Source organism: Pinus tabuliformis, chromosome 3_2, assembly GCF_031772625.1.
Source record: "Pinus tabuliformis cultivar Carrire ecotype Pingquan chromosome 3_2, CPIR1, whole genome shotgun sequence".
Taxonomy (NCBI): domain Eukaryota; kingdom Viridiplantae; phylum Streptophyta; class Pinopsida; order Pinales; family Pinaceae; genus Pinus; species Pinus tabuliformis.
Window position 1 is genome coordinate 1,061,857,490 of NC_142302.1, and position 144,179 is coordinate 1,062,001,668.

At 39.8% G+C, this 144,179-nt stretch overlaps 1 pseudogene; it reads left to right on the top strand.

The window, feature by feature from the left end:
- Window positions 1-15,708: 15,708 nt before the first annotated feature.
- Window positions 15,709-72,463, top strand: LOC149184277 (glucan endo-1,3-beta-glucosidase-like; annotated as a pseudogene).
- Window positions 72,464-144,179: the final 71,716 nt, after the last annotated feature.

The window sequence follows — 144,179 nt, forward strand, 5'->3', positions numbered from 1 at the left end:
ACTTGAGATGTTCTCTACGCGGTTTCAGTGTCTTATCCTCCCTCTCGATCACCTAGACCAAAACATGGAAAACAATGCATCATGCTAGACTAGGATATTTTTTGATTTGATGTCATCCCATCATGAGTGAATTACAGGAATGTGTACATTGATGGAACATGGAAAGATGACGAATGGGATGAAAAAGGATCACATGTTAGAAGACTTTCTTACAGCTAGATGGACACACAAAACAGATCGAGCAACACGTGAAATCAGTACTTGGATGGAACCATATTGCAAATTCAAATACCATTGGAGACCCCCTAACACCAAGCTATGTGGAGGTGAATACAAAGCACATCCAAGAACATATCTATTACTCAGCAGTGCAACAGCTTGACATGGACACCACAGTCATCCAATACATGTCAGCAGTTTCATGTCGAGTTGTGTCATGAGTTGTCTCGACCACCTCACTACTATGAGCCTTATCTACTATAATCAAATGTAATGTAAAGTGAAATTCCAAGTGTCATTAATGGAATACAAACATTCATATGTAATGTAAAGAGTTATATGTAATGAGTTTGAAGATTCATGAGGGTAGTCTAAGAGTCAAAGGGGAATGTCAAGGGTCACCCCACCCTTTTCTATATATAGAACCTCATAACTCATATAACATGCTTTTAGGAGCGAAGCTTTTGCTAGGCATTACTTAGAAATGGCTTGGAGAGTATTGTGACGAGTCTTTGGTTCTCCATAGTGTAGAGCAAGTACATCTCTTTGGAGGAGCAGGCAATGTTGACTGTAATTTTCCACTATTGGGGGTAGTGGCTATCAATGGTGTATGTATGGATGGAACTTTCACTTTATATAATATAACAGAGCCATCACATTTTCGTGCATATGTTGTTATTGTAGTTCAACTATTCTGGTTACTCTAGTAGTGCATGTTGTTTAACTTATGCATTTATGTATGCACTATTTTGTATATGATTGTATGAATCTTGTTGCAGTCATGTTGTTGGTTTAACCCATCACTTTGGATAGTGGACTATTTGGATTTCTAGCTTCTGATGTCATTCATCTCTTGTGTTCCGTTCAGGATGCGTACTCTTACACGCTTCTAGGGGACACACTTCCTTTTCCCCTCTATGTGTTATAACCCCCATGCATCTCACTTGACTCGTTGCAAGGTCACACACTTTCTTTCGACAAAGATATCACACTTACCTTTGCGCGCTATTGCAATCAAGGAATTGCTTTACTACCTGGGACTCCTACTCCAAACGATCTGAGGTCTAGCTGGGACTTCATACTGGGGAGATCCCCTAACATGTTGGCAGGTCCAGCACCATCAAAAATATTTTAATCAGGTCTATGCATCCAACGAGCCATTTATTTGATAGTCTAGGGATGTTGTGAGCCCTCACTCATAGTGGTTGTGTATATTTGTGCTACTAGTGGGAGTTACTTTTGATTGTTATGGGATGGGAGAGGGCACAAATTTGTTTTTTTTGGCTTGAAAGGAAGGTGGTGGTCTTTATATTGTTCGCAAACATGCCCTCCAAGAGAGAATCAAATGCATAGTGTGGGATGGTGGCAGAGTTACACTACTAGACCTAACTTTTCTCAACCGACACCTTGATATTTTTGGGCCTAGATGATTAAGGTCCAAATCAATTGGTGGACGTCATTTGATTGTGTTCCAAACCGATAAGATTTAGGTTTATTCTCCTACATTTGAGACTCTCTCATTTGTGTTGAGGTATTACATTGTGCTGATATTGTTTGTTTCTTTCTTATTGTACTTTTTTCTGTGCGGGAGGTTTTTCAAAACTGTGTCTCTTGTGGAAGGTAATGAGTCTGGATGGTAGTACTTACGTTTTTTGGGTTTTTGGGGGGGTGGGTGTGTTCTAGCTGGGAGTTTAGTGGGGACTAAGAGGTGTGCTTCATCTCTGCTTCACTCTTGGGTTAGGTTGTTCCCTCCTCTTGAGGTGAGTCTCCCAAGAAATATTTGTGTGAGGAGAGACTCCTTCTGGGGTGATCCTGGTCTAGCATTGTGAGTGGTGGGAATTAGAAGGTATCTCTTCTCTTTGCCTAAGTTTAGATCTAGTTGGTTTTTCCCTCCAATGGGTGTATGCATTTTTCGTTGGTTTTATAAGGAGTCAGAGTCAAAGGTTTTGGTGCTAGGCATTTTGACGTAGGGATTAGTGGATCCTATATTGCATGGGGGTCCTATGTTGATTTTTCTCTCTCTAATGAAGGATACAAAGCTTTGGTTTTATAATTTTATAAGAATTGGAGGGATGCCTTGTGAAACAGGTCAAGTGTGATAAGGTGTTGGCCAGAGGGGCCAACCTGACGGACATGTGGAGGGGAGGGGGGGGTTCAAGTCATGGATGAAGCTAATTATCCTCACTCAGTTTCATATCTTGGTTCCATGGAGTTGTGTCCTCCCCGGGATGAGTTCAAAAACCATCTTCAACATATTACCACTTGGGTAGAACATCATAGCTTTGACAAACATGAAGACACAAATGCAGTGATTAATTTTATGAACATGTTGCAAACTCATGAAATGATAATGCTTAATAGTTTGGACACACTTATGTGGAGACATAGAATAATGATAAACAAATTGGAAATGATCGAAACCCACCTTGCTCATATGGAGTCACACGTCGACTACTCATTCAATCTGCTTCTTCAACTACCATTAGTCCTCACAACCCAACTCTAGTTCACTCCTTAGATCCTTAATGGTAATTGGAAACTTCTTGGTTTTATAAGACTTTTGGTCTTTCTAGCCTGTTGTTTTTTAGGTGATTTCATTGTATTAATTTTGTGTACTATTTTTTGGTAACATTCTCTTCACCAATGAATCCGATAGGAATGAGGGAGGTAGAGTTTTTCATAAATATAATAAACAATATAATATTCTTTTGATTAATAGAAATGCCTATATTCATTCCCAAAAAAAAGACAACTTTATTATATAGTTATTTATCACAAAGACATGTCAATATTTCCTTTGTCGGACTTTGTTTTTCATATATGATATCAAAATCTTTAATCCAAGTAATTTACATGCATGTGTTTTACGATGTAAATATCCCTCATAAAAAATCAATTTTACTGGACATGTATGGTTATGTTGTCGTAACTGGATTCTTTAAGTATCTAAAAATACTTCAATTTTGAGTTATTTATCACAACTTTGTCATCAACTATCGTGCTAAATGCATACTTCCAATGTCTCAGCTAAAGTTGTTGTTTATTGAGCCATTTTTTTCTCATGAGATAATGGAAATTCCAGCAAGATTTATATAAAATCTGGAGATTTTTTTTGAAATCCAGGTTATGACTGTCAATTTTCAAGAGTATGGGTGCCCAAAAGGGTTTTGATGGTGCTAAACGCATTTCCCGTATCAAAAACATGGTTCAAGGACTTCCACTATCATATTTATTTAAACAAATAAATAGATTTTTGTGACTTTTTTCCATCAAGGTGAAATCAACAATTCAGTAGACATTATCACTTCAATGCAAAACTTTGTAAATTCAAACAAATTGTAAACATGTAAGGGTTGTACAAATATAAAGCATTGTATGGATACTGATAAATTCCCTTAGTCTAAATTCTTGTGGAATATGCATATGTATTGAAAAAGTAAGAAATTTTTAGGGAAAACTACAATATTTTTACAAGGATGCATATATTTCCTTTGAAATATGCATCCCTTCAATCTTGAGAAGGGATCTTAATTTTTAAGTGGATGTTCATATGTGATTACTTTGGAATTTGATGAATTTTGGTTGTAAGTTAACGTTTATTGGGTTTCAAATGTTTTGTTTACTAGTAATTTTTAACTATATTTTAATCTTTTGTTATATAGATAATTGGTTGGGAGTTTCTTTTGTTTGGTTCATATATATTGCGACATCTCTTTTATAACTGGATTTTTTTTGTATGTCATTTTATTATTTTTTGGTGTGATAATTAGTGTCATGCACATTTCTTGTAATTTATTGGAGCATTAAAGGACAAAATACATCCATTCGATTACAAATTTCCAATGTCACATTAGCTTATTTTTTAAGTTATAGTTGATAATTGTGGTCAAAGAAGGTGTCCTTGGGATTAATCTAAAGGAGTCCTTCCACCTTTTGTTATTTTCTCTCTTTGCTAGAGGATTTATTTGTTAAAATGTTTTTTTCCCTTTCTTAGTTCATTAGAATCCGTAAGTGTGTCCCTCCATTCTTTTCTTTATTTACAAATTATATGGGTCATAAATAAAATAAATATGTTCAAATCTAATAGATTAATGCCATTCTTCCTTGTGCAAAGGTTTTTGGTTTTATAGTTGCTCCTCTTCACATGATATGCTTTCACATGTTCAAGTGGTGTGTGGTAGTTAGAGTGCCAGGTACCATTTCTTAACTTGAGCTGGACCATTGTAACCTAAGCTACTAAATGTAGTCTCAATGGATGGCTCTCATATCCAAAGGAGCCAAAGGTGTCACATAGTCGAAATTGGACTAGATGGATGCCCTATAATACGATGTGAAGTTGGAGATCATCGGTTCCTTAAAATGAGTGATGCTTTTATCAGTTGAAGAAGTGTAGGGTCAATCATGTGTTATAGGATGCATGTAGTCGGTATATAATAAAACACACACAACTACTTGAAGCTAAGAGTGATGAGAAATTGAGAGAAAATTTGCACAAACTTACATGGTGCGAAGGGTCATTAGAAGATAAAATATGGAGAATGGGTCTACATTGCAAGAGTCTGGACATAGATGTTGTGGAACCTTAGAGAACATAGCAATGGCGTGTGACTGAACTTTGCTGCAAAATTAACTGTCAGTTGAGGATTAGAAAATCACTACCTTCATAAGGAAAGATGTTGAGTGGATCTTCTCGAGTGCTCAGAGACAAACATGCTAAGTTGCTAGTGTTAGTTTCGAGAGGTTAAGTGGAATAATTGAAAATACCAAATCTGATAGTAAACCTAGATAGATATTATGTTATTTTTAAAAATATAATTTAACTACTACTACTAATAATAATAATAATAATAATAATAATAATAATAATAATAATAATAATAATAATAATAATAATAATAATAATAATCTATTGTTAAAGTAACAATTTAATTAAATAACAAATTAGTGTATGAGAATCTTTTGTTTTTAAAAAGGAACAAAAATATTTTATTACTTATTTATAAAAATATACATATTATACCTTCAAAATATGAATTTATAACTTTTTATAAAACAAAATATATATTAAATTGTACACTAAATCCATGTTTAAATAAAAATAACACCAAAAATTTAAAATATTAATAACAACCAAAAAAAATTATAATAATAAGTTACACATCGATCACTACTAGTAAAGAAAGTATCTTTGACCCAGAGTATCCGTAAACCATTAGCTATGTTTGAATGTGTTCTCGTGGGGGATAACAACCAATCTATTACCTATATTTTGACCATAATTTCTTTGAAAAAAGGTTAATTTTATCATAAGTATGCCTTATTCAACTTCAATTTCCATTGGAAGACTAAGTTCATTCTAAAATATCTGGGATTTTTGAATTCAAGGGGTTCATGGCATCTTCGAATTTCAAGCTATTCATCACACATGTTCCATTAGTGACTTGAATGTTATGTTTTAAGAAATTTCTTCCTTAATTACCTTGAATGTGTTTGCGTTAATATATACACTAACTATATATATTGCATTTCAAGGTGTTCATGGCATCTTTGAATTTCAAGCTATTCCATTAGTGGCTTCAATCTTCAGTTCTAGGAAAATGTTTCCGGTATTACTTTGAATGTGATTGCATTGATATATACACTTTAATTATATGTTGCATTTATATATGTGTGTATTTTCAATGTGTCATTTTTTTATATTATTTAATAATATATAATTTAGAATTTTTATTAAAATTGAAACTATTTTTATATTAAATTATGGAATTTTATTATTTCAAATAATTTTTTGATTATATATATACAACTTTTTCAATTTCTTCTTTCGAGACTCTCCGGTAAATAATTCACAAAACTTACCCTCGAAAAAACAATGTACTATATTTGAACCAAATTAATACACCTAATTTTAAACATTTATTAAAATACTTAAGAATGTGTATTCAAAGTTTTTAAATTGCTGCACAAGCAAAGGTTTGACAGCCATGAAATGATGACAAGCTAATGCAATTAGGATAACAACATGTCCTCGACATTCAATGTGCATTTAAAACCAGAGTTTTTTTTTCAGTTAATTGTCGGTGGCAGTGTTGTTTTGTTTTGATCATTTACCCAAATGTTATGCTAAATCTTTAGCTTTCCATGTGAAATTTCCACTTAAAAAACGAAACCATTAATGTTTACTTAATTGGTAAACCAAGTCTTTAATTTATTCATAAACAATTTACAGAAAAATGGTTGGTATTTTTTTTATTAATAAAGAAAATGAGCGGTATCATTTTATTTTAAAAATATATTATATGAAAATCTTTACCTTTCCATGTGAAATTTCTACTTTAAAAACGCAACCACTAATGTTTACTTAATTGTTAAACCAAGTCTCAAATTTATTATTAATAAACAAAAATAATAAACAAAAAGAGCAGTATCACGTTACTTTAAAAATATATTTTTCTTCAAAAATAAATATAACAAATAGGTTAACCGTCAAAGACTTAAAATATATCAAAAGTAAAAGCTCCTCTCTTATAAATTACTAATAATTTTAAATAACATGATCTTTCTTAAATAATGACAATGAGTCAAATAACAAATAATAACCATCATCAATATTAATTTGATAACTTGAATTATGATAATAATTATCATCACTACTAATTTGATAACTTAAATTATAATATATTTTCCATCCAAATAAATTTTTAGAAATCTTAATTCTTTATTAAAACAAAATTATTTTATTTTAAATAAAATAGTTTAAAAAAAATAAAAGTTTAGAATTCCTTTCTCAATTTATAATATTATGTAAGAGACAATTTAATTGAAATAATTATAAATATATCTATTCCAAGCCATGATGATTTAAATAATGAATAAAAAAATCATTTTGTCTTATCAAAAAGCTATTTTTATTTAATGTTTAACATTTCTTTTTTCATTTCTTTATAGTTTTTAAAATACAAACCTATAAAAAAAATTCATTTTGTCTCATCGAAAAGCTATTTTTATTAAATGTTTAACATTTCTTTTTTCATTTCTTTTATAGTTTTTAAAATAAAAGCATATAAAAATTTTATAGAGTTGAAATGGTATTCACACATAATAATAACGATTGAAAACGAGATAGTTACCATTAAGACGAAAGATATGAAAAGGATGAAGAAATCTGTATAATTTTCAGCAATAATTTTTTAATGCAAGCTTTTAAGTATTTTTTTAATTTTCCTTTATCTATATGTAAACTTTAGTTTTTCGAAGATTGTTTTATCTATAATGATTAGATTTAAGAGAAATTGAGGTGCTGAAAGAATTTGGAATTTTTTATTGGGCATTATTGATATTTTAATCTATTTGTAGATTGTTATATTACAATATTTTGTTAAGCTTGATCAGAGCTTAGTTATACTTATGGTTATGTGTAAATATATTATGAATTTATTTCTTTTGTGAAAATAAATATCAAACCTCATGTATGGATAATTTTGAAACAAATCATTCTTAAAAAAATTCCATGGGAATGCTACTAAATTAATAGAGAGATTAATAGTATTAGTTCATTCCAAGTATATAATTTACTTATGTTGAAGCACGAGCCTACTAGCTCCAAAAGAAACACAACAACCACCTCTTTAGTCATGTTAATAGTGTTAGGATATTCCGACACATAGGATATAGTTAAGTTCAACTTGGTCTAGTATAGAGTTAGGTTAGAGTTAGGTAAAGTGTGTTTCTTTACCGTTGTACAATTTGTAACTTACAATCCGATGGTCACGATATGTAGTGATCCGACGGTTCACTCTCACCTCGGTATTACCAACACTTGATCCGTGGCTTGACACCCGATTGGTCCATGAGTTCTATTTAAAGCGCATGGAGGGTCATTGTTCGGGTAATCCGTGCATGAGAGAAGTTTATGTAAATTTTCATTCTTTGATTAATAAATTGCCTGTAGTACCCACGTTGGGACAGGCCGTGGACTGTTTCCCTCCTTGCACTTTGAGGGTTTTAACCACGTCAAAAATACTGGTGTATTGATTTGAGATCTGGTTGTGAGCGGTGTCCTTTTGGTATTTTTTCTGAGGAACTTACCCTGTAAATTCCTACATGGTATCGGAGCTATTTGAGGGCCGCATCCGTTGGTGATCCAAATCTGAAGCCGGTAGAACTGCATGCGGCTGTCGTTTCGTAGATCTGTTTTTTCTGCTGCTTTCGGGCCGAGAGGACTGCTCTGTTGCGTTCGGAGCATCTGTTCCAGTGAGGAACCCCTTTCGTTTCACGCGAAAAGGTTTCCGGTAGCCCTAGCTGAGTCATTTTTCAGATCGGGAGGTATACAGTGTTTTTTTTGCAGTTTACTGTTATTTTCTCTCTGCTTATTTTGGTTTCGGTTTATTTAGCCTTTTTTTTTAACCGGATCTATACCTTTCATTTCTGCGTATGCTCTTTGCCCTACGACTCTGTGCGATCTGGGCAAATCAGAAACAGAAAGGAAGGATTTTTCTCATGCGTATGCTCTTTTCCCTGCACCTTAGTGTGATCTCGGAAAATCAGAAACATTGAGAAAAATATTTAGTTTTTCCGCTAAAGCTAACTTTGAGATTTTTTTTAAAATTTCTAGTTTTTTGGCTAAAGCTAACTTCGAGCCGCAAGGTTCGTTTTTCTTTGCATATTCGTGTTTGGTTTTGTGTTTTGTGTTTTGTAGGGAAAAAGAGGTTTGCCCCCCCCCTCTCTCTCTCTCTCTCTCTCTCTCAAATTTTTTGTATAGATCAATTGGTTCAAAGCTATTTTAAGAGAGTAGAGGTCTTGGGTTCAAGTCTCCATTTTGTGGGGGCGGATTTTTTTCATTCGCGCACATTCGCGCACTTTGCCGGCAACTTCAACAATTATTTTTCAAAAAGCCATAACTTCTTCATCCAGAAGCCTTTTTCAGAGCCGTTTTTTTTAAAACCGCCTTTTTTTTAAGATCTATCCATTGGAACACCTACTTTCAGCATCTTCAGCTTCAGTTTTTTTAAAAATGGAAAGCCCATGCCAAGTCATTCTTGACAGCACTAACTACTTCCAATGGGTAGCCTACATCGAAGATTTACTTAGAAGTAAAGGTCTCTTCAGAATAGCCACAGACAAAGAGAAGAAACCAAAAGATGAAGACAAGGCGGAAAAATGGGAAAATAGACAAGATCAAGCACGTGGTTTGATAGGGATGTCTATTTCTCCTGATCTTAGATTCCACATTGCAGAACTTGAGACTCCTCATGAAGCATTAGAAAAACTTGCTAAAGTTTTTGGGATTAAAAATGAAATTAGAGCCCATCAACTTGAAAATGAGCTACTTACTTTGGATCCTAATAATTTTTCTTGCATTGAAGATTTCTTGTCCAAATTCAAGAACCTTAGATATCTCCTGGAAGGTGTTAAAGTTAAGAAAGACGATGGTAACCTTATTTATTCCATCCTTACTAAGTTGGGACCAGCCTACTCTGTATTTGTTTCCACTTTCCATTCTACAAGAGAATCTTTCATTTGTCAAGGACAAGACTACAAGGCCCCTTCCTTTGACTCCTTTTGTGATTCCTTAATAAGAGAACAAGAAAAACTCTTACACCTTGGTCTTCTTAATCTTGGAAACTCTTCCACGAAAGTGTTAGCCGCCCAGCAGCAACCAAATTCAAAGAATCCTAAGAAGTCATATCCTCAAAAGAATGGTCCTAAACCATCTCAGCCTCAAAATGAAAGATCATTTCAGCAAAATGATAAGACCAATAGAAACAAATGGAAGAAGACTGATAGACATTGTAACTTTTGTAATCAAGATGGCCACTTAGAATCTAAATGCTTTAAGAAGATGGAAGCCTTGGAAGCCGCAATGAAGAAACATAACATCCATGTGGAGCCTACTTCAACTTCAACTTCCGGAATGGCACTTTCTGCATGTCATTATCAATCATCTCAGTCTGGTTATGCATTAAATGTATCTTATTCTTCTTCTCATTCTCATGAGTGGCTCATTGATTCTGGAGCCTCTTGTCACATGGCCAAAAACCAAGCCATGTTTTCTTCTTTAAATGATTGTAACACCAAAAATATATATATTGGTGATGATAGATCTCTTAATGTTGTAGGGACTGGAACTGTTCATCTAGACAATGGTCAGTTTAATGATGTATTATGTGTTCCAACCTTATCCTGCAACCTTCTATCTATCTATCAGATAACTCATTCAGGTGAAGGTAAAATTGTTGAATTTTCACCTCATGATGTTGTAATCAAGGATCTAAAAGATCCTAAACAGATTCTAGCTACTGGTCTTGCTGATGATTCCAAAAGGTTGTATAAGTTTCACAACTTTGGGTCATCAAATCTTCCCTCAGTATTTGTTGCTCATAATGATGAAGTGAGCAAACTTTGGCATGAGCGATTTGGTCACTTAAACTATCGCTCCCTTCAGCATCTATGTAAAGAAAATATGGTGACAGGTCTTCCTATGGTATCTTGCAGAGATGGTGTTTGTTCCGGATGTGTACTCGGAAAACATCATCGGGACAGTTTTGACAAACGTGCCTCTTGGCACGCCTCAGCCCCTTTACAGCTTGTGCACAGTGATTTATGTGGTCCTCTTCCTGTTGCTTCATTCTCTGGCTGCAAGTACTTCTTAACTTTCATTGATGATTTCTCCAGACGCACTTGGGTATACTTCTTAAAACTCAAGAGCGAAGTATTTAACACTTTTTTGGCCTTCAAAGCCTTTGTTGAAAAACAATCTGGACATCAAATTCTTAAGCTAAGAACTGATAATGGTGGAGAATATTTTAAAAACACATTCATCAAATTTTGCACCGAAAATGGAATTCAAATGCAACATACTGTTCCATACACTCCACAACAAAATGGTGTAGCTGAAAGGAAAAATCGCACCTTAAAGGAAATGGCTAATTGTATGCTGCAATCTAAAGGACTCAGTCTTAGTTTTTGGGCCGAAGCAATTAATTGTGAAAATTATATAATCAATCGCACTCCTACTAAGGTTCTAGAGAATATCACTCCAGAAGAAGCTTGGAGTTCCATTAAACTAGATGTAAGTCACTTTCGTGTGTTTGGAAGTGAAGCATGGGCCCATATTCCAGATGAAAAGCATAAAGCTTTAGAACCTAAGAGTGAGAAATGTACTTTTGTTGGATATTCTGAAGATGTAAAAGGTTATAGACTTATTCCATTTAAGTCCAAAAATGTTATCATTAGAAGAGATGTAAAATTTGATGAAAATAAATCGGCCTGCGAGCCTAGTCTGGCGGATGTGCCACCTCTTCCTATCTCTTCTACTTTTGAAAACATTTCTTCTTCAGATGATGAAAGCGAGGATGATAATCCTCCCCCACCTTCTCAGGATCCTCAACTTCCACGATGGGTCCATGCTACTCGGGATGCAGCAGGTGATCTTGCCGGTGATCCTATAGATCAGCGACGTACACGTTCTCAGTTTGAAAGAGCCTCTTCTTTACTGGCTCAAGCTCCAGTAAATCATGATCCTGACACTTTTGCAGAAGCTTCAGGCCATCCACATTGGGAAGCAGCTATGAATGAAGAATATCATTCATTGATGACAAATGATACATGGGATCTTGTTCCTCTACCAAAGGGACGCAAACTTGTTAGATGTAAATGGGTTTACAGAACCAAGTATGGACCAGATGGGAAAGTTGATAAACATAAAGCTCGTCTCGTTGCTAAGGGCTTTTCACAGGTTGAAGGCATTGACTACACTGAAACCTTCTCCCCTGTTGCCAAAATGAACTCTATCTGCCTTGTTCTTTCCCTTGCTGCCTCTTTAAAATGGGAAGTCCATCAGATGGATGTTAAATCTGCCTTCTTGCATGGGGACTTGCAGGAAGAAATCTATATGGAACAACCCATTGGCTTCATACAAACAGACTCCAGCCTTGTTTGTCGACTTAAGAAATCCCTTTATGGCCTCAAGCAAGCTCCTCGGGCTTGGTATGCCAAAATGGATAGCTTTCTTTTAGAATCTGGCTTTTCTAGGTGTCATTATGACAATACTGTCTACACGAAGAAAGTGGGCAACTCTCATATCATCCTTGTTCTTTATGTTGATGATCTTATTCTTACTGGTAGTGATCCCAACCTTATAAACCATGTGAAGACCAGCCTTAAAAAGAAATTTGAAATGACAGACTTAGGACACTTACACTATTTTCTCGGTCTTCAAGTCTTGCAATCCCAGGAGGGTATTTTCCTTTCCCAGTCCAAGTATGCTTGTGATATTCTTCGCCATTTTCACATGCAAGACTGTAAGCCAGCCCCTTCTCCCTTTCAGTCTAGAGTCAAACTTTCAATCTCTTGTACTTCTCCTGAAGTTGATGCTACCTTATACCGTCAACTTGTCGGAAAACTCTTGTATTTAACCCATACTCGTCCTGATCTTTCCTTTGCTGTTGGCCTTGTTGCTCGTTTTATGAAAAACCCCCGTGAAAGTCATTGGAAAGCAGCTAAAAGAATACTTCGTTATGTTCGAGGTACAATACAGTTTGGGATTCATTACAGTGCCAAAGCAGCTCCTCTGTTAGTTGGTTTCACTGATTCTGATTGGGCTGGTGACCCTGATGATCGGAAGTCTACTGCCGGTTATGTCTTCACTCTTGGTTCAGGACCTATTACATGGGCTTGTAAGAAACAGGCTGCCATTTCTCTTTCATCAGCAGAAGCAGAGTATCGTGGTGCCGTGGAAGCTAGTAAGGAAGCCTTGTGGCTTCGTCAGATCCTATCAGAGTTTGGCTTTGAGCAGCAGCATCCAACCACACTTTGGTGTGATAATCAAAGTGCCATTCAGCTATGCAAAGATCCAGTTCAGCATCAGCGCAGTAAACACATTGAACTACACATGCACTTCATCAGAAAGCTCATTCATGACCATGTTCTTGAAGTGCAATATTGTCCAACAGATGATCAGGTTGCAGACATCTTCACAAAGGCTCTCACAGAGGCGAAGTTCACTAAACTTTGATATATGCTTGGAGTTCAGGAAGTTGTCACTAAGGGGGGATAGGCTCTAGTGCCTCCTTCCTTCTCCTATTGTGTCATATTTGTAAATCCTTCAATCCCATCCCAAGTTGTTCTTAAGGGGGGATGTTAGGATATTCTGACACATAGGATATAGTTAAGTTCAACTTGGTCTAGTATAGAGTTAGGTTAGAGTTAGGTAAAGTGTGTTTCTTTACCGTTGTACAATTTGTAACTTACAATCCGACGGTCACGATATGTAGTGATCCGACAGTTCACTCTCACCTCGGTATTACCGACACTTGATCCGTGGCTTGACACCCGATTGGTCCATGAGTTCTATTTAAAGCGCATGGAGGGTCATTGTTCGGGTAATCCATGCATGAGAGAAGCTTATGTAAATTTTCATTCTTTGATTAATAAATTGCCTGTAGTACCCACGTTGGGACAGGCCGTGGACTGTTTCCCTCCTTGCACTTTGAGGGTTTTAACCACGTCAAAAATACTGGTGTATTGATTTGAGATCTGGTTGTGAGCGGTGTCCTTTTGGTATTTTTTCTGAGGAACTTAACCTGTAAATTCCTACAAATAGTCTAGTTGGTAGGTAACACACCAAAAGACTCAATGTTGGATGAGGTGACAAGTTGTCTAACTTGACAAAATCCTTAGACTTCGACCCTTGATAACCACTCAATAGGTATCTTTCACTAGATGAAACAACCTACATAAATTAGTAAATAGAGATTAATCCAATTAACTCCACAAACATTCTTACCCAAACAAACACAGCGATATGATTATGAAAAAATAAGTTGACACAATTTATCCTTACAAAAATCCTTTTCGAGACCTAGCTACGATAGCACTTAAACTCCCTTTGCAAACCTTTAACCCCTAACTAAAACTGGATAGCTCCAGTTGTGTTGATCTCCTTCAGATGAATACCTATTCTCCCCACTTACCTCTAAGTGAGACATAATTTCATGTTCCTCAAGGGCATTAACAAACAAGAAAAATTGATAAAGGGAGTGCTTAACAAAAAGGAAAGGTAGAGAGAACTAATAAGAAATGAAATCGAAGAGAATGACTGTGAAATAGGAGTCCTTGGTCCCTAGTGTGCTGCGATTATTTTCCGTCAACCACCTTTTCTTCTTCCAACACATAATTTGAGTTTTCACGTGGAGGGACGTGGGGGTGGTTATTATGTGATGGGACTTGGGTTGTTCATCCATTATTTCCAAGTCGTATATTTTATTCTTTTCTAGGCATGGGACGACGTGTTTGATATGTCTGTTTCTGGATTAATATTTTTCAAATATATGCGGATGCCAAATTCCTCTTCCAGGTTGATAATCGGCAGTGAATTTCTTGTTTGTCGATATGCGGGTGGCATGTGGCTTGTCCTGAACATTGGTATTTTATGCGATTGTGGATCTTGATGCCATGGTGGTATGATTTCTGATAGATTTACTAGCGTTTTGGAGCTACCATATTTGGATCAATTAAGACGGGGTCATTTCATCCATTATATCTCTGCTTTCCCATGATGGATCACATGGACCCCTTTTATTCATATACATCAGTAGATGAGGAATTTATTCATGCCACGTTGGAGGCAGAGACAAATCATAAAAATCCTTATGGGTCGGTGCTCGGGGATGTTCCAAATGGCACAGTTTCAGGTTGCGAGGTAGATGTCTCTGGCGGTGTGCCAGGTGGTGCGCATGGACAATATCATTCACAGCATGGACTGCATGTTTATCAGAATCAACAATCACGAAATAGGCATACTATCAATATTACATCTCCTGCGCCAATTCTTAGTTTTAGCCACAACATACTGATTGATCGGGTATGTAGTTTATAGAAACATATATTAGTTGGTAGATGGCACTTTGCTATGATGGGGGAAGATGAGATGAGGAAATGGGTGGAAACTAAATGGAAGTCTCTGTTGGGATATATGCCATCGGTGGTGAGGCTCATGAACGATTGGTACAATTTCCATTTTCTGTGTCAGGAGGATTTACAAAAGATTAAGGGGTTGCCATGGATTCGAGGGCAGGGGTTCTTGGCCCTCCATGCATGGTACATTGGCTTCAATCCATTGAAGGAGATGCCCAAAAATACTTTGATTTGGGTCAAATTACCTAGTTTGCCTATTGAATTTTGGACTTGGCAGGTTTTAATGGACACTGGGAATGCAATTGGAAAGTTTATTTATGTTGATCTCGAGTGCCTGGGTGCCCAGGACAAGCATATTGCTTGGGTTTTGATTGAGAAAGAATAAAGATGGGGCTTCCCAGATCATATAGAAATTTTTTGGGAGGACACGCATCTGATTCAAATATTATATTTCTGGGGTATACCGTTCAGATGTCTCATTTGTGATCATACAGGACATTTGATGGCTTAGTGTCGCGTCATTTTGGTGGTAGGCGCTCGACGTATTGACATAATTATCATGGGTTTCCGGATATGAAGGGTGGCGGGATTGTTGAGTCTATTGCTGGCCTGGCGCTTGGTGATATATTGAGTGATAGGAATGATACATCAGGTACACCACCTTTCTCACTCCCTTTCACCAATTCTAGCATTATATCACAAAAATGTGTTATCCCGCTACTATTCAGGTTCCCTCATCTCCTATTACCTCTAAAGTTACCGAAACTCCACTGTCTAATGACTCTCTGCCCATTTCGGACAAGAATATACCTTTTCCTAGTATGGACTCATCATCATCGGGGATGATGCCTCCCCTCCTGATGTCACATGGTGATATCTCCCCATCACATATTATGTATTTACCTGAATCCAACTCTCAACCTGTATAAAATATTTCATCGATGACCAGGACCTATCCTAATATGCCGCGTTCACCTATATCTTCCCCTAACAACTCGGTGGGTAGTGACCTTGAATGTCTACTACAACGTAAGACTTTGGACCTCCGCTCTCTTACCATTCATAAACCCTATGGAGCCACATCTCCACTTATCAGCCCCACTTTCGTGGGTAACATCACTGTTCGGCACAAAAAAGGTTGCGATAACTGTCATTTTAGGGGTCGTGCTAAGGCTATCCCTTTTAGTTCTTCCGATTCTAATGTTCAAGTAGATGTTCCCATTGCTTCATTCATCCCGACATGGGCCCTTCGAGCAAATTCGCCCTCCTCTGGGCTCTTATAAACTTTATTTTATCTATGAACATTTAGGGACTAGGGGCCACTCTGAAATTTTTGGCTCTCAAAGAACTATTCCTTTCTTCCCACCCCTATATTATTCTTATTCAAGAGACTATGCAATCGGCACAATAGGTAATTGTTTACTTCATAAAAATGCTCCTGGATTGGCACATGGTTGCAATTGATGCCGCGGGTCAGTCAGGTGGACTGGTTGCCTTATGGGACCCCATATGGGTTCATATGAAAGCTTTCTCTTGTTTTGCAGGTATATTGCTTGTTGGTAGTATTAGAGGTTTCCTGGGACACATACATATTCTTAACATATATGCCCCGTACAAAGACCGTCTCATATTCTGGGAAGGATTAGTTGCATATGAGATCTTAGTTCTTGGGTCCCTTATTATGGTTGGAGATATGAATTTCACTATTGGACTGCACGAGATATGGGGAGATATCAGAAAAGATGATACTATGGCTGATATGTTAAAATATATTATCATTTATCACAACTTTGTTGATATTTTTCCACCCAAGATTGGTCCTACTTGGGATAATGGGAGGGCGGGTAATGGTTATGTGGCAAAACGACTAGATAGGTTCCTTCTGCATGAAAATATGGTGAATAGACTTGGGTCTATATAGTGGGCATCATAAGTAATTTTATATTGGATCATAGACTTTCTTATATGATGTAAATGGGATCTTAGATATGGAGTTCCTTTTAAATTCAATCGAATTTGGCTAACATACACTGATTTCGATGCTCTTGTGTGGGAGTTTTGGCAAAAGGATCAGGCTCGGGATTCTTCCCCTATGACAAATATTATAAACAAACTCAAGGATTTAAAGGTGGTGGTTAAGAAATGGGATAGGTGGAAGAAGGCCCAAATGAAGAAGGAATTAAACGATATTATGGTGGCTCTGGATAAGCTGCGCCAACTACTCATTCTCCAAACCCCCCCTGACGTCAATAAAGATGGGCATACACTCATTAGAAATGAAAAGAAATCAAATTTTGAAGCTTCAGGAGGCTTCATGGAGGCTTAAAATCAGGGCTATCTGGATCCAAGAAGGTGATTGAAGCACTAAATTCTTTCATAGATATGCCAACCATAGAAGGATCATAAAATCCATTTGGAAAGTTAAGGATTTAGATGGAAACTGATGTCACACACAAGAAGAGATTTTTAGAGAGGTTGTACAACATTTTGATACGACATATGGGAAAAGGGTGGCGGACTGTGAAGAAGACCAGATTTGGGGGGTGGATGTTTATCCATATATGTTTGATGATGCTGCAAATGAGGCGATTTACAAGGAAGTCTGATCCGGAATTAAACAGGAATGCAACAAAATACAGAGATAACCATATACACAAAGATGCAACAGAAATAATACTTCATTTCATTAATGGAAAATAATGAAATATGCTTACAACCGGAAATAGAAATAAACCAGCTAGGGCGATGGTAGCTTATCTCTGAGAAGAGATGTGGCGGCTACATGCCTCTGAACTGTTCTACAATGAGGCTCGAAGGCCTATTTATTGTTGAGAAATGATGGAAAACCCTTCACATCCCAAAACCTAACCCTAGAAGATGAAACGCCAAATTGTGGGCCCCATTTTGGGGTGAGTTGGGCAGCCAACTTCCCGGGGTCGCGAATTGGTCGTATTATCTCCGTTTGATGCGCATGATAGCCCGTTGGAAAGATCTCTCCAAGGACTACGACAAAAAAGATGATTTTTTGACAGATAAATCACTGGCAGTAGATTTCCCAAAAAACGTTATTTAGGGCCTCAAAACAGCTCTGGAAGTTTAGGACCTGAAAAAGTGCTAAAAATAGTAAACTGTGCTATAATTAAGGAAACTGAAAAACTGAAAGAGACAGTTCTGGGGGGTCCAAATGGGATAGGTGGGTGGCCACCAACATCCACCTGGATCAAAGTCATTAAGGAGGAACTCATGGAGATCCTTAAATAATTTAAGAAAGACAAATGTCTGGGTCCTGATGGATGGATTGTTGAGTTATTTACACATTTATATGACATATTCCAGGGGGACATATTGGTCATGGTTGAAGAAACAAGAGTCTGAGGGTATATACATTCACATATAAATTTGACTTATATTGCCCTCATCCCAAAGGAGACATCCACTGTAACCTTCTCGGATTATAGATAGATCTCACTATGGAATCTTATATATAAGATTATATCAAAGACTATTGCTTGCAGGATGAAGCACACTCTATCTCAACACATATTGCTTGGGCAATTTGGTTTTTTACAGAATAGACAAATCCAAGAGGTTGTCGCCATTACGCAGGAATGCTTGCACACCATACATATAAGAAAATAAATGTTGTTGTCATGAAGGTTGATCTACAAAAGGCGTACGATTGTCTTGAATGGGGATACTTGAGAATGGTTTTAAACAAAATTGGTTTACAGGCCAGAAATGCAGAATGGATTATGGCTTGTATTACTAATGTGAGATATGTTGTTATAATCAATGGATATCCCATTGAATACTTCGCAGTGGGTCGTGGGCTCAGACAGGGCTGCTCCCTATCTTCGTTATTTTTCATATTGGCTATGGCTAGTCTCAGTGTGCATATTAAGAATGTTGTGGTGATAGGTATTTTGTCTCCTTTGGTTATGGGTTGCAACATCAAGATTTCCTACAGTTTTTTCATGGATGATGTTTTTGATAATGGGCATGATTAATAGCATCATGTGGATGGCTTTATCTAATATATTTGTTAGATTCGGGAATGCTTCGAGGCTCTATATGAATTTACAGAAATCTATCATTCTATATGGTAGCTGCGTACAAGAGGATATTGAGTTCATAAAGGACATTTTTGGTATTGGTGTTGATAATATGGAGGGAGGCTTAAAATACTTGGGATATCATATAAAACCCAAAAAATATAGAATTAATGATTGGATGTGGCTAGTGTATCGGTATTATAAAAGGATTTCGGGGTCGGAGAACATATAACTTTCACTGGGGGGATGCATTACTCTCTCTCAATCTGTGATTACACAGTTGAGTGTGTAGTGGGCACATTTATATTGTATACCAATCACTATCATCAAGAAATTAAACAGAATCATGGCACACTATATCTGGATGAGTGGTATATTGAAGAAAAAATATCACTTGACAAAACTTGCCACTATCACTACTCCAAAAAGAATGGGAGAGTGGGGTATTTTGGATTTGAGACTATTTGGATGGGCGTTGTTACAGAAAGCACCGTGGAGGGGTATCATTGGTAGTAGCATATGGAGCAATATTATAAAAAAAAAAATTATCTAAAAGAAAAAGATTTCATTGTTTGGATGCATTGGGACCTCATAGGGACTCCTTTGGGGTTTGCCATTTGGCACAACTTTAATAAAATTAGACACCGCTTCCTACAAAACTTATGCTGGGATTTTGGTTCGGGGCACCAGATTATGATTGGATAGGAAAAAATTCTGGGGTTTAGTAGTGATATCCCAATCAGAGAGGAGCTCATACAGTGCATACACAATATGGGTATATTCTATTGGAACCAGGCCATCTCTACATGGAATGGTCACTATCCTATCTAGAAAAAGTCGAATGAGATGGGTTGGAAAATCCTGTTGGCTGGAGAATGGCATCGGATCAGATCTGAGTTGCAATAGGCAGGTGTCAGATGGGAGGTTGATGGATACAGGATCAAGTAGCAGGGCAAGATGAGGGCTCACTGCATAGTTGTGGCGGATATATACAATTCCTTGTGTCTACAAGGGTCACACAGAAATGAGGTATGTGAATTTTATAAATTCTGGAAAACAAAAATCCCCATTAAAATCATTGTATTTGTATGGCTTGTATGGAAAAACAAGAACTTAACTTGGGAAAATCTACAGAAGAGAAATTGGCAAGGGCTAGGAGTATGTGTCTTGTGCAGGGAAGTGGTGGAAAATAATGTACATTTATTCCTCACTTGTTTGATATCTATGAAGATTTGGTGCTATATTGTGCAGTATATTGATTTCCCACTTAAAAATTTCTCAGACATCCCAGAATGCTTAAGCTAGTGGAGCAAACAAAATACAATATGCGAGACCATTCCTTTAACTATTTTATAGGAAATATGGCAATGGTGCAACAATATTTTATTTGAAAATTTCAAGAAACATACAACACAGGTCATGGATCACATCAATGAGTGGTATAATTTTTCTATGGATAACAAAAAGGAGACTACGAGCACTATTTATAAGAAGCCTAGTCCTAGGGATATATATCCAGCAGTTTTTTTTTTATGGGACAATGCATAGGGCTGTTTGTGGATGTGGTTTTTGGCTCAGAATATCAGAGGAACAAGAATAATAGGTACACTAGGGTGCTAGCCGAGGTACAAATATGAAGGCTGGAATTATTGCATTATGGGGACTTCTCTTTTTAACCACATATTTGCACATCCCAAATATCCATATATTTGGGGACTCAATGGCTATCATTGAACACATTCTGGGAAAAAAATATCACACAACTCCACCTACAGGGATGGCTCAAACGTATTGGGATTTTATGGGGCTCCCATAGTGGCTACTCGATTCAGCACATTGGGAGGGAATACAACCAAAATGCTGATAAGCTGTCAAAGATGGGATTAATGGATACATTGGACGGGATGCATATAGAGATAAGACTGGGCAACAATATTTTGGATGTGGGGAATTTACCCCTCCCTGGATAGGATAATTATGTTATGTCTCATCTTATGTAGATTGATGGTTTTTTTTGGCTTGGTTTTATATTTTTGTTCTTTTTGTCTGTTTGGGACAACCCTATTATATGGGATCACTGAATGAATAGCTGATGAAATATATGTTTGTCTAATATATAGGATAGTTGACAATTTTTCTTTACTTTAACTTGTTTGATGCTGATGAGATAGAATATAATCTCACAAAAGCAAGAGGAAAGATCTATAAGGATGATATGCACAGATGTAATATGTTTCTGGACCGATGTACTAGTTTATACTTATTTATATAAATGCCGTGTTTTTTTCTTGCTGAAACAAAAAAGACTTGTCCACATCGACTGGGATAACATGTGATGCAGATTCCAACACAACTCATGGTGAGAAGTTGATAGTGTATACATGTTGTTTATTAGGGTAGAACAGTCCAAAGTGTCACTCTTTCTCATCGCCTTGTTTCAAATCCTCATTGAAAAGTGTGAAATCATGTGTCTATACTCATTTTGACCTCTTTGGTGTTCCTGAATTCGTAATACATGTTTAATGAGATTATTGTTATAAGTCTCAATGGTGGCCACATCCATGCCAGTAGAAGGCCATCCACTTTCACTATTGATGATAAGGACATTGGAAAATTCCAAGGCTTCCATAGTCGAGAAAAGAGCATCAACGATGGCATCGAACAAGTTGGTGTAGTTGTGATCTTTGTCTTGGACCACAATAGGCGTAGACTTAAACATAACTTAATCCAAAGATATGTTGTTTCTTTGGCCGATGTAGCTAAAGTATGGATAGATGTTAGCTATGAAGGGACAAGATTTTGTGACAAAATGATGCAGGAATATCCAACTTCCAAGTTAAATATTTTTTACTAAGACATAGAGGCCTTTCCTTTACTAAGAGAGTTGGGTTCTTAATTGTTAATTATTTGTAAGTTTTTATATTTTTGAGGAATTCTATAAAACTTGTAATATTAATGTAAAAGGCTTCAAGACATTGAGTGAGTTAGAAATATTTTTGGATATGATAGATTTCTTGAAAAAAAATTGCGGATCTAAAAGATTTCTAGGAGCTTATTAGTTGAGTAAATTATGATTTGAACTAATTTTAGTTCACTATCCTTTTGTATATATTTTTAGTTCACGATCCTTTTGTATATTTTTTTAGTTCTAAGTCCCAAAGGAATTCAAGGGAGTGAACAGACGGAGGAGAGGAGAATAGAAAGGATTTGGAGGTCGAATATGGCCACGAGGCCGAGAAGGGTCAAATCATTGTAAATCGGGTTCATAGGCCTATATGTAATTATTGTATAGTCAGAGATCAATGAGAGGAAATCTTTAGTTCTACACACAAGTTGAGCCTCTCTTCAAACTTAATTATCTTATTATCTTTATGAAAATAGTCCTGGTGTTTGTAACAGACGAATTTAAGCTCGGGAGGGAGAGTGCGTTTAAGAAAGACAATGCAACAAAAGTAGAGGAATTCAATTATTGTGAAGAATTAGAGTTTTGTAGAGGAAAGATGCAACAGAAGGATGGAGGCATGAGACCAGTTGTGTGATAAAGGAGCTACGTGATGGAAGGTTGGTGTTCTAGTGGGTTTTGTGACTGGTTGTGGAAGAGTGCTATTGTGCTAGAATCATGCAATGGAAGTCAAGAACATAATGAAGGAGGAGCAGAACACTTAGTTTCTTTAAAGGTCGATAGCACTTAGTTTCTTTAAAGGTCGATAGGAGTACATCAATTGACATTAAATGTCGATCGGAGTACATCAATTAACAACATCGGGGAAACAAAAAATCAAGGTTATGTCTTAAAAATCCTATCAAGAGCCGGTGTTGGGGTGATGTGTCCCCATATGTCTTTGCTGGAATATCGAAGAGGGAGCATATAAGGGAATGTCAGGATGAGGAGGCACCGAACGGATGTGGAAGCGAGCTAACGTTCAAAGCTTCTAGACGTTGTAGAGCCAATATATTGGATGCGCAACTGAAAAAGAGTCGACAAAGGAGTGTGGACTCCTCCAGGAAGCCCAAGCCTTTGTGCGTCATTGGAAAGAGTCGGGCTTAAGTGGAAGAGTAGCCAACGTGTCAAATGCTAAGATGATGTGGGGTTTCTTTATCAAAGGAAAAGACTGAAAAGTGGGCCAAGAAGACGCTGACTTCTCCGAGAGGTTTGTTATTTGCACGCTTTTATAAAGAGCTGAACACGAAAATTGATGGAGGCTGGGAATGACAATTGATGAGAATAATTCTCATTCCCCGTAGTCTCTCTAAGAGGTAGTCCATTGCGTGAAATATTAGATGGGTTGGGATGACGTGTGAGGGAAATGACGTGGAGCCATTTCATTAATTGACGAGAATAATAGAGCAAGCTTCGCTGTCTCGAAAGATTTTTCTGGGGTGCATAAAGGAGTGGTGCATAATAGAAAAGGCCAGAGATCAAGGTCATAACCTTTGGTCACTTGCAGATTGGCAAGAGCTTTAAGAATAAATCAAATATTACGAGCTAGGACTATTGAAACTCACCCAGGAGAGCTTGAAGACTCTCTACGAGAGCTTGAAGATTACATTCAACATTGGTTTATGTATACATAATTTGAGTCCGAGATTCAATAGTGAATCTCTCGACTAACATGAATTCATCTTTACATGAATAGGCATAGATGTCACATGAATATGCATAGACGGCATCGGGATTGATATTATAAGTAGGACAAAAAAATTAGACTAGCAATAATTTGCAGAAATTACTCACAAATCAATTCGTATATTACCCCAAAAGCCAAATTATAAACCATATAGATAGTGCTCATGAGATCCAATAGATTCCAATCAAGGAGAATATTGTTGAGAAAATATATCACCAAATTCCAACAATGAACCAACCTAATCTATCAATTTACTAATGTAAACATTATTTTCAAGTCCTCTCTTTAATGCTTTCATTACATCATTACAAAGATTAATACAAAAATTAGAAATTACAATTCACATGTAACATTTGTCTCACTAGTCTTTCTAGGCACTTGTCCTACCTCTAAAGTCTCCTGGACAATGCTCTTTTCACCACCAAAATTTTTGAGCTTCCCATTCAACTCATTTAAGACATAATCAACTCTAACCATATTTGATAAACTTTGTATAATTGATGTTTCTCAATATCCCGAAGGATAATCTCAATATTGGACTCTATCAAGTAGTAAATTATGCCATTGGCCTTTCTACACACATGGATCTCATAACATAACCTATAATCGAAGCTCTTGAAGCCCAAACTACAACAATACCCATGATCATATAAAAGACTCACACAATCAAACTAGTAATACGTTCTCTCAGCACCGAATAACATTGAGAACCTACTAGTGATACTTTCTCTCACCATCGAAGAACAGTGAGAAGCTACTATTTTAAATTATGATCACTTTATTCAATAATTGGCGTTTATATACTATAATTTTTGCACATGAAAAAAATATGAAATATAAATTGATTAAAACAAGCTAAATGCAAAAAACCACCCAATCTTGTAGCAAACAACTATTCTAGAAATTGTCAATGCTGAAACATATTTCCTCCCAAACGTTTAGATCTCCCAATCACCATTGCAGATGGGCATATAGCCCATAAAACAATGAATAGATGAAGTTATGCTTTTCCCTTACTATATGCAACCTTGGCTTTGTATTTCTCATTATTGAAAAGACAGTGCTTTGCAAATCCCCTGTGCATAAATTTCTCATTGTGATCTATGTCTCATAGACTTTCTAGTCCGGAAAAGATTTTATTATTGAAATTCCTCCTTGAAGGATTTGAGAGATAGACTCTTCTAGCACTCTCCATCTCAACACGTGTCTTGAAAGCATTTGTGAATATGCCATCTTGTCCACAAAATCCCTGCCATTCATGGTTTGGAGAATTCCTTTTTCTCAATATGAATATCTCACAAAGAGATTCCATAACCACTCGTGATGCCCCTAATAGTAACTTATCAAGTGATACAGATGTCTTGCGACACTATTCTCAATAAATCTCTACAACACTCTGCCCATGTGGTAACTAGTCAATTGGTGCCACATTTACAGCTTTGACACAATTGAAACCACAATTAAAGCCAACATGGTATGCTCGGAGGAAGGTAAGTAAAAATTATCCAACATTTTGTACACACCTGTAAACTAGTACACTCTCTAAAGTTAAAACTGAGGTAGATAACTTAGTGGCCCACTTATGTAACAAGTATGGTTGTTCTCCAAACAAATGTGGCAAATTGTTTCTCATTTCTTGCTCGAACTGCACATATACACTACTTGGAACCCCATACCACACCTTGGGAGCACCCCAATGCTATAATTCAATTAATAGAACTGATGATCCTCCATGTGCCAACCGCTTGCATTGAGGGTTCTCAAACACTTGGAGGATTCGACAACTCTCTGATCATCCATCCAGCATAGCGACAATGAAATCGAATGCTGCAATGATCTGTTGCTGCACAAGAATAAGCCAATATGGATCTTGATAATTGATAAATGCCCGTTGTTGCTAGGATTATCAGATAAACACAGACGAGGGCAGCCCCATGGCCCTAAACACCTTCAACAATACCTAGCATGATATCTATCTGTTGATGGTCCTAGACCCATCAACATTAAGGGGATCACCGAGGTATGAAGTCCCAACTAGACCTCACACCATTTGGTGTGGGAGTCCCATCCGGTATGATGTCCCGGTTTCCATTGTCTTAATGATTTGCCTCAACTCTTGCTTGTTAGCATGGGAGATTGGTTTGCTTTGTCTTTGAGAAGTGAGGTTTGCGTGCCTGGTTTGTGTAAGTGTCACTTATGTCAATGGTTCTTTCACTGTGGAGGGAGAGGGTGAGAGTGAGTTTTAGGTAAATTGGGAGAAGCCCCAACACTGGTAAGAACACACAACACAACATGACATGCACAACTTCCGGAGGAGCTGTCCACACCGATCGGGAAAATCACAACATACAAGGTAAGATAACACGTACAACACTCAACGAATCAGTCCGAATGAACACAACGGTCATTAAAGCAAGCTTCATGTAAAAGGTATGTGTTGTGTCCGGGAGAGTAGTCTACATGGGCGAGACAGCGTTAACATAATATACAACACATTTCCATTAATAGATTATGCATTACAACAAATGAAGTAGTTCAAATGTAGAACACAGGTTAAAGAAACATGCATTACAAGTGTTAAAGATCAATCTTACAACAGATATAATACATGTGTAATAATGTGTTGGCTTGTTAGGAGGCTTTTGAATTAAGCGAAAGTTCCAAGACACATTGTTACACCATACATAACTAACCTCGAGTGTGGGGCGTTGGAGCCACTACTTACTGCTCAAAGAAAATATTACTCTTTTGGCTATGTGGGAGGAGATGAGGTGAAAGTCCTTTGCATGTACAAATGAGGGGGTATTTATAGCCAAGGGTGAAATTGACCCTTATGGCTGCTTGACTACCCTCATGACCGTTTGACTTCCATGAATTTTCGACTTACATGACTTTTTGTTCAACAAGTGGGTATTTTTCCACATTACATCACATTGATTGACAACATAGCCCATAGTGGAGATGTGGGCGACATGACTCGACATGACCTGACATGACAGTGCTGGTACATTCGTGCTGTTGCCGGAGTGCATGTCGAGCTACAGTGCTGCTGGGTGATGGATGTCTTCATGGTGTATCATAGCTTCATCTCCGCATGGCGAAGTGTGCGGAGTCTTCGATGGTCCTTGGATCACTTGATGAAGCTTTAGCATGTTGTTCCTTGCTTGCATACTTGAAGGTTTGACATGCTCATCTGTTTGCAAATGTGCATGTTCGTCACGTTCGTCCGCTTCACATGCTTCGTTCGTTCATCCATTGGTAAACCTATCCTTCTGCATGTGCTCCCTTCGTTCATCTCATTCGTTGTCTTTCCATGTTTTTTGGTGTACCTATACCTATAGTCACTCATGATGAGATTGCATCAAATCCAAATCCTCCTAGTCTACCACGACACATGATCACTTCGGATGCAGGAAACTGGGGGAGGCAGCAAGGGTGTGAAGCGAGATGATGGCTCCCAACACTGCTGATGAAAACTGCGCAAAAGTCATTGAGTGATGGAAATGAGCAATCTGAGTCGACAGTGACTGTCTGCGAGGTATGGCTCGGTTGGGAGGCAAAATTGCACAAATTTTGGGAGGGACAATTCGGGTTCTACGAAGGTAAGGCAGGCATGCTCTACACTTTTTTTAGAACAAACATTGAGCGGGGGTTGGACAACCATATTTGCGCAATTTTCCAGTGGAATGGGTCGGGCTGCATGAAGGGTCAACACACAGGGATTACATAGTTTCTTGGGGGAATTTTCTGAGAGACTGGAAGCCAAAACTATGCAATTCTAGGACGGAACTTCCAGTTAGTTGCTGGGGTCATTGCCAGCCAGAACTATGCAATTCCCAGAGGGAACTTCCAGTTGGCTGTTGCTGTCACTGGAAACAAAAAATACACAATCCCTGGAGGTAATTGGTAGTCTGCTGCTAGGGGCTGCTGGCAACAGAAAATGCACCAAGGTAGAGAGGTCGGCCTGCTGATCATCTCTGCGAAATTTCTGAGCTGAGTTCACTGATGGGCGGTGGAAGGCCTGCTCATGAACACTGCTCAATTTCCGATATGAATAACCAGTCGGCTATCTGGGTGACTGATTGAGAAAACTGCACAATTTTCTGAAGGACACAGGGACAAACAATTGGTGTCTATCCAACTTGTTTGCGCAATTTCCTTAGTCAATTAAGCAGGTGAGGTAAGTGGCCTCTGAGAAATTTTTGAGGGGAGTCAGTCCTCGGGTGACTGCCGGGTCTGCCTATCCGAGTGGCCAGCATGAGAGTTGATTGAATTGCTTGCTGGTAGCGCAGCTTAAAAAGACTAACTTGGTGCTTCTGCGCTATTCTAGTTGATAGTCGATCGAGTCAATGGTAGGATGATGGTCCGGCTGTCAGAGGGGAGTTTGGTTGTCAGAACTTCAACAAAAATGGCTAAGTGTGTGAACAATTGAAAGATGCATGGGTGATCATACAAACACACACTCGCATGACTCGACGACGAAACGATCAAACCATCCAGACACACATGTTCAACATGACTGACCGGCGGTGCTAGTGACAAGCGCAACACTTGTGATTGATCGTTCATTGATCAAGACGACACTTGCGCAAGAGTGAATGTGACTCCGTGTGTGAGTGCGACAGATGCTTTCATAGTAAACACAACAAGCACATATGAAGTGAAGACTTTAAGCATAACCAGAACATGGTCGCAAGCATGACTTAGACTTCAGCATGCAGAGACTTGAATGTAGTGAAAAAGCAAGCCGGATGTAAAGACTCACACGAGCTCATGGAGTGAACCCGAGTTTGTGTAGTCATCATGTGAAACTCTTCAAGGGAGGCTCCGAAATCGATGCAGGCCAAAATTTTGGAGCATGGTTGTAGTCGTTACAACACTATCCTACAAAATCTCTTTCATGGTGGTGGCTCACAAATGAATAATTTACGTTGCCTTGAACATAGCGAGTGTTATCAGTTCCAGCCAGATTCGAACATTTGATTCAATAATTGACTCCTCTCTGGTGCAAGGGAAGAGTGACATTGTTGATGGTTCCACAAGCAAATGTCTTTGTATTACACGCTTGCTCTTCCTAAGATCAATTTCTCCAAACACAATGGTCAACGACTTTGATATGTGAAATTCTTAATTCATTGTTGTTTGCAAGTCGATCTAGGAGTCAAACCAAACATAGGGAAATCATATTCATAAACACTCCAACTTCACACAGAGAGAATCTAAGCACTCTCACGCACTATCTTAATCTTTGTACAGACAAAATCTAAACACTCTCAGACACTATCTTAATCTTTGTACAGAGAATCAATAACACTTGACGCTTCCTCATCTTCCTCGCCATTCCCTAACGGAATCAAGCAAGAACATGCTCTAATACCAACAAGAAATTGGAGGAGCAATCATGTGCAAAAATTAGTCAAAAATCAATTCATATATTACTCGAAACCCAAATTACAAGACACATAAATAATGCCCATGATATTCAACAAAATTTAATAAAAAAGAATATTGTTGAAAAAATCTCAAAACAAATTCCAACAACTAACCAACCTAATCTATCAATTTACTAATGTAAGCATTATTTCCTAGTATAAAGACTCATGCTAATGTTATAGAAAGATAAGTAACTCTATTTGATCCATAGTCATGATTACAGAACTATATTAATAGTCTTGGACGAGAGTGGTTCTTCCCTAGGTTTTGGGTTTACATATATTAAAAGGAAGAGTATTAAAGGGACGAGTATTGAGCTCAGTGGTTTTGTATTACCCTGATGGCTCCTCCCACTCGATTTTTAATGAGCATTAAGAAGGGATTAATTTCCCTTAATTGGAATTGGATTATATGAAGCAAATTTTTGCTAACTTTGGAAATGTGGGTTTCTAAGCTGACTTTTTGGCACAACAAGTATTGTTGAAAATACCAACAAGAAATGCTAAATACAGAAGTGCTAAATTTAGCACTTCTATAAATAGCATTTCGAGATACCTTCCTATTTTAGTTAGTCCCTGAACTAAAATAGAGAAGTAAAAAATAAAATTTGATCTTAGCAATTATTTGTTAAATAATTAATTAATTCATATTGAGTTAATTAGTTGTAGAAAATCAAACATGAAGTTTATGTGAAGACATGCAACAGTTTCTCCATTGATTGAGGAATTTATCCATCAGTTAAAGAGATAAAGATGAGTTGTAATATTGAGTTGTAATTAGTTGGCTTAGTTAACTGAGCCAAGTCTAGTTAGATTAGTTCAAATAGTTTGTTGAACTAATTGTGAGTTCAGTTAGTTAATGCATGTATGCATGTAACTGCTACACTTCAGATAACTGAATATTCTCTCATAAATAACTCATGCATGTCAGTTCAGACAGAGACACAGTTGAGATCAGATGATGGGACAATGTAATATGAGTTGCAGGAATATTCCATTGTGAATATCTCTTGCATGCAGAAGGAATTCATTCCTTACAGATTGTGCAGTTACTTCTTCAATTTAGTGAGTGTGTGATGAGGCCAATCACATAAGTGGCATCATTGGACCCCAAGAAAAACTGTGCAAGGAAATAGGAGGCTTGGAGGGCTGAGGGAAGGCATATCTAGTGTCTATTCAGTCTGTGAGTTGTATTGTTTTGATTGCAGAGAGAGCAGGATAGCTTGTGGGTTAATTATTTTTGTAATATTGAACATATTTCCACTTGTATGATAATATAGAGATTGGGGTTTTAGGCTGAGGCTTTCCCTGTGTTATTATTCTGTGTTCATGTGTCATTGAATTCTCATTCTCAGTTATATGTGTTCTATTTGATCTTGCTCATATTCGATTAAGCTTCCACAAGTTTGTTGTAGAAGTAGATCTTGTATTTTGCTTTAGTATATTGCATAATCTGTTGATCTACAGTGGGAAATTCTACATGGTATAAGAGCAAAGGTGATCAAAGGCGAAGAACAGTATACAAGAAGGGAGAAGTTCGAAGTTTGAGGTTCCTGAATATAGAATCGATTTCTTATCACATCTCAATTTCACCAATGGTGTTCAACAGTTTGAGACTCGAGTATGCCCTTGATGGTAGCTCAAGTTATATAGCCTGGAAGGATCGCATGGAAGCTATATTAGAGGATAATGGTCTGAAGGACTTCATTGATCAAGAAGTCCCCAAGCCCACAACATCTGATGCTATAGAATTGGCGGAATGGAAGAAATGTGTGGCTAGAGCAAGGCGAATCCTCCTGGAGGGAGTTTGAAATCACATAGTCTCGAGCCTCCATGGGAAGGAGACACAATTTTTGATGTGGAAAACATTGAAAGATCTATATCAGAACAACAACGATGAGAGGAAGCTGGCACTGAAAGACAAGCTTTGTAAAATCAAGTGTAAAAACGGCGACAAGATCTCTACATATCTGAACAAGCTCACCACCTACACAAATGAGCTTGGAAGTGTAGGGATCATGACAGCCAATGATGACATGGTGAGTCTTGCACTCCTCGGTCTTCCTAAGAGCTAGCATAGCTACCAAGAATCGGTTAATGGAAGAAAAAAACTGCCATACTAGGAATGACTTTGGTCGGATCTGATGCAGGAGGAGATAAGAAGAAGCACCAGAGATGGATCCTCATCGAAGCAAGAGGATGAGGAAAATCTAGCCTTAGCGAGTAAGGCAAGAAAAGGGAAACGAAAGGCATCCCATTCCAAATACAGTTCTTCCCATGGTGGGAAGAAGTTTGACAAATCAAAAGTACGATGCTTTCATTGTCATGTGGGCCATTATGCTACAAATTGTCCACAAAAGAAATCCAAGAAGGGATCATCGAAGGGATCTGATGGTGAGACACTAGCCTCATAGTTTGAGTTGGATTTCTCTCTTATCGCATGCATGGTTTCATCCATGGTGGGATGCGTGTGGTACCTAGACAATGGAGCTTCATTCCACATGTCAGGTGACAAGAATCTTTTTAGTACTTTGGAGGAAAAGGATCTCTAGATGCAGATCGATATGGGCGATGATGGAAAGTACCATGTTTTAGGTGAACGTACGGTTGTGTTTCAGAAGGAGCATGGAGCTGCCTTCACCTTGGATAATGTAAAATATGTACTAGGTCTGAAGAAGAATCTTGTGTCTATCACTATGCTAGAAGATAAAGGTTATGATGTAGTCTTTAGTAAGGAAAGGTATTCCTGAGGCATATCGGTACTGGACAGACCAAGTGAATTGGGATTCGAGTAAAGAATCTCTACAAGTTGGAGGTAGATGACTGTGCTGCATTGAGTTCCAAAGTAGGGATGGTGCAGAGCCAAGATGTTGGCGAGCTATGGCATAGAAGATTGGGCCATTTGTAGCATGGAGCCTTGATAATCGTGCAACAGATTTTTACCAGACTTCCCAAGGGAGAACTGGAGCAGAAAAATACATGAAAAGGTTGTACCTTGGGTAAGTATGTGAAATATTCCTTTTCGGATCGAGAGAGTAGAGCTGGAGCAATCCTGGAGCGAGTTCACTAAGATGTTTGTGGATAATTCTCTATAGCCTCCACTGCTAAACAAAGGTACTATGTTACTTTTATTGATGATTTTTCTCGTAGATGCTGGATCTACTTTATGCAGAAGAAGGATCAAACCTTCCTAGGATTTTGTGAGTTTAAAGCCTTGGAAGAGAAAGAATCTGGAAAGAAAATAAAAGCATTGCGTAGTGACAATGGTGGAGAATATGTCTCCCAAAAGCTTAAGGACTTCTATGCTGCAGAAGGAATTAAACGGGAGTTGACGGCACCCCATAACCCACAGTAGAATGGGGTGGCCGAAAGGAAGAACAGAACGATTGTGGGAGTAGCTCGAGCATACCACTGCATTTGTGGGCCGAGGCATGCAATACAACAATATACTTGCAGAATATAAGCCCGCACCGTATACTAGGAATGAAGACACCTATGGAGACCTTTTCCGGGAAGTGACCAGATGTGAGTCACTTCTAAATCTTTGGATCATTAGTTTATTATCATGTCACCAAATATTCTCAGAAGAAGCTAGATCCAACAGGTGAGTTGGGAATACTTGTGGGGTACACTGATACACCCCACAACTATTGGATGTACCTGCCTACTAATCAGAGGAAAGTGTTATGCAGGGATCTGAAGTTTGACGAGAAGAAATCCATGCGAGTATCACTTGAGAGGGAGCTCAAGTTTCATGCAGAGGAGGAACTTTCAGTTCCTAAGGAGGAGGAGCATCAGATTGATGCGAAGCAACCACATGCAGAGGATCCAGGAATGGATACATTCACTCATGTTGAGACTTCTAGAGATGGGTGAAAATACTCAAGGGAAGCTGACAGGTTGATGTTGGATGCACGAGAGAATGTGGGACAACCATCTTCTTAGCACAGATAGAGGAGGTTTCCCGAGCGGTGCACTGCATACATGGCCCTGGTTGGGGAGTGTGTACAGTCTGAACCTTATTCATTCAAGGAGGCAGTGTAACATCTAGTCTGGGTTGATGCAATGGTAGAGGATTACAACTGTATCATTTGGAACAGTGTGTGGGATGTTGTCCCAAGACCTCAGGGCAAGTCAGTGGTGAGTTCTAGATGGCTTTACAAGGTAAAGCAGGCAACTGATGGCAGCGTTGAGAAACATAAGGCAAGGTTTGTTGCCCGAGATTTCTCACAGGTCGAGGGCATTGACTACGATGAGACTTTTTCTCCTGTAGTAAGGTACTCATCTAATAGATTGATGTTGTCACTATCAGCTCAAATGGGTTGGAAGATCAATCATATGGACATGAAGACAACATTCCTCAGTGGGAAGATTGAGGAGGAGGTGTACATTGAGCAGCCAGAGGGTTTCGAGACCTTCGATCGTGAGTCACATGTGTGTTGACTCAAGAGGGCTTTGTATGGGCTAAAGCAAGCACACTGTGCTTGGTAAACCAGGATCGACAGTTATTTCACTGGGTTGGGTTTCACCAAGAGTGAAGCAGATGCAAACCTTTACCACAACATGGTAGAAGGTAAGTCATTGATCATTGTTCTTTTTGTTGATGATCTGATTTTGACAGGTGATGATCAGTTGATCCAGTCTTGCAAGGAGGACCTTGCAAGAGAGTTAGAAATGAAAGACATGGGTCTTATGCACTACTTTGTAGGCATGGAGGTGTGGCAGAAAAATGGTGAAGTATTTGTCTCTCAAGGCAAGTATGCCAATGAGAGACTCAGGCACTTTCACATGGAGAAGTGCAAGCCCATGCAGACTCCTCTAGCAGGGAACTGGAGGAAGGAGGACGCTACTTCAAATGAGGTAGTAGTGGCTACTGTTTATCGACAGCTAGTGGGTTCACTTATGTATCTCATGAACACTGGACCTAACTTATGCTTTGTAGTGAACCAGTTGAGTCAAGCTATGGTTCAACCTACCAAGTTGTTTTGGAAGGTAGTGAAGCATGTGCTCAGATAACTCAGAGGCACATCTTAGTTCAGATTGTGGTACAGACAGATAGAGGGAGTGAAGCTTCAGGGCTTCACAAATGCGGATTGGGCAGGGAGTCCATCAGACCAGAGGAGCACTTCTGGAGGAATCTTCAACCTTGGTTCAGTTGCAGTTTCCTGGTACAACGGGAAATAGAGGTCAGTTGCACTTAGCTCAGCAGAGGCTGAATACATGGCTGCTAGTCAGGCTGCATGTGAGGCCATTTGGATGTGGAAGATTCTAGTGGGATTGTTTGGTCAGAGGATGGATCCAACCGTGATTTATTGTGATAATCAGAGTTGTATCAAACTCTCTAAGAATCAAGTTTTTCATGAAACGTCCAAGCACATTGATATCCAGTATCACCATCTTCGAGATTGTGTGGTCAAGAGGATCATGTTGTTGTTGTATGTTTCGACTGAGGAATAGGATGTATATATTTTGGCGAAGGCATTGTCAAAATGCAAGTTGGAGTTCCACAGAGATAGTATTGGTGTTACTGATAATCCCTTTCTTGTTGAGAGGGAGTGTTGAAAATAACAACAAGAAATGCTAAATATAGAAGTGCTAAATTTAGCACTGTTAAATAGCATTTCGGGATACCTTCCTATTTTAGTTAGTCCCTGAACTAAAATAGAGAAGTAAAAATTCTTATTTGATCTTAGAAGTTGTTTGTAAAATAATTAATTAATTCATCTTGAGTTAATTAGTTGTAGAAAATCAAACATGAAGTCTATGTGAAGACATGCAACAGTTTCTCCATTGATTGAGGAATTTATCCATCAGTTAAAGATATAAGGATGAGTTGTAATTAGTTGGATCAATTAACTGAGTTAAGTCCAGTTAGATTAGTTCAAATAGTTTTTTGAATTAATTGTGAGTTCAATTAGTTAGTGCATGCATGCATGTAACTGTTGCACTTCAGATAATTGAATATTCTCTCATAAATAACTCATGCATGTCAATTCAGACAGAGACCCAGTTGAGATTAGATGATGGGACAATGTACTATCAGTTGCAGGAATATTCCATTGTGAATATCTCTTGCATGGAGAAGGAATTCATTCCTTATAGATTGCGCAGTTACTTCTTCAGTTTAGTGAGTGTGTGATGAGGCCAATCACAGAGGTGGCATCATTGGACCCCAAGAAAAAATGCGTAAAGAAATAGGAGGCTTGGAGGGCTGAGGGGAGGCATATCTAGTGTCTATTCAGTCTGTGAGTTGTATTGTTTTGATTGCAGAGAGAGAGCAGGATAGCTTGTGAGATGATTCTTTTTGTAATATTGAACATCTTTCCACTTGTATGATAATACAGAAATTGGGGTTTTAGGCTGATGCTTTCCCCAGGTTATTCTTTAGAGTTCATGTGTGATTGAATTTTCATTCTCAGTTATATGTGTTCTATTTGATCTTGGTCATATTCGATTAAGCTTTCGCAAGTTTTTTGTAGAAGTAGATCTTGTATTTTGCTTTTGTATATTGTATAATCTGTTGATCTATAGTAGGAAATTCTATATGGTATTAGAGCAAAGGTGATCAAAGGTGAAGTACAATATACAAGAAGGAAGAAGTTCGAAGTTTGAGGTTCCTGAATATAGAAATCGAGTTCTTATCGCATCTCAATTTCACCAATGGCGTTCAATAGTTTAAGGCTCGAGTATGCCCTTGATGGTAGCTTGAATTATATAGCTTGGAAGGATCGCATGGAAACAGTTTTAGAGGATAGCGTTCTAAAGGACTTCATTGATCAAGAAGTCCCCAAGCCCGCAGCATCTGATGCTACAAAAGTGGTGGAAGGTAAGAGATGTGTGGCTAGAGCAAGGAGAATCCTCCTGGAGAGAGTTCTAGATCACATAGTCTCAAGCCTCCATGGGAAGGAGACACCATTTTTGATGTGGAAAACATTAAAAGATCTATATCAAAACAACAGTGATCAGAGGAAGCTGGCGCTGAAAGACAATCTTCGGAAAATCAAGTGTGAAAAGGGCGACTAGATCTCTACATATCTGAACAAGCTCACCACCTGCAGGGATGAACTTGGAAGTGTAGGGATCATGACAACCGATGATGACATTGTGAGTCTTGCACTCCTTGGTCTTCCAAAAAGCTGGCATAGCTTCCAAGACTCAGTTAATGGAAAAGAAAAACTGTCAGATTGGGAATGACTTTGGTTGGATCTAATGCAGGAGGAGATAAGAAGGAGATGGATCCTCATCGAAGCAAGATGATGAGGAAAATCTAGCCTTAGCGAGTAAGGCAAGGAAAAGGAAAGGGAAGGCATCCCATTCCAAATCTAGTTCTTCCCATGGCAGGAAGAAGTTTGACAAATCAAAAGTACGATGCTTTCATTGTCATGAAGTGGGCCATTATGCTATGAATTGTCCACAAAAGAAATCCAAGAAGGGATCCTCGAAGGGATCTGATGGTGAGGCAGTGGCCTCACAGTTTGAGTTTGATTTCTCTCTTATTGCATGCATGGTTTCATCCATGGTGGGATGTGTGTAGTACTTGGACAGTGGAGCTTCATTTCACATGTTAGGTGACAAGAATCTTTTCAGTATCTTGGAGGAGAAGGATCTCCAGATGTGGATTGAGATGGGTGATGATGGAAAGTACCGTGTTTCAGGTGAAGGTACGATTGTATTTTAGAGGGAGCATGGAGCTCCCCTCACTTTGACTAATGTAAAGTATGGACCAGGTCTGAAGAAGAATATTATGTCTATCGCTATGCTAGAAGATAAAGGCTATGATGTAGTCTTTAGTAAAGGAAAGGTATTCCTGAGGCATATCGGTATTGGACAGACCAAGCGAATCTGGATTAGAGTAAAGAATCTCTACAAATTGGAGAAAGAGGACTATGCTACATTGAGTTCCAAAGCAGAGATGGTGTAGAGCCAAGATGTTGGCGAGCTATGGCATAGAAGATTGGGCCACTTGCACCATGGAGACCTGAAGATCATGCAACAAATTTCTACTGGAGTTCCTAAGGGAAAACTGGAGCAGACGAATACATGCAAAGGTTGTACCTTGGGTAAGTATGCGGAATCTTCCGTTCTGTATCGAGACAGTAGAGCTGGAGCAATCCTGGAGCGAGTTCACTTAGATGTTTATGGACCATTCTCTACAGCCTCCACCGCTAAACAAAGGTACTATGTTATTTTTATTTATGATTTTTCTTGTAGATGTTGGATCTACTTTATCCAAAAGAAGGATCAGACTTTCTTGAGGTTTTGTGAGTTTAAAGCCTTGGTAGAGAAAGAATCTGAAAAGAAAATAAAAGCCTTGTGTAGCGACAATGGTGGATAGTACGTCTCCCAATAGTTTAAGGACTTCTGTGCTGTAGAAGGAATTAAACGGGAGTTGACAGCACCCCAGAACCCACAACAGAATGGGGTGGCCAAAAGGAAGAACAAATCGATTGTGGGAGCAGCTCGAGCGATGTTGCATGACCAAAGCCTACCATTGCATTTGTGGGCGAGGCATGCAATACAACAGTATACTTGTAGAACAGAAGCCCGCCCCGTATACTGGGAATGAAGACACCTATGGAGGCCTTTTCTAGGAAGCAACCAGATGTGAGTCACTTTCGAATCTTTAGATCATTAGTTTACTATCATGTGACCAAAGATGCCCGGAAGAAGTTAGATCCAACAACTGCTTTGGGAATACTTGTGGGGTACACTGATACACCCCACAACTATCGGGTGTACCTGCCTACCAATCAGAGGACAGTGGTACCCAGGGATCTAACGTTTGATGAGTAGAAAGCCATGCGAGTATCACTTGAGAGGGAGCTCAAGTTGCATGCAAAGGAGGAAGTTTCAGTTCCTAAGGAGGAGGAGCCTTAGATTGATGCGGAGCATCTGCATGCAGAGGATCTGGGAGTGGAGACATCCACTCATACTGAGACTTCCAGAGATGGGTGGAAATGCTCAAGGGAAGCTGACAGGTTGATGATGGATGCATAAGAGAATGTGGGACAACCATCTTCTCAGTGCAGATAGAGGAGTTTTCCCGAGCGGTACACTGGGTACATGGCCATGGTTGGGGAGTGTGTAGAGTCCGAACCTTCTTCATTCGAGGAGGCAGTGCATCAACAAATCTGGGTTGATGCAATGGTAGAGGAGTAGGACTCTATCACTGGGAATAGTGTGTGAGATGTTGTCCCAAGACCTGAGGGAAAGTCAGTTGTGAGTTTCAGATGGCTTTATAAGGTAAAGTAGGCAGCTAATGATAGTATTGAGAAACATAAGGCAAGGTTTGTTGCCCGAGGTTTCTCACAGGTCGAGGGGATCAACTACGATGAGACCTTTGCTCCTGTAGCAAGGTACTCATCTATCATATCGATGTTGGCACTATCAGCGTAGATGGGTTGGAATATCCATCAGATGGATGTGAAGACAACATTCCTCAATGGGAAGATTGAGGAGGAGGTGTACATTGAGCAGCCAAAGGGTTTCCAGGCCTTCGATCATGAGTCGCATGTGTGCCGACTCAAGAGGGATTTGTATGGGCTGACGCAAGCACCCCATGCTTGCTACACTAGGATTGACAGCTATATCACTCGGTTGGGCTTCACCAAGAGTGAAGTAGATGCAAACCTTTACCACAACATGGTAGAAGGTAATCCATTGATCATTGTTCTTTATGTCGATGATCTGATTTTCACAGGTGATGATCAGCTAATCCAGTCTTGCAAGAAGGACCTTGCAAGAGAGTTCAAAATGAAAGACATGGGTCTTATGCACTACTTTCTAGGCATGGAGGTGTGGCAGAAAGATGGTGAAGTATTTGTGTCTTAAGGAAAGTATGCCAATGAGATACTCAGGCGCTTTCACATGGAGAAGTGCAAGCCCATGCAGACTCCTCTAGCTGGGAACTGGAGCAAGGAGGATGCTACTTCAGGTGAGGTAGTAGTGGCTACTCTTTATCGGCAGCTAGTGGGTTCACTTATATATCTGGTGAACACACGACCCGACTTATGATTTGCAGTGAACCAGCTGAGTCAAGCTATGGTTCAGCCTACCAAGCTATTTTGGAAGGCAACGAAGCATGTGCTGAGATACCTCAAAGGCACATCTCAGATCAGATTATGGTACAAACAGACAAAGGGAGTGAAAATTTAGGTCTTCACAGATGCAGATTGGGCAAGGAGTCCATTAGACCAGAGGATCACTTCTGGAGGAATCTTCAACCTTGGTTCAGCTGCAGTTTCCTGGTACAGCAGGAAATAGAGTTTAGTTGCACTTAGCTCAGCAGAAGTTGAATACATGGTTGTTAGTCATGCTGCACGTGAGACCATTTGGATGTAGAAGGTTCTAGTGGGATTGTTTGGTCAGAGGATGGATCCAACCGTGATCTACTGCGATAATCAGAGTTGTATCAAATTCTCTAAGAATGTTGTTTTTCATGACAGGTCCAAGCACATTGATATCCGGTATCACCATCTTCGAGATAATGTGGCCAAGAGGATCATGTTGTTGTTGTATGTTTCGACCGAGTAACATGATGCAGATATTTTGACAAAGGCATTGTCAAAATGCAAGTTCAAGTTCCACAGAGACAATATTGGGGTTATTGACAATCCCTTTCTTGTTGAGAGGGAGTGTTGAAAATAGCAACAAGAAATTCTAAATATAGAAGTGTTAAATTTAGCACTGCTATAAATAGCATTTCGGGATACCTTCCTATTTTAGTTAGTCCCTAAACTAAAATAGAAAAGTAAAAATTCAAATTTGATCTTAGGAGATGTTTGTAAAATAATTAATTAATTCATCTTGAGTTAATTAGTTGTATAAAATCAAACATGAAGTCTATGTGAAGACATGCAACAATTTCTCCATTGATTGAGGAATTTATCCATCAATTAAAGAAATAAGGATGAGTTGTAATTAGTTGGCTCAGTTAACTGAGTCAAGTCCAGTTATAATAGTTCAAATAGTTTGTTAAACTAATTGTGAGTTCAATTAGTTAATGCATGCATGCATGTAACTGTTGCACTTCAGATAACTGAATATTCTCTCATAAATAACTCATGCATGTCAGTTCAGACAGAGACCTAGTTGAGATCAGATGATGGGACAGTGCACTATCGGTTGCAGGAATATTCCATTGTGAATATCTCTTGCATGCAGAAGGAATTCATTCCTTAGAGATTGCGCAGTTACTTCTTTAGTTTAGTGAGTGTGTGACGAGGCCAATCACATAGGTGGCATCATTGGACCCCAAGAAAAACTGCACAAGGAAATAGGAGGTTTGGAGGGCTGAGGAAAGGCATATCTAGTGGCTATTCAATCTGTGAGTTGTATTGTTTTGATTTGAGAGAGAGCAGGATAGCTTGTGAGCTGATTCTTTTTGTAATACTGAACATATTTCCACTTGTGTGATAATACAGAGATTGTGGTTTTAGGTTGAGGTTTTCCCTGGGTTATTTTTCTTTGTTCATGTGTGATTGAATTTTCATTCTCAGTTATATGTGTTCTATTTGATCTTGGTCATATTCGATTAAGCTTCCGCAAGTTTGTTGTAGAAGTAGATCTTGTATTTTGCTTTAGTATTTTTCATAATCTGTTGATCTACAGTGGGAAATTCTACAAGTATTAGCCCGACATCAAAAAAATTTGAGTATTTGGCTCATCGCGTCCTTCACATCATCTGCACAGACTCCCTTAGACGTTGGAAATGTGGGTTTCTAAGCTGAGATTTTGGCGCAACAAGTATTAGCCTGACATCACAAAAATTTGCGTATTTGGGTCATCGCGTACTTCACATCATCTACGAAGACTCCCTTAGATGGCAGGTAGCTGCTGCTCACATCCGTCCCATGGGTGGTAGAGACTTGATGATATTCTGCATGTTAGCATTCTGGATCACGGTTTAAATGCTGTTCATGGCAGGAACATGATACGATACATACTTAGAGCTAGTAAAAAATTCGTTGCCCACATCAATGTATTTGATATTGGTGGCAGGATAGAAGGTCACAATGTGTTCGTTAATCCAACCATTTTCTGAGTCTTGGCTAGAAGATATGGCCTCCAATTCGTCGTTACGAACTCCCACTGTTACATCGATACCAAAATTCGCAGAAGATTTCATTACATCTTTGTTTGCTTGGAAAATCCTAATTTTCCAATGTTGTTGTCTTCATTAGAGTTACCACAAGATGGAAGATTGTCTACATCCATGCCTTAATTCACTCCTATTTTATCACCATCTGCACAATGAACAGAAGGATAATCAGCTTAATGAGGATAATCTAAATCTTTAAATAGCAATTCTATTGTATGAAGCATGTATCAACGTAGGGAGGAAAATAATGCAAAGTAATGCTAATTTACCTGCGAGAATTGAACAACAAAATATGGCCACAAATCTAATTAGGATGACCTTGGATTGGTGTTTAAATGCTGACGTTTTTCTCACAGGAAATGAGAGAATGGAGTAATGTATTCGAGGGCGTTCGACTTATAAGGAGCTCGATTAGTATGTGCGTTGATTGAAAATTTAGAATTGATAGGCCAGTGATGATGCCATTCCATACGGCAGTTGTTGTGTTTTGCTGGCATTGATAATTTTATTTAGGCACGTAACCTTATATCCACAATAAGGAGAGTTGGGGGCACATTTATCCATCGATAAATGAAATATCTTCAATCATTTATGCCCAATTCATTGATTCGTCGTGACTGAAAGTTGAATAGGAAAATAAAAATATATATATTATGAGTAGACATTAACAATAATCAAAACTTTTGTGCATAGTCAAATTCAAAAAAAAAAGAAAATTATTTAACATTAATGGTTCAAAATATTGGGGAAAAAATTCCAGACGGGTTGACTAGGAGGGGATTCCATGTGTTGGTGGTCGTGGTCACGTTAAGCACTCACCAAGAGGGATGCACCCACCACCCCATCTTATCAACGCTTTGTGTAAGAATAGGGGTTATATTTATTAAGTTAGTTCATGATTATTAAATTCCAGCAAGCTCTTTGTATGTGTGTCATTTGTCAGAGGTAACATTTGGGAAGCTTTGCTACGGAAAATTATATTGTTTCATCATGTTCTCAGCCCTCCATAATGGTATTTTCCATTCAATTATGTTGTGGATAATACATTTATGATCTTGATACTTGGTTATGGGTTTTACTTTGTGGACATTGTTGAATGAACGGAATTTCAGAATTTTTGAAGGGAAAAATAGGTCTATGTCACTTTTGCAAGAAGTTATTCTAAAAAAATATCAGTGTTGGTTTCCCCTCATGCTTTGGAGGATTAACAAGTCGACGAGTATGAGGATCTCATCTTAAAAGGCCTTGATTTCCATCCCAATATGTTTCACTCTTTCCTACGTACTTCATGGATGAAAGTACCCCAACCAGAATTCATTTTTGCCACCTATAAGAGCTTTCATCCAATTGAGCTTTAATGGAGCTTCTAAGGGAAATTTGGGAATGACAAGTTATGGAGGGATTTTTAGGGTAGACAATTCTAATCCCTTACATGTTTTCTCCTTTTCCTTGAGGATGACAACAAATAAAATTGCAGGATTTTTGACTCTTGAGAAAGGTTGGCAAATAGCCATGAGAGAAGGGTATCATTTGATATAGGTTCATGGTGACTCTTAGATAGTCATCCATTGTGTACGGAAATTGTTACTCATTCACCTAACAGATCAATTGATCCATTGTTGGCACCTCCACGATGTGGTCAACAATATTAAATATTTGTTGTCCAAATTCGACTATGTTATTCCTATTCACACGCGGCGGGAAGGTAATAAGGTGGCAGACACATTGGTGAACTGTGGTAGTTCAGAGAGACACATAGCATTTGATGAGCCTTAGGTAGTGAAGACATATAGAGAGGACCTTCAAGAACTCATGCATTGGGTGGAATAGGATAAATTCTTAGTGGAAGTAAACGTCCCTAATGAGGGTGGTCTCATCATTGTCAGTTCCCAACATGAGGCATAACCGAAATGAGGATTTTTCCCAGCTTAAATTTACTGGAAAAAGTTATAATTGGCATGCGTGTATTATATATGATTTATAGGGTGGCAACCCTCGATCTTAGAGCCTTTCTCTAGAAATAGCTCCACATGCCCCTCATGTTGCAATCTCACAGTTCCCAAACCTTGCTACACCTACCCCAGTCTGATTAACTTTAATGCGAGCAAGTGATAGGATGTGGTTATGTATAAGACAATGTTTTTGGAAATGAAATTCATCATGTCTTTTCTGAGATGGATCATCCCTCTCATGGTGGATTGGTCAGAGATGGATAATTCCCTCACAAATGGGGAAAGTCCATTTATGAGCTTATCATGCTGAAGTGTTTCAGAATGGTAGAGTGCTGGTTTGGATTATAAACTTGGATTTCCATGTTGAGCACTCCTACTTCTCACCTCACTCAACAAACCTGGCTTTTCATGTCTATGCCATGTTATATATTCATGGTCCTCGACCCAAGGTGGCGAAAAAAAAATGTTTTAGTTGCTGCTAGTATAAATCCACAATCATTAATTTGTTTATAGTGGACAAGAGAGGTTTATGTAGCACTATACAAAGGTTTGTTTTCATTTTACTCTCCTCAAATGGTCATTCTATGGTTGTGTTTTATAAAAAGTCTAGTTATTATTTGGTTGTATTATCATTAATTGTAAGGTAGTCACCTCTCCTCCAGGTTGTTTTTTTTCCTCCATAGGTGTGAGTGTTCTTTCTGCTCTTTTTACACAACTTGAGGTCTAGTTTGCCTTTCAAATTGGTGGCAGTATTACCCTTTGTGGTACCTTAGGACTCAGACTTGGCCAGGATTTCATTTTGTTTCCAAATGTTGGTCTATGGAGTGTGGTACCTTGGTACCTTCTCCATTTTGTTTTGACAATGGATATGCCATCACTAGAACTTTAATATTTCAAACGTTTTTCATTTATCCGGCTCTTGGTTCACACAAAGTTTGGGGTTTTGGGAAGTTTGGGCAGGTTTGAATTTGGAAGTTTCATGGGCTCCAAATTGTCTTCTCCCACCCACATAAATTTCTCCCTTTTTCTATTAAATGGTTTGTGGTTCATATTGTTTTGGGTTCGCACCCTCTCTTTTCTCTGTCCATATTAGTTGTTAAGTTTTCTGGAGTCATCCCTTCTTATTTTGTTTGCAGGTCTTATGCCTATATGGCTCCTTGACAAAGAATTCCTAGTTGCACGGGTGGTCCACCTGGGTGATACTCTTCACGACAACGATATTTGTTCGGATGGGAATATGTGGAAATTTTTTTCAAGCCTGCTCATTTAGAGGTCAGAAAAAAATTCTCCACTTCGAGGCCAAGGAGTTCGGTGATTGTAAATATTTCTTTGATTCAAGGATTGGAGGTAGTAGCCTCAAGTGAGTTCCTAATCTAGGGAAGTCTCGAAAGATAAGGCTTCACTTCCTCCATTCTATTAGTTTGCATCATCAATTGGAAACTCTACTAAGCATGGTAATTCAGGATAAGTAGGTAGATAACTACAAGTTCTTTGAAGGTGAGGAGGAGATCAAGAGAATCTTTAGGGACATCAGGTATAATTTGGATGATATTATGGTTGCATTGACTCGGGTAGAGCGTTTTGTGGTCTCTAATTCAGAGACTAACTCCATTGAGCATCAGGAGGTGCATGAAGTCATCAATTCTCCGACTCATACCACTTCTCACACAAACGCTTGTCCTCTTTCGCCAGTTATCGTTTTAGACTAATGAGTCCACCATGTAGAGCATATTGGTGTTTACTATGGGTTATAACTTGTTTTTTGTAAGAAATGTTATGATGTTTTGTCAGTATTGTCATTTTGTTGTTAATATGTATTACTGCAGTTGGATTTTGGAATTTTGCATGGCTCAGTCAGAGCCTTAGGGGAACTCGAGGATTGCAGTTATCTCTGTTGTAGTTTCCAGTTCTCCTGTATTTGAGCAAGGTGGTCCCATATTTCTAATTTTTGTCTATTGTTAGTTTTTTTGTGTCTTTGGTTATCCCTGGTGGTAGTGATGATCTCCCAACTCACTCTTTTGGATGTATGAAAGGCTATCACTATAACATATTTTGATATTAAAAGAAATCTATCGAAGGAATTTACAAAAAAATTATTGTGGACAATACATTCTTTGCCATTCCTTTCCATTTACTATTTCCATTTTTCTGGTTTTGTATTTGATCGAGTTAGATTTTATGAGAGATCAAGGAATTTGGTTCACTTCCATCCTCTTTGGGTTGGGTTTTTCTTGTTCTCTTTATATTTTCCTTTTCATTAAGTATTGTCTTTATGATTTTTTGTAGTGCCTTCGAAAAACACTCAATTATGTTCTATTTAGAGGTTCGTGGGGAGAAGAAGTGGCCTAGTTGGTCTAGCCACTCATTTTTAAAGATGTAAGTTTGTATGAGAGGGGATTTGAGTGGTATTCTTAAGGCATAGGTGCTACATAGTCACAACTTGATTGGAATCGTCCATATTCTCCATGGGGTTAGAGGTTTCCAAATATAGTTTTGGTGGTATCAAAACCTAGTCATAAAAAATCCTTCTGTGAAGAGAAATTGTTTCTTATTTCTTACTCTCAAAATAAAAATGATTGATTTCTTTTTAAAACCATCTTTCACATGTATTTTTATATTTATTTTTAACCAGCATTTTAAAGCCAATGAGTTCATCATATATTCACACATAAATATAAATATAACTAGATGTTTGTGGGTTGTGTCTTTATGTTGGGGGTCTTTTCGACATATTGGTCTTTCCGGTTCTTGGTTCTAGATAACACCTCGTATTTTGTAGTCAGATTTTGTGTTGTTCTTCTGGCCAATAACTCTGATAGAAGTGAGGTCGGAAAAACACTGAATTTTGATCATGCATACCATAATATTTTGACGAATTAATAGAAGCCTTTGATAAAACAAATGAAGTATAGATATAATTGAACATTGATAACGCTTAACATATTATCTTGATCTAGCAACCTATAAATAGATTCAAGTGTGAATAGCACCAAATAAAAGGTTCAAGTTCTTTCTACACCTGGGTTCTTAAATCTAATTATTTTGCATAAACGATCTTCCAAACACCAAGAGTACACATGTAAGGATGTTAAAACAGGAACATGGAAAGTAAAAATGCTTAAATATGTGCATTAAAGAATGACTCTTCAATCTTAGATAAAATTCATTATCCTTTTTGTTTTTTCTCTTTTAGTTATAGCTATCCCAAGTTTCAATCATTATTATTATGCCTGTCGTTGGCAAGATGTAACGTGTTCATTTTTTCATTGACTTGCTATTAGTTTTGCTTTGACTAAAAAAATTTAAAATTTATCCAAAGTTTAGCATTATGAAATTAAATTTATTATTTTTAAATAAAATTTATTTCTATTTATCTCAAATATGATTAGTTGAAATGTCTCCCCTCTTATTGTGTAATTATGGCAAGAATTGATCCGAATTTAAATAGGAACGCAACAAATTACAGAGATAACCATATACACAAAGATGCAGCGGAAATAACACTTCATTTCATTAATAGGAAATACTGAAATATGCTTACAATCAGAAATGGAAATAAACTAGCTAGGGCGATGGTAGCTTATCTCTGAGAAGAGATGTGATGGCTACATGCCTCTGAACTGTCTTACAATGAGGCTCGAAGGCCTATTTATTGTTGAGAAACAATGGAAAACCCTTAACATTCCAAAACCTAACCCTAGGAGATGAAACGCCAAACTGTGGGCCCCGTTTGGGGGTAAGTTGGTACATCAACTTCCCGGGGTCGTAACTTTGGCATATGATCTCCGTTTGACGCGTACAATAGCTCATTAGAAAGATCTATCCGAGCACTACCATTGTTGGAACGAGCAACACCAATCCATTCCATGGACTCGTGTTGCCCCTGGATTTCCCAAAAAACGTCGTTTAGGGCCTCAAAACGGCTCCGGAAGTTCAGGACCCGAAAAACTGCTAAAAATAGTAAGTTGTGCTACAATTAAGGAAACTGAAAATGCTAAGAAAAACAATGGTGGGGGTCCAGGTGGACTTGGCAGGTGGCCACCAATATCCACCTGGATCATTCCTCCCCCCTTAGGAAGCAATGGTCCCCATTGCGTTGAGCTCCTCCATGAGATGAGGAAACTTCTGCTGAACTTGTTCCCTGGTGAGCCACTTGCCCTGCTGAAGGAGTTGGCCTGCTTTGACAACTCGGTACAGTTGGATATTCTGTTGGCGAGTGTTCTTGATCTGTGTGTCCATGATCCGATCAGTTGCAGCTTGTTCCATGCAATCTGGATTTAATTCTGTGGTTGTGAGCTGCTCTGCAATGTCGGATGTGTCTAGCAATGGTGGAAAGTATGGCCGAAGGCGGTCCACATTGAACACTGGGTGCAGGCCAAGGAATGGGGGAATGCTGAGCTCAAATGCATTGTCTCCCATAGCCTTAGTAATGGTGTAAGGACCATATCGGAGTGGTCTCAATTTCCGATAGGCTCTAGTAAGGCGTTCCTTTTGCAAATGCAACCAGACTTTGTCGCCCACCTGAAACTTGTGTGGCACCCGATGTTGATCATGTCGCTGCTTGTACTTGGCATTTGATTTCTCAAGAATGTCATGGACCTGCTGGCAAATATGTTGGATGCGCTCAATGAAGCTGGTGGCCTTATCTGTTTCGGACTGGACATGAGCTGAATTCATGTGAGTGGCTGCAAGTGGCATGGCCACATCAATGGGACATAGTGGCTGGAATCCCAAACCCACCTGAAAAGGGCTATGGCCAGTGGAGCTGTGAAGAGCTCGATTGTAGCTGTGCTGAACATAGGGGAGGCTCTCGTCCCATGTGCGTGGATGCTTTGAATTATACATGCGCAGAATGTGCACAATCATCCTATTGACAACCTCTGTCTGGCCATCAGTTTGAGGATGGAAGGTTGTGGACTTCATGAGTTTGGTGTCCAGCATTGACCAGAGACTAGACCAAAATGTGCTGAGAAACCGACTTTCCCGATCTGAGATGATAGACTGTGGGATCCCAAAGTGCACCCACACTCGTTCGAAGAAGAGTTTAGCAGTGGCTTCTGCTATGATATTCTTCTTGCGGGCCATCATAATGGCCATCTTTGAGAACCTGTCGATGACCACAAAAACACAGTCATTTCCATGCTTAGTGGAAGGAAGGCCTGACATGTAATCCATGGAGATGGATTCCCAAGGTCGACTAGGGGTGGGCAACGGGGTATAGAGGCCTTGCTTCTTAATGGTCGGTTTGGCAATGGCATAGGCAGTACATGATCGGATGTACTTCCCAACATCCTGTCGAAGATTCGGCCAATAGAAATAATTTTGCAGTACTGCCACTGTTTTCTCAACCCCGAAATGCCCAGCAGCTCGACTATAGTGTGCTTCCCAAATCATCTTGGCACGCTCGCTTGAAGGAACACAAAGGTGACCGAGGTGGCATAATAGGGCATCCTGGAGGTGAAAATCTGCAACCTGCCGACCCTCCAAGAGTGTCTGGTATGTGTGGCCGAATTCCGGGTCGCTTTTGTAGAGAAGTGGCCAATCAGAAGTCTCGTGCCCGCAAGAGTTGAGCACGGTGGTTAGCGCCATGATCGGTGGTCGACTGAGGCAATCTGCAATATTATTCGTGCTGCCCTTTTTATACTTGATATTCAAGTGAAACTGTTGCAGGTATGTAGACCACTTCTGATGGCGATCATTCTGCAATTTCCCTTGGGTCTGTATGAACTGCAGAGGTCGGTGGTCTGTGTGGATGACCGTTTCCTTCCCCAAAATGTAATGCTTCCATTGTCGGCAGGCCTGTACAATGGAATACATCTCTTTATCATAAGTGGGGTACTTCCGGACTGTGTCTGAAAGTGTTTCACTGTGATATGCCACTGGATGTCCATGTTGAGTAAGGACTGCCCCAATAGCATAGTCAGAGGCATCTGTCTCGACCGCAAATGGTTGTTGTAAATCTGGTAACGTGAGCACTGGTGCCGTGCAAAGGCGATCCTTCAACTCCCTGAATGCCTTCTGTTGAGATTCAGACCAAAAGAATTTTGCTTTCGCCCCGCCCTTGGTGACTTGACTCAATGGCCAAAAAATATGAGAAAACCCCAACACATACCTGCGGTAGAAGTTGGCAAGACCTAGAAAGCTGCGGAGCTCTGTTAGAGTGGTTGGAGAGGGCCAATCCCGAATGACTTGGACCTTGGCGGGATCGAGATGCACCCCCTGTTCATCAATGATGTATCCCAGATACTGAACCTCGGTCATGCCAAAAGTGCATTTCTCCAAATTGGCACATAGCTTGTGTTGCCGCAGTGTTTGGAGAACTTGTCGGATGTGGTGGAGGTGCTCTTCCCAACTCTGGCTGAAGATCAGAATGTCATCAAAGTATACTACTACAAAGGAGTTGGTGAATGGCCGCAAGATGTCATCCATTAGCCTCATAAAGGTTGCAGGAGCATTCGTCAATCCGAAAGGCATGACCAACCATTCGAAGAGGCCCTCCTTGGATTTGAAGGCAGTCTTCCACACATCTGAGGGTTCGATTGGTACCTGGTGATATCCTGACTTCAGATCGATCTTGTTGAAATATTTCGCCCCCTTTAGTTGTTCTAGGAGGTCATCAATCCGCGGGATCGGGTACCTATTACGGACAGTGATCTTGTTCAGCGCCCGATAGTCAATACAGAGTCTCCACGTCCCATCCTTCTTCTGTACCAACACTATCGGGCTCCCACAGGGTGAAGAACTCGGACGGATGTGACCTTTCTGCAGGAGCTCCTGAATCTGCCTCTTGATTTCATTGTTCTCCAGAACGGAGCGCCGATAAATTGGTCCATTGGGTAGCGGCGCACCTGGGGTCAGATCGATGGAGTGCTTGACCTGACAGTGCAGAGGAACCCCTGCCGGGGAGGTGAAGATGTCTTCGTACTCCTCCACAATCTTGTCCATCTGCAGCTGCCGTGCAGAGGGACCCCGTTTGGAGGCCGCGGCCACTGTCTTCTTCTTCCCTTGAGGGCGTATCATCAGGAAAACAAATTTCCTGGTTTTGGAAATGATCTTACTGCATTGTTTTGCAGTAATCAAAGAGATGGCGGCAGGTGGTGCTACCTCTGGTATCCTGAACAACTTATTTCCCAATGTGATAATAACGGCACGGGGCCTTGATTCATACACAGCATGTCACTTCCACAAGTATGGTTGTCCTAGTAATACATCACAAACTTCAAGGGGAGCAATGTCACACAATACCTCATCCGTGAAGGGCTTGATGTTGTACGGAAGGCGACACTGCTGGCTCACGCGAAGATCTTGTCCTTGGTGAAGCCACCCAATGGTGTATGGCTGTGGATGTGCTGTGGTCGGTAAGCCCAACCGCTTCACGACCTCTGCCGAAATGAGGTTCTTTTGACTCCCGATATCAACAATGAACTGTATCGGGGAGCCCTTTACCCACATCTGGGAGTGAAAGAGACGCTCCTCCTCCTCTGGATCTTCGGGTTCATTTTTCTGGATCTTTGCGGTAGCAACAGTGGCGCTGGGGTCCGCATCAATGATCTGCTTCCCTTTTTCATACCCCTTATCGGGTTCTGACTCAGAGTCGGAACATGCATCTGATTCTGAAACCTTTAGCTCAGCCACCAGTGACTGCTTGGCCCGACACTCACTTGTGTTGTGAGTGGAGCTCTTATGGAACTCACACCATTTTCCAGTGTCCTTTCTCGGCTTCGCGGCGCTGTTCTTTGTTTGTAGCTTCGGCTGGTTGTCTTGGGCTGTCCCGCCTTGGCTTTGTCCTTTGTTCTGTGGTTTAGGGGCACCTTTCCCCTGCTTTGGATTCGCAGATCCAAAGTCTCGCTTCTTTTGTTTAAACTTCTGCTCGACCTTGACGGCATACCGGTATGCTGCGCCGAGCGAGGGGATGTGTAGGAACTGTATTTCTTCCTGAATGTACTTGTGCAGGCAGCCACGGTATTTGAGTATCAAATGTTGCTCCGAATCCTTGATACCCAACTTTGTGTGAAGGGTATGGAAAAGATTGGTGAACTCCGGCACGTCTTGGTCCCTTCCCTGCCGCAGCGTGGTCCACTTTATGTATTCATCCTCATAGCTCCCGACAGGGTAGTACTGCTCCTTGATGGCATCCCGGAACGAATCCCAGGTGGGCGCGGCTGAAAATAGGGAGCCAGTACTTTCATCCTTCTGCTCGCAGTAGGTTTCCCACCAGTCCTTGACGTGGGGGGCTGCTTTGAGAAGAGCAAAGACAATCTTTTCCCGACTCGAAAATTCATGAACAGAAAAATAACTCTCTAGCAGATTTAACCATTTATCTACGGCATCGGCGTCTATCTGACCCTCGAATATGGGGATTTCAAAATTAACTTGTACCTTAAAGGGTGTGGCGTTTCCAGAGGAGCTACTGGAAGCCGATGCGCCGCTTCTGGGTAGCCGCTGAAGGATCTGCGCAAAGCTTTCCATCATCGCGTTCCGTTGTCGCTCGAGCGCTTCTTCGAGCAAGATTTTGATGGGATCTCCTGCCCCCTCGTCTTTCTTCTCGTCCGCCATGGGAGGCCATCGGGATTTGCGAGGCTAGTCTTGCAAAGGTTCAACCAGTTCGAGCCCTAACTCCTTATATCCCGACCTTGTTGGGGACATGCAAAGAAAAACAGAGAAAAAGCAGACCGCTCTGATACCACTGATCCGGATTTAAATAGGAACGCAACAAATTACAGAGATAACCATATACACAAAGATGCAGCGGAAATAACACTTCATTTCATTAATAGGAAATACTGAAATATGCTTACAATCAGAAATGGAAATAAACTAGCTAGGGCGATGGTAGCTTATCTCTGAGAAGAGATGTGATGGCTACATGCCTCTGAACTGTCTTACAATGAGGCTCGAAGGCCTATTTATTGTTGAGAAACAATGGAAAACCCTTAACATTCCAAAACCTAACCCTAGGAGATGAAACGCCAAACTGTGGGCCCAGTTTGGGGGTAAGTTGGTACATCAACTTCCCGGGGTCGTAACTTTGGCATATGATCTCCGTTTGACGCGTACAATAGCTCATTAGAAAGATCTATCCGAGCACTATCATTGTTGGAACGGGCAACACTAATCCATCCCATGGACTCGTGTTGCCCCTGGATTTCCCAAAAAACGTTGTTTAGGGCCTCAAAACGGCTCCGGAAGTTTAGGACCCGAAAAACTGCTAAAAATAGTAAGTTGTGCTACAATTAAGGAAACTGAAAATGCTGAGAAAAACAATGGTGGGGGTCCAGGTGGACTTGGCAGGTGGCCACCAATATCCACCTGGATCAAGAATTGACTTTTCTGTACATTATTATTAATTATTATGTACTATATCACTAATCACTGTGTACAATAAATATAAATAATTTGAAAAATAACATTATATATTAATTACTATGTACCATAAACACAAATAGTTTGTTATTAAACTCAAAAAATTTCATTTTCTCATGGGTAGAAAGTATTGAATAGACCATTTCTATGGATTTTATTATTTAATTTACAAAAAAATAATTTAAAAATATATAAATTTGAAAAATTATGTAAAAATAACATGTGTACAATTTGTACAACTCTCATTATATCAATCTATACTTTAATAACATGACATGTGTACTATAATATGAGCATTATATAAAAAATTTCCATCATTCAATATTAAATAAATAATTATTAACTTGTTATCATTCTTTTCAATGTCATATATATATATATATATAACCTTTATCTATCAAAAAAATGTTTAATTATATTAAAAAATAATTGAAAAACATTTAACAAATATTTATATAAGCCATTTTACAATTTTATTATTGTTTGGAGTATATATAACACATCATACATCAAAATTATTTATTAAACTAGGTGACCTTGTTATTTTTCAATACTATTTAATTGTTATAATCTTTTTAGATATAAAACCATAAATCCATCTATAAATTAAATAAATAAAAAATTGTTAAACTTTCATCGGACTAAAATTGTATTTCATAAAAATAATTAAATTTTTAATTATATGAAGCTTCTAGGTCATTACACAAATTAGTATCGCATGGAATACGATATATTTATATTATTTTTCTTAATTTATTTGTTAAATTATCGTGTTTTTATTATTGGTAAAAAATCATATTTGAAAATACTATTTTTATTTAAAATAAAACAATTCGATTGTAACGAGAACTAATTTTTTTGAATATTTCTTTAGAGATATATGTACACATCATTCGGCATATTTATTTTGATTTAATACACCTAAAATAAAACATCTTCGTGCCATATATGTACATCCTCTCACATGTTCTCTCTAAATCGTGATACATATGGAAGGTTATGGGTAAATATTTTAGGTAGGAGTTAATCAATTTGTCATAGGGTATTAAATGCTTGGTTATATGCATGTTGGATAACCCGATAACACGTACATGCGGAGCTGGATAACCCAATAACACGTACATGCGGAGATTAAATAAATAAAAATAAGCGAGCGTGTTATCGGGTTATCCAGCCTGTATATAACCAAACATTTAATATCCTATGACAAGCTGGTTAACCGCTACCAATATTTTATATATACACACGGGTGCAGCATCCCCTCTTTTTTAACTAAAGGAAGAAAAGAATCTGAGTAAAGTTTTCAAAGTAGCGGATAGATTTCATGGGTTCAAGAATTAAATGGACATTAATGGTGACGCTTATCTTTTTTTGTGGACATTTGGCTGGGCAAACAACGTTAACAAAACAGCTCTGCCATTGAAAAAACTCTGGCTATAAATGCACCTTTAAAGCCGAGTATGCCTTTTTAGACTAATTGCATTACCTTGTCATCGTTCAACGGCTGTCCAACCTTTGCCCGTCGAGATTCCTGAATCTAAAAACTCTGGGATGTGAAATAAATTGACATTAGAAATATAAGTTTTGTTTATTAATACCTACTTGGAACATTGAGGGCACGTATAGGAACAAGTGTGATGATTACCTTGAAATTCAAAGAGTTTACATAAGAGGAAAGGTCTACGGGAGGAGAAGGTTTTATAAAGCGAGTTGTTTTTAGTGTGATTTTTTGGAAGTTTTTGTGGTGGGATTTTTTGGTTGAATTTTTCTAAAATCGTGTAACAATTTATTGAAATCACAAGCTTGATAGTAATCCTCACATAATCAAAGTGCCTTTGGGGTTTCTCGTGGTGCTGAATCCATATATACAGTAAAAAAAACTAGTGTAAGTAACAAAAACGAAGATTTTGCCTCAAATTTTTTTGTCGGATTCTGGCACTGGAAAGTCCAAAAAGTCGCACTAAACAACTACTTTATAAACAGAAACTTGGGATAAAAATGGTTTTTCTAAGACAAATCAAGGTCATAGAACAACCATTATGAAGATAACTTGGATGCTCTCCCGAGTAAGAACACATTCCATTACCGCTCAAGATTTAGGGATATTCTTTGTCAAAGATTTTGTTTTTTAATAACAGAGACAAACTTGTAGGTATTGCTATAATATTTAATCTTCATTATTTATTATTATTTTTTTCCAATTTTGGTTTTCCTACTTGAAAGTAGATATAGCTTAATTTGAGTGGACATAATGGTTAACAATATTGTTTCTTTATAAAGAGTTACAAAATGGTATAAATTAGTAGTTATATTGTTGTACGGAGGTGAGTCCTTTATCCCACGAACAATGAGGCTCTTATACACCAATTTGGCGTCTAACTTGACCATGATTTTAAAATTAACTTATTATTATTATAATGAATTTAAGCTCTTTTTTCTTAGTGTTTTTATCCTATTTTATTTAGTCCATTGTTTTAGGTGTTCACATTTTAGACAAGTGCACTTCACTGTCAGCTTCATCTTTGAAGGTAACATAAAATCCATCTTGGGATATTCTCAGATCTGATTGTTTCAACCCTCCCACTGACATAACATCCATCTTGGAATATTCTTGGATCTGATTGTTTCAACCCTCCCACTGAACACTAAGATTCACTTATATATCTCTGAGTATTCTAATAGATTTGTGTTGTGCCATTCCTCATGAAGGTAGTGGATCTTTAATCCTCGATGGATAGTTCATTCCACAACAAAGTTTAGTCATGCGTTGTTGGCATATTCTCTAATATTCTATAGAAACTACACCATGACTCTTAGAATGCAGACATATTCTCCATAATTTTGTCTTTCATGTGCCATTTGGTATTGTAAAACCCCATGCACTTGTCTTGTAACTTCTCATCATTTTCATCTTCAAATAGTTGTGTGAATTTTTTTATATGTCAAACATCATCCATCAACACATGATTGACCCCACATGATTGACCCTACACTTCTTCAAATAATAACATCACCATTCATTTGATGTGATCAATGATCTTAAGCCTCGCATAGTACTTTAGGGCATCCACCTAGTGTTTTCTCCCAATACTTGACACTTTCTCATGTTTGGCACACAATATGAAATATTCTAACCACTACACACCACTTCAATATGTGAAATAATATCGTATGAAGAGGATTGACTGCACTGCCAAAGAAACCTTCTATAGGGAAAAATGTATTTAAATTTGCAGTGTATTACACAAGACAATATCCATTTGTTGGGTGGTTACGGATGACCATGTAATATTAATTAACATTAATTAAAGTATGTTGATAAAACATTAATATCTTCTTTTAAACAAGATTTAAGTACTAAATAAAGAAGATTAAAATGGAGGTATCCAATTACAAATTCTAATAAATGAAGAAAAAAAAATTGTAGGAAAAAGAATGCTCACTAGAAAAGAGAAGACGAGAAAAAGTGAAAGAAGCCCTCTAGATTTACCCCCAGAAAAATCCATTAACAACCATAACTTAAGAAAATAGGTGATGCCTGTGCTTGAGTGAAGGCATTGGCAACTTGCTTCTCAACATGACTTATACAATCAAGTGGACGTGTATCTCAATATGTTTATTCAAATTAGTTCCATATAATATTTAAATAGAAATTTATTTAAACAAGGATTTAGTCATTTCTTTCAAACTCGGTCCATTCATACCATCTACCATCCCACATCAACTCAAAAATTCATATGCCATTATGGACTGAAGATTAGCTTAAACAAGCTCAATATCATATACAAGAATCCATCCATTCACCCATGATAAAACAACAAGAAGACAACATTCCTTCATGTTGAGATAAATTTCTTATCGTTACTATGACCAATTCACAATATTTAATTAAAAGGAGCAGAGTCACACATCAGCATTTCCACCATTTAGGAGTTGAACTTTACTTAACAATTGCATAGGATTTAACATTATCCATTCACATAAGAATTAGCATTAACAAAGAATTGAATCAACACCTTAAACAAATGCATAATATTCAGATGTGCAAGCACTTAAGGAAACACTTATCCTATAAAACAATTCTGGCAACTGAGATTGGGGCTATGACTCTCCACCCAACCTTAGATTAGACTACATTGTGGCCTTTCTTGTAGCCAATCACACCAGAGCTAGATTCTAGATCTTGACGAGGATTGATCAAAACCAAATTTGGTAGCTAAAATTAGGACTCCAAAGACCTAAACACCTCCGCCCACTAGCTAATCCATGTAATCATCTGAAACAAGGAATCCAAAGGTGAACCACCTCCACCCACCAACTATTCTTTACACGGGTTGAAACAATGAATCCAATGACCTCTTAATCCCCACCTACTAGCCAAATAATGGAATCCATGGGTAACCCACCTCCACAATCAACAACACAAGGGAATACATCGATTAAAGCCTCCACCCTCAATTAAAGAAGGGAATATAGTGGCTCATCACCTCCAACCTCAATTAAAGAAGGGAATATAGTGGCTCATCACCTCCACCCTCATGAGTATATAAAATGGATTCACCCATGCCTGGGAATTTAGAATAGATTCTAAGAAACCATGAAACAATCAAGGAAGCTTCAAAACTCTCCTTGCTAAGAATCTAAGAGACATACCTCCACCTTAGTTGTCAAGGGAATCCAGATATTAAACCATCTCCACCCTTCATTCAATAAGCGAATCCAAAGATTACTACCCTCACCTGAGATATGTTCTTCAAATATTCCAATGCTCAACCGAATAACTTCTTTTCTCTTCATTTCCTATAGCAACGCCTAATAACTTCTTTTCTCTTCATTTCCTGTAGCAACGCCTAAATTTTTAGTAATCCTTCTTTGTTGCACTCAAATTTTCCCTTCATTTTCTCTCGTTATGTATATTCTCCCCTTTATAGAGTGCTTACTTTCAACCCCTGCCATTTTCTTGCATCCCTCTGAGTGTCTCTCAAACTCTAGAATATTCTCGTGGTTCTACTGCACTATTTAGGTATGACTCCATGTATGTTACCCCTCCTCCTACTCTCGGCTATGATGGTTCTCCCTTGTTTTGGTCATGGTAATGCTATTATGTTAGCCTCCTCTTCCCCTTCCTATTGGTTGACTTGGCCTATCATTCCCGCCAACGCGCTCCATCCTCTTTCTTTTAATTTTTTTTACCTCTTTTACCCTGTTATTTCATGCAAGGAGAGTATGGACTCTCAGTCCTCTTCTTTTACTAAATTAATTTGATTTAACCAACCCATTTATGGCATACGTGCAAGCCCCCTTTGGTTGTGATGAAACAAGTCAAGGTCCTTCTAATCCGAAGGATTCTCCTTCCCCAAACTCTAGAATTTGTCCTCTATTACTCAAGTATGTTTTCATTAAAATAAATTTATTACAAAAATTTACAATGAGGGAGGGATTAACAAGGGGCTATCATAAGAGGCCCCAATGTCTAGAAATGTTTTTGTTATCCCGTACTAGCTAGGAAGCCCCACTCCCCTCTTTGTGAATTTGTTGACCCTACCAGCAAAGAACCCCAACTCCTCTTTAGCAAGTCACAATTTTTCGGAGGCCCCAACCTCCATAAATACTTTTTATGGTCCCTACCAAGTAGGAAGCCCCATCTCTCTATTTAGTTGGAGCTCCCAACCTCCAAAAATACTTTTATTGGCCCTTACAAGCTAAGAAGTCCGAAAGCCCTATTTAGCAAGGCACAACTTATTAGAGGCCCCAACCTAGCCAAATACTTTGGACCACTCTTTCATGCATTTTTACACTGGGCCCTATCACAAAACATCAAGAAAAGCTTGCAACCAACTCAGCTGCTATACAACCTCTATGTTAAACACTCATCAACAAGCATGCTTGAGCACTTCTTTTCCTTCGTGAAAAGTCAACGGTATTTCAAGAATTCCCTGGGATAATCGGTGTTTCCTGCCAAATATGGAGAAAGTGACAAATTAATGAAGAAAAGTAAGCAGAAATGATTGAAGATATCTCATTTCTCGAAGAATAAATGTGCCCCTTGCTCTCCTTATTGTACATATGTGGATATAAGGTTACATTTCTAAATCAAATCATCAACGCTGAATCAAATTATCAAATATGGTAAGACAGAGATAGTACCATATGACATGACATCCTCATTGGCCTATCGATTCTAAATTTTGAATCAATGCACAAAGCAATGGAGCTCCTTATAGAATGAAAGACCTCACATACATTTCTCCATTCTCTTATTCCCTGTGAGTAAAATGGCAGCCTTTAAAAACCAATCCAAATTCATCCTTATTGGATGTGTTACCTTGTGTTGTTCAATTCTCACAGGTAAATTAGCATTACTTTGCATTCATTTCCTCCCTACTTTGATGCATGCTTCATACAATAAATTGTTATTTCAAGATTTAAATTCAACATGGTTTCTCTATTAAACTGATTATAATTGAATTTGATGTGTAGATGGTGATAAAATAGGAGTGAACTATGCCATGGAAGAAGAAAATCTTCCATCTCCAGACAAGGTGGTAGAACTGATGAACTCCAACAACATTGAGAACATGAGGATTTTCCAAGCAAACAAAGATCTACTGAAAGGTTTCGTGAATTTTGGTATCGATGTGATAGTGGGAGTCGGTAACGACGAATTGGAGGCCACATCTTCCAGCAAGGACTCAGTAAATGGTTGGGTTAACAGTTAGAAATATAAGAATCAAATTTATTGAATCAAACATGAGCAACTCACAGGTGTGGAACACCACCTGGAGACTGCCTCTGCAAAACATGCTCTGCATTACATTCATTACATGAGAAATATATATAATTTACACACAATTAGGGAAGTTGAAACGACACCTTAGAAAATAGGAACAAACTCCTAATCTAAGATTTTGTTTTAACCGTCACTCCATTAAAACATTTCTTCATTAAGCTCAACACTCCCCCTTAATGGATAAATGGATTCACACATATGCCTAACACTTCCCTAAACAACTGAAACTCGATTCTACCAAGAGGTTTGGTAAAAATATCAGCAACATTGTCACAACTATTACAGTACTCAATATCCATTTCTTTTGACTGAACTTTCTCCCTCACAAAATGAAACTAGGTATCGATATGCTTTGTGTTCTTATGAAATACTGGATTATTTTCAAGTTAGATGGAGCTCTGGTTGTCACATTCTATCACCGTTGCAGCCTTCTTTTCTTCTCTAGCATCAAGGAGAAGTCTCCTCAGCCAAACTACTTCACATGTTGCTGCACAAATAGCTTGATATTCAGCTTTCGTAGAAGACAAGTATATTGTGTTATGCTTTTTGTTGCTCCATGTAATGACCTCGAATCCAATGCTAAACGCGTAGCCTGTTATGGATCATCTATCATCTACATTTCCATCCCAATCAGAGTCTGAAAAACATGTCAATATAACATCACATGAATTATACTAAACAATACATAAATCTAAGGTTCCCTGGAGATACCTTAAAACACCTTTTTCTGCAACCAAATGGCTCTTAAGGGGATTTGACATAAATTGGCTCAATGCACTGACTACATAAGCCAAATCTGGCCTATTTGTAGTCAAGTAGATTAGACTCCCAACTAGCTATCTATACAAAGTTGCATCTTCCTCCTTAGATCCATCATCATTTTGAAGTTCTAAATTCTGTTGTAAAGGTACTGCTGCATCATTGCACTTATCCATTCTGATCTTTTCCAATAAGCTCCTGACATACTTACCTTGTGACAGAAAAGTTTGTCAAGTATCCCTCTAGACTTCCAAACCCAAACAATAATGTATCTCTCCAAGGTCTTTCATATCAAATACTTGTGACATCTGCTTCTTGATTTCTTTAATGAGATTATCAACATTCCTTGTAATGATTAGATCATCTACATATAAAGAAATCAAAACAATCTTTCCCTCTTTATCAAACACGGTATAAAGATTAGGATCATTTTTGCTTCTTTTATAATCATGTTGCAGGAAAAATGAATCAATTTTGTCATACCATGACTTGGGTGCCTGTTTCAGTCCATACAACGCTTTCTTCAACCTGTAAACTAAATTTTATTCACCCTATTTGACAAACCCCTCAGGTTGCACTAAGTAGACTTCTTCTTTTAAGTCCCCATTTAAAAATGCATATTTAACATCTCACTGGTGAATCATACAATGGTGTTTGGTAGCTAAAGCAATTATCATTCTGATTGTGTTTAGTTTAGCTACAGGGGCAAATGTTTCATCATAATCTATACCTTCTTGCTATGAATTTACCTTCGCAACCAGCCTAGCTATATATTTATCTATGCTCCCATATGCTTTAAATTTAGGCTTATACAACCATTTGCATCCTATGGGTCGTTTGCCTTCAAGTAGTTTAACTAAATCAGAAGTTTTGTTTTTGAGGATTGACTCATATTCCTCTTCCATTGTGAAGTAGGAAAGTGTTCCCTTTGCAGATAGAGGAAACCCTTCTAGCCCTAGAGTGGGTCTAGTCACAACAAAGACAAAACAACAATTGATTCCCTTAAATAGTCATCATTGGAGGCCTACCTGAAACCGGTGGTTGATGAAGTTTCGTTGCGCTGCTCCAGCTTCTATTTCTTCTCCTCAATGAGCAATCAACCTGAAACACCACAGGAAAACAACAAAGCATGTAATCGAGAACAATAATGATCTATTTACTCATAAAGTCAATAAATCATGAGCTATCAAGTAAATTACATACAATACATAGGAAATCATCATTGATTGTGTTAATAATGAATCAAGAGCAAAGCTTACAACCAAGTCTTGATGTCACAAGCCTTCTCGAAGGGTCCAACCAGTATGTTTCTTCAAGAATTCACTCTCAAGGATGGGTCTCCTAACATAACAATATCTCTCTCCCACTCACAAGCTTTAATACAAAGTTAAGGGCACTCCACAACCTCTTACAAACTATTAGCAACCCCACACTTATCACACTCACACCAAAGCTATCTACCAAACTCAAAAGCAATAACAGCCCTGTCCAACCAAAAGAACTAGTAGATCATAGCAAAGGTGAGTGCTTTTATAGGAGAAGGAGTCTCCATGAAATGAGGGAGAGGGAGCTCATTCTCAAGGAAGGTAGCACAAAACACGAAACTACCATCCCAAAGGGGGAAGGGCGACCCAAACTGACCCAACAAGCAGGTATAGAGACATCCAGAAGGCCGACTGTTGGAACAAATTTGCCCAATCTGGATTGTCACTAGCTGTAAACTAAATCTCCGTGATGTCATCATTAAGAGGCAATGCAAGCAGACCCATCATCGCGATATATAGCAAATAGCCTTGCGCTGGGCCTAGAAATTTGATCGTCATGGGAAACAGATGTACACCTACGACGGGGTCGCGATGAGACTGTTTATGACATGGGATTGTCGCATATATTAAGGGTTTACTCATGACGAGGCAGAAACTTAGGGAATGAGGGTCAATTTGCAGCATCAGAGAGCATTTTCTTAATCTTCTTACATTGGTGGGAAGATATGAACATGTTTATTTGACACATGACATAGTAGAGGGACTGAGATGAGGACAGTGACAAATTACTGTGTAACAGATTCCCCCTAAAGCATGAAGCCCGAGAGAGTGGGAGGGGTGAAATGCTTTACGAAACTGTCTAAACTGGAATACCACCTCGAAGATCCTACGGGCACAAGTATAATTGATATCTCTGATAGTGAAATACAAATAGTCTAGGCATGGGCACAGCCATCCAAAATACATATGAAACTAGGTATGTGGTATGGATGCAACCATCTAGTTGACAAGACCATGATAATGATAAAGGTATGGTCATAGCCATCCATGACGACTTAGGCATGGTCGCAGCCATCCATCAAAGAGTCAATATGTAATCACGAACCAATCCACGTAGTCCAAACATATGTAATCTTAGTCCAGGGTCTTGAAACCCAACCGTCCATAGTACAAATCCTAGCATGCGAATAGACGTGTTGAGGTCAAGAATGATAGAAATTTGCTTGATTACCAGTCAATAATGAAAACCATTAACAAGCGCGAGAGAAACCACCAATAATGCCAATGGCTCTCAAGGCACTATCTAGTACAATCCACTAAGTGTGAAAAATGAGCTAAAGTCGAACACCCGTGGAATCACCCAATCGAAGACCAATGATGAAAGTCTATCGTCAGGTGCGAAGAACTTGCCATTAAGGAATGCAAGCTCCAAGGTACCAAAGGGGTTCTCTAGATCAATCTCCTGGATAATGAGCTGGCGTCGAAAGGAGACGACCCATCGCAGGAGGGTCATAGCGTTTCCCCCACCAACGACATGGGACAAGGAACAAGTGGTAGATGGTGAAACAGAGTATCAGAAGAGGAGGCAAGGGTTAACCTGTGGTTGTTGAAAATTTTGGTATGGGGAAAAATGAGTTTGCCCTTAGGGCTGTTGGAAACCATAAGGTGGCTGGGCTCTAAACTGAGCCTGGGGGCCAGGCTGCATTTGATGAGCAGGTTGGGTTTGGAGCCCAACTTGAGTTTGAAGACCAGATTAGGTCTGGAGCCCAGACTGGGGCTGAAAACCGGGTGGAGCTTGAGAAGCAATGAGCATTTGAGTGCCCGGTTGAACAGGCCCAGATGGATGTCCTTGGGAGAATTGAGGTTGAACAATCTGGTTAGGAGGTTGACCTGGTTGAGATTGAGGTTGACCTATTTGCCTAGAAGGTTGAGCTTGCTGGGTATTGGGTTGACCTTACACAACTGAGGGTTGTCTTGACTGACCAAATGGTTGATCAAACTAAACAATTGGTTGGCCTTGTTGGACTGAGGCTAACCAATTTGTCCAGAAGGTTGACTAGGCTAGACCATGGGTTGGCCTTCCTGGATATGAGGCTGTCTGACTTGTCCAGAAGGGTGACCTTGCTGGATACCAAGTTGGCCTTATTGGATGTAAGGTTGTCCTGGATTACGAGAAGGTTTCCCGCAGTATGTGAAAGATGAACCACTGAAGTCCGAAGGTTTTCCTTGGAAGGGTTATCCGTGTGGGCTGACAGGTTGCCTGTAATATGATTGTCCGTGAGGCGGTTGGCCGTAAGATGGCTAACCTTGATAGGGTGGACCTTGAAAATTTGAAGGCTGTGCTTGGCCACCATGATAAGTGGTGGTACCCCAAGTAATAGATAAAAGAACCGAGACCTCAACCGTAGGTTGAGACGGCATAGGTCTAGGGTGATAAATATGAGTTCCTCGAGAATCATAATAATGAAATAGATTTTGTGGATCCAGATTCTGAAGAGCTTGGAAATATTGATCATATGCCCCCCCTGCTGGAATGGAACCAGAAGAAGGTGGGGCACTAAGGGTAGGATTAACAACTCCAGATGTGGATGCCGATGGACCACTATTTGTAGGACCAGCTGAAGGTCCAGCAACAGTGGTCACAACTGAAGATGCAGTGATGAGACTGACAATAGGGGCTAAAGAAGCAACACAAACAGTTGGAATAGTCGGAAAAGATGTGACAGTCATATTATGAATCTGGGGCATAAAATGCTCCGAAGTCAGAGTGACGGTACGAGATCACATGGAACTTATAAGGTGAGATCTATAACCCATGATATCAACCGAAGCATTTTAGTGTAAAGGCAACGTGATACCAAGAGGGCTGACACAAAAGGGTGAAGTTTCCATAGGTATAGGGATTTCACCACTTGCCATAAAGGTCTCCTCACCTGGGATGAGGTTCATCTCATCCATGTCGAAGGAATACATCGGGACCAAAACACCAGAAGGAGTAATGGGAAAGTCTTCTTCAGAAGGCTCCCAAATGGGGTTCCAATGAATATTGTAAGACTCGTCCTTTGGAGTGCGAGAGTTAAGCGGTTGGATACTCGGAATGACAGGAAGAGTATCACTAACAACTGGTACCTCAGAAGCGACAGAAGATGGAGATCCTTGGTCACTTGGAACGAGAGATGGGATCAGTGATTCCGCCAGGATGATTTAACTCAAAAACCCTAGGGAAAACTAACGAGTAAGGAAAATAATCCTATGCAAACTAAAACACAAACAAGATCTAACAAGGTAAATGTGAACGTGGCTGAATAAATTTTAAGACACAGGAACAGAACTTGACCTTTTCATCTTTAGAGAGTCGAGAAAAGAACGAAAAGATGACTCTAGTCGCCTTCGAATATTTAATGAGCCTGAAAGGACAAGTGCTCAGATGGACCTTTTCTTTTAAGGAGTCCAAAAATGAACGAAAGTGACTACTCTGGAGAACTAGGCAAAAGGTTTATCAAAGAACCCACAAAATTGCATATACACCTTGACGATCATATGTAAACTAAGGACTTTCCATACGACAATAAATCTTCCCGAATGCTGTGTTCGGTGTGTTATGGTTTTCAAGGCGGCAGACACAGCTTCCTAAGGATATAGGATGATAACTTAGTGGGGTCTCCCAACATATACTCGATGGTACTGGAAGTGCAAGTCCGTATTAGGAGCTATTGAGTCATAGAAGGAGGAATCACCCAATCTTAAGTGAGAGAAATAGTGACTAGGTTTAACGACACCGGAGCACGTCTCTAACCTAGACCTCTAAATAATGTGCGTTAAGTTCCAATGCATTGTTAGGTTCATTCAATTCATTTTAGAGTTGATCTTGAATTATGTTTCAATTTCCAGGCCTTACTGTATGTATATCAAAACCAAGGATGCAACTAGACTGAGTAAAGCATCTTTCACTTCGATGAACACCAAATTATAGAAAGGTAGAGAGATCATTCCCAGGCCAAGACAAAACCAAGATCACCAAATGCAATCACTAAGAGACACAATGCATAAACACATCAATTCCTACAGTGCATCGATACTACTAATGACAGTTTTAAAGTTTTCCTTCCAATTTCTCAAACATGAAAACTTGAAATGCAAATGTACTTTCACTTTCGTATACTAAATGAATGCAATCTTTTGATTTTGATAGCTTTGAATTCTAAAGAAACAAACAAGCAAGCGTGAATCGATTTTTCCAACAATTGTAATCTATGTCTGGCAGTGAAAAATAGAATCAATATCAAAATTGGTTCAATAATTAACACTAAGCATCAACCAGCAAGAAACAAGCAATGGAAAAAATCTCAAGCAAACCAACAAGATGGCTGTGGATGAACCTTGGATAGACAAGCAACCAAGCCAAATAATTCAAAACTTGAAAAAGCTAGGCCACAAAGCCAAAAATACAAGATTCACTCAATGAAGCCAAAGAGCAAGTACCTTAACCAGAAGCAATTAAAACAAACTGATAGGCAAGAGAAAGACAGCAAGGGATTAACTAGACTAGTAAATTTAGGAGGTAGAATTGAAAAAAACAATCCTATAGGAATCGTCATGGGCATAACACCAGCAACTAGGGACGATCAGCCACTAGCCGTAGCAATAGAGCGATGTCGTCGTAAGAGTACACGTCTCTTCCGCGACGTGCCGATTTCAGGAATCGTCGTGACTGTACGACAGGATTTAGTGATGCACAAAATTTTAAAATAGATACAGGGCAACGTCAGTGCGACTGTTAAGCTTTTTCTAGTGACGAACTTAAAAACAATGGAGAATGAATGAAAACTCTGAAACAAAGACCAGACTATCCTTATAAACAATAAATGTATTTCCAAGACTTACCCAGGTAACCCAAAAGACTGATGGTTTAACCCCAAAATTCAAGAGACACCTTAAAACCAAACAAAAGAAAACAAGAGGAAAACATACGAAGGACTCCCTAGTGGATTCACCAACTTGTGAAGTAGAAAAGTGTTCCCTCTGTGGACAGAGGCAACCCCTCTAGCCCTAGAGTGGGTCTAGTCACAACAAAGACAAAACAACAATTGATTCCCTTAAATAGTCATTGTTGAAGGCCTACCTCAAACCAGTGGTTGATGAAGTTCCGCTGTGCTGCTCCAGCTTCTGTTTCTTCTCCTCAATGAGTAATCAACCTGAAACACCACAAAAAACTAGAAGAGCACATAACCGAGAACAACAATGATATATTTACTCATAAAGTCAAGAAATCATGAGCTATCAAGTAAATTACATACAAGACATAGGAAATCATCATTGATTGTATTAATAATGAATCAAGAGCAAAGCTTACAACCAAGTCTTGACGTCGCAAGCCTTCTCGGAGGGTCCAGCTAGTATGTTTCTTCAAGCATTCACTCTCAAGGATGGGTCTCCCAACATAACAATATCTCTCTCTCACTCACAAGATTTAATACAAAGTTAAGGGCACTCCACAACCTCTTAAAAACTATTAGCAACCCCACACTTATCACACTTACACCAAAGCTATCTACCAAACTCAAAAGCACTAGCAGCCCTATCCAACCAAAAGAACTAGAAGATCATAACAAAGGTGAGTTCTTTTAGAGAAGAAGGAGTCTCCATGAAATGAGGGAGAGGGAGCTCATCCAAAAGGAAGGTAGCACAAAAGATGGAACTACCATCCTAGAGTGGGAAGGGCGACCCAAACTGACCCAACAACTAGGTCTAGAGACATCCAGAAGGTCGACTGTTGGAACAAATTTTCCCAATATGGATTGTCGCTAGCCGTAAACTAAATCTATGCGACGTCATCACTAGGAGGCAAAGCACGCAGACCCATCGTCGCGATATATAGCTAATAGCCTCGCGCCGGGGCTAGAAATCTGACCGTCATGGGAAACAGATGTACACTTGTGACGGGGTCGTGATGAGACTGTGTATGACATGGGATCGTTGCGTCTATTAATTGTTTACTCGCGACGAAACAAAAACTTAGGGAATGAGGGTCAATTTGCAGCATCAGAGAGCATTTTCTTAATCTTCATACATTGGTGGGAAGATATGAACATGTTTATTTGAAACATGACACAACAGAGGGACTGAGATGAGGACAGTGACAAATTACTGTATAACATCCATAGAAGCCCTCCATTCACTATATTGACTAGCTTCTTTATAACTAGAGGGTTCAACAACATTCATCATACTAGTTATAAAAGCATTTTCCCTATATCTTGTTGGTAATTGAATATTCCTACCTGATCTCCTGAGTGGTGGGGTAGCTTCAAACCTTGTCTGGTCATCCTTTTGTGGACTTGACTTGACAACTACACCATCTTCTTTCCCTTCCTTCTACTATTGTTGCTCATTGTTGTCACATAATTCATCACTTTCTTCCTCCACCAACAAGGGCACGTGCCATTCTTTATTAGAACTCTCATGACTTCCATCATTAACCTGTTCATGAAACACTACATCTCTTCTTGCAAAAACTTTATGAGTAGAGGGATTAAACAGTTTGTAAGCCTTAAATTATGTACAATACCCAACAAAAATACATTTGATGGTCTTTGAATCGAGTTTATTTCTATCTTCCTTTGGGACATGAGAAAAGGCTTTAAAGTTGAAAACTGTCAAATTCTTAACTGCATGCTTATAGAAAAATAAAGCTTCAAAGGGAGTTTTGAAATATAAAATTCTTGTTGGACTCCTATTGTTTAGATATACTATAGTATTAATTGATTCAGCCCAAAAACCATTAGAAATTTTCTTGCCTTTTGACATACTACGAGCACAATCCACAAGAGTTATGTTCTTCCTCTCTACAACCCCGTTTTGTTGAGGAGTGTGGGGTACTATAAACTTTTGTTGTATCCCATGATCTTTGCAGTATTTGAGAACAGAAGCTTTCTAGTACACTCCCCCTTGATCCGAGCGGAGAATCCTCATGCTTTTACCTGTCTACTTTTCAACCATACTTTTGAACTCCTTGAAGTATTAAAAAGTGTGGCTCTTCATCCTGAGGAAACACACCCAAGTAAATCTAGTACAGTCATCAATAAGCCGTAAAACATAGTATGCACCACTTATGACCTTGTCTGCATAGGCCCGCATAAATCTGTATGTACCAGCTCAAGTGTATCTCTCTTTCTTCTATCAACATTCACAGGAAAATCATCTTCGTGCATATTTCCAAGTGCACATTCATCACAATCAATGTGGACAGGCTTTAAAATAGGAAGACCTTCGACCGTACCTTTTTTCTGTAACAACAACAAATCATTGAAGTTAATATGGCCGAACCTCTGATGCCATAAGTCTACTGTAGTCATGGCAGATGATGCCAATGCATGATGTGGTGCACTTTTGACATTTAGCTTGTACAATCCTCCCACATGAATACCTGATGCAATAGGTTTCATATGATCCAACAAGTCCTTAATAACACAATATGGTTTATAAAATTGTACCTGGATATTTTGAACAGTTATCGTAGAGACAGAGATCATATTCTTTTTTTATCTTAGGTAAATACATTACATTATGAATATGTCTAATATTTCCATCAAGAAAAACAACAGGAATATTACCATAACCTTTGATTTGGTGCCCTCTATCATCACCAAGATAGATGTTTGCTCCACTGCTAGTCTCTTTGAAGTCTCCAAACCATTGTCTGTTCCATGTTATGTGGATGGATGCACCTGAGTCCAAAAACCAGGTATATGCTTCATCATCCTTAGTTGAAAACGGAAAGTGAGATATGAACAGTTTGAGGTTATATTTGTTCGTCATCAAAAAAATGACCCTCATGATGTTTATGTCTCTTCTGGCCTTCATCAAGCTTCTTCTTCATGCAATATCTGGCTATATGGCCAGTTCTACCACAATAAAAACATTTGGTCACAAAGTCATTTCTATTGGAAGACGTACCTTGAGGTGGGGGCATCCTTCTCTGCAGGGTTGCACTACTCTTCTATGCTACATTCGACTTTCCTTTGAAGGGCTTCCTCTTCACCATTAAGGCGAGATCTAAACTCTGAGGTTTGTGAGTCAACCGCCTTTCCTCCTCTTGCATGACGATCCAAGTCAATTCTTCAAATGCGGGGGATTTTTCTCTTGCATTCAAGCCAATGGTGAACATCTGATACTCGTCAATCATACCATTCATGGTAATTGTGACCAAATCTATATCTGAAAAGCTTCACCGATGTCACCCAGCTTGTCCTTGAGCTCCTTTATCCGTGAAATAAATGCTACAACTGTCTCATTCTCCTCCATCTTGATGGAGAGAATATTTCTCTTCAAGAACAACAATCGACTGGTGTTGTTGACCTCATAGAGATCCTTGAGCGTCTTCTAGATTTCTAGTGCAGTCTTGCAATCACGGATATGGAGAATAATGCAATCTTTGACTGAAAATTTCAGGAGCATTCTTGCCTTAGTCTCTCGCTTGTCCCAGTCTTGGATTGTTGCTGATGTTCCTCCTGTAAGCACGTTTGGCTTCACCTCATCATTGTTCACAATTTCCCATGCATTGTGTCCCTCAAGCAGGATCTCCAGCTTAAATTTCCAACCAAAATAATTGGATCAATATAGCTTGTTATTCTCATTGAGGTATGATTCTGCTCACTGATTAGTCATCTTGAATAAAAAGAAACTTCATCCTCATAAACTTAAAAAACAACCCCAGATCTTAAAAGCTACTGCAAATCCCAGATCCAATGAATACTTCAATTAAAACTGAGCCCAAATCCTCCTTTTTGCTAAAAGATCACTTCAATTCCTTCTTTTAAAAAAAACAATCGCCTACTTTATCAAATAAAGCGCCCCTCCTTTTTTTTTTTTAATTAAAGAATTAAATTGAAAAAAAACTGTTAATTTAGAAACCTAATTTTAAAAAGAATTCAAATATCCCTCATGTCCCATGAGGTTCCTCCAACTATGGGCTGCGTTGTGTTTGATCTCAACAATATATTTGCAGCGCAAATCGCTATGATCTCATGCAACACAAATTGATTTGATCTGAGCAATAGTTCTGTATCTTACCACAGTTTCCTTCTGCACACCACAGGCCACTCACGCTCGCTGCTCAAGCTGCAACAACTAAGAGAAAAAAAAATGTTGTTGTTGCTGCTATAGCCAAGATTGGGAAGCTCCTTGTAGCCTCCACGTACCTCTATCAGCCCAATCAGGCACCACGCTTCTGCTATGCGTCCACAGGCTTATCACCTAGCAATTCACTCCTCGCATTGGCCTCAAACATCACGGGCTCTTCTCACTAGGTAGTTCAACTCCCGTCAATTTCCTGATCGCATCGGTGTGAATCTCGCCCAAAATTTGGCTCTTGTACTTCAATTGGTATCTAGAATCAAGGTTGAAACTTCATTGACTCGCGAGGTTTATGATGATACTCCCGTCATCGTAGTTTAGCGTGTAGCAACCGCTGTTTCACACAAACAACAGAAATTACCACGCAGGCAGCAGCAACAAAAATGCCTCTTCCTTGGTAGCCTCGGCCTCCTTCACAGCAATCGCGGTGCCCTCTGGCCTCCTGCGGCCTCCTCCATGGCAGCCCCACAATGATCAAAAGAAAATATATTCAATTCCCAAGTGTGGCTCCAATTGCATAGCGATCCAAAAGAAAATGGATCCAATCCACGGCGGCCTCTGCTTGATCACCCTCTGAAACAATAGTTTTCCATTGCCACTGCAGCATCTGCCTTGGCCACCTCACACCGCTGACTCCAACTCGCAGGTGAACTTCACAGTCAACGCGATCTAAGAATGGTCAACTCGCGCTGTTCTGGAGAATTAAAATCGCGTAAGGCCAGAGCTGAATCGATGCGACTATCGCCATATGGATCCTGTGCTAATTGCCGTCCAACTGCACCGGTCAAATTTATGACTCCACTCAGGGTTACAGGCCATTCTCATCCCTATAGCTCTGGTACCATGTCAAAAATATAAGAATCAAATTTATTGAATTAAACCTGAGCAGCTCACACGTGTGGAACACCACCGGGAAACTGCCTATGCAGAACACTGCTTATGCAAAACACTGCCTATGCAGAACACGCTCTGCATTACATTCATTACATGAGAAATATATAATATACACACAATTAGGGAAGTTGAAACAACACTTTAGAAAACAGGAACAAACTCTGAATTTAAAGTTTGGTTTGAATGATTTCTCCATTAAGACATTTCTTCTTTAATCTCAACATTAACGACAACATTGTGCCCTTGTATCCGGTCACCAATATCAAATACATTGCAGTGGGCAACGAATTTTTGCCTAGCTCTCAATATGTATCATATCTTGTTTCTACAATAAACAACATTCAAACGACGATCGAGAACGCTAATATGCAGAATAACATCAAGGCCTCTACCTACAACACACAAGACGGATGTGAGCAGCGACCACCCACCGTCTAAGGGAGTCTTCGTAGACGATATGAAGTAGACGATGAGCCAAATACTCAAATTGGTGTCACAAAACGGGGGTCCCTTCATGGCCAACATCTATCCATACTTCAGCTACATCGGTGACAGGAACGACATATCACTGGGTTACGCTCTGTTTAAGTCTAAGTCTATGGTGGTGCAAGATGGAGATCATAGCTACACCAACTTGTTCGATGCCATCGTTAATACTCTTTTGTCGGCCATGGAATCCTTGGGATATCCCAGCATCCCGATCATCATTATTGAAAGTGGATGGCCTGCTGCTGGCGCGGATGTGGGCACGGTTGAGAATGCTTAGGCTTATAACAATAATCTCATTCAACATGTATTATCGAGTGCAGGAACACCCAAGAAGCCGGGAATGAGCATCGAGACCTATGTTTTTGCACTCTTCAACGAAGATTTGAAGCAAGGCGACGACACAAAGCAACACTTCAGACTGTTCTACCCTAATGAATAGCCTGTATACTCTGTTAACTTTTCAGCATGAGTTGTTTTCAAATCCACTACACATGTGACCGGAGTCGATGTGTACAAGTCCTTGTCTTCATGCAGTGATACATCTAATAAGATACATGTATGGTCATTACATCTAGAATAAATTGAGAACAATAAAATGTCCAAGAGGTTGATATTACATCGTTTTGGAATATAAATTTAGGCTTTGCATTTTGTTTTTTAAAGTAATTTTGAGCGTTTTGTAACAGACCGAGTGATTATCAATTAAAACTATCCGGACAGACTTCCATAACTTTTTACCAAAGCAAATATCTATATGAAGCTTTCGCTGAAGCTGGCAACCTAAAATTCATATACTCGGATTTGAGAACCTAAAAATCATACACTGGGATATGAGTCCTCAATCAAAATTAAATAACACTATGATTGAGAATTCATGAAAAACATGCTTCCAAAGTTTCTCTCTTTTCCAAAATAGATGCATATTCCACAAGAATTTACACTAACTGAATTTATCATATACAATACACGCCTATGTAGTTTTCCAACTCATACGACTCATAAATTGTTTGAATTTACGGAATTCTACATGTAGCTACTTCACGATAGTCATGTGTAATGAGGATTGAAGTTGCTTTAGGAAAAACCAAAATATTACATGGATATTGACAGCACAATTGTTATAAATCCATAATTTACGTAAATTCCTTGTTCTATTTTGTTAATTAAAATGATATAGGATGAATTATAGACATTGTATTGAGATATCAAACCTTCACGAAGCTAATACCATGAATTAAGGTATTTTTAATGGCTAACTCGAATGAAATTTATTTATAGATAATCTAAAACAAAAAGAAGTGATGATCAGTTAAAATGAAACATTTGAAAACCACACAATTGATTATTTACCAGTTTAGATCTATTTAATACTCGATCTATCATGTGTTGAGAGGGATCAAATCTATCGAGCTGCAAACCTGTTTTTTTGTAATGTATAATTTGAGGAAATGTTTTCACTTCGAGGGATTTGATCCCTCTTGGTGCATGATAGGTCCAGTGTTAGATTGATATAAGCTCGTTCTAGTTAAGGACAACATTTTTAGATTATCATTATTAGGTATATGTTTGAGATTAACTTCAAAATTCACATTATGTTTTTTTTTGCTTGGCACGACCATATGATTCTCTTCTTTAATTTAGTGTGTGTTTCTTGTGTTGAATGGTTTGTACATATTTGTTTGGATGCTTTGAGTGGTTTGTGTGTTTATGTGTTTGGATCTGGATGATAATGTTTTTCAATGTTACAATTGTTGTGTTATATTTTTATATGTGTATGTAATTGTCTATTAGTAATTAGTTGGTAATGATGAAGGAATACAATCTTGTCAATAGTTTGAATGATGATTGATACTGCATTGATTCAGACTGGAACACTCTGCAAATCCTCTAGGGTTCGCATCAGGCAATCGCAATGATACTTAACTCTTTCTCGCGCGGTTCTGGCAGGCAGTGGCCCGCGGTTCCGCTGGAGGCTGCAGTGCCCTCACATGGGGGCTCCGTTACGGCCTAGCACGGGTTTATTTCCTCCTTGAGGGCGACCTCCTTTGCCATGGAACATGGTGCTGGTTCCGAAGACTCTCCTTCACCTCCTCCTGAACTGGAAGCGTTCAGGTCCCTTGTTGCAGCCTCAGGAAAATGCCAGTCTTCTGGACCTCAGCTCAGGTTCGTCAAAAAAATAGGAATTATTCCAACGGTGTCTTTACCGGTGGAAGACACTTGCAGATCAGCACTGAATCTCGCCGAAAGAGGACTAATCGGCCAATTTATAGGGTTATGGCCCTCCCCGAAAGCCGTTGAAGATTGGGTAAAGCGTAACTGGACCCCCCTAGTCAAAGAAGGAATAAAAAGCTATTTCGTGGGCAAGGGTTTTTTTGTGTTCGTGTTAGAAAATGGAGAAGATAGAAGCTTGATTTTCAAAAATGGGCCATATTTTATGGGCCCTCAAGGAATATATTTGAACAAATGGTCCCTTGACTTCGATCCAGCTCAAGATGTGCCCACAACGCTGCCAGTCTAGGTGCACCTTCCTCACCTCCCCCTCCATTGCTGGAGTTATAACTCGCTGCAATCCATCGGAAATGCTCTCGGCAGATATATAGACCAGGAACCAACGAAGGATCAATACTCCTATGCGAGAATCTGCGTAGAGGTCGACCTAGAAATCGGGCTTCCTGAAGCCATTAAGCTCTCGGTGGCGGACTGGACGCATATTCAAGAGCTCGACTATGAGCAGCTTCCCTTCAAATGTTGATACTACCACGAATATGAACACTTTGCAAGATACTGTAAGAAGAAAAACGAGGAAACTACAGAGAGAGAAAAAGGAGAACAATGGAAGCAAGTAAAGAAAGCAGCAAACAACAGGTAGAACAAAAAAAACAAAGGCAAGGAGATAGGGAATAAATCAGGGCAAGAAACTGAAAGTCATCAGAACACCGGGAACAAGGAAGTCACCAGCATAGTGGAGGACAAAAACCCCTTCGAATCTCTCACACCTCCCTCAGAGCCACTAGAGACAGAACAAGAAGATCCTCCCTAGCTAAACAACAACGACTTTCAAGATCCAGGTAACACATCAAATCTGAACCCAAGTAATAACTCTTCCCCTTCATATGCGGATATAATTAAACAGAAGAAGAAGAAGATAGAAAATGCTGGCTCCTCGGATGATGAGACCTTTGAAAGGCCATCCAAGCGAGCCGGAAGGAGATCAAACAAGGAAGCTAGGGAAGAAGAATCAGAAAGGCAAAAAACCCTCGGAAGTCAAGCTACTATTGAAATGACACTTGGAAGGAATACCAGACCAAGGGCCCCCAAGGGAGGAGGTCCCACACCAACAAGCTGTAAATGATGAATCTGGTCTCTTGGAACTGCAGGGGTTTGGGAAATCCCACTAAGGCAGAGGCCATCAAAGATTTAATGAAAATGGAACCCATAGACATACTCATGCTCCAAGAGACCAAAATAGAAGGGGAGACCCTTCTTAACACCAGCAACACAAAATGGAAAATTGATTCGGGGAAGGTAATTAGTGCAAGAGGCTCGGCTGGAGGAATAGGCACATTCTGGTCTAGGAAATTATTCACTCTAGGCAGATTTTATGAGTCCCAACATTGGATATACACAGAACTATGGCACACAGCAAGCAATGCTAAACTAGACTTGTTTAACATGTACGTCCCGGTGCATTACGAGGAAAAAAGAGAGTGCTGGAAGACCCTATCAGATTACTTAGAGCATTGCAACCCTACGAATATTATCATAGGAGGATATCTGAATATAATCCTAGATCCTAAAGAAAAGCGAGGCGGATCCTCTACAAGAGATCCCTTCCTCTCCACTGTGGAAAATATCATCCAGTTATGGGACTTAGTAGACTTTAAGCCAGTGAAAGGAGCATGCACTTGGACAAATAATAGAATAGGGGAACATCATATTTCAGCAAGGCTAGACAGATTCCTCGCCAGCAGCTCAATCATGATGGACAATAGAATAGTTTTCTCCAAGATCCTTCCTAAACTAACTTCGGACCACAAGCCAATCCTCCTGCGCATAAAGGAGGAAGAAGATCTCAGTCCTCTCCCATTCAGATTCAGTCCTCTCTGGGTCGAAAGAGAGGGGTTTCTTGAAACTGTACAAATAGCATGGAAAACAGACGTCTTAGGCTCCCCTAGCTTTGTATGGGAGAAAAAATGAAGAACACTAAGAAGGCACTCAAAGAATGGATAAAGAAAGTCGCCAACACCCCCACCAGCCAGAGGAAAGAAGCAACAAAACATTTGGAAGAACTTCAATTTGGGCTAGAAGAGAAAGACATTTCAACCATGGTGTTACAGGGAAAAGTGTCTACTCAAAACTGCTTATCCCACTAAGGTGTGATAGCTGCCTTAGAAACAAACAAAGTAAAGCTACTTTCTTTTTTCCTTTATGAAGTATAGATAGAGAAGAACAAAGAAGACCAACCTCTGTCTTGCGCTAATCTCCTGGTTCGATTCCTCTCTTCCTTGATAGTCTTTCGCTACTTGTTCCCTTGCACGCCCAGCTTCACAGAGTACCTGTAAGATCACAGTAGCATAGCACTATACAAGAACATGGATCTATAATCATAGACAATCTAGGATCAGATGTAAATTGACCATACAAATGCAGCAAATATAAATGACACAAGAGTATGGAGGAAAACTTGAATAGCTTTTATTGATAAACAAGAAAGAGCCAAGGGGAGTTACAACCAGTTGTTCTGACCCAACATCATCCTCTCAGCAAGGAAGCCCCTCTTCACCTCATACAAAGCTTAGATCACCCAACAATTTGATGTTTATCTCAAGAAACCAACAACAATTCCTTACAATATGCAAAATTCCAGCCCCTGGATCTCTGGGATGAGGGATCCATATATAGATATCTGTAAGGGAGATGAGTCAGCTTGTGATTTGATTAGTGTCTTCCCTCTGATAGTTCTTGCTTCCACTTGGAGATTGATGATCTCTTACTCATCCTTGGTCGAATTCAGAGAGGCAAGTGTCACAGGAGAAGTTTCTGGAAGCTTCCATTGCCTCTCCACCTCGCGGAATGACACTACCATTTGTCATTTCTCGCCCATCGCACCCCATAGAAGGGATTTTTGAAATGCAACGCACCCACACAGTGTGTTTAGGTGAGATGCAACACACTTAGCCTATGGAGCAGCTGAAATGATCTTGTTTTGACCAATTCTGAGCAGTCTTTCATGGAGAACTTCTGGGAGAAGCTGTAATCAGTTGACCTTGTTCCTTTAGGGGTTATAACAACACTTTTAGGGACTTAGGAGCCCTTGGTTTATGGACATTTCATGCTTGGGGTTGTAGTGCCCAAAAATGTCTATAACAGTTGCCCCGTAAAGCATGAGGTTGTTAATCTTTTTGATGTCGGGTGAAATGCTTTATCATGAGGATCCGAAGTTCTTTCAAGCTGGGAGGAGACCTGTAATAAGATACAATACAATACAATACATTATCTTCATAATATTTTCATGATCTAGTTGAGGCGGGCATTCCCACGCTCAGCTTTATAAATTCATTTTCATGTACATAGGATAGACAATCGTCTAAGTGTAGACTGATGATTCTGGTAGAGCCATCATCTCTTTGATTGGATGATTATCTATGTAGCAACAATGTACATTTAATGTCTTTATTTCCCTGAATATATATCGCAGCCCGGATGGATTAAACTAGATCTGGGGTCTTCAATCTCATTCGATCTTCACTCGAAGTACAAGTCGATCCATGTGAGAGATGTTCTGGAGTCGAACATGGAAAGACATCGCCTGATTACCAGCCAATGATGTAAGCTGTTAACAGGCGCGAGAGGAATCACCGATAATTATAATGACCCTCAAGGTACTGCAGTACAGTTCACGTGGTGTGAATAAAGGACTTGGCATCGAACACCATGCAAAATATTTCGGTCGAAGGCCATTGATGTAAACTTGTCGCTGGAAGTGAGAAACTTTCCATTGAGGCATGCAAGCTTCAAAGTACTGAATGGGGTGTTCCTAGATCGACTTCTTGGATAAGCAGCTGATGTCGACAAGAAGCGATCCGTCACATGAGGGCCTTAATGAATCCCACATCAATGACACGGAACAGAGCAAATGATTTTAATGGAGGTGAAAATGATCTGGTGATATAAGGTTCAGGGTGGCGGTCATGAAAGAATGGAGTATAAATGTATTGTAGCGGGTGAGACACAGGTGAATTCTCTGAATGACTTCTCTTGAACATATCGGCGACACTGACGTGATGGATTGGTAGCATTAACCCCAAATGTGGATGGTGTGATGGGACCATGGTGATGTGACCGGTGAATGAAACAACCCAACCCGACTTGGATGCAGAGTGAAAGTGTCATGTTCAAGAGCGACTTGCTACCAACAAAGTTTCTTCAAGTTTTCTTCCCAATTTTTCCCCAGTCATTGCTGATGAGTACCTCTTTATTTTTTTCAAGCTTGAGGAGGATAACATATGCTTGTTCTATAATTTTCCCTTCGGGCAAACCCATCGCTATGTTTTAACGAGCCTAGCGATATTGAAACTCGTTCTCATCTATAGACAAGTTTGTCGCTATTAAAATTTTAACGAGTTTAACGACAAAGATAACTCGGTCCTTTTCAATTTTAGAGAGTATTAAAAGTAACATAAAGGAAACTCCAAAATTCCTTTTTCATCATCTAATCCCTTAAGTCCGAAAAAGTATAAAACAATACAGAAGGGATGAATTTTCGATACTTTTAACGAGCTGAACAAAACAAGCGCTTGATCGTTTTGTGTAATAATCCCTCAGGTCCAAAAAGATTAAAATTTAGAGGAGGGATAGCACTTCCGGTCCATTTAACGAGCTGGAGAGGCCAATGGCTCGGCAATATTTTCATATTTTACGAGTCATTTGAAAAGAGCTTAAAGGAGACTCGTCTTTTGAGGAACGAGTGATAAAATTGGGTAGCAACTGATTCCAGGTAAGGTTTGGAATATTCCAATCATGGCAGTGTTACAAGGATGGCTAGCATGATCACTCTTCGCAACTGTTCCTCAAAATGGGTAAACAATCAAATGGAGGTGAATGATCGGCCAATGTAAAAGTGGAGGTGACGGTGCAAACACGACCAAGGCTTTAAAGGCTGAAGTGTTACATTCACGATGGTTATTTACCGGAAATTGGTTCATTTTTTAATGAGCTTAAACTCTGGAGGAACATGTGCTCATTGCTTATGTTTATTTTTTAACGAGCATGAAGTCCACGCTAAAACTGCTCGATTAATCCAGTCGTATAATAAGAACGCCTCATATACAAAAACGGAAATTTTTAGAGTTTTGCCCCACATCCTTCCTTTATGCAAGTTAGGAAACGACCAATCCTACGAGTTTAAAGGGTTAGAGGACCTACAAATTTAAAAAATAAATAGTCACTCTTCGCTTGCACGCCAAAAGTTTTGCATGCCCCCAGGTATAAAACAGAGTTTCAAGGTTACCCCTTCTTCCTTCTGTTAAAACATTTGTTTTATCGGGAGAGGTCTACGTATTACAGGTTACCAAAGATTGTTCTATTTACGACGTAAACAAAACACTTCTTCGGCGATGTTTATCGAAATAAACAAAGGTGAGTGGCAATGCCTACCAACTCACATAACTTTGACAAGAGAATCTTATTCCAGTCTAACTCTCTCTTCCAATCCCGGACAGGAGTACGGAGGTCATATACTCTCGCGGAAACCTACCCTATACCCGAATTTTTCCTGCCGAAGCAGACCAGGGTGCATGCCCCCTGGGTTTCAGTCATGTCCCCCGAATCACTCACGCTCATCAGGTGGATGGACTAGGGATTGATAAATTTCTTGTGTGAAAAGACCATTCAGGGATGGCATATGACTATTTGCTCTGTGTGATCTGGGAAATGAAAGCTGGTCTACGAGCTTGACCACTCTTCCTTTGTGCGGAATACACATTACTCTAAAGAGTGAGGAGACAATCGCTCCTATGTAATAAATATAGTCTCGTCCAAGGAGTAGATTATAATCCAGGGGTCCTTGAACTACCATTATGTTCATTTGAACGGTTTTCCCTCTCAATGTTATGGGTACATTGGGAAGGATCCCTAACGGTCGACTGGTTCCTTTGTCAAAGCCCATTAGATTTCTTATCTCAGGCAAAAGCGATGGCGAACCAAGCGCTTTCCAAGCGGTCGAGGAAAGGATACTCACAGAAGCCCCTTCATCTATGGTGGTACCGGCCATAACCATTCTATATATTTGAACAATGATTCAGAATGGTATACTAGCCGGTAAATGGGGTCTACCTAGTTGATTCCAGTCAAAGGAGACAACTAGGTTGCTTGGAGGTGGGACCGAATAGACGGTCGAGTACGACTCTGACGAACTTCCTTCCTGCGGTAAAGGAACGGGTAAGTTGCCCCCATGTTCATCGGAGTCTGTGCTTACGAAAAGAATTTGGACAGTGTCATCCTTGTTCTCTTCGGTGACTGTATCATCTGAAGATGGAACCTTTGAAGGCAAGACCGGGTCAACTGCCGCCTCGACCTTTTGAATTTCGTCTGGTATGGGTTAAGATGGTTTGTCTTCAATGATAGATGCTTCAGCCGACCACCTGAGCGGGCCAGCCGAATTTTCAACTAGTGATGGACTCGGCAAGAGTTTTTTATATCCAGGAGGAAGTCGTAACAGTGAAACCGGACGATCGTCCAAAACTCTTTTAGCTTCTTCTAAGAAGGGACAACGATGGACGACATGATCACCTTCGCACAGTTTACAAGGAAATCTATATTTTCCTTTTTGTCCTGGGGCTTCACTTTCACTAGTCGACGGTGTGTTTTCAACATGATCATCAGAGGTTGACGACACCGGGTTGTGCAAACGAGGATACTAGTCCCTTAAGATCCAAGGGATGCAAGGAAAATCTCTATGATAGTGGTCTCCTTTGCAAATGACACATGGCGATTTAGGCCTGGTCAGTGCAGTGTGTGGATTTTCGCTAGACGACGCTTGGTTGCCCCCTTTCGCTTTTGACTCCTTCTTCTTCTTCTCTTTCTTCTTCTTTTCCTTCTTCTTCTCAGGTACTTGAATTTTGGCTTTACCTGCCCCATCAAGCAAAGAGGAAGGAGGAGAGGAAGAATTGGAGGAAGTAGAAGGTTGGTGGGTAACTCTTGAATCGTCTAGTTGCTGACTCGATTGTTCAGGAATTGTGGTGTTCTGAACAACAGAGGTTGAGAAGAGCCATACAGGCAAGCCGATTGTCAGTCTTGGAAGCGACAATGTGGCCATATGGGGTGCACCAACATCTCCCCAAGAGGAGAAGGGACTAGGATTTCCCCCAAGGGGAATTCCTTGGTTGGTGGATTCCATTTTCTCAACCCAAGATCAATGTAGGAAAAGGTGATGAATATTCCGTTTAAAATAAATTTTAGACGCTTTGACACAACTTGTTTTTTCAATTTTTAAGAGTCGAGAAAAAACAAAAGATGACTCTAGTTGCCTTCGATTTTTAAGGAGCCTGAAGTGACAAGTGCTCAGATGGACCTTTTCCGTTGAAGAGTCTGAAAAGGAACGAAAGGGATTGCTCTGGAAATCTAGGTAGAGGGATTACCAAACCAATCGAAAAACTGCAGAATACTTTTTACGGTACGGCAGTCAATCTTCCCGAATGCTGTGTTCAGTGCATTGCGATCGATAGGGCGGCAGACACGGCTTCCTATGGATAAAGGATTAAGCCTATTGTGGTCTCCCAAAATATACTTGACGGTACGTGGGAGCACAAGTCTGTACTGGCACTTATCATCTCAAAGTGGAGGAATCACCCAACCATCAGTGAGAACAACAGTTACCAGGCTTTACGACGCCGGAATACGTCTCTAGCCTAGACTTCTAAATGTTGTGCGTTAGGTTCCAAAGCGTTGTTAGATTCATTGAATTTATTTTATAGTTGATCTTGTTTATGAAGTTTTCCTTTCAGGTTCACCACGAGATGTAGTATAATTCATAAAATGCAATCTAAGATGATAAACAATCTTTTTATCTTCTTTGTGCAATGAAAATCCTAGCTACTAGGGAAAGAACGACATAATTCTTTCACAAAGAGCAAAGAGCACACTCTAAATGCACTTTCCTAAATCAAACCAATCAGACTGTCTAAATGCAAATACACATGCATGTATTTGTTTTCGAATTTCTTAGTATGTAGATGATAAAAAGAAAGTTGATGCACAAATCTGAATTTCTTTTCAAGCGACAATTATCAACAAGTTTCTTTTCGAAATCAAAAATGGAGGCAATCACAACACCTTATGATTTTGAAATGAATACTTGTTTTCGACACTAGAAAAATTACAAATTCAGACCAAAAACAATAGTAACAGGATAATCGACTATCTACAATAATGAAACTCTTTCCTATGATTGAAAACGACACTTGCGACACTTTCAAATCAAAGGACGACAGTGCGATTATGTTACTTTTTGCAAAGGAGAACTGAAAATGACTCAACAAACACACAAAAACATTTACAGTTCTTTTGTACAAAGGAGGCAGAATAATAGCAAGGAAAAGGGGTTTCAAACAGAGATATACTGATCACAGGCAACAAAATTCATGAATAGAACTAGAAAGAATGAATCACAAAAACCAAAACTGAACAATGCCTAGTCTGATCAGCGCAACTGTAACACAGGGAATTTGAAATGCAGCGCACCTACTACACTCGGGAAGTGCGCTGAATTTCAGATTCTCAGAACAGTACCTGCGCTGGGCCAAAAATGAGACTTTGCATGGGTTCCGGGTCACAGTTTGCAGTTCATTTCATGGGTTTTGGCCGATCAAAATGTAATTAGTAATGCAACAATTAGGGGTAGATCTAAGGAGGATCTAAGAGCTACCACAAGGGGCAATCAGAGAGTTTGTGAATCAGTTGTTTAAATCATAAACAAATCTCAGAGATTGACTGAAGCGACATTTATCTACTTTGCATTTGCATAGCAAATGCAGTTTGAAAGCTACCTGGCACGACTTTAGACTCCGTCTATAAGTTTATGAAATAGACAACAACGAAGATAAACAAACAAACTAATTCGTCCCCAGCGGAGTCGCTATTTTGTTACAGGGAAAAGTGTCTACTTAGAACTTCTTATCCCACTATGGTGTGATAGCTGCCTTAGAAACAAACAAAGTAAAGCTACTTTCATTTTTACTTTATGAAGTATAGATAGAGAAGAACAAAGAAGTCCAACCTCTGTCTTGCGCTAATCTCCTGGTTCGATTCCTCTCTTCCTTGTTAGTCTTTCGCTACTTGTTCCCTTGCACGCCCAGCTTCACAGGGTACCTGTAAGATCACAATAGCATAGCACTATACAAGAACATGGATCTATAATCATAAACAATCTAGGATCAGATGTACATTGACCATACAAATGCAGCAAATATAAATGACACAAGAGTATGGAGGAAAACTTGAATAGCTTTTATTGATAAACAAGAAAGAGCCAAGGGGAGTTACAACCAGATGTTCTGACCCAGCATCATCCTCTCAGCAAGGAAGCCCCTCTTCACCTCACACAAAGCTTAGATCACCCAGCAATCTGATGTTTATCTCAAGAAACCAATAACAATTCCTTACAATATGCAAAATTCCAGCCCCTGGATCTCTGGGATGAGGGATCCATATATAGATATCTATAAGGGAGGTGAGTCAGCTTGCGATTTGATTAGTGTCTTCCCTCTGATAGTTCTTGCTTCCACCTGGAGATTGATGATCTCTTACTCATCCTTGGTCGAATTCAAAGAGGCAAGTGTCAGAGGAGATGTTTCTGGAAGCTTCCATTGCCTCTCCACCTCGCGGAATGACACTGCCATTTGTCATTTCTCACCCATCGCACCCCATAGAAGGGCTTTTTGAAATGAAACGCACCCACACAGTGTGTTTAGGTGAGATGCAATGCACTTAGCCTATGGAGCAGCTGAAATGATCCTGTTTTGACCAATTCTGAGCATCCTTTCATGGAGAACTTCTGGGAGAAGCTGTAATCAGTTGACCTTGTTCCTTTAGGGGTTAGAACAAACTTTTAGGGACTTAGGAGCCCTTGGTTTATGGACATTTCATGCTTGGGGTTGTAGTGCCCAAAAATGTCTATAACATATGGATCTAGACAAAGAAAAATACGCCCAAAGGAAAGCATACAGCTCCTTTAGAAATGAGGAAGAATACTGGCGATTAAAGTCCCGCAGCTTGTGGCTCAAAGCAGGGGACAGAAACACTACATAATTTCATAGACAATATAGGGCTTGGCTCTCGCGAAATCACATTGCAAAAGTTACTACATCCAGTGGACAGGTATGCAGAGGATTTGAACAAATTAAGGAGGCCGCCGTTAAGCATTTCCAAAACCTTCTTAGTGCTGGAAAAGATGGGAGGGAGGAGGATATAGAAGAATTCCTCATAAACATTCCCCAGCTAGTTAGTTCAGATGAAAATGAAAGCCTTCTAAGACTAGTCTCAGAAGAAGAAATATCAAACATAGTCTGGTCCATGGAGCCAGATAAAGCTCCCGGGCTCAATGGATTTACAATTCACTTTTATAGAATATGCTAGGAGATAATCAAATCTGATCTCCTGAGAATGGTTCAGGGTTTCATGAGGAAGGAAAAGGTCGGAGGCAACATAAACTCTACTTTTCTTGCCCTAATTCAAAAGGAAGAAAACTCAGGTTCATTCGATAGATACAGACCTATTTCATTGTGTAATTCATCCTACAAGATACTGGCCAAGTTGTTGGAAAATAGAATCAAACCTTTACTTCAAAAATTAATTTCTCCTGCTCAAGGTGGTTTTGTGAAAGGGTGACATATTTTGGACAACATCATCCAAGTTCAGGAAGCTCTGCACTCCAGTCAGTTGCGAAAAGAACAAGGTATGCTAATCAAACTGGATATGTGTAATGCCTTTGATAGAGTTAATAGGTCTTTTTGTACAGGGTTCTATCATCTTTTGGCTTCAACCAGGACTTCATACACTTAATCAAAGCTTGCCTGGAGAAGATATGGATAGCACCAATGATAAATGGCAGACCTGCAAATTTCTTCCCAGCCACTAGGGGCTTAAGACAGGGCTGTCCCCTTTCACCCTTTCTCTACATCCTGATGGCAGATTCTTTAAGTAGAAAGCTAACTATAGAAAAACAAAAAGGAAGTATACCAAGGATCAGAATCAAGAAAGGCATAGAACCAGTGAACCATGCACTATTCTCTGATGACTCGCTCTTGTTAGGGGGGGCCTCTTCAAGAATAGTAACAGCCTTCAGAACCATATTACAAAAATTCTGCAGTATCACAGGTGCACTGGTAAGTGAAAAGAAAAGCGCGGTATATGGTTGGAATACAGACCAACACTCAATTGGGAAAATCCCAGAAGACCTGGGATACACAGGGTACACAGAGTGGGAAAGAATCAAATATTTGTGACTTCCTATAACGTTGGGCTCCAATAGAAATCACCTGTGGGAGGAAGTAATCTCAAAATTCAAGAAGAAGATAGCAACGTAGGGAGGCTTTTGGTTATCTACAGGCGGAAAAGTCACGTTAATTAAATCTGTCCTCTCAGCTCTGCCCACATTTCAAGCTTCTCTGGTTATGGCACCTAAATTCACTTCAGATCAAATTTCTAGATATATACACAACTTTCTGTGGAACGGTGGGTGAGGGAACACCAATCGATTCCACCTAATCTGCTGGGAAACAGTGAAAAGACCGATGGTGGAAGGAGGGCTCCAAATTCGCGATCCCGTGCATGCAAATATGGCTCTAGGTTGCAAATTGCTATGGTAGCTCTGCGCTGAGCCCAACCATCCAGTAAGTCAGATCTTCAAAAATAAATACCTCAAGAACCAGACCATCATGACTTACAAGCCAGAGAAGCATCCAAAAGGCACGCAGGCCTGGAAATTGTGCACCAAAGGTATAGAGTTCTTCAGAATCCATTTATACCGCATTCCTCGCAATGGGAAAAAAACCAAATTATGGAAAGACTGTATAATGGGACATCGGCCTCTTATCGAAAAAATGGAGATTGCTGAGATCAGAGACTGGCTTCGAGCAAAAGGCATCAGGAAAATCGAATATTTATCAGAATGGGATAGCAATGGCAATTGGGAGAGATGGAATTTACCCAGAATTCCAGAACAATTAAAAAATCAGTTGGATGTCCTCATCGACGCAATCTCTGATTTTGCTCCAGTTTACATCGATGATGAAGACATTTGGGGCTGGGGAAAGAACGGAGTGTACACAACAAGCCAAGGATATTATCAATTGCAAAGTAAACAAGACTCACCATACCAGGGAATTGTGTGGAAGCAGATTTGGGACAGCTTCAGCATCCCTAAAATCAACTTCTTTTTTTGGACATTATTTCACAACAAAATTCTTACGGGAGAAAACTTGTGCAAAAGGAGTATAGAAGGGCCACATAGATGCGCCCTCTACAAAAGAGATCTGGAAACTGCAAATCATATGTTCATAGTGTGTGATTTTGCGAAGGAGGTATGGTCCATCTTCTTCTCCGGACTAAATGTGAGCCCCCCTTCTCAAAGCACGATAGCCTCCACGTTTACATCCTGGATTGCCAGCTATCCCCACCGTATTGTCAACAAATCAATTTGGCACAAAGTATGGATAGCTGCTCCTAAATATGTTTGCTGGAAAATATGGTTAGCCCAGAACGAGATTATTTTCAATAATACTGAGTTGCCAGCAGTGAAAGTGGTAGAACAAACAAAGAAGCTCCTCTTAGAAACTCTCAACCACCATACAACAAAGGAAGACAACTCCCTAAGAAGTGAAGAAAGAGCGTGGCTAGAAGAATACACAGGAAAAGACAGACATCCAGCAATTAAGTGCCCAATCCATAAGGAAAGATGGCAGATCCGTGAATCTGAGGACAACTTACAAGAGTGGTGGAAATCCCAAGACAAATGCACCATTTTCTTTGATGGAGCCTCAAAAGGCAACCCAGGGAGGTCAGGAGCAGGAGGTGTGATCTTCCACCGGAATGGGAAAAAAAATGAATTCAGCTGGGGCTTGGGACTAGAAACTAACAATCAAGCTAAAATTCTCAGTCTCTGGAAAGCTTGCCAAACTGCCAAAAAAGAAAACCCAAAGGAAATCCTAATCATAGGCGACTCAGAATTGTTGATAAAAACAATGGTAAAAAAGAAAAGTCTCAAGGATCCGGCACTGAACAAACAGCTAGCAAGAGTAAACAGAATGCTGAAAGACCTTCATTCGGCTCAAATATGCCATATTCTTAGAGGATTAAACAAAGATGTGGACAGATTGGCAAACATTGGATGCTCTCTTCAAGAAGGAATGATCAACATAAACGGAGAACCTCCGATCAAGGCAAACATTCCTTAAGTGGAAAGAGTGCTTTATTTATTATTGGAAATTGTAATGGTTGTTTAGGCTATGCCTGATCAACTTTCAATCAATAAAAATTAACCGTTTCAGTTAAAAAAAAATGATGATTGATACTGCACATCTAATTCATTTAATTTTAGGTATCACAACTGGTGACAATTAATTAATTCTCAATATTGTCCCTCCAGTATTACTAAATATATCTTGAAGAGTGGTTTTAATCATTATTGCATCAAAGTTACTCTTGAATATTTTTTCCTTGCTAATGTTTGAAATAATTTATTTCCTTCAAGAATATTTTGATTTGTTTTGAATGTTTATAAATATATATTTTCCTCCTATAAATATTATGAATACATTATTATATGCAATTATATATTAGTAATTTTGAATATATGTAATTGTCTATTAGTAATTGATTGGTGATGTAGAAGGGAGGCGGTCTTATTAATGATTTATTTGCACTTTGCACGAGGATTGATTCTGCACATCTAGTTCATTTTAATTCTACGTATCAGAACTTTTGACAACTAATTAATTCTTAAATAGTGTCCTTAGGTATTAGTGTATATCTTGAATTTTTTTTTTCTTAATAATCTACAACATCAATATTAACATCTAATGCAAGAAATCAAATAAGATTAGAAAAAAACATCTACACTGAAATCAATGCATCTAGTGCAAGAAATTGAATAGAATTTTAAGAAAACATCATCTACACTGAAATCAATGCATGTAGTGCAAGAAATAATCTTCCCCCTCTCTCCCCTCCATCTAATATTGAATAATATTTTTAATAATTTACAGTCTTAATATTAACAATATCCAATCCATCTAATGCAAGCAATCAAATAGGACTAGAAAAAAATCTACATTGAAATTAATATGTCTAATGCAAGCAATCAAATAAGATTAGAAATCAATATCTACACTGAAATCAATGGATATGGTGCAAGCAATCAAATATAATTAGAAATCAACATCTACAATGAAATCAATGCATCCAGTGTAAGAAATCAAATGGGAATAGAAATCACCATCTACAATGAAATCAATGCATCTAAAGCAAGCAGTCAAATAGGATTAGAAATAAGCATCTACCAGAAAATCAATGTATGTAGCGCAAAAAATCAAATATAATTAGAAATAAAACACTACAATGAAATAAATTCATCTTGTTCAAGAAATATTCTTCTGTCTCTCCCCTCTCCATCTATATCTATATCTCCCTTCATCTCTCCTTTTTCTTTCTGTCTCACCTGCCCTCCCTCGCTTCCTCGCTCTCTCCCTCTATCTCTCTCTCTCTCTCTTGACCTCCCATCTATATCTCTATCTCCATATGTCTGTCCTTTGTCTATCTATATCACCCACAAAGCATACACTCTCTCTCTCTCCATATCTATCTATCTCTCCCTCCCTCTTACTCTCCCTCTCCCTCTATCCCCCTTCTATTTCTCTTCCTTCCTTCTCTCCTCTCACCCTCTCTCAACCATGTCACTCCCTCTCCCTCTTTCTCTCTCCACTTTTCTCTCTTTATGTCTTTTTTCTCACCTACCTCTCTCTCCCTCTCTCTACCTTATCATTCCATCTCCCTCTCTCTCCACTTTTCTCTCTTTATATCTTTTTCTTACCTACCTCTCTCTCCCCGTCCAACTCACTCTCTCTCCCTCCCTTTATCCTCTCTATCATGTCCTCTCTCTCTTCCTTTCTCTCTGTCCCTTTCTCTCCCACCTCACTCTATCTCCCTCCCCCATCTCTCTAGCTTCACCCTCCAACTCTATCATTATCTCCCTCCCTCTCTCCTCTCTCCTTCTCTCCCCAATTCCTTCCATCACTCCTTATTTTTCTCTCTATGTCAACCCAAAACATACAAACTCTCTCTCTATCTCTCTCCACTTTTCTCACTCAATTTAATTTTTCTTCTTTCCCTCTCCCCCCCTCCAACTCCATCTCTTTGTCCCTCCCTCTCTCCTCCTATCTCTTAAGTCCTCTTTCTGGTCCTTCTCCTCTCTCCTTTTTTCTTCTACCTCCCTCTCTCTCTCTCTCTCTCTCTCTCTCTCTCTCTCTCTCTCTCTCTCCTCCAACCTTGTCACTGTTTCTCCCACCCCTCTCTCTCTCTCTTACCATTCTCTCCCTTCTTCCCTCTCTCACTCCCCTCTCTCTCTCTCTCTTCATTCCTCCTCTTCTCTGTCCTTCATTGTATCTCCTCCTTTCCCTTGTCACTCCCCCTATCTCTCCACCTCTATCACTATATGTCTTTGTTCTTCCCTCCATATATATCTAGAGTTAATATATATCATGATATATTAATAGATATTATAATATAAAAAATTGAATATTATACTAAATTTAATGTTTCATTCATCCAAAGTGATTAAATTTATATTAATATTAAATATAATATTAATGTTATAATATCAATATTATATTTAATCATGTTTTTTACATGGCATGATAACAAAATTTATAATAAAACTATACCAAATAAATATTTTCAAATATTACAACTTAGATGTGGAATTATTTATATCTTTAAAGATTTTAATATATCCCTAGGATATGGATTTTCCTTTTAAGGATTCATTTTAAAAATTTTTAGTTAAGAGAAATATTAAAAGCTTTTCCTTTGATTTGATTTAATTTAAGATTTTCCTTTTATTTAAGAAATGACATTGACTTCAGTAAAGAGTAAAAATGTTTAAAATTTTACTTAATTTAGAATTGTAATGTGGTAATTTTTTTTGTTAAAGGTAAATTTATGATCCATTAAGTATTTGATAAATGAACTACTAAAAGAAAGAGATAATTTACCACCCATTCAAATGTATTGTTATATTTTAATAATTAATATTAGTCCATTAATAAGATTAAAAAATTACATATAATTTAAGATTAACTGACATTAGCGAAAATTATTTTTATTGTTTTTTGTGGACATGACATACTTATAGATAAGGGTCGTACTGGGTTGTAGAATGTGCCTCTCGACGCAATTAAAAATGTATAATATTATGAAAAAATTCCTTTGATGGGTGAGTCATTATAGAGGGGATGCAAAGACAAAATGGTTGGACATAGTCACCTTAAGTACTAGTGAAGAGGGACCTAGACATTACATTTTCATGAATGCAATGTGTAACAATTGGGAATCATATCTATTAAGTTATTTGATGGATATTGATTTAGAATAAATTACTTGGTGTCCTATTGGATCTCACCAAGGTTTGAGTGAAGATATGGGAAGCTTATCAAAAGCATATTTTATGGTTTCATGATGTACGCAACTTTCCAAAATAGTATTTTCCATCTAGTTATGTTGTGGGAAGTACATTCTCTACCATTCCGTGTAATTTCGGTAATCTATCTTTGTATTTGGTATTGTTCGGATTTATTTCAAAGCGATTTTAATAACGAACCAAGAACCCCTAGTTCACTCTCATCCTATTTTATTTTGTTTCTTCTCAATTCTCTCTACTTTTCCATTTTTTTTAGCACTCCCTTTATCATTTTTTCTTGTTTGTTAATGTCCTTGACGAAGAGTCAATTATGTCTCACTTACAGGTTAGTGGGGAGAAGACAACGTGCGATTGGTCAGTAGTCACTCATTTTTTAAAAGGTGTTCATCTTAGGGAGGGAAACATAGTTAGAACTATCTAGTTTCACTAAGGGGTTAGAGGTTTATAGAGGGAGATTTCATGGTACCAAAACTTGGTCTCAGAAAGGCTTTCTATAAAAAGAAATTTTTTCATGTATTTCTTCATAATGATGCCGTTGTGTTTGTTTGGGTAATAATATTTTGCGAGTTAAGTGACTTAATCTCCATAATCTCCATTTATGAAGCTATTTGGGTTGTTTCATCTAGGGCGATAGACTTTTTTGAGTGGTTATCAATGGTTGAAGTCTAAGGAGTTTCTCGAGTTAAACACCCGATCACCCATCCTGCATTCTTTGGGTGTGTGGGGTCCTATCACCTAAACTATTAACATGACAAAGGAGGCATAAACTATTAACATGATTGAGGAGGTGGTAGTCTAGGCTCTTTTGGAGCTAGCAAGCTCGTGCTTTCAATTTATCTAAATTATATAAATGGAATGACTAATATTTTATAGAATAGTTTATTTATCCATTAATTAGGCACTCCCACTTATCAAGACATTTTTTATGAATGATTTAATTTAAATTGTACTTTGCATGTCATTTGATATTTATTTTTACCATAATTTTAAAGGTAATTTATTCATTATATATTTACCCATAACCATGGATATAACTTAACTTTGATAAATCTCAAGATATTATTTTGATATTGTAACCTACAAATATTTATAAATTGGAGTGTGAATAATGCCAAAAGTTCAAAATACTTTCTACACTTCAATTTCTCCAAAATCTTAATCATTGTAAACGAACAATCTTCTAAATTAAGAATTTGCATGAATTCATATCAAAATAAAAATAAAGAAAATAAAAATTTCTTAAAGATAACTTGAAAATAATGTTTACATTAGGTAGGATTGGGTTGTTGGTTGTTGGAGTTTTGTTGAAATTTTTTTTCAACACCATTCTCCTTGTTTGGAACATGTTCAATCTCATGAACACTATTTATGTTGTTTGTAATTTTATTTTATAGCCCATATACAACTTTATCTGTTGGTGAATCTATGCACGGTTTACGCTCTACCAATTTATTTGTAGGTATTAGAGCCTATTTGGGCTTGAATCCCTCCAGGGAGAGCCTAGAAAGATGTGAGAGTTGTGTAGCTCAATTCCACGTCAATATGTAAATACGTAGGTGTTTGAGATTATATTTGTTTTTCGCTGATTGGAAGGAGCGCCGAGAGTGTAGTTGTCGCTACGAGTTAGTGTGCAGGTGGGCGTATGTAGATCCACATGTCAGTGTGTGGAGGCGTATCATTGTGTGGATCATGGATCTGTGTATAGACGTAGAGCAATGTAGCATTGAAAATAATAATTCTTTCAGCTCTATTGTCCACCGTCAGACAAGATTAATAATTCACGAGTGATTCTTTCTTACAATTGCATTCAAGGGGCTACTATGGTCACAACAATCATGGAAAACAATAGTTACTGATACACAGTTTAGGAGGACCATGCCACAAATCTGTCATTTGGTAGTTTGAGATATAGGGTGACACGGAATATTCCTCTCTAGATTATTTTTGCTCGAGATATGGACATCAAGCTTGAGATGTCTCTGGTTTTCATGATCCAGAAAACTATTGATGCAAGATTTTCCAATTCCCATATTGGTAATGGGCCCTACCTCTGCTTCCATAATGTGAACAACGTTATTATTCATGGATTATAAATCAAGCACTGTGTGCCCAACTCGGCAGGCTACGTTCGGGTGTCGCAGTGTAATTCTGGTGTGGAATGGATGGAACCACGGGATGAAGGCGCTATATCTATAGAGGGTTCTAGATACATATGTATTGATCCCAACACGCTCTCCAAGTCCCAAGATGGTCTGCTTGATGTCATGCTAGGTTCCACAACAATTACTATTTCCAACAATCAATTCTCTAACCATGACAAGGAAATGTTTTTAGGTCACATCAATGAATATGACGGTGATAACAACTCGAGGGTGACCGTTGCATACTGCTACTTCAGACAAAGCCTCGCACATAAGATGCCAATGGTTAGATTCAATTATGTGCACGTAATGAATAACTATTACGAACTGTGGGCACGGTTTGTGAATGAGCCTGTAGTTGAGTTCATTATGTTAAGCATTGTGTGGAGACACTGTTGAACCATACTTGCATTTATCTTAACCATGGCAAAGGCATAATTCATATTGGTCACTTGAACCCATTTATGAGCTTCTCTAGCAATTTTGTGCCATTGTTGTTGGTTTTGATTAGCCTGTTAGTGTGGTTATGTTATTTTCATTGGAAAACAGAATTTTTGTTGCATGTTTGTGAAATTGAAATTATATGATTTTGATATCGTTTGTAAAAACCGCATAATTACAATTAAATTAGTAGTTCTCTATGTTCTTTAGTGCTTAGAGAATGTATAACTAACTTGATTGTGTGAATCTGTTATATGTTGATGTATTTTGTTGTGTTTTGGGTTTCAAGAGCATGAATTATAGGTTATGTTATGAGATTCATGTGTGTAGAAAGGTCAATTGCATAATTGACTCTTGGATACAGTCCATTATCGATATTGTCCTTTGGGAGATCGAGAAGCGTTAATTATAAAAAGTTCATCAAAGATGGTTAGAGGTGATTATATCTTAAATGAGTTGAATGAGAATCTTGAAAATTGTGGTGGTGGAAAGAGCATTGTCCGGGAGACTTCAGAGTGGGTATAAATGTCGAGGAAGACCAGTCAGATGTGAGATGTGAATAGTAAATTTTCATTTTTGTATTAATCTTTGTAATGATGTAAATGTAATCCTTAAAGGGGGGTCTTGGAATTATGCTTACATTAGTAGATAAGTAGGATTGAGTTGTTGGTTGTTGGAGTTTTGTTGAGATATTTTCTCAACAATATTCTCCTTGTTTGGAATCTGTTAGATTTCATGAGAACTATTTATGTGGCTTGTAATGTGAGATTTTTTCAACAACATTCTCCTTGTTTGAAATCTATTGGATCTCATGAGCACTATTTATGTGACTTGTAATTTAGATTTCAATCGGTTATACAGATTGGTTTGTGAGTAAATCTGTGCACCATATCTGCTCTACCAATTTCTTTGTAAATATACATTAAAAAAATATTTTTTAAAAATAAGTAGATTTTTTTATCCTTTTCATATCTTCTAATTTAAAACATTATTATTATTTTTAAATATTACTTTAGACATTATAATTTTTTTATATATTTATATTTTAAAAAATATGTTATAAATTTTTATATATTTATATTTTAAAAAATATGGAAAAATCTATAGAAAAATGAATAAAAAAATGTTAAACATTCAACAAAGCGCAACAGTTTCACAAGAACATATAAACCTCTAATTATTTGAAATCTCTTAGTTATTATGTAAACTAGCTTAGCTTGAAATAATATACTTTTATATTATTTTTATTGATTTATTTACCAAATATTGTTAAATAATAGAACCTTCTCATTTTGTAAAAGCTATTTTCATTTAAAATATATAAATTTTACTTTAATAAAGCATATATACATCCTCATCCTCTGATATGTTTAATTGGATACACACATAATGCATATGGGTAAATGTATAGACAAACGGGTGAATTGCCCATGTTTCGATGATGTATTCAGACATATTGTAACACCCTGGTACAATGATTATTTAATATGTTTTATGAACATGGTGAATTTGGATATTGAAAAAGACAGTTACTCTTAAAAGAAATAACTACAATAATTAATCAGGAATGTATTAATAGAGATATCTGGTGTTTGCGGGTGAGACCCATGAAAGTAAAGAACAGAGGATAATTGAAAAGAGAAAAGTTACACCTCCCTTGTGTTCGGGAGAGATGGATATCTCAAGCAGGGGAAAGCAAGTCGAGGATAGGAGGAGAGAAGGGGGAGGCATTAGAGGGAGGAGGAAGTAATTTGAGGAGAAAAGAACCACAAGTTTTTTTGGAAACTCTAGAGTTGGTTAGCGTACTAGTGGAGACCCTATTGGTTTGAGGGGGCTTAACCTAGGTTCAACATTAATCAGCGGAACAAATCCCTACATTATTGTCATTTTCGACATCAACCCACGGAGCGCGGAGTGAGGTCTCACCTGATGCAGTATGGGAGGGTGCTAGAACCACATTTCCGCACCTTGAGATGATTGCGACGTCGTTTGATTCCCTCTATCCCTACCTTCGCGCATGTTTCTTCGCTCTAGGGCTTGTAAGACGAGCCCTTTATTCCGTCCTTCAATTCCTCCACAAAAGGGTATGATCGACCTTTGTGCAACCCTAGCCTGTTGCTCAGGTACTTTCACATTGCTATGGTAGTGTGCTATGTAGATTCCCCAATTAATCTAAGTGACTTGCTTATTTTATCAAATAATTATAGTTAACACTGCATAAATAGATAATTGTAAATGCGTTCATTTATTCAACGTAATTGCATTCATTCGCGCATCACATAATAATAATAAAAGAAATTTGTACATAACATATGAAGATGAATTAACAGAACAAAGACACAAGAATTTCTAAATATTTCTCTTTATTGATATCTTCCAAGTGTTTACAAACTTTGTCTACTCTGCGCACACAGCTGCAGGGGTCCGCGCACTCAGTTGCGGACTTCTACCCTAGGCCCCTGCGCACTCAGCCGCAAAGCTTCTACCTATGTTACGACCCAAGACTTAGACTTCTTACTTTAGAGCTATGACTCTCTTACATTGTATATCTCCAAAACTACTTAGAGCTTAGTTCTTTTTATACAATCCCATGGTCCACAGACCATGGGTAGATCTCTTACATTTGACTTTACTTTACAAAACTAAGGACGGACTACCCTTTATGACACATGAGACCTTCACGCTCCGTGACCACAAAATGTGGAGACTTTACAATTTTATTGCAAAATTTGACTCAAACATGGGCTTTTAGCCCCAAAAATGCCATTGGGGGATCCCGCTCCCAATAGGCCCCCAACACAAACATCATGATTCGCCCTTGAGTCACTCTGTAGGCGCGAAGATCTTTGCACGAAGCCCGCCCAGCTTGACCTGTATGACCACATCCTCGTTTGTGCACTGAGTTGTTGCCTTCTTCGTGTCTTCTGCTGTTTTCTCGTTCACTGCTCCTGTGCTATCAACTTTAATTTTTTTTTGTGTTGCTTGGAGAGTCGCAAGATCCACTTGCAGCGCTGCATCCACTTGTTCCTTTAGTTGCTTGACCTCCTGCAGCTTGGCTAGCCTCTTTGTTAGTGCGATGGTTCGCACTATGCCCTTGACCTCATCATAGTGTTGTTGTAGCTCACACGCTTCTGTCTCTAGCCTCTGTATATTTGGGTCCTCATACAAGCTTGTCAAGACCTCAAATGATTTCTCGAACAACTGCGTGTAGTGTTCTACTGCACTCTCCACCACCGCTACTTCCTCTGTGACAGCGGTCGCCCGATGTTCCTTTACTTATGGCGGTGTTGAAGGTTGGGCCCTCAACTGTAGTTCGGTAATTTGCAGGTTCAACTCTAACTGAACCTGTGCCATCTCAATCTAAGTTTCCCACACCCCTATGGCGAACTTGCGGATCCATACCTTAATTAGCTCCTCCTCCAGAATGGCTAACTCTGGGACCATTCGGCATGCCTCTTCAACGACCTGCATAATCCTCTTACTTTGATTGGTCGCCTTGGTCTCAGCGTTGATGGAAGCATTTATCTATAGGGCCATATGTTTGTTGTTGATCCATTGTTCACTGATCACCTGGAGGGCGCGGTGCTCTTGGGCCTTCAGTTCTGCAATTAATCCATCGTGCAAGAGGTGGAGTGCTTCACGCAGAAGCGCTAGCAGGTTCATCCCAACTCCCTTCAGGGTGGTGACAGTGGGCTTGTTAGCCTCATTTTCTGTGGTCAGTGCTCCATCCGAAAGCACTTTCACATTGGAAGCCTTCGTGCATAGCATATCGGTAGCCTCTGAAGTGCCGACAGCCACGCTGGTAGACACTGTGCCAGCTTGTGACGCGTGGGTATGAAACTCCTGCAACCCAGTCTGGATGGCCCCTAGTATGATCTACTATTGCTATTCAAATTGCTGCAAAGCCTCCGCGGTGACATCCCTACCTGTGTCACTGATATGTAAGTTGCCTTCTATTAGTATGATAGGGTCCAGCGAGGTCTTGGTCGCCCTTGATTTCTCCCTAGATCCTCCCTTTTCTAGCTCTCTTGGGCACTTAATGCGGGCAGAAATCTCCTGAGGGTTCTCACTGTTATATTCTATTTCTTCTTCTTTTGTCTCAAGTGAAAACGACCTCGTGCCTTTGTCAGAGCCACGCTCTATCCCACCTGTCTTCTTTCCTTCCTGCTTCACCTAGGCCTTATCAGTGGCCTCCGTTTTCCTTTTCTCAACCAACTGTGCCATATTCAGCTTGGCTTCCTCCTTCCTCTTCTGCATGATGGACTTGCTCCCGCCCACTGCCAAGTCCTTGGTAGTGTTCCACTTCGTTGGCCATTGATCAAGCACCGCATCAATGGCATCATATGTGGCCAGATACGGCAAGTCGCACCACTTCTATGTAGGGTCCTTCTGCACTCTAATTGATACTCAATAGAAATCGACTTTGAACTTGGCGTAGCCCTATAGGTTAGCGTACATCGTGGGCAACAATCACGGCTTATGATTGATGGCCATCTTGATGTTCATCTCCATCAATATCCAGAATATCTTGTTGTCCCAGACTCACTGCACATCCTTGGTCACCCACAGCGAAGCGTACTTCGCTGCTTTAGGGAGGTCTAGTGCAACTGAAGAGAACTAACTGTCCTCTATTGGCTCCCATGCTACCATCACAATCGAAAACAAGAGACACACGTAGTGGAACATCTTGCTGAGCTCTTGTCCTTCACCGTAGTTCACCAGGAAGTCTCCACGAAGGTATTCCACCCAGTTAAACTGGATTCCTTTAGTGCACTTCTATGCGAGTGCGACAACAAGCACTGGAACCTCATCGACGTGACACTTCCAAATCACCTTCCATGTTAGGATCTGCATGGCTACCTTCACAATGGGGTCGCAGATGCTAGAGATAGCGTACCTGAGTGACTTCTTCACCAGCTTGAATTTTTCCTTCATTGACTCTGAGAGAGCCTTCTCGCCACCCTTTTTACCAAATATCATGGCTAGATTCTCACCTGTATATGGTAGGTGTGTTATGTGGTGAATCAACCTATCTATTATGGGTATCAGCTCCTCTAGCCACAGACGACCATCATGCACTAAGAATAGTAGCTGCGTGATGACCAAAACTGTCACCGAGGTGCGGTTATAGTGTGGTACCCAGAGCAGGTTGAGAAACCCTACCTTTTCTAGCCCCTTGAGCAAACTCCATAGCTCCAATGCGGTCATTCCCATATTTGTGTCAATGATGCGATGCATCAGCTATTCGGTTTCTAGGTGTGGGAACCTCTTGTGGTCTACCAAGTCCCAATCGCGGACCATCGAAAACAATTTGATCCGGAAGTAGATTAGTTTGTAGGGAAGTCTCACTCTCATCAATGTCCTTTAGGACCTTGGACTTAGGCTTGTGCGGAGGGACATACTCCAGAAACCACATAATAGGGTCCACAACCTAGGATTCAACCTCCTCCACTTCTGTTCCGACATCCTCATCATCCATTAGGTTGTCTTCGATATCTTCCTCCTCTGGTTCTAGGTTTATAGCCTTGCCTTTCTCCTGTGTAGTGGGCTTTGGGGAGTTTCTCCTTAGCGATGTGTGCACTGGGATGGCAGGCTACTTACCCTTCTTGTCATTCACAGTCTCCTTAGTTGGGGTTGGCTTTGGTCTCAATGTTCTCGGCGATTTAGGGACCTCTGCCAATACTTCGGCCACTTCCGGAGCACCTACTTCTGCCTCTATTTCCATTTCCTGTGCCAGCTCCTCTACTACTTGCTCGGTATTTATAATCTCTTCGGGTGCCGACATAATGCTTTCTAACAGTGCTTGTGTCGTCTCTAGCAAGTTTGCAAACTCAGGAGTCTCTTTGAAAGTCTCAAAGAATTCTCGGTTCATGGATGCTTGAGAGCTCAACAACTCAATTTTCAAAATGCCAAGTGTTTCTTGTTGGAAAACCACTTGTAATTTATAGGGCATTTTGAATTCAAATCCGACCGTTCACCCCAAATTTGGTTCAATAATGCTAGATTGGCAGTAGATTTTCAAGGATATGAGTCATAAATTTCATCTTAAATGCTGGCCACCCGCTCCATTTGGCCTCACTTTTGTCGTCAAATCATGAACAATAACTATAACAATCAATTTCTGGCTGACCATCGCAATTTCTCCCTGGGTAGCGCAGCTCCCTCCATGTTTCCGCGGACCCAGTGACACTTCCTTGCTTCGCACTATCCTCCAATCGCGCAGCTCCCCAACCCGGGCAATGTAGTTTATAGCCCCGCGCCTCCTTTTAGCTGCCTGGAGCGGTAAGATTGTGCTACCTTCATTTAGTCACATGGCTGGACCATCGGTGTATGGCTTCAAGTTACTGCCATTCACCTTTCCTGGGAAGGGTTCTCCATTCAGTTTGACTAGCTGTACCGCTCCTCCATCGGTAATTTCCTTAATCACATAGGGCCCTAACTAGTGCATTCTAAACTTCCTTGGAAATTTATCAAACTTACTATCATATAAGAAAACCAGGTCATTTACCTTAAATGAGCGCAACTTAATATGTCAATCATGCCATGTCTTTTCGCGCTGCTTTTAGACCTGTTGGTGAAATCCAGCTAAAAATCTCTCTTCCTCAAGTATATCTAGCTGTGCGAGCCTTTCCTCTAGGGCTCTGCGATCTGTCATATGTGTGAGCACTCCTATGCGTAGAATAGGCATGATGTATTCCATAAGCATTACTGCTTCAACATTGTAAATAAGCCAAAAGGGGGTTTGTCCAGTCAACTTTTTGCATGTCGTTCAATAAGCCCACAATACTGTAGGTATGTGTAGGTACCAATCACTTTGTTTAGCATTGAAAACCTTGGCCAACACATTTTTGAGCACTGTATTGAATGCTTCCATCGTCCTGTTAGCTCGCGGGTGATAAGGTGTGCTCCTCTGGTGGTATACCTAAAATTCCTCCGTCAGTGTGCTGATCATCTCATTCAGGAAGTGCGTACCATGATCACTCATCAAGATCTTTGGACAACCAAATCATGTTAGGACACGCTCAAATAGGAACTTTGTGGTAGTCGTGCCCGTGTAATCCTTCATAGATTGTTCCTCTACCTAACGAGTCAAATACTCCATCGTGGTGATAATGTACCTTGCTCCTGTCTTTCCTTAGGGCTGAATGGGGCCCATAAAATCATCTGAGGATTCAAAGGCATCTCATCCCTCCACGATGGCTTACCATTCCTTTGATAGACATCACACGCCCTACAATATGCTTTTGAGTCCTAATGGAGGGTTGGCCACCACAACCCTGCGTGTGGAATCTTCTGCGCGGTCCTCCCACGTTGCCCCCATGAGCGTCCACGAGGATGCTACTTCTTTCAAACTCAGGTACATATCATCACAATATCTCATTTGGCGCATCTTGTATAGATGCCCAACTATGACAAAGAAATCTATTGCACGCACTACTAATTCCTTCTTCTGTTGGACAATGTATCCTTCTGGTGCAGTACCTATCGTTAGGAAATGTACTATATCCTGAAAATGGCCGTCTACGATGCACATTACAAATAGCTATGCATTAGGCAATCTCTCCCCCAAATTAGTGTGCTCTTCCCCTATTTTGGTGCATGATAGATGGTCTGGTCCCGCGTTCAGTCATACATGCTTCACAATAACTTCAAAATCATACTCCTGTAATAATAAGTGCCACTTGTAGATTCTCCGCCCCAACACAGGCTTATTGACCAGGTACTTTAGCACGGAGTGATCTTTATACATCTTAAAATGGCCTCCCAACAAGTAGTTCCTAAACTTCTGGAGTGCATACACCATAGCTAACCCTTCGCGTTCGGTGGTGGTATAGTTCTTCTCTGCTTTGAATAATTTTCAGCTTGCGAATGGGATAGGGTGGTCCAAGCCTTCTCCGCCAACCTATTTCAGTACTGCTCCAAGCACTATACATGACACGTCGACATGTACATGAAACTCCTTCTTCCAATTTTGGAAGACTAGAATTGGATAGGTGACCATATTTTCTTTCAATATATCCAAGATCTTCTTACAATCACCGTTCCAACAGAATGTGACATCCTTCTTCAACAATTTCTCCATAGGTGCAGTGATTTAGGAATAGCCTTTGATAAGGTTTCCATAATATTCCGTATGTCCCAGGGTAGCACACAGCTGCTTCATGCTCCTCGTTACTTCCAATTTCAATCTCACCGCTATCTTTGCAGGATATACCGTCAGTCCCTATCTGCAAACCACATCCCCCAACAAGTTTCGAAAAGGAACACATAAAAGACAATTCCTGAGATTGAGGGTGATTTGGTATCTTCGACATGTATCGAACATCAGGTGCAAGCTTGCTACATGGTGTTTAACCAGCCCAAACACAGTCTAGTCATCAAAATATACCTACAGGAACATATAAATAAATTCCTTGAATGCAGCAACAACTACGCACGAGAAGATCATAGGCGCATTCTTCAATCCAAACGACATTACAGTTTGTTGAAAACAACCCCACTCAGTCACGAAGGATGTCTTGCTCCTGTCCTCCAGCGCAATTTTGATCTGGTGGTACCCAGAGACCCCATCAGTGAAGGAATATGCTTCCTGGCCACCTACATTCTCCAACACTTCATCAATGAATGGAGTCGGGAAAGGATCATGTACATAAGCATCATTAAGATTTCTGAGATCCACACATATTCTTATTTCATCCTTCTGTTTCTTTTTTTCTACCACCGTTGGACTTACCCAGTTAGATTCTTCCACAAGCTTAATGATGTTTGTCGCAAGCATCTTGTCTAGCTATAAGCGGACCTTCTCCTTATATTTCGGATTAAGATGGTAAGGTCTTTGCTTAAATAGGTTTGCATCGGGCTTTAATGTGATCTTCATCATACCTAGGTCCCCGATTATCCCCTTCAGATCCGTGAACTTGGTACGGAATAAATCCTTATATTTACGGAGCAATTCAGTGACCTTATCCACCGTCGCATCGTCCTAGTAGTCTCCAATCTTCTTGAATTTCTTTTTCTGCCTCCATACCAATGTTTACCTATTTCGTTTTCAACAACGTGGTTATATCAGAGTTCTTAATCTGCGGTCCTTTAATCTGCAGTGACCTTTTGTTTCCAGAATGTTAATATTCCATGAATCCTCATCCTCTTCTTCAGCAGTTACATTATAACATTCTAGTGTGTGACTCAGCTGAGTAGCTCATCTAGGTAGAATCAGGTATAAAGGATCCTACGGTATCCTAAAGATTGTTGCTTTCACCTCTTGTGGCGCTTCATCAATATTGTCAAACCCGTCCTCAAAACTGAATGTCATCACAAATTCTGTCATCTGTCCCATGGCAGAGCTTGGTTTCTACATACCAGTTCATCGGGACAATATCCAGGGTGTGACATAACAAGTGCACCCATTCAGGTTGGGGGTTTTTTATCCAAATTGGATCCATGAGAATTATCAAAGTACCATGACTGTATCAAATCAGGACGAACTACGAATTTATGAACAAAGAGCTATTAGGAAGACCTATAAATAGTGGCAGTTTGCAGCTAGCAAGGAACGACAAGGACCTCGGTCAAAGCGCGTTGACCGAGGCCCATGGAGACTACGCAGGAGGCAAAACTGGCAGTTAGGAATCCCGGATCGGGAAACGGAGGCCATTTATGATGCGCTAATCATGCATCGCTAGGCAAAACCCCTCGAGAAGGAAAGGCCCCAAGTGATTGGTCGCATGGGAAGCCGGGAAATCGTAGGGAAAGCGCTAAGGCGAAAGGTGGGTTCCGCACTCCAAAAAAAACCAGTGGTATATCAGAGGCATATTGGGGCGGTAAGTGGATTTGGTAGAAAACGAGCGCTTCCATTCATCGCATGATGCATGTCCAGCGGGTGAGAGATAAAAATGCCTCTCATCATGGGCTAACGGTCGAGCAAGTCAATCGTGCGAAATAAGCGAACACCGTAGGATCTGGGGACTCCCGATCTGACAGCGGAGATTGCACCCGATGGGAAAACTGGATCTGATGGGGGAATTAAGCCATGACATATAAAAGTTTGAAGTCTGATTTGACCGTTGAGTTGGCGGATGAGTCATTCCACAGTGTAACTGAAATACCAAACCATTGAGGAAGAGATGGCGCAATTCGCGAGAAGACAAGTGGCCACTTCCCTGTGGGACATTGGCAATGATGCAGAGGCAGGGAACTCCAAGCGAATAGCAGCAGGCGATCTAAAGGGGCCGAAGAGGAAGCGAGCATTCAAGGACAAATTGGCTTTAAGCCATGAATAGACAGAGAACAGTATAGGAAAAAAAAAGGAAGAACCACAGAAGAAAAATAGTGACAAAAAGAGCGAAAGAGACAGTGAAGCAAGAAGTAGAAAATAGAGAGCCGGCTGACCGAAGGTAGCCTCGAGTAGGCAGAACCAGGCTTAAGAGGTTCAAGCCATCCCTGTGAGGATATCTGTTGGGAATTGAGCACGATTGGACTCATCCCATTAAAGACCAGAGAGTTCGAGACTTGCTAAGGAAAGAGTTTGTGCACTCTAATGGCTTGGGGAATCCAAGAACCACCCTACTAAGCATCCTCTGTTTTAGGAGACTCAAGTGAGCTCCTCATTGTAAATCTCTTCTTTAAAGACACAATAAAAGAAGGCCACCACTGAGAGCTGGACCGGAGATGTAGGCCTGGATAATAGGGTGAACTCCTTATTGATGTGTTGTGTTCTTGTCTTTGCTTACTGTGTTTCCCTTACTGTTTTCCATTTTCCAGTGTCTGTGTATTTTGCAACCTGATCGATCCGTTGCCTAAAATAACATAGACACACACCGACACATGAGTCTGTAATACCTTCATGCATTAATTGTTTGACTGAGATCACTCACGAGTGATTTTTAGATCAAGTGGTATTAGAGCTTTAGGCTGTTAAGGTTAGACAAGCTTGTGTTGGTTTAGCTATTGAAATTAACTAGATCAAAGCTCAAATTAGGAGAAGGAGAGTTTGTTGAAACTAATCCTGAAATTGGGAGAGTCTATCCTCGGAAGAAAATGTCAGGGGAAGGTTCTATGGGGCTAGACCCTCAATTCATAGATAGTTTCCTAGCCATAAAGTCCATGGTAGAAGAAATGTATAGGGACTTTAGAAAACATAAGGATGAAGATCCATGAGGCTCTAAACAAGACAAAGGAGAAGATGAGTCTCACTTCCATGACCACTCAAAAGGAAAAGGGAAAGAAGAATGCTTTCTCACACCTCCTAATATCCTGAAAAAGAAAGCATATTTGATCAAACTAGATGTTAAATTTTATTTACCTATATATGATAGAGAGTTGAATGCAGAAAAGCTGGACAATTGGATTAGAAAAATTGATGTTTATTATAGAGTGCAGAATATCGATTCAGACAAAAGCAAGATTCAGCTGGCAAGCCTACGCCTTGGAGGCACTGCCTTGGTTTGGTGGGAAGGCAAGACCCAAGCTAACATGAAAAGACATGGTAAGAATATCTTTGTCTGGAGTGAATTTGTTTCTGCAATAAAAAAACAGTTCTATCCATTGGCCTACATGCAGCAAGCCATGATGAGTTGGCAAACTCTTCGACAGTTGAAAGGGCAAAGTGTGCAATGGTACACTCAAGAATTTACAAAGAGAGCATTGATTTTAGGAATCTCATTAGACTCACCTGAGACTTTGTTGAAGTACGTTGGTGGTCTACACAGCTACATGAGGCACACTATCCTCATGTTTAATCCCACTAGTATATATGAGGTATCTGTACAAGCTACTCATCTAGAAGCTAGAGGAAAGAATGGAAGTCCAGAAGTTGGGGGATCATCCCAACCCACTGCAAGTCTAACAAGATAGCTTCTACATATGTAAGAGAATGTAGTATGTGTGCTAAAAGAAAGCGCAACAATAGAAAACTAGGCTTGTACACTCCATTACCAATTCCTTTTCACCCTTGGGAAAGTGTTTCCATGGATTTTGTTGGAGGACTGCCTAAATCTAGGAAAGGTCATGATTATCTATATGTTGTTGTGGATAGGTTCAGCAAAATGTGCATTTTGATACCTTGTAATAAATAGATTATAGCTAAGCAAACTGCAAAACTGTTCTTTGAACATGTATGGGTTCATTTTGGATTACCCACTTCCATTGTATTTGATCAAGACACCCGATTTGTCGGGAATTTTTGGTCAAGTATGTGGGAATTGATGGACACCAAACTGAGGAAAAGCAGAACTTTTCATGCACAAACTGATGGCAAGACGGAAGTAGTCAATAGGACAGCGATCCAGTTGCTTAGGGGATATTGCAGCGAGCATCCTAAGCTTTGGGATGAGCATTTGTGTTATGTGCAGCATGCTTACAACAGAGCAAAAAATTATTCTACACAGAGATCTCCTTTTGAGACCTGTTTTGGATTCACACCAAGGTCTCCTTTGGATTTTGTCTTTGGTAAAGACACCACAGTTGAGGGACACCATGATGTGGACAGGGAAAGTAGGTTCATTGAACAAATCCAAGTGATCGACCAGGCAGTACAGGAACAACTGGAAAAGATCAAAGCCAAATATAAGGCAAGGAATGACAAGCATCAGATGGAGCATAGTTTCCAATTTGGTGACCAATTGTGGTTGTATATCAGCAAGGACAGGATGCAAGGTGAAGGTAAGAAGCTAAAGCCTATCAGGTATGGACCTTTCAAGATACATGAGAAGATTGGTGAGAATGCTTTTCACCTTGATCTACCAGCTTACATGGACATCTACTCAGTCGTAAATGCAGATTGCTTGAGGCTGTTTGAACCTTCACTATTTAAAGATCCCAAAGAGCAGAGTCAACTGCCTTCTATTGATGACCTACTACCTGAATATCTTAATGATTTGTAGGAAGACACAGTTCTAGAAAGGAAGGTGAGAAAAACACACAGAGGAGATGTTGAGTACCTCAAAATTGGGCTCAAGGGTTCAAAGCCGAGCAGTGCAAAGTGGATAGAGATTGGACAAGTGAGACAATTGTACCCTCACTTAGTCGATGCTTGAAAACCAAATTTTGGTGGTCCAAAAGCTTTTTCATTGGGAAAGCCGTGATCTCAATTGGATCCATGAAAATGATCAAAGTACCATGACTGTATCAAATCAGGACAGACTTCGAATTTATGAACAAAGAGGTGTTAGGAAGACCTCTGGATAGTGGTAGTTTGCAACCAGCAAGGAATGACGAGGACCTTGGTTAAAGTGCACTAACTAATGCCCATGGAGATCGTGCAGGAGGCAAAACTGGCAATTAGGAGGGCCGGATCGGGAAACAGAGGCCATTTCTGATGCGCGTAGCACTAATCACGCATCGCTAGGCAAAAACTCTCGAGAAGCAAAATCCCCGAGTGCTCGGTCACATGGGAGGCCGGGAAACCATAGGGAAAGCACTAAGGCGAAAGGCAGGTCCCGCGCTGTTATAGACATTTTTGTGCCTTACAGCATTGAGCATGAAATGTCCATAATCTAAGGGATCCAAAGTCCCTAAACATGTTGTTCCTACCCCTAGAGGAACAAGGCTAACAAACCACAGCAATTCACAGAAGTTCTCCACCAGAAACTGCTCAAAAACAAGTCAATTCAGGATCATTTCAGTGGCTACACTAGATGCTTGCGCTGAATGTCAAAGCCAACACTGGCTACCTGCGTTGAATGTCAAATGGAACACAAGCTACCTGCGCTGAACGAGAATGGACAAGTGGCAAGCTCATTTCTCAAGGTGTCAAAACCCAGGAAGCTTCCAAAATGACACTTGCCTCAGGGAATTCGACTGGTGATGAGTAAGAGGTTCCAAATATCCAAGTGGAAGCAAGAACCTCCAAGTGGACTCAAGAACTGACAGAGGGAGAGGACACTAGTCAGATATCAAGCTGACTCATCCTCTCTCCAAACATCTATATATGGATCTCTCCTCCATGAGATCTGGAGGCTGGAATTTTGTTATTGCAAAGAATTGTTGTTGGTTTGAGATTGGAATCATTGGGTGCTTAATGCTTTGAAGGGGGTGAAGATAGGAATTCCATTTGCAGGGAAGGAGATGCTGGATTGGAGCCCTCTGGGTTGTATCTCTTCCTGAACCTTATTATTCATCAATAAAGCTATCTTGGTTTCTCCTATATGCTGATGTATTTTTGATGTATGAATGCATTAGTATGTTTAGTTTATTTCTAATCCTGAACTAGTTATGAATATGAATCCATGTCTTGTGTAGTGTTCTCTCCTTGTGATCTTGCAGAAACCTCTTGAAGCTGGGTGAACGAGAAGGGAAGTAGCTGGGAACTCTCCAAGAGAAGAGAAGCCGGATCGAGGGACAAATGGAAGACACCGGTTAGTCCATCTATCTATCTCTTCATTCTTAATTCATAAAGGAAGAATACTAGAATAGTTGTACTTGTTTGTTGCTAAGGCACTGTCACACCTTAGGTGGATAGGATCCTCCTGCATAGGCATTTTTCCCCGCAACAAATTGGCAACTCCGCTGGGGAGATTTGTTTAGTCATTTTATTTGTGTTTCTATCATTGTTTATTTCATAGACTTGATAGCAACAATCGAACTGCATCTACTTTTCTCGGATGCAAAGTAGACAGTTGCTTCTTTGATCCAATTACTGGACTTGTCTATGATCTGAACAATGGATTCACAAATGATTTGATGATCCTTGTGATAGATCTTAGTAGCCCCTCAAATCATCCCTTTGATTGTACCTTGCTTGTTGCTTTTATTTGGCCTAAAACAGTGAATTAAATAGCAATCTGTGACCCAGAACCTGTGGGAAACGAGAGTTTCTCCTTCAGCGCAGACCCAGTGAAGGGATTCTGCATTTCAATGCAGGTCCCGTGAAGGCTACTTGCGCTGAATGTCAAAACCCCTGTGTTGAGGTTGTTGTAGAGTCTCTACTTTACACCTTAACATCCATCATTACCTACTGTTTTCATCACTTTCCTCTCTCTTTTGCCTCATTTTCCACCCAGATCATTACATTAGTTGTCATTAAACATGATCAAGTGAGCTTTGCTAATGGGTAATTGTTTTGTTTAGTTTTTGACGTATTTGCAGGCATTCCGCAGCCTTCTGCTGATTCCGCAGCCATCTGCTGATTCCGCAGCCATCTGATGATCCCGTAGCCATTTTGTTGATTTCAAGGTTCCACGTGCTATTTTGCAGAACGAGCCACATGGGCATGTTGGAATATACGTGCTCGAGGTTCCTCTTCCATCAGTTCAGCCAGCCACGTCATCTGTACCTACGGTCAAAGGGGGTCAAGTTACGGTCAAATAAAGGCAGCTTAACGTTGATACGTAAGCTGTTTGATCACGTCGGTGGAAAAGGTGACTTGTCCGTGTTTTGAAAGCCGTGGGGGACATGATCTAATGCTGGATTCATTGCCCATATCGACCAGGACCTCCAGCTCGACCATGAAGCCTATGACGTGTTAACTGCACCTTTAATACGCATGACAGTCAGTTTATTTTCTGTTTTATGCTTACGCATTAGGCCATCTTGCAGATGCCTATATATACTTGCGTCTGCGTACGCTTATGTTAACTTTTTTAGATGTTGTAGTTTATGAACTTGTGAGAATTTTAGCACGTTTTTGAACTCTGTTTTTATAGAGCTGTTTCAGCACTTTTGACTATGTATTTCTGCACATGAAGTAATGGAAATAGTGTTGTTTTGAAGTTTTAGAGCATCTGAGTTTTCTGTGGGATGATATGAATGGAGGGCCCCTGTTCGTATTAGCCTTGTAAAGTATTTCATGTTTATACTTCTGCAATTTCTTTATTTTACATACAGAATTTCCTTTCTTGAGTTATGTACAACTTGATTTCTTTTCATTGCTGCAGCCTTTATTTTCACTGATCAGATTTGCTTCTTTGCAGGTTTTTACCCGGGATTGAGTGTGTTGTATTTGCTTTAATATCTGATGGTAGTTGCAGTTGTCTTGTTCATAATGCTGCCCTTTTTACTCTGTTTTCTAGATTAGTTTGAGCTTAGTTTTACAAGTTGGATGCTAACTAATTTATGCTCTCTTTATCATGAATGGCTTATCTTTCAAGAGAACAGAACACTAATTAATTCCAGCTTGTCTTTGAGTAGTCTTGGCTTGTGACACTAATACTTTTTCCACTTGTTACACATAATCACATATGTAGGAAGCAGTATGATGGAAAAGGCTTAGTATTGTTACAATTTGTCAATTAGAGTTTTTATCAATTCTCGGATTTGTCTTCAGCTACCTCCTAATCGTGTTTTACGCAATACTATGTGGTAGAAGCAGGGAGTTAGGAGGAGATAACCATTATCATCAATCCTTGAAGTGATTTTCTTGTTTCTTTTATTTGCAGCAATATGGATAGAGACTAATGCCATTAGAACGTGGTCATTTACTTTCAAGTCATTTCAATTTATTCATTTCTTTCAAGTTTTTTTCCTTTACAAATTCAGCAAGTAATTAAAAATCACCATTCACACACTTTCACTCATCTAGAACTCACTTTTCACACACTTGCACTCATCTGTCTAATAATCATCACTCCATCTTAGGAAGATAAGTTAACCATAAACAACACCCCAAACGACAAAAGCTCTAAGAAATTTGCTTAAGTACATATAGTACACCTTCACTTCATCAGCTTACGAGCCCCGGGTTGACAATTAATGACATCAATTTAGGAACACTAAATTGACTAAACAGTTGCGCTGAACCAGTTTGCCCTTGTGCAGCTGGGGTTCTCTGCTCTGTTTTGCCTTGTTTTGATCTCTGATTTTTGCAGCCTGTAACCAGCATAGGTACCAGTCTGATAACTCCTTTTCTCTGCTTAGATTCCGCCTCCTTTTGTACAAAAATACTGTGAGTGTTTTTATGTGTTTGTGGCGTCATTTGCAGTTTTCCTTTGCATGAGTGAAATAGTCATCCTGTAGCCCTTGATTCAGATATATTGATTGTGATCTTAGAAGAGAGTTCATTGGCTGTTTGCAGATTGATTATACATTTACTTTTGCTTATTGGTTTGAGTTTGTCTCTTTTAAGTGTCGAAACAAGTATTCATTTCGAAAATCGTTAAGTGTTGTAATCTCTTCTACCCTCTCTGATTTCGAAAAAGCAAACTTGTTTGTATCTGTCATTTAAAAGCAAATTCAAAGTTGTACAAAAAGCTTTCTTTGTAGGCATCAATACTAAGAAGGCGGAAAACAAACACCTGCATTGTGCATTTGCATTTTGATAGTTTGCATGTTGGATTTATGAAAAGTGCATTAGAGTGTGCTGATTGCTCTTTGAGAAAAGATGGTGTCTTTCTTTTCCCTTAGTAGCTAGGATTTTCAAAGTTGAAAAGATATAAAGCTTGCTTATCATCTTTAGACTGCATTTAGGAATTGTATCATACATCTCGTGGTGAACCTTGAAAGGCAAACTTCTAAAAAGATCAACCTAAAATAAATTGAATGAACTTAACAACGCTTTGCAACATAACGCACAACATAGAGGTCTAGGCTAAAGACGTGTTCCGGCGTCGTTAAGCCTGGTGACTGTCGATATCGTGGATGGTGGGTGATTCCTCCTGAGGGACGATAGCGCCAGTACGGATTGTGCTCCCACGTACCGTCGCGTATATATTGGGAGACCCCTATAGGCATAAAACCTTTATCCTTAGGAAGCCGTGTCGGCCGCCCTACTGATCGCAATGCACTGAACACAACATTCAGGAAGATCGACCGCCCGTACCCTAAAAAGTATTCTTTGGTTTTGCGAAAAGTTTGGCACACCCTCTGCCTAAAACTCCAAAGCAGTTCCTTTTGGCCTTTTTCAGACTCTATAATGGAAAAAGTCCATCCGAGCATTTGTCACTTCGGGCTCGTTAAAACATCGAAGGAGACTAGAGTCATCTTTAGCTTTTTCTCGACTCTTTAAAACTGAAAAAGCAAGTTGTGTCTAAAAGCGTCTAAAAAATTCATTTAATTCGGAAACACACTTTCCCCTTTTCTATTTTGGTTGATCGAGTAATCCGCAATCGTGGAAGAAAGTCAATTGAAACCCCGTCGTTTGCGGAGGCTTACGAGTCAACCGTCTTTGTCTCCAGAATCGAAAACAATACGGACAAAGCGAACTCGTTTAACCGGTTCGAAATCTCCTATCAAAGTTAGAACTAGTGTTCCAACAACATCTGAGATTCCGGTTACTCCAAACATTTCTGGAAACCCTGCCTCTATAGAAGAAGTTTAGCAGCCACAGAGGGATAGTAACACTGATCCTAGTCTGGGAGAAAATACTTGCGTTACTGAACCTGTTCCATCTGTGACCGGTTCAGAGAGTCTAGCTCCTCAAACAACTGTCGCTGTCAATTCAACCCCTTCTTCGTCACCAGAAATATTTTACGGACCTGACGGTCTTTCTCTTCCACCAGGTTTGATTGCGATAGAGGAAATTGTAGAGGATCCGCAAGCAAGTACTCCAACCCATTTTGGAGTCGGGGTCACTCTATTTCCTTCATCAGAAGTTAATCCACCACAAGTGGAAGTTCCTGTAGAATCGCTAGGCAATCTATTGGATAGACTCAAAATGTCTGAACAACCGTCAACATCTAGGATTGTGTCGAATGACACAGTGACAGCAGAAGCCCCTGCCGTCACTCCGACAATGTTTGCCGGCATACCATCTATCCCGACTAGCTCGCAACCGCTAGAAGGAGTCCACCAAGGGACTATTGCGACAGTGTGGTCCGTTCCAGTTTGTTCGTCCGGAATAATATCCGGAAACTCTTATGTTGAGACTCACCAGATTGATCCATTTGGAGGTCAATTTGCGCAATCCAGTCCACAAGGACAAACAATCCCCTTGAGTTCTGGATTGCTACCGTATGGGGGGCAATATGCCCTTTCATTACCCCCTCCAGGAGGGTATCCATACGGGAGTTCACAACAGTATTCAGGTTATACTGGAATTACATCAAGTGGTTGGGTACCTATGCTACCTCAACAACCAAGGGTTGTATATTCTATGCAACAGTGTCTACCTATGTCAAACATCCCGACCACACCGGCTATTGTGACAATGTCGCAAGTTCAAACGTTGCCTGTTGTATGCCAACCTCAGATTTCTCAGGTTGTAATGCAACAACCCCTTGACCCTGTGACACAACCACAATTGCCAATTGGTGGGGCGACACAGGTCCAAACGGGTACAATCACCCCACACCTTGGTCCAACGGTTAGTATAGTGCAACAGAACATGGCTTCACAACCGTGGCTGGTGCAATACAAACAACCACAATTCCAGCAAGTGTACCAAGGTTCTGAGCAGCAGATCTTTGCAAACAGTGGACAACCGTATATTGAAAACGGTCAAAACAAATCGCTTTACAGTGGTCAAGTCCACCAACCGTATCAGTCATACCAACATCAATTACATTATGCTGGTATGCAAAGGCCCACTGCTCAAGCGATTCCATCGTACCCTGGGTATGCTTCACCTAACCTGAATCAACAGTTACCATTCGTGGCAACTTTAGAGTTACCCGATTTACACCGGTTAACCAATGATCCGATTGCTTACGCCCCTTGGTGGCCAGTGATTCCTCATAAACTTCCATCTGACATTCCTAAATTCAATGGAAATCCAGGTGAAGACCCATCAAATCACGTGATGACTTTTCATCTGTGGTGTTCATCAAACACCCTAAATGATGATTCGATAAGGCTTCGCCTTTTCCAGAAGACGTTAACGAGTCCAGCGGAAAAATGGTATATTGAATTACCTAGAGCCTCGTTTGACAATTTCAGCTCCCTAGCCACGACTTTCTTAACCCATTTTCAATTACCAATAAGGTATGAAACGGGAACGAAAATCTTAACCAACTTCAAGCAGACAACAGCCACTCATATATCCGATCATATACTGAGTGGCGTCGTCATCGTAGGATGGTGAAAACATACGTTCCCGATCAGTTGTTAGTTGAATGGTTTATAAAGTCGTTACTTCCTACTATAACAGAAGATGTGGCAAAGGGGGTGGTTGTAACAGAGGAGCAAGTTATTGCTCATGCACAATATCTAGACTTAGTTTATACTCAGTCTGGCACGCTCTACTACAAAATACCTGACGCCCCTAGACCAGAATTCTCAATTCCTCCTCCTCCTAAATCAAATAGTGACTCTCATGCCGACGATGGCGTGATTGGCACGGAAAACACGAGATCGACAAAGGCTTCGTCTAAGAAAGCCCGTAAGAATTCGGATCAAAACGCAAAAGAATAAATTCTTGCTTCGGAAGTAAATGTCGTATCAGCAGATAAAGGCAAAGAAACCAAACAACCAGGGAGCAAGAAGAAACAAAACAAAGGGAAGAAGAAGAAACAGGGTGAGTCATCTCCTGGAAAAACTTCTTCAAACCCTCTTGGAAATAGGAAAAATCCATGTCAAATATGTGATGAGGATCATTGGACAAACAAATGTCCATACAAAGCTGAGCTTAAGAGATTCTTTAAAAGTTCGCAGACCTCAGCTGTGTTAACTGATCCGTTCCCAAATCCAGGTCAAAATCTGGTTGATAGTGGAAATGCTTCCCCGTCGCAAGTGCTTATGTTGTCGGTCTCAAAACAGCAGAATGATGCTTTGATTTCGACAAGGAACAAAGATTACGGGAATCCGCAGCTGTCGAACGACAAAAGTAAAGATCAACCAAGTAGTTCGACAACAACTTCGACAAAAGTTGTACCACCCATCATTCTTGAATTAACAATAAAACTGCCAAAGGGGGTAGTACACAAGTCAACATTTAATCCTCGCGCCAGAGTGGCGCAACATTATAACATAGTGGAAGATTTGGCCCAATCGCCATCTGCTATGTCGACTCTTGAAGTATTACAAAATTGCCCATCCCAAAGGCAGGCTTTGTTATCGGCTATTGGTGGGGTTGATCCTAAGGATTCCAATCTTGTATCCTTCGACCACAAAGGATAGGATCCTCAATTACCAGCTCAACTAGCTTTCCTTATTCAAGTGAAAGCCCTTAGCAAAACTGTTCACCGAACAATTATTGATGAGGGGGCATCTACATGTATTATGTCGATGAGTTGCTGGAAAACTTTAGGATCTCCAACCTTGTCACGATCTTCGACGACATTAAAAGCATTCGACGGAAGGACATATACCCCGTGTGGTATCCTTAATAACTTGAAAGTTGAACTGGGAGGAAAAACAATAGAAATAGATGTTGAAGTCATTGATGGGAATCTGGACCACAACATCCTACTGGGAAGACTGTGGATATATGCCATGGCAGCTGTAGTGTCGACTTATTTTAGGAAGATCGCATTCCCTTTTCAAGGAGGGATTACGATCGTCGACCAACAAGACTTCCTCCCTAATGGTTCACAAGTTAGAGGAAGCATTCCCATGATCCATGGAAGCAACCACTCGCTTCAAGACATCGGAGTAGGCCTACTGAAAGACCCCACATTAATGGGAACTTTTGCACTTCCACCTCCAGTCTATATAGGAGAAGTAGCATTGGTAAGAGCCTGCAGCATGATATCTTCCAAGAAGATCTCAAAAGACGATGTCGACATGGATCATGCAATGGTTTTTCCCCCAAGCCCTATAGAAATATTGTAGCAATCAATGTTTCGAGCATGGGAGGCGAACCCAAATCAATGTTCATCAAGCATTTGGGTAGATAGGTCTAGAGAATATGGTACCCCGTTAGATCCTTGGTCGAAAGTACATGGGACTGATGAAGGAATCCTACAATCAATGTTGATTGAGGGGGCACCATGGAATGATTACCACCATCGTTCCCTTCTTCCAGAATATGAAGAAGATACTCAGCATGACCTTTACCACCCTTCAGTTTTTGAATTCCTATCAAATACTGTAAATACGGTGGATTCCGAGCGAAAATTATCCAATATTGAAGAGACTATAGCCATAAATATCTCGACTAAGACAAATGTTGTAGAGAATATTTATGTCGGCAAAGGATGTTCTCCTTCAGAATTGGAAATATATAATGCTCTTTTTCGCGAGTTCAGAGATGTCTTTGCTTGGTCATATGATGAAATGCCAGGCATTGACTCGAGTATCGTTGAACATGAAATTAAAATGTATCCTGATGTCAAACCAGTAAGACAACGGCTTCGGCAGGTGCACCCCAAGAAAGCCACTGCCATTAAAGCAGAAGTTGAAAAGCTCCTCCATGCTGGTTTCATCTACCCGGTTCCTCTAACCGATTGGGTATCGAATATTGTCCATGTTATGAAGAAACAGGGGACAATCAGAGTGTGTGTCGATTATAGGGATATAAACCGAGCTTGTCCGAAAGACAACTACCCTACACCCTTCATCGACCAGATAATTGATGAATGCGCCGGATGTGAAATCTTTTCATTTATGGATGGATTTTCCGGGTATAATCAAATAAATATCCGCCCACAGGACCAGTCAAAGACTGCATTCATCTGTCCGTGGGGCACATTTGCTTATCGAAAATTACCATTTGGTTTAAAGAACGTAGGGGCGATGTTTCAGAGGGCAATGAATTATGCCTTCCATGACATCAAGAACATCGTTCAACCTTATCTCGATGACCTTCCGGCTCATTCGTGAAAGCGGACTGATCATCCGCAGCATTTAAGAGCGATATTTCTACGTTGCCGACACTACAAGATAAGACTCAATCCACACAAATGTGTGTTTTGCGTCGGTTCTGGTCGTTTACTTGGCTTTGTAGTCTCTAAGGATGGGATTCGGCTCAACCCTTGCAAGGTTCATGCAATCATTAATTTGCCTGCACCTTCAAATTTGCTTCAGATTCAGAAACTCCAAGGGAAAGCAAACTTTCTGAGGAGGTTCATTCCAAATTACGCAGAACTTGCTAAAGGTTATACTCGTCTTTTGAAAAAGGATGTACCTTTCGTCTGGGATCAGGTGGCGCAAGCTTCCTTTGATGCTCTGAAAGATTCTCTAGTAAAAGCATCATTAATGTATGCCCCGGACTATCAAAGAGATTTTAACCTGTATCTGGCTGCAGCAGATACGACCATTGCGATGGTTTTAGTTCAAGAAATAGATGGAATTGAACATCCTATATATTATTTAAGTAAAAACTTGAATGATACAGAAAGAAAATATTCTTATGTTGAAAAGCTAGCACTCGCTGCTGTTCAAGCGATACAAAGATTTCGACATTATCTCCTCTTTCGGAAAACTACCATTCTATCAGATTGCAACCCCATGACTTATATATTGTCGTGACAGCTGCTGGGGGGCAAGTATTCAAAATTGATAGCGATCCTTCAAGAGTTTGATCTCTAATTTGTCACATCCAAATCAAAGAAAGCTTTAGTTTTCACAGAATTATTGTGCGATCTCCCATCGTCGTCCAACGATGAAACATCAGAAGAGTCAATCGTGGACGAAAGTTTGTTTCTGATATCTGCAAGCAACGAGTGGTATGGGGATATAATAATTTATCTCCAAACCCAAAAATTCAGGCCTGACACCTCTCACTCAGAACAGAAACGTATACGATACCAAGCGAAAGACTACATGATCGTCGGTGATACGCTTTACCGTCGTGGTATCGATACAGTTCTGAGGAGGTGCCTCACCCATGAAGAGGCCGAAAAAGCCCTGAATGAGTGTCATTCAGGTGCGTGTGGGGGGCATCAATCTGGATATGCTACAGCACAGAAAATCTTACGAGCATGATACTTCTGGCCAACCATGTTCAAAGATTGCATAACCGCAGTCAGAAGTTCCCATGCTTGTCAAATTTTCGATAGAAAAACCAGAAGACCACCCGCACCTTTACAACCAATAGTTGCTGTTGGGCCTTTCGCCAAATGGGGCATCGATTTCATGACATGTAACCCCACCTCGACCGGGGGGCATGGGTATATTATAGTCGATGTTGACTATTTTACCAAATGGGTCGAGGCGATGCCTACATTAGATAACACTGGTGAAACAGCTGCCCTTTTCTTTTTCAATCATGTAGTCGCCAGGTTCGGCGTACCACAGGCTATAGTTACAGATCATGGATCGCATTTTCGCAATCACATGATGGTTGAATTAGCTGCCAAGCTAGGGCTATCTCACGACAGCTCTACCCCGTATTATTCGCAAGCCAACGGACAAGTTGAAGCAATCAACAAGGTCCTGAAGCGTATGTTGCAAAGGATGATCGGGGTTCACAAAAGAAGGTGGCACCTAATCCTGTACTCAGCCTTGTGGGCTTACTAAACATCGGTAAAGAACGCGACCGGGTTCACACCTTTCCAACTGGTGTATGGCCTGGAAGCAGTCTTGCCAATCCAGTGTGAAATTTCGTCGCTTAAACTTGCAATTGATCTCCTCCCCGGAACTTCGGAAGAAGAGGCACGTTTCTTGGAATTAATCCAATTGGATGAAACCCGTCGTGACGCTGCTTTGGCTTACGAAGCCCGTAAGAAACGAGTCAAGGCGTAGTTCGACAAAAATGTCAAACCCCGTGTCTTCTCAGAAGGGGACTTGGTCTTGCTGTATGACCAAGAATCCGATAAATTGGGAGCAGGTAAATTTAATTCTTTATGGATGGGCCCCTATATTGTTAAACGAGTGTTAGCAAAAGGAGCCTACGAGTTAATGGATTATGATGGAATTCCACTGGCGCAACCCCGTAATGGGTTGTACCTCAAGCGTTACTATGCTTAAATAGTAACCTGTATGCTTTTGTTGTATTTTGTTTTCGCTAAAGTATTTGTTTTGGTTGAGTAATCCACCTTTTTACATTTATTGCAGATGTCAAACCTTCTGGAGACATGTGTTGGATATGCTGACGGAGCGAGTCATAGTTCGCGGAACCTATCCTCTACAGCCTGGGCCATTTTTGATCCAAGTGGCGAGTTAGTAAGTTTCAGAGGTGTATGTATTGGGCAATCAACGAATAACATCGCTGAGTATAGCACGTTGATAGAACTACTCTCTGATGCCATCACCCATGGTATACGCCGACTAATTGTCAGGCTAGACTCACAACTCGTAATACTACAACTCAATGGTATATATTCCGTTCTCAATCCAGCTATTTATCGCATGTTCCTAAGGGTTAAGATTTTGGAAAGACAATTTGATTTAATTCAATACCAGCATATTTCCAGAAACTTGAACATATTAACCGACTCATTAGCAAACTATGTGTTAGATAGACATTTCCGACATTTATAAAAAGAGACACATCATCAATGTTGTACATATGGATCATATAACTCAACCAGAATAAAACTGGAAAATCAAAATATATATATAAGCTGTTTATCGTTCATACATAATGTTCTGTAACCAAGACAAAAATTGGTCATATGACCCAAAAACTCAAAAATGCTAGGGGGCACCCTAGCCTAGTGATGCTCATGATAATAGGTCACGGCCTGTGCAATCATGCGCAAGAGACGAGTCCATCGTCTAGGCACACCAGTAGTATACCGCTGCAACTGTAAAGGTAACTCATCAATCCTCACATCGGGAATGCCGAGAGTAAGGCTCTCAACCTGCTCCTACACAGCTGTAAGGGTCTCGGCCACGTCAAGGTCACGAAGAATAACCCTCCCAGCAGTCTCCCCTGCTGGGGCAACGACTGGTGCTCTCGGGCGAACTGCTGGACAAACAGGACCAACATCTGCATGCACACATGAGTTCGATTAAAGTCTTGATAGAATAAAGCACAAGGACATTATAAATAAGAACAGTAAACAGTAATATGGTCGAAGATTTTACCAATAGCGCCCCACTGTTCGCCATCCGGCAGTACCAAGTCCGGATCACCTCGGAAATCCATACCAACATATGGATACTCGGAATAGACCATCTCCTGACGCTCGAACCACCTGAAGAAGGTATCAGTGAAAGAAATCTGAGATTGACCAACATGCCTAGACATGTGATCAACCCATCTCTGCATGCGTGGCTCGGTAGGAGAAGGCAAGTCGAGTGCGATATACTGAGGCTGCATCAGTGGTATTTTCTCCAAGGCAAAAGTAGTCAGAATAGAACCAAACCCAAAGTTCTTCAGCTTCCCGTCCTTTACCTTGTTCAACTGACTTTTCATCTGAATAAGTACTGCATCACACCAGTTGAATACTTTCGGTTGGAGACAATCCAAGGCATGCTGCACATAAGATCTGTTGGCAACATGAAGAGATGCGCTACCGGCCATCCTACCGATAGTATACAGAATGGACCTGAGAGACCTGTCAGTAATCTCACAGATAACAACCTTGCCATCTCTACTCGGCTGGAATCCCTCCCTGCAATACTGGCGGAGATAATCTCTCACGGAGTCATTCCCTCGGGCCGAACCTGACAAAGAAATGGGGGCACCCCACCTCGACAAACCAGTCAAGAAGTAAATGTCTACCACGATCAAAGGGATGGATTTGCTCCTGATCTGAAATACTTGGTTGATAGGATCCCAAGCATCAAGCATATACTACAGTAAGGAGATCTGTGCTCTCATACTAGAGATACGGAAGAACTTCAGCAGGCCACAGTTCCGCAACGCGTTCACCGTGACAGGGTCATGGAGGGCAATCATGTCCTCTTCTTCATGTTCTCGTTCTCGCCATGTGAGGGTCATTTTTCTCAAAAGTCCCTGCAAAATAAACAAGAGAAAGAGTAAGATCCTGGATTTGATGAGAAACTGGCAAAATTTTCATCAAAAACTGTGCAACATAACTGTTTTTCTATGCTCAACGCAACTGGCTAGTGTCCTACCTGTGTTGAAGTTCAAACTGCCTTCATGCAACTTGACATTCAACGCAGGTTTCGAATGGATTGCCTGCGCTGATGGCAGAGCGCCCTAACAAAACCCCAGGGGCTCAGGAGAATATGAAAACATGCACAGAATGGAAAAAGGAAACCATGAAAAGAAAGAGCTAAGGTTTAGCTCCTACCTGGTCCAGACGGCGCCGAAAATCGTCCGCAGAATCTCCCGGAATCAGCTGATGAAAATCAAGGGGGAAGAGGCACCTCCAAAGCTCCAACAAACCAAGTTCAAATGAAATGGTAAAATGAGAGGTAAAAACACCTTTTAATGGCTTTTTACGTAGTTCAAAGCGAAATATTAGGGTTATAATCTCATTTTCAAGCAAATGTTATTCATTTCTAACTAGTTTGATGCAGCAATTGAGGATACAGTACTATCTTTGAAAAGGGCAAAGCTAGTCATGGTAAAAATAAAAAAATTGACCACATAATATCGAGCAGTTTTAGCACAAAGTTCATGCTCTTTAAAAAATTAACGCAAGATCCGAGCAGTTTTAGCACATAGTTCATGCTCGTTAAAAAATAAACATAAGACCGAGAAAATGTTTCCACCCGCGTTTAAGCTCGTTAAAAAATGAACTATCCCGGTAAATAACCACCGTGAATGTAATATCATCAGCCATTAAAAGCCTTGGTCGTGTTTGGACCGTCACCTCCACTTTTCCATTGGCCGATCGTTCACCTCCATATGTTTGTTTACCCATTTTGAGGAACAGCTGCGAAGAGTGATTTCACCTAGCCATCCTTGTGACACTGCCGTGATTGGAAAATTCCAACCTGTACCTGGAATCAGCTGCTAACCCTGTTTATCACTCGTTCCTCAAAAGACGAGTCTTCTTTAAGCTCTTTTCAGCTGACTCGTAAAATATGAAAAGATTGCCGAGTCCTTGGCCTTCCAGCTCGTTAAATGGACAGGAAGAGTTATCCCTCCTCTAGATTTTAATCTTTCTGGACTTGAGGGATTATTGCACAAAAAGATCGAGCGCTTGTTTTATTCGACTCATTAAAACTATCGAAAACTCATCCCTTCTGTATTGTTTTATACTTTTTCAGACTTAAGGGATTAGATGACGAAAAAGGACTTTTGGAGTTAACTTTATGTACCTTTTCAGACTCTCTAAAAATGAAAAGGACCGAGTTATCCTTGTCGTTAGACTCGTTAAAATCATTAAAATAGCGACAAACTTGTCTTTAGACGAGAACGAGTTTCACTATCGCTAGGCTCGTTAAAACATAGCGATGGGCTTGCCCGAAGGGCAGGTTATAGAACAAGCATATGTTATCCTCCTCAAGCTTGACAAAAATAAAGAGGTATTGGTCAGCAATGACTGGAGAAAAATTGGGAGAAACTAAAGAAAACTTTGATGGTAGCAAGTCGCTCTTGAACATGACACTTTTCCTCCGTACCACAATCGGGTTGGGTTGTTTCATTCACCGGTCACATCCATGGTCTCGCCATACCATCCATATTTGGGGTAATGCTATTGTTCCATCGTATCAGTGTCGCCATATGTTCAAGAAAAGTCGTTCAGAAAATTCAACCGTGTCCCATCCACTGCCATACATTATCCTTCATCCTTTCATGACCGCCACCCTGAATCATATGTCACAGATCGTTTTCACCTCCATTAAAATAATTAGCTCCTTTCCGTGTCACTGATGTGGGATTCATCAAGGCCCTCCTTTGACGGATCGCTTCTTGTCGACATCAGCTCATTATCCAAGAAGTTGATCTAGGAACAACCCCTTCAGTACTTTGAAGCTTGCATGCCTCAATGGCAAGTTTCTCACTTCCGGCGACAGGTATACATCAATGACCTTCGACCGAAAGATTTTGCGTGGTGTTTGACGCCAAGTCCTTTATTCACACCACGTGAATTGTACTGTAGTACCTTGAGGGTCATTATCATTATCGGTGATTCCTCTCGCGCTTGTTAACGGTTTACATCATTGACCGGTAATCAAGCGATGTCTTTCCATGTTCGACTCCAGAACATTTCTCACATGGATCGACTTGTACTTAGAGTGAAGATCGAACGCGTTTGAAGACCCCGTATCTAGTTTCATCCATCCGGGCTGCGATATATATTCAGGAAAGATAAAGACATTGACATGTACATCATTGCATCAGATAATCATCCTACTCAAAGGATGATAATTTCATCAAAATTATCAGTCTACCACCAGATGATTGTCTGTTCTATGTACAGAAAATGAATTTATAAAGCTGAGCATGGGAATTCCCGCCTCAGCTAGATCATGAAAGCAGAATGAAAAATAATGTATTGTATTGTATCTTATTACAGGTCTCCTCTCAGCATTGGATGAACTTCGGATCCCCCTGATAAATCATTTCACCCGATAAACAACCTCATACTTTAGGGGGCAACTGTTATAGAAATTTTTGTGCCTTACAACATTGAGCACAAAATGTCCATAATCTAAGGGATCCAAAGTCCCTAAACATGTTGTTCCTACCCCTAGAGGAACAAGGCTAACAAACCACAGCAATTCACAGAAGTTCTCCACCAGAAACTGCTCAAAAACAATTCAATTCAGGATCATTTCAGTGGCTACACTAGCTGTTTGCGCTGAATGTCAAAGCCAACACTGGCTACCTACGTTGAATGTCAAATGGAACACTGGCTACCTGCTCTGAACGAGAATGGACAAGTGGAAAGCTCATTTCTCAAGGTGTGAAAACCCAGGAAGCTTCCAAAATGACACTTGCCTCAGGGAATTCGACTGGTGATGAGTAAGAGGTTCCAAATCTCCAAGTGGAAGCAAGAACCTCCAAGTGGACTCAAGAACTGGCAGAGGGAGAGGACACTAGTCAGATCTCAAGCTGACTCATCCTCTCTCCAAACATCTATATATGGATCTCTCCTCCATGAGATCTTGAGGCTGGAATTTTGTTATTGCAAAGAATTGCTGTCGGTTTGAGATTGGAATCATTGGGTGCTTAATGCTTTGAAGGGGGTGAAGATAGGAATTCCATTTGCTGGGAAGGAGATGCTGGATTGGAGCCCTCTGGGTTGTATCTCTTCCTGAACCTTATTATTCATCAATAAAGTTATCTTGGTTTCTCCTATATGCTGATGTATTTTTGATGTATGAATGCATTAGTATGTTTAGTTTATTTCTAATCCTGAACTAGTTATGAATATGAATCCATGTCTTGTGTAGTGTTCTCTCCTTGTGATCTTGCAGAAACCTCTTGAAGCTGGGCGAGCGAGAAGGCAAGTAGCTGGGAACTCTCCAAGAGAAGAGAAGCCGGATCGAGGGACAAACGGAAGACACTGGTTAGTCCATCTATCTATCTCTTCATTCTTAATTCATAAAGGAAGAATACTAGAATAGCTGTACTCGTTTGTTGCTAAGGCACTGTCACACCTTAGGTGGATAGGATCGTCCTGCATAGGCATTTTTCCCCGCAACACGCGCTCCAAAAAAACCGGTAGTACATTGGAGGCATATTGGGGCGGTAAGCGGATTTGGCAGAAAACGAGCGATTTCATTCATCGCACGACGTGTGTTCGGCGGATGTGAGAGAAAATCGCCTCTCATCACGGGCTAACGGTCGAGCAAGTCAACCATGTGAAATGAGCGAACAATGTAGGATCTGGGGACTCCCGATCTAACGGTGGAGATTGCACCCAATGGGAAAACTGGATCTGATGGGGGAATTAAGCCGCGACATATAAAAGTTTGAAGTCTCATTTGACTGCTGAGTTAGTGGATGAGTCATTCCATAGTGTAATTGAAATACCGAACTGTTGAGGAAGAGTTGGTGCAGTTCGCGAGAGGACAAGTGGCCACTTCCCTGTGGGACATTGGCAATGACGCAGAGGCAAGGAACTCCAAGCGAACAGTAGCAGGCAATCCGAAGGGGTGGAAGAGGAAGCGAATAGTCAAGGACAAATTGGCTTTAAGCCATGAACGGATAGAGAATAGTACAGGAGAAAGAAAAGGAAGAACCAGAGAAGAAAAACAGTGACAGAAAGGGCGAAAGAGACAGTGAAGCAAGAAGCAAAAAATAGAGAGCCAAGCTGACCTAAGGCAGCATCGAGTAGACAAAACCAGGCTTGAGAGGTTCAAGCCATCCCTATGAGGATATCTGTTGGGAATTGAGCACCATTGGACTCATCCCATTAAAGACCAGAGAGGTCGAGACTTGGTAAGGAAAGAGTCTGTGCACTCTAGTGGCTTTGGGAATCCAAGAACCACCCTACTAAGCATCCTCTGTTTCAAGAGACTCAAGTGAGCTCCTCATTGTAAATCTATGCTTTAAAGACACAATAAAATAAGGCCACCACTAAGATCTGGACCAGAGACGTAGCCCTAGAGAATAGGGTGAACTCCTTATTAATGCATTGTGTTCTTATCTTTGCTTACTGTGTTTCCCTTACTGTTTTCCATTTTCCAGTGTCTGTGTATTTTGCAATCTGATCGATCCATTGCCTAAAATAACATAGACACACACCAACACATGAGTCTGTAATACCTTCATTCATTAATTTTTTAACTGAGATCACTCACAAGTGATTTTCAGATCACTTTTCTCCATAAGCCTGGGTCAATTTGGCGAAATGCGCACGCAGATCATCCTTCCAATCATACTTGTCTGTCATTCACATCTTAGGCTTCCTGAATTGTGTTCTCATCATCACCCTACATTCATGGAAATCATCAAAGCTTCCCTTATGTGTACCCCACCATCTTGTGGGCATAACATGCAGTGCCCAGTCCAACACTTGGAAGCGCCGCTTTTCTGGTACCTCCCTTTCAAATGAATCCAAAAAGTATCTACCTCATTCAGGCCATCATAAGTAGGAAAATTTCTTACCAAAGAAGACACACATCGCACTGATTGGGTCATCATGTTGCAATTCAGTGCAGTTACTTCATGTAATTGATTTTGTTAGTGTTCTAACTCTTCATCAGAGTCTGAGCTGCAAGAACTTTCATGATCCCAGGCAATCCGCCCATCTACGATGGGATTCACCCAATCTTAAACTCGTGTTGTTATCTTATAGATACAATCAAAATCGTCATCACTCTCATAATCGTGGACTGGTTTAGTATAGCGCGACCCCTTTGTAGGATCTAGAGGAACTATTATGTGTAGCGATTTCTTCTCAAAGATCATACTTCACTTCCTTAGATTGATTACCCTGTTCGTATCAGTGGCGTAGTCAATTCCTAGGAGCGCATGATAGGTATTTCTTTCATCCACTATATCTATTACTTCAAAATCAGCCAACGTGCTTACTCCCTCAATATCCACAGTCACCCCCTGTAGCTGCCCCATGGGGATGATCTTTTGCTGATTGGCCATCCTTAGTTGAATTAGAGACCATTGCAGTGTGGGTCTCCCCATCTGTTCTCAAGTCTGCTTCGATAGGACGTTTGCATCTGACCCCAAGTCCAAAATAAATTGATCCATTTCATACTCTCTCGTATGTGTGGTCAGTCTCATCTGTCGTCCCGTCTTTGTTTCGTGCTTACCAATCTTTCGTATTGCGCGCGGCTCACTGAGAGTGGTTCCAGCACATCTATTGATGAGCTCTTGTAAACCCTTCACAACCTTACTATCGTTCTGTAACTTCATGTCCATTTGTCAAATTCGTGTTGGCTTCGCGGATTGTACACTTCAACCTCTTATCTAGTTCCCAAGGTGTCTTGCCTGGTTGCATCACGAGTTCTTTGAATCCCACAATCGACTGCACCTCAGATTTAGGCCTACTGAATTCTCTATTCAGTGTTGTCTAGATGTTTGCCACTCCAACATTTAGGTTATCATTAGAGTACTTAATATACTAGGTTAGCACACGATCTTGTAGAGCACTAGCCAGTGTCACCTTCTTTATATTATCATATGTAACACCTTGAGATTCCCATACAACGTTCACAACGAACTAGAATTGGTCCGGGTCCTCATTTCCCAAGCCTTTGAACAAACGCATCTTCACTGTATTTTCCATACTGAACTATGGTGGAGGTGGAGGTGGTACAGGTGAAGTTGGAGGCAATGGTTGTGAGGTCAGAGGTGGTGTGGGTGGAGGTGGTATTCGTGGGAATCCTTGTCTTATTAAATGAATAACACTTCGTGGAGAAACCTTTGCTATCTTTTCCTCATCACCTTGATGAGGTGAAATCAATGGACTATACTTCGGACCTTTTTCCTTCGTTCCTGTAAGTTTATTTGCTTTGCATAGTTCCGAACATCAAGGTAGTTGCATAACCCATTTTTCGCATAATAGAATTTTAATCCAGGTATTCAAAGATTTCACGTACTTACCTCGTGGTCCTTTGAAAAAGTGTCGCTCCACCTCGCTATAGCTGACTGAGGTGTCGACCGTGAATTCAGTCACAAATCTTCCTATGACGCAATTGAGCCAATGATCGATAGCATGGGTGATCTTTTCCTTAGATGCTTCCAATTTCTGTATTAGCTCCGAGGTCCAAACAATAGGAGAAGAAGAAATTGGTCCATCCCTGGCTATCTGTTAGCTTCACGATCCACTCATATAGCTCAGTTGGGAAGGAGAAGTAAAAGATATTGTGGATCTCTATATATAGGTATCTGTCCAACCACTATTCCTTTGTCACTCGTCGGTTTCTATTCTCCTGTGCCACGAATTCATGGATCTTCCTATCCAACCAGTCTCTGATCTCCTTAGTTGGATTCCAGTGATACGACATCACACATCTCTTATGCAGATTCTGGGTCCCAACAACAGAACCATTTGTTGGCTTAAGGGGGCCTGACCCAGGTTCAACGTTAATTATCCAAACGAATCCCTATACTATTGGCCCTTTCAGCATCAGCTCGCAGAGCGCAGACTGAAGTCTGACCCGAAGTAGTATGGGGAGGTGCTGGAACCAAGTTTCCACATCTTAATATGGTTGTGATGTCATTTGATTCCCTCTATCCCTGCCTTCGCGCAGGTCGCTTCGCTTTAGGGCTTGCAAGACGAGCCCTTTATTCCACTCTTCAATACATCTGCGAAAGGGTATGATCGACCTTCGTGCAGCCCTTGCTTGCTGCTCAGGTACTTTCGTGCTGCTATGCGAGTGTGCCATGTAGATTCCCCAATTAATCTAAGTGACTTGTTTATCTTATCAAATAATTATAGTTAACATCGCATAAACAAATAATCATAAATGCATTCAATTATTCAACGTAATTGCATTCATTCGTGCATCACATAAGCATAATAAATGAAATTCATACATAACATATCAAGATGCATTAACATAATAAAGATAGAGGAATTGCTGAATAATTCTCTTTATTGATAACTTCCAAGTGTTTACAAACTCTATCCGCCCTATGCACACGGCTGTAGGGGTCCGCGCACTCAGCTGTGGAATTCTACCCTAGGCCTTTGTGCACTCAATTGTAGAGCCTCTACCTATGCTATGACCCAAGACTTAGACTTCTTACTTTAGAGCTATGCCTCTCTTACATTGTATATCTCTAAAACTACTTAGAACTTAGCTCTTTTTATATAATCCCGTGGTCTGCGGACCATGGGTAGATCTCTTACAGCTGAATTTACTTTACAAAACTAAGGGCGGGCTACCCTTTATGACACATGACACCTTCGTGCTCCGCAGCCGCAAAATGTGGAGACTTTATAATTTTATTGCAAATTTTGACTCAAACATGGGATTTTAGCCCCAAAACTTCCCTTGGGGGGTCCCGCTCCAAATAGACCATGTTGGAAAACTCATAAGGATGGCTAGATTGTGGGTCCCGAGGCTAGATTGGACCTTGGTGGCCATTATTTTCTTTTACTATTTTGTGGGTCACTAGCTTGGGGGAAGTCAGATGTAATTGCCAAACTTATGGTTGGGAGGCGAGCATGTCAAAATCCCAGTAAATACCAAAAGTTTTGATGGACAAATAGGTGATCTCAATATATATATTAGACTCCGTTTTCCATTAATTATGTACTTAGACAATTAATTGATATTGAAATTTTGTGTAATTTTGTGATAGTGAATGATATTAACAAGTTAAGTAGAGACTGGAAATAGTTCTTTACTTTGCATGATTTATTTGCAAATTGTTGTAAAAGCATTAGAATAACTTTGTCTATGTTTCGAAGTAAGAAACATGTTCTTTGTGTCTAGGTAACAGATGGAAATTATGATAGGGGATGCATGCTCATAGATAGGAGTTTTAAAGAGAGTAATAACCCTGAACATCGAAAGGACCTTGCTTAATAAAGAGTGAAGTAGATAAAAAAAGACTATTCTATCAGGGTATAATCCCTTTTTAACAAATATTAGCAACTACATTTATCGTTAGACGCCTTTGTAATCAAGAAAGAACAACATCATGAAAAAGGCTAGAGAATGAGAACTTCTTTGGAGTCCCGGGCCAAGCCAAGACAACTCAGTAACCCAGGTCTTTGGTTGAGAACTCTTCCTTGATGCCAAGAAAAAACTAAGAGAGAAATAAGAATTCTTTACTAGAGAAGGAACAAATAAATTGTTGCCAAAAACGATAATCTCTTCTAAAAGTTAAACCTTTCATATGACAACAAGCTATTCAAAATTAAATAAGCCACATATAGTTTCTCTGATTTTTACAATGGTAAAGAATTAATAATACATATAAGAAAAAAATATACCATTACACTACAATTTATTTCGTAAACCAAATCACGCCATTCAGGATCAAACCCCTTAACCAGTGAAGTATTACATGCAAGGATACTAATCATATTGTTACAATAACTTAAGGGAAATTCATAACCTAGCCGATAAGGCATGAATTTGGGTGAAAAGGGTGAGGTACATTAAAAGGCTAGTTAACTGTGCATTCAAAATAAATTACAATATCGAGTTACATAAGTGAGACATAAAAAATTCGTTGAAAAGATAATTAGAAACCCTTAGGGATGTTTAATAAACCCTAGGTCGATACCATGACAAAGATAAATGTTCCAGATGTGAAAACAAAGAATCAATGCACCTGTAGAATAAGTCGTAGACTAATGAAGCCATAAACTGATGCAAGAATCCAAAAGGACAACCAGCCATCCAAAAACATGGAATGAAAGTGGTGAAGAGAATTGGGTTATACCTACATAGGTCATAGTGAGGTGTTAGCCGAGAGCTAATTCAAATGACATGCAAAGTACAACAAACCCACAATAGAATGGGAAGAAACACCTATCTATTAGTTATATGTTTTGGTCCATGCTGCAGTGGTGACCTACAGGTAGGAGGAACATGCCATAAATCAACGATGTCAATAGGAAAATGTAAATATAGGAAAATACTTTAGACGAAGAAGAAAAAATATCACTTACACAATAACCTTATGCTGGAAACCCTTGGCCATTGTAGAGTTGCTGGAGATAAAAATGCCTTCAGGAAAAACTTCTAAGACTAGAACTAATTAGAAGAGTGTGAACTTTCTATCTAAAATCCTATGAAATCAAAAATGAGGGTAAGAAACATTGGGTGGCCTTATCTTCAGACTTCGAACTAGTCTCGGAGTAGCTCCAGAACCTTCTCGTCGGTAAACAAATGAATGGATTTGAGGAATAAGCCCGAGAGTAGTCCTTATCTTCGGATGAGAAATTACCATTGTAGATATGGATTCCGAAACGATCGACAATGAAAATGGTTCCAAGTATGAGTGATCCACGACCTTCAAGATTAGTACCAAGTAATGAAGGATAACTAGTGGTCACGATCCACCAGGGTTCAGGTCAATCAATAAATTTCATGACAACATATTTGAAAAGAAATTTGCAACATAACCCTTTAACAATACATAGTTCAGAATAAAATAATAAAAAAAATGTGTAAAATTTATAACAATACCTTAAAAAAATTATAATATATTTCATTATAATTGGTTACAAATGCAATAACACATTTTTACATTCAACTCTAATTAAGAGAATGGTTATATAAAGAATCTGTTGATTATGGTATGATGTTAGCAATAGTAATATAGTTATTTTAACAATGTTAACTATGGTAATTATAAATAAAAAAGTCTTTGTAGTGTGTATGTGGATGTTACAAGTGGTATCAGAGCACGGTTTTAATATTGTCGCCTGATTGGGCAATGGTAGTAATAATAAGTGTGTTGAATTTTTCACAGTGAAATAAAGTGAACAAGTGAATAAACCATGATGAGGAGAGGAGATGAAGGTCAAATTGAAACTATATCAGTAGTGGGAGCAAGTCCCATGTCAAATCTGTAAGCAAATTTGGAAATGTGGGTGCAGTTATGTGTAGAATAGCAGAACCAAACAAGCAGGCTAATTGAAGAACAACAACACCAAATAAGCAGGCTACTCAAGACTCTTCAACAATTGCAAGATGAAATGGTTCGAGTAAGGACATATAAGGAAAGAGTAATGTGTGAAGAAGAAAGGATTCTAAATAGCCTTTCAGATAGGAAAAATCACCGAACCTATCAACCAAGTCTTGACCATGGAACCCGAGATGAAGGAGACCAACGACAACGTACTGAGGAAAATCTAGAAGGAAGTGATAGAAACAGAGCTGATAATGAAGATGAATTCAGCAATGTTTCAGACCAAAGAAAAAAAATAAACAGAAGTTGGAGGTGCAAGGAAAGTTCAAAAATATTAAACCCCCAATTTATGACAGAGAAGCAGAAGAAGTTGCAGAAGCCTGGATCATCAATATGAACAAATTTTTTCAAGTTTATGAATACAAAAGTAAACTGAGGGCCAGGTTAGCTATCTATCAGCTTCAAGGAAAATCCACCTTATGGTGGGAATAGGTCAAGATAGTACAAGGGATAGAAGAACATAATGTAACCTAGGAGGAATTTCAAAAGCACTTGAGAACAAGTACTTGACAAAATGATTCTATGATGAAAAGATAAAGAATTCCATGACTTAAAACTGGGGTGGTTGACTATGGACGAATATATAACTAAATCTACCTCGTTATTGAGATATTTAACCTATCTCTAGGAGGAAAAAGCTAAAGTAAAACACTTTATGAGTAGTCTTCCTTCGTTAATGAAAGAAATAATAGAGTTTGACAACCCAAAAAACATGGATGAAGCCATCCAAAAAGCTAGAATGTGTTACTAGTAGATGAAGTAGAAGGGAGACGGCAGTAAAATGTGCTCTCAAAAGAAGGGACAAAAGTATTATCATAATTTAAGAAGCACTAAATCTGAAAATTTCAAAAACTCATAGAGGAATCCACCAAACAAACAATCTGGGAGGAATTAGCAAAAACCAAAATGGAAAGCAGAAGCTAGGCCTACCAAAGCATAAAACAAGCCGAAACCTAGTCAAATGCAAAATCCCCCTTTGCAATGTTGGGGTTGTGGAGAACCTCACTACTATAAAAACTCTCCCCATCGTGCTAAAATTAAACACATTGCTAATATGAAGGAAGCATCAATGATCGGGGACATGGAAAGAAGCATGCCTAGGAGAAATGGTATTCTAGAATAATGACAACAATATTATTAGCCTACTATGATAGACCGGCTATAAGGTAAGCTAATTAACTAATATGTGTCTATTTTAGTATATTCTGGTGGAAGCTTAAGTTACATTCAACCCCAAGGTAGTAGAAAAATGTTGTTTACAAACCTATAAATTTAAAACCCCTAGATGGTACAATTAGCAACTGGAGCCAAGATAAGGGTGAGTGCCAAGGTGCCAATTTATCCCATTGAGGTAGGGGATGAACACATAAGTGAAAAAAAAAACATTTTACCCTTGGTCTCATATGATTTATTGCTTGGAATGGACTGGTTAGAGGGACATTGGTCTCTGTTTGATTGTAAGAATAAGCCGATCAGTTAGCTTGCTGAAGATGGATCTCAAGAAGATATCGAAGGGGTTAGAAAACCCATGTAGTTACGTCCCATTACTGCTTCTTAGTTAGGAAAATGTATCAGAAAAGGTTGTATGATTTACGCAGTTCAAGTGGGGAATTCCAACTCAAAAGATAAGACTGCTACTTTAGAGAACATGCCAATAATCCAGGAATTTATTGATGTATTTCCTTAAAAGATACCAGGGGTGCCTCCAAAATGTGATATTTATTTCACCATAGAATTAATTCCCAGAGCAACGCTAGTATGCAGAGCCCCTTATGAGGTTTCGAGAGCTGACTAAGTTTAAAATGCAATTACAAGAGTTACTTGATAAAGGCCCATCATATCGCCCTAGGGAGGTCTGATTTTATTCATAAGGAAGAAGGTTGGCACATTATGAATGTGCACTGATTACAGGAAACTTAATAAATTGACCCTTAAAAAAAGTATGCTTTGCCTCAGATTGATGATCTATTTGATCAAGTTAAGGGTGCAACAACCGTCTCTAAAATTGATTTAAGGTCAGGATATCATCATATCCGAGTCAAGGATGAAAACATTTGTAAAACGAATTTGAGAACTCATTACAGGAACTATAAGTTTGTGGTCTTAACTTTCAGACTGATTAATTCACCCGCAACGTTTATGAGTCTGATGATCCGGATTTAAACAGGAATGCAACAAATTACAGAGATAACCATATACACAAAGATGCAGTGGAAATAATACTTCATTTCATTAATGGAAAATACTGAAATATGCTTACAAACAGAAATGGCAATAAACTAGCTAGGGCGATGGTAGCTTATCTCTGAGAAGAGATGTGATGGCTACATGCCTCTGAACTGTGTTACAATGAGGCTCGAAGGCCTATTTATTATTGAGAAACAATGGAAAAACCCTTAACATTTCAAAACCTAACCCTAGGAGATGAAACGCCAAACTGTGGGCCCTGTTTGGGGGTAAGTTGGTACATCAACTTCCCGAGGTCGTAACTTTGGCATATGATCTCCGTTTGACGCGTACAATAGCTCATTAGAAAGATCTATCCGAGCACTATCATTGTTGGAACAGGCAACACCAGTCCATTCCATGGACTCGTGTTGCCCCCAGATTCCCAAAAAAACGTCGTTTAGGGCCTCAAAACGGCTCCGGAAGTTCAGGACCCAAAAAACTGCTAAAAATAGTAAGTTGTGCTACAATTAAGGAAACTGAAAATGCTGAGAAAGACAATGGTGGGGGTCCAGGTGGACTTGGCAGGTGGCCACCAATATCCACCTGGATCATTCCTCCCCCCTTAGGAAGCAATGGTCCCCATTGCGTTGAGCTCCTCCATGAGATGAGGAAACTTCTGCTGAACTTGTTCCCTGGTGAGCCACTTGCCCTGCTGAAGGAGTTGGCCCGCTTTGAAAACTCGATACAGTTGGATATTATGTTGGCGAGTGTTCTTGATCTGTGTGTCCATGATCCGATCAGTTGCAGCTTGTTCCATGCAATCTGGATTTAATTCTGTGGGTTTGAGTTGTTCTGCAATGTCGGATGTGTCTAGCAATGGTGGAAAGTATGGCCGAAGGCGGTCCACATTAAATACTGGGTGCAGGCCAAGGAATGGGGGAATGCTGAGCTCAAATGCATTGTCTCCCATAGCCTTAGTAATGGTGTAAGGACCATATCGGAGTGGTCTCAATTTCCGATAGGCTCCAGTAAGGCGTTCCTTTTGCAAATGCAACCAGACTTTGTCGCCCACCTGAAACTTGTGTGGCACCCGATGTTGATCATGTCGCTGCTTGTACTTGGCATTTGATTTCTCAAGAATGTCATGGACCTGCTGGCGAATATGTTGGATGCGCTCAATGAAGCTGGTGGCCTTATCTGTTTCGGACTGGACATGAGCTGAATTCATGTGAGTAGCTGCAAGTGGCATGGCCACATCAATGGGGCATAGTGGCTGGAATCCCAAACCCACCTGAAAAGGGCTATGGCCAGTGGAGCTGTGAAGAGCTCGGTTGTAGCTGTGCTGAACGTAGGGGAGGCTCTCGTCCCATGTGCGTGGATGCTTTGAGTTATACATGCGCAGAATGTGCACAATCATCCTATTGACAACCTCTGTCTGGCCATCAGTTTGAGGATGGAAGGCTGTGGACTTCGTGAGTTTGGTGTCCAGCATTGACCAGAGACTGGACCAAAAGGTGCTGAGAAACCGACTGTCCCAATCTGAGATGATAGACTGTGGGATCCCAAAGTGCACCCACACTCGTTCAAAGAAGAGTTTAGCAGTGGCTTCTGCTGTGATATTCTTCTTGCAGGCCATCATAATGGCCATCTTTGAGAACCTGTCGATGACCACAAAAACACAGTCATTTCCATGCTTAGTGGAAGGAAGGCCTGACATGTAATCCATGGAGATGGATTCCCAAGGTCGACTAGGGGTAGGCAACGGGGTATAGAGGCCTTGCTTCTTAATGGTCGGTTTGGCAATGGCACAGGCAGTACATGATCGGATGTACTTCCCAACATCCTGTCGAAGATTCGGCCAATAGAAATAGTTTTGCAGTACTGCCACTGTTTTCTCGACCCCGAAATGCCCAGCAGCCCGACTGTAGTGTGCTTCCCAAATCATCTTGGCACGCTCGCTTGAAGGAACACAAAGGTGACCGAGGTGGCATAATAGGGCATCCTGGAGGTGAAAATCTGCAACCTGCCGACCCTCCAAGAGTGTCTGGTATGTGTGGCCGAATTCTGGGTCGCTTTTGTAGAGAAGTGGCCAATCAGAAGTCTCGTGCCCGCAAGAGTTGAGCACGGTGGTTAGCGCCATGATCGGTGGTCGACTGAGGCAATCTGCAACATTATTGGTGCTGCCCTTTTTATACTTGATATTCAAGTGAAACTGTTGCAGGTATGTAGACCACTTCTGATGGCGATCATTCTGCAATTTCCCTTGGGTCTGTATGAACTGCAGAGGTCGGTGGTCTGTGTGGATGACCGTTTCCTTCCCCAAAATGTAATGCTTCCATTGTCGGCAGGCCTGTACAATGGAATACATCTCTTTATCATAAGTGGGGTACTTCCGGACTGTGTCTGAAAGTGTTTCACTGTGATATGCCACTGGATGTCCATGTTGAGTAAGGACTGCCCCAATAGCATAGTCAGAGGCATCTGTCTCGACCTCAAATGGTTGTTGTAAATCTGGTAACGCGAGCACTGGTGCCGTGCAGAGGCGATCCTTCAACTCCCTGAATGCCTTCTGTTGAGATTCAGACCAAAAGAATTTTGCTTTCGCCCCGCCCTTGGTGACTTGACTCAAGGGCCAAGAAATATGAGAAAATCCCAACACAAACCTGCGGTAGAAGTTGGCAAGACCTAGAAAGCTGCGGAGCTCTGTTAGAGTGGTTGGAGAGGGCCAATCCCGAATGACTTGGACCTTGGCTGGATCGACATGCACCCCCTGTTCATCAATGATGTATCCCAGATACTGAACCTCGGTCATGCCAAAAGTGCATTTCTCCAAATTGGCACATAGCTTGTGTTGCCGCAGTGTTTGGAGAACCTGTCGGATGTGGTGGAGGTGCTCTTCCCAACTCTGGCTGAAGATCAGAATGTCATCCAAGTATACTACTACAAAGGAGTTGGTGAATGGCCGCAAGATGTCATCCATTAGCCTCATAAAGGTTGCAGGAGCATTCGTCAATCCGAAAGGCATGACCAACCATTCGAAGAGGCCCTCCTTGGATTTGAAGGCAGTCTTCCACACATCTGAGGGTTCAATTGGTACCTGGTGATATCCTGACTTCAGATCGATCTTGCTGAAATATTTCGCCCCCTTTAGTTGGTCTAGGAGGTCATCAATCCGCGGGATCGGGTACCTATTACGGACAGTGATCTTGTTCAGCGCCCGATAGTCAATACAGAGTCTCCACGTCCCATCCTTCTTCTGTACCAACACTATCGGGCTCCCACAGGGCGAAGAACTCGGACGGATGTGACCTTTCTGCAGGAGCTCCTGAATCTGCCTCTTGATTTCATTGTTCTCCAGAACGGAGCGCCGATAAATTGGTCCATTGGGTAGCGGCGCACCTGGGGTCAGATCAATGGAGTGCTTGACTTGACAGTGCAGAGGAACCCCTGCCGGGGAGGTGAAGATGTCTTCGTACTCCCCACAATCTTGTCCATCTGTAGCTGCCGTGCAGAGGGACCCGTTTGGAGGCCGCGACCACTGTCTTCTTCTTCCCTTGAGGGCGTATCATCAGGAAAACAAATTTCCTGGTTTTGGAAATGATCTTACTGCATTGTTTTGCAGTAATCAAAGAGATGGCGGCAGGTGGTGCTACCTCTGGTATCCTAAACAACTTATTTCCCAATGTAATAATAACAGCACGGGGCCTTGATTCATACACAGCATGTCGCTTCCACAAGTATGGTTGTCCTAGTAATACATCACAAACTTCAAGGGGAGCAATGTCACACAATACCTCATCCGTGAAGGGCTTGATGTTGTATGGAAGGCGACACTGCTGGCTCACGCGAAGATCTCGCCCTTGGTGAAGCCACCCAATGGTGTATGGTTGTGGATGTGCTGTGGTCGGTAAGCCCAACCGCTTCACGACCTCTGCCGAAATGAGGTTCTTTTGACTCCCGCTATCAACAATGAACTGTATCGGGGAGCCCTTTACCCACATCTGGGAGTGGAAGAGACGCTCCTCCTCCTCTGGATCTTCGGTTCATTTTTCTGGATCTTTGCGGTAGCAACAGTGGCGCTGGGATCCGCATCAATGATCTGCTTCCCTTTTTCATACCCCTTATCGGGTTCTGACTCAGAGTCGGAACATGCATCTGATTCTGAAACCTTTAGCTCAGCCACCAGTGACTGCTTGGCCCGACACTCACTTGTGTTGTGAGTGGAGCTCTTATGGAACTCGCACCATTTTCCAGTGTCCTTTCTCGGCTTCGGCGTTGCTCTTTGCTTGCAGCTTCAGCTGGTTGTCTTGGGCTGTCCCGCCTTGGCTTTGTCCTTTGTTCTGTGGTTTAGGGGCACCTTTCCCCTGCTTTGGATTCGCAGATCCAAAGTCTCGCTTCTTTTGTTTAAACTTCTGCTCGACCTTGACGGCATACCGGTATGCTGCGCCGAGCGAGGGGATGTTTAGGAACTGTATTTCTTCCTGGATGTACTTGTGCAGGCAACCACGGTATTTGAGTATCAAATGTTGCTCTGAATCCTTGATACCCAACTTTGTGCGAAGGGTATGGAAAAGATTGGTGAACTCCGGCACGTCTTGGTCCCTTCCCTGCCGCAGCGTGGTCCACTTTATGTATTCATCCTCATAGCTTCCGACAGGGTAGTACTGCTCCTTGATGGCATCCCGGAACGAATCCCAGGTGGGTGCGGCTGAAAATAGTGAGCCAGTACTTTCATCCTTCTGCTCGCAGTAGGTTTCCCACCAGTCCTTGACGTGGGGCGCTGCTTTGAGAAGAGCAAAAACAATCTTTTCCCGACTCGAAAAATTCATGAACAGAAAAATAACCCTCTAGCAGATTTAACCATTTATCTACGGCATCGGCGTCTATCTGACCCTCGAATATGGGGATTTCAAAATTAACTTGTACCTTAAAGGGTGTGGCGTTTCCAGAGGAGCTGCTGGAAGCCGATGCGTCGCTTCTGGGTAGCCGCTGAAGGATCTGCGCAAAGCTGTCCATCATCGCGTTCCGTTGTCGCTCGAGCGCTTCTTCGAGCAAGATTTTGATGGGATCTCCTGCCCCCTCGTCTTTCTTCTCGTCCGCCATGGAGGCCGTCGGGATTTGCGAGGCTGGTCTTGCAAAGGTTCAACCAGTTCAAGCCCTAACTCCTTATATCCCGACCTTGTTGGGGACATGCAAAGAAAAACAAAGAAAAAGCAGACCGCTCTGATACCACTGATCCGGATTTAAACAGGAACGCAACAAATTACAGAGATAACCATATACACAAAGATGCAGTGGAAATAATACTTCATTTCATTAATGGAAAATACTGAAATATGCTTACAAACAGAAATGGCAATAAACTAGCTAGGGCGATGGTAGCTTATCTCTGAGAAGAGATGTGATGGCTACATGCCTCTGAACTATGTTACAATGAGGCTCGAAGGCCTATTTATTTTTGAGAAACAATGGAAAAACCCTTAACATTCCAAAACCTAACCCTAGGAGATGAAACGCCAAACTGTGGGCCCCGTTTGGGGGTAAGTTGGTACATCAACTTCCCGGGGTCGTCACTTTGGCATATGATCTCCGTTTGACGCGTACAATAGCTCATTAGAAAGATCTATCCGAGCACTATCATTGTTGGAACGAGCAACACCAGTCCATTCCATGGACTCGTGTTGCCCCCGGATTCCCAAAAAAACGTCGTTTAGGGCCTCAAAACGGCTCCGGAAGTTCAGGACCCGAAAAACTGCTAAAAATAGTAAGTTGTGCTACAATTAAGGAAACTGAAATTGCTGAGAAATACAATGGTGGGGGTCCAGGTGGACTTGGCAGGTGGCCACCAATATCCACCTGGATCATCTGATGCACTGTATCTTTCATCCTTCGATGGATAAATTCGTTTTGATTTTTATAGATGACCTATTGATATACTCAAAAAATTTGGAACAACATAAGGAACACTTACACATAGTGCTGCAAGTGCTCTAGGATCATCAGTTATATGCAAAATTTTGTAAGTGTGATTTCTATAAAGACTAGATCCAGTATTTAGGCCATGTCATTTTAGCAGAGGGAATAACACTTGATCCTGGGAAAATCGGGATCATTATGGAATGGCCAATGCCCAAGAATGTGGCTGATATACGTTATTTTATGGCCTTGGTGCGATCTTACTGACATTTCATTGAAGGATTCTCACGAATCATGTACCCCACTACTTCCTTATAAAAAAGGGGAAGAAATTTTAAATGGACAAGCAATTGCCAACAAAATTTTGAATAATTAAATCACTTATTGACTGCTACTCCTGTGCTAAATATTGTTGATCCAAATAAGGAATTTGTGGTCTGCACATATGCATGCCAGGAAGGAGTAGGGGTAGTATTAACACAAGATGGGAAGGTGATTTCTTATGAATCACGGAAGCTGATGTATCATGAGCAGAGATACTCTACTTATGATTGCGAATTAACTGTTGTGGTGCATGCGCTAAAGGTATGGAGGAACTATCTTTTAGGAAAAAGGTTTTTGTTAATGATCGACCATAGTAGTTTCACTAGTTATTTTAAATTCCCATCAAATAAGATGGAATGCCTTCCTAAGAGAATTTGAATTTGAAATTTAACATTTAAAAGGAAAGAAAAATCATCTTGTAGATGAATTAAGAAAAAGGATATATTGCATCTATGAACTTTGTTATAATCAAGTAGAATTTAAATTTCAGGACGAAATTAAAGAAGCCACCCAAACCGATCATGAATATCAATTTTTGTGGCAGAAACAACAACGAGCTAGTAGCAAAGGAAAACAATTTGAATACAAGGTAAGTGAAGAGTAGTTATTGACCTTTACGGTAAGAGCATACATTCCTAACCAGATTTCTATAAGGAAAATGACTTTCGATGAGTTCCATGGGAGCCCTTATGCCTCTCATCCCGGTTATCAGAAAATGTTATCATCAATTAAAAAGGGTTATTTCTGGTTGGTGATGCGCAATGATATTGCAGAGTATTGAACAAAGTGCATGGAATGTCAACAAGTCAAAAATGAACATTAGCATCCTACTAGTCTTTTGCAAACTATCCCCATACCGGAATGGAAGTGGGAGAATATTACACTCAATTTCGTTATAGGATTACTGAAATAGAAGAAGCACAATGACTCGATAATGGTAGTATTTGATAAACATTGTAAAAAACCCATTTCATACAAGTACAATCTACCTTCAAGGCAATTCAAGTTGGTAATATTTTCATGAAAGAATCATTTCCATTACATGGTACTCCCACGGTTTTTATATCAGACATAGATATAAATTTTACATCTCCTTTTTGGAAATCTCTATTTATTAAATTTTCAACTCAAGTTCAGTTTAGCACTGCATACCACTCACAGTCAGATGGGAAAATTGAATGCGTGATCCAAGTCTTGGAGGACATGTTACGGATATATGTTATGAAACATCCCAGTAAATGGGAAGAATATATAAACTTGGTAGAAGTTCATACAACAACGCATATCATGAATCATTAAGGATGAACCCCTTCGAGGTGTTATATGGAAGAATATGTAGAACCCTTGCCAATTGGAATAGCCTGAAGAATGCCTTAATGCTAGGGCCAGAGATGCTGGAAGAGATTTACGGAAGTTAAAGTGTTATGGAAGAACTTTAGCCCAGACAAGGCTACCTAGGAAGATGAAAAATTCGTGGGAGAAGCCTATCTAGAAATGTTAAAGATACCTAGTGTAAAAACCGAGGAATGTGTTTAGCACAAGGGGGTGAAGATGTAACACCCTAATACAATGAATATTTATTATTTACTATGTTTTATGAACTTGCTAAATTTGGACAGTAATTTATTACAAAATATAGAACATAATTATTTAAAGTATTTTAGTTTTCCTAGTTTTAAGTTAGTTACTTTTAAAAGAAATAATTATAATAATTAATTAGGAATGTGTCAATAGATAGATCTAGGATTTATGGGTGAGACCAAAGAAAGTAAAGAACCCAGGACAGTTGAAAAGAAAACAGTTACACCTCCCATGTTTTTCTAAGAGATGGATATCTCAAGACGGAGAAAACAAGACGTGGATAGGAGGAGAGAAGGGGGAGGCATTGGAGGGAGGAGGATGTAACTTGAGGAGAAAAGAACTACAAGTCTTTTGGGAAAATCCAGAGCTGGTTAGCGCACTAGTGAAGACCCTATTGGAAAACTCATAAGTATTGATGGAAAAGAGGTCCTAAGGACATATTAGACCTTGGTGATCATTATTTTCTTTTACTGTTGCATGGGTCACTAACTTGGGGGAACGAAGATGTAATTGCTGAACTTATTGTTTCGAGGAAAGCAGGTCAAAATCCCAGTGAATACTAAAATTGTTGATAGACAGATAAGTGATCTTAATTTATTTATTAGACTATGGTTTCCATTAAATATGTCATTAGACAATTAATAAATATTGTAATTATGTGTAAGTATGTGATAGTGAATGATATTAACAGGTTAAGTAGAGTCTGGAAATAGATCTTTACTTTGTATCATTTTTTGTACAAGTTGTTATAGAAACATTAGAATAACTTTGTTTCTATTCAGGAGTAAGAGACCGGTTCTTTGTATACAAACCATGGATGGAAGTTATGATAAGGGATACATGCTCATAGCCAGAAGTTATAAAGAGAGTAATAACCCTGAACATCGAAAGGACCTTGCTTAATAAAGAGTGAAGTAGAGAAAAACGACTATTCTGTCAGGATATAACCCTTTTTAACAAATATTAGCAAATACATTTACCGTTATACGCCTTTGTAATCAAGAAAGAACAACATTAGGAAAATTTCTAGAGAATGAGAACTCATTTAGTGTCCCGAGCCAAGCCGAGACAGCTCGACAACCCAGGGCTTTGGTCAAGAACTCTTCCTTGAAGCCAAGAAAAAACTAAGAAAGAAATAATCCCTTTCAAGTTTAAGAAATCTACAAAAGTAAAGAACTTGACCATAAAAGTCCCTTTTGCACCCTTAAAAGTATATATTGTTACATATTCTCAATTAGGTGAAGTCCTTATAATGGGTGATTTCAATGCTAGGACTGCAATTGAGCAAGCTAGCATTCTTTGTTTTAAAGAATATTTTGACCTTATTTAGCTCACAGAAGAGATTAATCATCAATAGGAAGGACTTTTAGAGGACAAGGGTTGCAATCTCTTTGGTGAACAATTTCTTACTCTATGTGGGGCCTTCGAGTTATTCATTTGTAATGGCTTGACAAGATAAAAAAAATTCCGGTAATTTCACTTGCAATACCTGGTTTGTGTGAGGAAATGAAGGATTTTTTTATTGGAGATCAACTTTGGGACTTAAAATAAGATCACAGGCCAATTTATTTAAGTTTCTCTTGGACTGGAAAGAAGAAATTAGTGTCAAAAAGTCAGTGTGTTAAAAAAAATCTCCCAAAGGGAAGAATTATTTTGACTCCAAAAGATTGTAATACCTTCAAAATGACTCTAGAGAGGCTATTTGAGAAGGAGAAAATCCCAATTCACACCCTTCATAGTCACAAATTAACACATTTAATTCAAAGCGCACTTGTATAGTGCAAAGAGAAAAAAATAAGAAGTCTTAAACAAATTGCTTTCTGGTTAATGCTTGGTTTGGTGAGGAATACAAAAAGACAAGGAGAATGTTGAAAGAGTCAAACAAGGATCACATAAATCTCAAAGCTTTCAAATATATATTAAGAAAGAAAAACGCTGATTTCATGGTTTCAAGGAGGGAAGAACTAATATTCCTTTGGAAAAATAATCCCAATTATTTTGGAAGGAGCTCCAATCGAGAAAGACGCAAACTGGAAATAGTATTACAACTTCTAAATGGTTTCACTATGCAAGACAAATCTATGAGCATGATCCCAAGGATGACCCTACCCCCTTGGTCAACACTGATATTGAACTCTTCATGGTGCAAGAGGTAGAGATGGGTATTAAGAAGTTGGGTGTTGTAAAAGAAAAAGACTTAGCTAAACTCCAAGTAGAGTATCTAAAGTAGGGCTCAAAGATTCTTGCACCTCACATTACAATTTTTTTTATCAACATTATATAATATGGGTTCCCCATAGATTAGATAGCTAGTTTGGAAATACCCCTTTTCAAGAGTGGTGACATCAATAATCCCTAAAATTATAGGACCATAGTGGTAAACTCCTTGTTTGAAAAGTCATTTGGAAGCATGCTAGAAAATAAAATCAAAAAGTGGGCAGAAGAAAGAGATAAGTGTGCTAAAGAGAAAGCAGGTTTTAGACCTAAACATTCCATAATTGATGATTGTATAACTTTAAGGAACATCATTGAAAAAGTTTGAGAGAAAAAGGAAGTAGTCTTTTGTTTCTTTGTTGATTTCAGAAAAAGTGTTTGACATGGTTCCTAGGGATAAGCTTTGGCATGGAATGGAGGAAATTGGGGTTCCTAAACATTTAAGAGCAGTTGTGTATAAGTTTTATGAAGAAGTGAAAGTCAAAATTAGAAATTCAACTGAAATTTATGAAAGTTTTAGAAGCAATATCGAGGTCAAGCAAGGTTTCTTATTGTCTGATACCCTTTTTTGTTTATACATTGACAAGATTGAGGAGTGGTTAAATTCACAAGGGGTTGATGGTATCCACTTGGGCAAGTTTTTTGTAATGCTTCTTTTGTATGTAGATGGCCTTATTATGATTACTAAATATTCTCTTGGTTTGCAACAACACTTACTATCCCTTGAGCATTTTTGTAGCAGGGTGAGGATGCAAGTAAATATTAGCAAAACGAGAGTAGTGGTTTTCTGTAAAAAAAAGAAAACATAACCAACATAAGTTCTACTTTGAAGGAAGCATTTTGGAAGAAGTTGTAGATTATAAATACCTTGGAATTGACTTCAAAAAAAATCTGAGATGGGATGGTTGTAGAAAGAAAATAACTTTGGGGGTTAGAATACATTTTATTCTTTTCAAAATAGGTGTAGAGTGGTAGAGTTATGGGACTAGAAAACAACTCAAACTCTTTTTGGGCTTCTAGCGATTTTGGTGATTCTCTAAGGTTGTGAATTGTGAGACATCAATATGTTCGACATGTAGTGGAAACAAATTGAGAAAATTCAGAATCGTTTGATTACAAACAAATTCAAAATTAAAAGTGTAGCTCCTTATGCTATATTGTTAAGTGAAACAGGGGTTGCTCCTATTGAAGCAATTTCTATGGTGCATGTCATAACGTATTTAAAAACAATTGAGCAAATGGAAGAAAGAAGATGGTCTAAGGTTGTCTTTAATGACAAATTGTGTAAAAGAGAGAAGACTTGGATGTAGAAAAATAACAAATGGTTTAGTAAATGGGATATTTGCTTGAACACGTGTCCCATAAACAATAAAAAGATAAAATATTTTTTTATGAATAAGTTACACAAGCGTACTTTGGATAAGGATCTAGGGAGAAAGAAAAAATACTATATTGAAGTGTTTAATCCCACTCATAATAAACAACAAAAAGCGTACATATAGGCCAATATTTCTTGGAGAGCCAAAAT